Source organism: Ranitomeya variabilis, chromosome 4 (assembly GCF_051348905.1).
Source record: "Ranitomeya variabilis isolate aRanVar5 chromosome 4, aRanVar5.hap1, whole genome shotgun sequence".
NCBI lineage: Eukaryota > Metazoa > Chordata > Amphibia > Anura > Dendrobatidae > Ranitomeya > Ranitomeya variabilis.
In genome coordinates this window covers 235109488-235253666 of record NC_135235.1, presented here as the reverse complement: position 1 = coordinate 235253666, position 144179 = coordinate 235109488, and the positions used below count along the sequence as shown (strand labels likewise).

At 49.1% G+C, this 144179-nt stretch overlaps 5 protein-coding genes across 5 annotated transcripts; 4 read left to right on the top strand and 1 right to left on the bottom strand.

The window, feature by feature from the left end:
- Positions 1 to 44223: 44223 nt before the first annotated feature.
- RNF186 (ring finger protein 186) lies at positions 44224 to 45880 on the top strand. Its single transcript, XM_077257410.1, has one exon. It carries the CDS (start codon positions 44560 to 44562, stop codon positions 45238 to 45240), a length of 681 nt encoding a protein of 226 aa, XP_077113525.1. The 5' UTR covers positions 44224 to 44559; the 3' UTR covers positions 45241 to 45880.
- Positions 45881 to 49144: 3264 nt separating this feature from the next.
- TMCO4 (transmembrane and coiled-coil domains 4) lies at positions 49145 to 86758 on the top strand. Its single transcript, XM_077260250.1, has 14 exons — positions 49145 to 49218; positions 50979 to 51117; positions 51202 to 51376; positions 60741 to 60768; positions 61303 to 61435; positions 63990 to 64087; positions 64164 to 64307; positions 64382 to 64501; positions 64581 to 64745; positions 67127 to 67263; positions 72565 to 72649; positions 72745 to 72862; positions 83263 to 83380; positions 85841 to 86758. The coding sequence occupies exons 2-14, from the start codon at positions 50993 to 50995 to the stop codon at positions 86228 to 86230; spliced, it is 1836 nt and encodes a 611-aa protein (XP_077116365.1). The 5' UTR covers positions 49145 to 49218; positions 50979 to 50992; the 3' UTR covers positions 86231 to 86758.
- A 3798-nt stretch (positions 86759 to 90556) lies between these two features.
- On the bottom strand, positions 90557 to 109046 carry HTR6 (5-hydroxytryptamine receptor 6). The gene is made up of 3 exons (XM_077260252.1): positions 106648 to 109046; positions 91991 to 92134; positions 90557 to 91685 (listed from the first exon to the last, which is right to left on the bottom strand). The coding sequence occupies exons 1-3, from the start codon at positions 107377 to 107379 to the stop codon at positions 91287 to 91289; spliced, it is 1275 nt and encodes a 424-aa protein (XP_077116367.1). The 5' UTR covers positions 107380 to 109046; the 3' UTR covers positions 90557 to 91286.
- Positions 109047 to 115388: 6342 nt separating this feature from the next.
- CASP9 (caspase 9) lies at positions 115389 to 121311 on the top strand. Its single transcript, XM_077260253.1, has 9 exons — positions 115389 to 115579; positions 116666 to 116876; positions 116970 to 117010; positions 117217 to 117393; positions 117468 to 117557; positions 117651 to 117798; positions 119950 to 120138; positions 120227 to 120336; positions 120944 to 121311. Exons 1-9 carry the CDS (start codon positions 115448 to 115450, stop codon positions 121034 to 121036), a joined length of 1191 nt encoding a protein of 396 aa, XP_077116368.1. The 5' UTR covers positions 115389 to 115447; the 3' UTR covers positions 121037 to 121311.
- Positions 121312 to 124583: 3272 nt separating this feature from the next.
- On the top strand, positions 124584 to 127443 carry LOC143770551 (chymotrypsin-C-like). The gene is made up of 8 exons (XM_077260254.1): positions 124584 to 124727; positions 124801 to 124889; positions 124967 to 125067; positions 125329 to 125454; positions 125555 to 125691; positions 125770 to 125915; positions 126987 to 127139; positions 127299 to 127443. Exons 1-8 carry the CDS (start codon positions 124685 to 124687, stop codon positions 127314 to 127316), a joined length of 813 nt encoding a protein of 270 aa, XP_077116369.1. The 5' UTR covers positions 124584 to 124684; the 3' UTR covers positions 127317 to 127443.
- Positions 127444 to 144179: the final 16736 nt, after the last annotated feature.

Genomic DNA, 144179 nt, shown 5'->3' with positions numbered 1-144179 from the left:
AGACCGTGCAGACAGCCGTAAACGGCGCTGCAAGGCCCAAAAACCCTCCTCTACGTTATCCTATGTAGTGTTTTTCCACAAGTTAGCTGGATACGGGTGGAAAGACACTAATAGGAATTTTTTGAAAAAATGTGCAGCAGCCTGCACTACTTAAAACAAAAGTAAAATTGATTTTACGGTATGACGCAGTGAAGAACCCTGAGCTGGATACAACCAGGCTATGGCTGCTCACAGACTACAGGGCGAGCTGCAGTCACACGGAGACCGTGCAGACAGCCGTAAACGGCGCTGCAAGGCCCAAAAACCCTCCTCTACGTTATCCTATGTAGTGTTTTTCCACAAGTTAGCTGGATACGGGTGGAAAGACACTAATAGGAATTTTTTGAAAAAATGTGCAGCAGCCTGCACTACTTAAAACAAAAGGAAAATTGATTTGACGGTATGACGGGTGGAAAGTCACTAATAGGAATTATTAGAAAAAATTAGCAGCAGACTACACTACTTGAAAAAAAAAAAAAATAGAACAGTATGAGGCAATGAACCACCCTCCCTGAACTGAATACAACCAGCTATGGCCTATGGCTGCACACAGACTAGAGAGTGGGCTGCACTCACACACACACACAGCGCTGCAAGGCAAAAGCAAGGTGATTAGTAGGTGAACACAGCGGTTGCTAAATTAGCCTTGGAAAAGAACAATGAAGCAAATCGCTATCTCTAAACTGGCCCTCAGTCAGCAAACAGCGTCCTGTCACTAAGGGCCCCTTCACACTGTGCAATCAAAGTCTGAACGAGCGTTCGATTTGTGACGTTTATCCGTCCTCGTTCCGAGGTTGCAAAGTGTGACATGGCGTTACGATTTGCGACGCAGCCCAGCATCGTACGATGTGAAAGAAAGAGCAGAACTTTCTTTCGTCGTAAATGTCTCGCTGTGGCGGTCGAAATCGTAGTATGTGACGGCGGTCATACGAGCTCGTAATGCGACTACGTGGGTTGGGCTTCCGCATACCTGTCTCCTGATTGGGCGTGACATTTTAGCACGCCCATGCTGGTAATACGTCACGCTCGGAGTCGTAGGACTATGGCGGTGTGAAGGGTAGCGTACGATTGCGACGCGTGACGTTCACATCGCAACTACGTCAGAAAAAGCGTTAACATCGTAGAGTGTGACCGCTGGCTACGAGCTCGTACTGCGATGTCGAATATGACGCAAATGCGTCGTAATCGTAGCAGAATCGACCAGTGTGAAGGGGCCCTTAGTAATTATTCAAATTAACTGAATTCACAGCAGAGTGAGCACAAAATGGCGCCAGCGACTTTTAAACTGCAGCATGACATCATTTCAGCAGCCAATCACAGCCTTGCCAGTAGTTTCATGCCCTCCATGCTGAACAGGATGTGCCCACACTTGGAATCATTCTCATTGGCTGAATTCGTGCAAATTTGTGCAGTTTGAATCCTGGGAACTTCCGATTCCGGTATCCAATACGCGGGAAGTATCGGATCTCGGTATCGGAAATTCGATACTGCTAAGTATCGGCCGATACCCGATACTTGCGGTATCGGAATGCTCAACACTAGTGAAGAGCCTTCAGAAATTTTTGGGCTTTACTAATTTTTATCGCCGTTTCATTGCTAACTTCTCCAGTGTGGTTAAACCCCTGACCGATTTGACGAGGAAAGGCGCTGATGTAACGAATTGGTCCCCTGTGGCTGTCTCTGCCTTTCAGGAGCTTAAACGCCGATTTACTTCTGCCCCGGTGTTGCGTCAGCCAGATGTTTCTCTTCCGTTTCAGGTTGAGGTTGAGCCGGTCGGCATTCTGAAGGAAGGGGTGGTCCTTTCTGCCATTTTCCCTGATTTGCGACGGGTTCTGCAGGAATTTCAGGCTGACAAACCTGACCGCTGTCCAGTGGGGAAACTGTTTGTTCCTGATAAATGGACTAGTAGAGTGATTTCTGAGGTTCACTGTTCTGTGTTGGCTGGCCATCCTGGTATTTTTGGTACCAGAGATTTGGCTGGTAGGTCCTTTTGGTGGCCTTCTTTGTCGCGTGATGTGCGTTCTTTTGTGCAGTCCTGTGGGACTTGTGCACGGGCCAAGCCTTGTTGTTCCCGTGCTAGTGGGTTGCTTTTGCCTTTGCCGGTCCCTGAGAGGCCCTGGACGCATATTTCTATGGATTTTATTTCAGATCTTCCGGTTTCCCAGAGGATGTCGGTTATCTGGGTGGTTTGTGACCGGTTTTCTAAGATGGTTCATTTGGTGCCTTTGCCTAAATTGCCTTCCTCTTCTGATTTGGTTCCGTTGTTTTTTCAGCATGTGGTTCGTTTGCATGGTATTCCGGAGAATATTGTGTCCGACAGAGGTTCCCAGTTTGTTTCTAGGTTTTGGCGGTCCTTTTGTGCTAGGCTGGGCATTGATTTGTCTTTTTCTTCCGCATTTCATCCTCAGACAAATGACCAGACCGAGCGAACTAATCAGACTTTGGAAACTTATTTGAGATGCTTTGTGTCTGCTGATCAGGATGATTGGGTGGCTTTTTTGCCATTGGCCGAGTTTGCCCTTAATAATCGGGCTAGTTCGGCTACCTTGGTTTCGCCCTTCTTTTGTAATTTTGGTTTTCATCCTCGTTTTTCTTTGGGGCAAGTTGAGCCTTCTGATTGTCCTGGTGTGGATTCTGTGGTTGACAGGTTGCAGCAGATTTGGGCTCATGTGGTGGACAATTTGGTGTTGTCTCAGGAGGAGGCTCAGCGTTTTGCTAACCGTCGTCGGTGTGTTGGTTCCCGGCTTCGGGTTGGGGATTTGGTCTGGTTGTCTTCCCGTCATGTTCCTATGAAGGTTTCTTCCCCTAAGTTTAAGCCTCGGTTTATTGGTCCTTATAGGATTTCTGAGATTATCAATCCGGTGTCTTTTCGTTTGGCCCTTCCGGCCTCTTTTGCCATCCATAATGTTTTCCATAGATCTTTATTGAGGAAATATGTGGTGCCCGTTGTTCCCTCTGTTGATCCTCCTGCTCCTGTGTTGGTTGATGGAGAGTTGGAGTATGTGGTTGAGAAGATTTTGGATTCTCGCCTTTCGAGGCGGAGGCTTCAGTACCTTGTCAAATGGAAGGGTTATGGCCAGGAGGATAATTCTTGGGTTTTTGCCTCTGATGTCCATGCTGCTGATTTGGTCCGTGCCTTTCATCTGGCTCGTCCTGGGGGCTCTGGTTAGGGTTCGGTGACCCCTCTTCAAGGGGGGGGGGTACTGTTGTGAATTCTGCTCTTGGGCTCCCTCTGGTGGTTGTTGGTAGTTGTGCAGTTGTCTTGGGGTTGTAATCCGGGCAGGTGTTTCTGCTGATTGCAGCTCTATTAGGTATTTAGGTGTGCAGGATCCATGAGTCCATACCAGTTGTCCATTGTACTTGGAGGGATTGCATCTCTCTGGTTCCTCATGCCCTGCTGCCAATTCAGCTAAGATAAGTGTCTGTTTTTTTGTCTCTGTGCACACATGCAGTGTGCTTTGCAATTCAGTGCAATTCATTGTGTTTTTGTCCAGCTTAGACTTTGTTTGGATTTTTCAGTCATACTGGATTCTCAGGAGATGCAGATATACTTTCTATGTCTTTAGTTAGATGTAGAATATTTGTATTATCTGCTGTGGATATTTTTAGGATTTTAATACTGACCGCTTAGAATTCTGTCCTATCCTTTTCTATTTAGCTAGAAGTGCCTCTTTTGCTAAATCCTGTTTTTCTGCCTGCGTGTGTTTTTCCTCTTATACTCACAGTCTATATTTGTGGGGGGCTGCCTATCCTTTGGGGTTCTGCTCTGAGGCAAGATAGAATTCCCATTTCCATCTATAGGGGTATTTAGTCCTCCGGCTGTGTCGAGGTGTCTAGGACGTGTTAGGTACATCCCACGGCTACTTCTAGTTGTGGCGTTAGTTTAGGGTTTGCGGTCAGTACAGGTACCACCTACTCCTGAGAAAGTCTCTCATGCGGCTCCAAGGTCACCAGATCATAACAGCCCCCATAGAATGTAATGCAGCACAGCCCCCATAGAATGTAATGCAGCCAGCCCCCATAGAATGTAATATAGCACAGCCCCCATAGAATGTAATGCAGTACAGCCCCCATAGAATGTAATACAGCACAGCCCCCATAGAATGTAATGCAGCCAGCCCCCATAGAATGTAATGCAGCACAGCCCCCATAGAATGTAATACAGCACAGCCCCCATAGAATGTAATGCAGCCAGCCCCCATAGAATGTAATGTAGCACAGCCCCCATAGAATGTAATGTAGCACAGCCCCCATAGAATATAATGTAGCACAGCCCCCATAGAATGTAATGCAGCCAGCCCCCATAGAATGTAATGCAGCTAGCCCCCATAGAATATAATACAGCACAGCCCCATAGAATGCAATGGAGCACAGCCCCCATAGAATGTAATGCAGACAGCCCCCATAGAATGTAATACAGCACAGCCCCCATAAAATGTAATGCAGTACAGCCCCCATAGAATGTAATACAGCACAGCCCCCATAGAATGTAATGCAGCCAGCCCCCATAGAATGTAATGCAGCACAGCCCCCATAGAATGTAATAGCACAGCCCCCATAGAATGTAATGCAGCCAGCCCCATAGAATGTAATGCAGCACAGCCCCCATAGAATGTAATACAGCACAGCCCCCATAGAATGTAATGCAGCCAGCCCCCATAGAATGTAATGTAGCACAGCCCCCATATAATGTAATGTAGCACAGCCCCCATAGAATATAATGTAGCACAGCCCCCATAGAATGTAATGCAGCCAGCCCCCATAGAATATAATACAGCACAGCCCCATAGAATGCAATGCAGCACAGCCCCCATAGAATGTAATACAGCACAGCCCCCATAGAATGTTATACAGCACAGCCCCCATAGAATGTAATACAGCACAGCCCCCATAGAATGTAATGCAGCACAGACCCCATAGAATGTAATGCAGCCAGCTCAATAGAATGTAATGCAGCCAACACCCATAGAATGTAATACAGCACAGCCCCCATAGAATGTAATGCAGCAAAGTCCTCATAGAATGTAATGCAGCCAGCCCCCATAGAATGTAATACAGCACAGCCCCCATAGACTGTAATGCAGCCAGATCCCATAGAATGTAATGCAGCCTGACCCCATAGAATGTAATACAGCACAGCCCCCATAGAATGTAATACAGCACAGCCCTCATAGAATGTAATGCAGACAGCCCCCATAGAATGTAATAGAGCACAGCCCCATAGAATGTAATGCAGTCAAACCCCATAGAATGTAATGCAGCACAGCCCCCATAGAATGTAATGCAGCCAGCCCCCATAGAATGTAATGTAGCACAGCCCCCATGGAATGTAATGTAGCACAGCCCCCATAGAACATAATGTACACAGCCCCCATAGAATGTAATACAGCACAGCCCCCATAGAATGTAATGAAGCACAGACCCCATAGAATGTAATGCAGCCAGCCCCATAGAATGTAATGCAGCCAGCCCCCCATAGAATGTAATGCAGCACAGCCCCAATAGAATGTAATGCAGCCAGCCCCATAGAATGTAATGCAGCCAGCCCCCCATAGAATGTAATACAGCACAGCCCCAATAGATTGTAATACAGCCAGCCCCATAAAATGTAATGCAGCACAGCCCCCATAGAATGTAATGCAGCACAGCCCCCATAGAATGTAATGCAGCACAGCCCCCATAGAATGTAATGCAGCACAGCCCCCATAGAATGTAATACAGCCCCCCATAGAATGTAATGCAGCACAGCCCCCATAGAATGTTATGCAACACAGCCCCCATAGAATGTAATGCAGCCAGACCCCATAGAATGTAATATAGCACAGCCCCCATAGAATGTAATGCAGTACAGCCCCCATAGAATGTAATACAGCACAGCCCCCATAGAATGTAATGCAGCCAGCCCCCATAGAATGTAATGCAGCACAGCCCCCATAGAATGTAATACAGCAGAGCCCCCATAGAATGTAATGCAGTTAGCCCCCATAGAATGTAATGTAGCACAGCTCCCATAGAATATTATGTAGCACAGCCCCCATAGAATGTAATGCAGCCAGCCCCCATAGAATGTAATGCAGCTAGCCCCCATAGAATATAATACAGCACAGCCCCATAGAATGCAATGCAGCACAGCCCCCATAGAATGTAATACAGCACAGCCCCCATAGAATGTAATACAGCACAGCCCCCATAGAATGTAATACAGCACAGCCCCCATAGAATGTAATGCAGCACAGACCCCATAGAATGTAATGCAGCCAGCCCCCCATAGAATGTAATGCAGCACAGCCCCCATAGAATGTAATGCAGCCAGCCCCATAGAATGTAATGCAGCACAGCCCCCATAGAATGTAATGCAGCACATCCCCCATAGAATGTAATGCAGCACAGCCCTCATAGAATGTAATACAGCCCCCCATAGAATGTAATGCAGCACAGCCCCCATAGAATGTAATGCAGTACTGCCCCCATAGAATGTAATACAGCACAGCCCCCATAGAATGTAATGCAGCCAGCCCCCATAGAATGTAATGCAGCACGGCCCCCATAGAATGTAATAGAGCACAGCCCCCATAGAATGTAATGCAGCCAGCCCCCAAAGAATGTAATGTAGCACAGTCCCCATAGAATATAATGTAGCACAGTCCCCACAGAATGTAATGCAGCCAGCCCCCATAGAATGTAATGCAGCCAGCCCCCATAGAATATAATACAGCACAGCCCCATAGAATGCAATGCAGCACAGCCCCCATAGAATGTAATACTGCACAGCCCCCATAGAATGTAATACAGCACAGCCCCCATAGAATGTAATGCAGCACAGACCCCATAGAATGTAATGCAGCCAGCCCCATAGAATGTAATGCAGCCAGACCCCCATAGAATGTAATGCAGCCCAGCCCCCATAGAATATAATGCAGCCAGCCCCCCATAGAATGTAATACAGCACAGCCCCAATAGAATGTAATGCAGCCAGCCCTATAGAATGTAATGCAGCACAGCCCCCATAGAATGTAATGCAGCACAGCCCCCATAGAATGTAATGCAGCACAGCCCCCATAGAATGTAATGCAGCACAGCCCCCATAGAATGTAATGCAGCTCAGCCCCCCCAATTGCCCCACAATCCAGTTATCACTCATTGCTATATTAAAAAGAGAAAAAAAAAACACTTTCCTCACCTCTCCTTGTGCCCAGTGCTGCTCCTGGCTCCATTCTCAGCAGCTGCAGTCTGCCCGGTCACACAGCAGGTGCGCGATGATATGACGTCATCGCGCACCCGCAGTGTCAGATCAAGGCAGAGCGGGGAATGATGGGAGATGGAGCGACAGCAGAATCTCTCTCCTCCATCATTGCATTCAACTGTACCGGCATCATAGACACCGGTATAGTTGAATGCGTGGGGGGGGGGGCGATCGGGAGGGGGGTGTGAGTCGGCGCTGGCGGGAGGAGCACCAGCAGAATAGTGAGTGCAGCTCTGGAGTATAATACAGGATGTAACTCAGGATCAGTAATGTTATGTATGTACACAGTGACTGCACCAGCAGAATAGTGAGTGCAGCTCTGGAGTATAATACAGGATGTAACTCAGGATCAGTAATGTAATGTATGTACACAGTGACTGCACCAGCAGAATAGTGAGGGCAGCTCTGGGGTATAATACAGGATGTAGCTCAGGATCAGTAATGTAATGTATGTACACAGTGACTGCACCAGCAGAATAGTGAGTGCATCTCTGGGGTATAATACAGGATGTAACTCAGGATCAGTAATGTAATGTATGTACACAGTGACTGCACCAGCAGAATAGTGAGTGCAGCTCTGGGGTATAATACAGGATGTAACTCAGGATCAGTAATGTGATGTATGTACATAGTGACTGCACCAGCAGAATAGTGAGTGCAGCTCTGGGGTAAAATACAGGATGTAACTCAGGATTAGTAATGTAATGTATATACACAGTGACTGCACCAGCAGAATAGTGAGTGCAGCTCTGGAGTGTCATACAGGAACAGGCGAAGCCTGCTTGCCATGTGCTCTGTGTGCTGCCTAGAGAGAGCTCCTGGGAAGGGAGGTAAAGTTTTTCATCCAGGACTTTTTGTCTGCCCCCTTCCCAGGAAAGAAGGCTCATTTTGGGACTGGCCTCCGGGGCTGGGCCCCCGGCTCCCGCCTCCCGGTCCAAGCCGGCGGGGGGTGGGAGAACTCCAACTCCGGCTAGGGCCACAAGATCTGGCCAAGGATCAGGCAAGGGATCCACCATGAAGACCCGTAGGACCCCTGAGGCCGCGGCGGCTCCTTCCCCCGGAGGTAGGCCTAGTACGAGCAGGGGTCCTGCAGCGGTGCCCCTTGGTTGGGGTACCAAGGCGGCTAGAGAATCCGCCGTGGGCTATTGTTCACGCATCCATGCGCACCTCTGCGAGTATGAGGACGCCTCAAGGAAGCTAAAATCCCTCTGGGGGGAGTTGAGGGTAGTTAAGGAGAGGTATGACAGGGCCTCCGGCAATAAGAAGGCCGAGCTATCCGCCGCGGTCAAGAAGATACCAAAATCCGTACAAGACCTGGAAAGCCGGAGATGTGAGATCCTGGATGGCAGCGGGCTCTTCCGTGAAAAGCTGGAGAACGATGACCGGTTCAGAGCCATGACCGGTGGGGCACCGGAGAGGTCACGGAGCTCCGGCCAGGTGGTGGAGGAGGATGATGAGGAAGAGGAATGCGAGGAGGAGGTCGCGCCCTACCCACCACCTGGTGGCCTAGTAAGAGATCTCCGGGTGTCGCATAGCGGGATAGCCCCCGAGCAGGTGGCTCTCCCGTCAGATTCTGGCCCTTCAGGGGACAGCGGGAGCGAGGGGGAGGATGAGGATGTGAGGATGGTGGTAGTAGCAGCGAGGGGGGCTGCCTTGTCATGCAGCAGATCCAGCAGATCGAGTCCCTGGTCCGTTTTAACCAGCTGAGGTTCGGGGATGAGATCTGCGAGGACGAGGCAACCAGGAGGGGGATGAAGAGAAAGGCTAAGAAAAGTAAGAAGAAGAAAACATCTACTGTGGAGAAATATGTGTATGTCCCCCTCTCTGGGGCCCCACGATCCCGCTGTGCGGCACCCGCTACCCACCCCAGCTCGGACTCTGTTGTGGGTCCGCAGCGGGGGAGCGGGGAGATTACAGGCCATGACACGCAGGGCGCTGCCTCTGTTTGTGGTAATGGAGGGGGTAGTGATGTGTCTGATATGGAGCATGGTGTGGAAGGTGGCCCAGAAGTGGGCAAGAGAGTGACAGCCGGGACCGCATCTCCGGCGGTGAGCGCTGGGGTGTCCGGGTCCCCCACTTACGGATCCCCTAAAACTGGATCGCTTCTGGGGACCCAGGCACCTAGTAAAGTAAAGGGGGAGGGGCCTGCGGCTCTGGCTCATAAAAAGAAAATGGTGGGGGCTCCCCTGGCGGGGTCTCCTGCATTAGGGGCACCGCCGCTGGTGGATGCTGAGGGGGAGTGGCCTAGCCTTTGGCCAGCTGCTGGAGTTGCTGTGGCCAGGCTGTTTGTGGCCCAGGGTGTGGTGGTGGGGGGTGCTGTGCCCCGGGGGACTGGTACCGCCAGGGGGATTCCTGGGGGTGGATCCAGCTCTGGGTCGGCTCTGGGGGTCCCGCTGTGGCCGGTCTCAGGGGGCGTGGCCTCCTCGGCACCCGCTGCCCATACAGGAGCAGCTTTGGATAGCTGTGCTGTGCGGCTGGGGGCGTGGCTTCCCAAGCAAAAGGAAAAAAATGAACTTAGCTGCGGTCTGCAATGGAGCAGGGACTGCAGCTGCAGCAGACAGCAGCAAGGGCGCCTGCCTGGCGGGGTCCCCTGACTCTGGGGGCTTACCTGCGGTGGGGGCTCCGGTGACAAGGCAGGATGGAGCTGGAGGCGGGTCTGCACCTGGCTTCCTACCTGCCAGTGAGGGAGAAGACTCTGTGCCTGGTGTGGTGCAAAGTCAGGCTGTGCTGCTTAAGTCCTATGGCAGCGCGACCCTTAAAGGGACACAAGCGCTGTGTGTGCCAAACCCTCCAGCAGGGAAGATGCCACCAGTAGGTGGCGGTAGCAGAGGGGAAACAGAGCCTGGAAATACCCACAAGGTGAGGCAAAATAATATTGACCCCAGTGTGCATGTGAGTGAGAGTGGGGTGACTGATGGAGTGGATGAGGAGGGTGCAGGTATGGAAGTGTCTATGGTTGAGGATACGAGTGGCAGTGCGTCTAAGGTGGCAAGTGTGAATAGGGTGGCAAGTGTGAGTACGGTGTCTGATGGTAGTGGGAGAAGGAAGCTGAATTCGTCCCTTCTGGAAGAGGCGGAAGTAAGACAGTCCTTTGAGGAATTTCTTCAGAGCCAGGTACCTTTCTTGGGTCTTTGTAGCAGTAAGTCTGAGTGGTGGGAGATCTTCAAAAGAAGGGTCGCAAGGTTCTTCCGTCAGCTCTCGAGCCTCAGGGGCCTGAATAGGTACCGCCTGTATTGTGAGCTGGGGAGGAACTCGAGCAGCTCGTCTCGACTGGAGGGGACCCAGAGGAAATCTCCAGGGTGAAGACCTTGCTCAAGGGGTGCCAGTATGATAGGCACACATCCTTGGTTTTTGAGAGGGATTTCGGGAGGTACCGCTCGCCCGACCCTTACAGAAACTGCAGGTTGTCAGTGAATTGTAAGATGGTGAGAGGACTGATTGACAGTACGGGGTCCCTGAACAGATCCAAATCAGGGATCCTGGAGGTGGTCAGATCCTTCTACTTGCACCTCTTGGGGAGGAGGGATCCTGATCGGGATGAGATGTCGGCTTTCCTGACTGAAACCATCCCTGAGTCAGGATATGACCCCTCTCTTCATGTTTTGGCAGAAGCAATCAGGGAAGAGGAAGTGAGACGGGCGATTGATGGGCTCCGGCCCAAAAAGTCGCCCGGTCCGGATGGCTTAACATCCGAGTTCTACAAGACTTTTAGGGACTCTTTGGTCCCCCTCTTGACTGAGGTGTTTAATGAGTGCCTCTCCTCGGACATTCTGCCCAGTTCAATGAGGAAGTCAGCCCTGATTATCCTGTCAAAGGGTAAAGACTCGTCCCGTATTGAGAATTGGCATCCCATAGCGCTTCTCAATACAGACCGAAAGGTTCTGGCAAAGGTGCTTTTTAATCGGTTGGTGCAGTTTGCGCCCCGGCTCCTTTTGGGGGCCCAGCATTGCTCTGTTCCAGGCCGCAGTACATTTAGTGCTGTGCTCGGTGTCCGGGAGGCAGTGGAGCAGGGCAGGGCAGGTCACTGGAAGGGGTACTTGCTGTCCTTAGACCAGGCGAAGGCCTTTGACCGGGTTAACCATGAGTACCTCTGGTCCATCCTTCTGAGGTATGGTCTCCCTGGGAGGTTTGTTGATTGGTTGAGAATTTTATACAATGGGGCAGAGACTTTTCCGCTTGTGAACGGTTGGGTCGGACACCCTTTTGAGGTGAGGTCTGGTGTCCGCCAGGGCTGTCCTCTGAGCCCACTGTTATACGTGTTTGCGATCGACCCCCTTTTAAGGAGGGTGGAGCGTGGACCGTTGGTGGGAGTCGGGATGGACCAGGCGGAGCCAGAGGCCGCCTTGAGGGTAGTGGCGCACGCTGACGATGTTTCCCTTTTTGTATCCTCGAGAGAGGAGGCAGATTGGGTGATGTCTGAGGTTGAACGTTACTTGGTGGCATCCGGGTCCATGATCAACCGGGACAAGTGTGAGAGTCTCTGGCTGGGAGGGGGAGATCCAAGTTTTCATCTTCCGGACACCCTTCCAGGGCCTCAGGCCACAGCAAAAATATTAGGCATCAGTTTCGGCCCGGGGGACTATCCCCAGCAAAACTGGGAGGGCAGACTTAAGATTGCCGCCCAGAAGGTGGATCAGTGGAAGGGTTGGTCTTTGACCCTAAGGGAAAGGGTAAGTCTTGCCAAGGGCTATTTGCTTCCTTTGCTAATATATTTGGGCAGCGTCTGCATCTTGCCAGAGCCTCTTTGGACACGGGTCTACAGCCTGTTTTTCCAATTATTATGGGGAAATAGGCTGAACCTAATCAAGAGGGAGGTCACGTACCGCACGAGGAGACTAGGAGGGTTGGGTATGGTCAACCCAGTGGTGTTTCTAGTAAACACCTTTCTTAAGGCAAACATCGCCAACCTCTGGTTAGAGAGGGCTCCTCAGTGGGTATTCTCCTGTAGGGGGTGGTTTCGGCCTTTCTTCCAGGAATGGGAGACAGGAGGGCAGGTAAAGGACCTTCGTACACCTCATGGGCATTTTCCGGCTTATGCTACCCCGGTTCTGAAGGTGATCTGTCGGTGGGGTCTGGGAGTGTGGGAGATCAGGACCATGTCGAGAAGGTTTCTTGACAATAGGGTCATGTTGACCCACTTTCAGAAGCCCCTGGCGCTCAGGGATTGCCCAAGCCGGGATCTGGAGGTGGGGCTCGGGTTATTGAACTCTAAGCGGATCCCCTTTTGTTTATTTTTCTAGGGGTGAATGCATGGGTATGTGTGTATGAGGGGAAAAAGGTACAAGGGAAGTGAAAAAAAGGATATAGGTTGAGGTCTCTTCCCTTGCTGGGGGGTATTAATGAAATGGAGGAACATTTTGTTTGTATAAATCTGACTTGGACTTTTGGGTATTGTGAATAATTTGTTTTGTTATTGAGTTCGTCTGTAAGCTTTGCCTCTAAGTTTTGTTTTGTACTTTTATAATAAAAAAGAGATACAGGAAGAGGCGGAGCCTGCTTGCCGTGTGCTCTGTGTGCTGCCTAGAGAGAGCTCCTGGGAAGGGAGGTAAAGTTTTTCATCCAGGAATTTTTGTCTGCCCCCTTCCCAGGAAAGAAGGCTCATTTTGGGACTGGCCTCCGGGGCTGGGCCCCCGGCTCCCACCTCCCGGTCCAAGCCGGCGGGGGGTGGGAGGACTCCAACTCCGGCTAGGGTCACAAGATCTGGCCAAGAATCAGGCAAGGGATCCACCATGAAGACCCGTAGGACCCCTGAGGCCGCGGCGGCTCCTTCCCCCGGAGGAAGGCCTAGTACGAGCAGGGGTGCTGCAGCGGTGCCCCTTGGTTGGGGTACCAAGGCGGCTAGAGAATCCGCCGTGGGCTATAGTTCACGCATTCATGCGCACCTCTGCGAGTATGAGGACGCCTCAAGGAAGCTAAAATCCCTCTTGGGGGAGTTGAGGGTAGTTAAGGAGAGGTCTGACAGGGCCTCCAGCAATAAGAAGGCCAAGCTATCCGCCGCAGTCAAGAAGATCAAAAAATCCATACAAGACCTGGAAAGCCGGAGGTGTGAGATCCTGGATGGCAGCGGGCCCTTCCGTGAAAAGTTGGAAAATGATGACCGGTTCAGAGCCATGACTGGTGGGGCTCCGGAGGGGTCACGGAGCTCCGGCCAGGTGGTGGAGGAGGATGATGAGGAAGAGGAATGCGAGGAGGTCGCGCCCTACCCACCACCTGGTGGCCTGGTAAGAGATCTCCGGGTGTCACATAGCGGGATAGCCCCCGAGCAGGTGGCTCTCCCGTCAGATTCTGGCCCTTCAGGGGACAGCGGGAGCGAAGGGGAGGATGAGGATGGTGGTAGTAGCAGCGAGGGGGGCTGCCTTGTCATGCAGCAGATCCAGCAGATCGAGTCCTCGGTCCGTTTTAACCAGCTGAGGTTCGGGGATGAGATCTGCAAGGACGAGGCAACCAGGAGGGGGATGAAGAGAAAGGCTAAGAAAAGTAAGAAGAAGAAAACATCTACTGTGGAGAAATATGTGTATGTCCCCCTCTCCTGGGCCCTCCGATCCCGCTGTGCGGCACCCGCTACCCACCCCGGCTCGGGCTCTGTTGTGGGTCTGCAGCGAGGGAGCGGGGAGATTACAGGCCATGACACGCAGGGCGCTGCCTCTGTTTGTGGTAATGGAGGGGGTAGTGATGTGTCTGATATGGAGCATGGTGTGGAAGGTGGCCCAGAAGTGGGCAAGAGAGTGACAGCCGGGACCGCATCTCCGGCGGTGAGCGCTGGGTGTCCGGGTCCCCCACTTACGGATCCGCTAAAACAGGATCGCTTCTGGCGACCCAGGCACCTAGTAAAGTAAAGGGGGAGGGGCCTGCAGCTTCGGCAGAACCGGCTCATAAAAAGAAAATGGTGGGGGCTCCCCAGGCGGGGTCTGCGGTGAAGTCGGGGTCTCCTGCATTGGGGGCACCGCCACTGGTGGATGCTGAGGGGGAGTGGCCTAGCCTGGGGCCGGCTGCTGGAGTTGCTGTTGCCAGGGTGTGGTGGTGGGGGGCGCTGTGCCCCAGGGGACTGGTACCGCCGGGGGGATTCCTGGGGGTTGATCCAGCTCTGGGTCGGCTCTGGGGGTCCCGCTGCGGCCGGTGTCAGGGGGCGTGGCCTCCTCGGCACCTGCTGCCCATGTAGGAGCAGCTTTGGATAGCTGTGCTGTGAGGCTGAAGGCTGGGGGCGTGGCTTCCCAAGCAAAAGAAAAAAAAATGAACTTAGCTGCGGTCTGCAATGGAGCAGGGACTGCAGCTGCAGCAGACAGCAGCAAGGGCGCCTGCCTGGCGGGGTCCCCTGAGTCTGGGGGCTTACCTGCGGTGGGGGCTCCGGTGACAAGGCAGGATGGAGCTGGAGGCGGGTCTGCACCTGGCTTCCTACCTGCCAGTGAGGGAGGAGGCCCTGTGCCTGCTGTGGTGCAAAGTCAAGCTGTGCTGCTTAAGTCCTATGGCAGCAGGACTCTTAAAGGGACACAAGCACTGTGTGTGCCAAACTCCCCAGCAGGGAAGATGCCACCAATAGGTGGCGGTAGCAGTGGAGAAACAGAACCTGGAAATACCCAAAAGGTGAGGCAAAATAAAACTGACCCCAGTGTGCATGTGAGTGAGAGTGGGGTGACTGATGGAGTGGATGAGGAGGGTGCGGGTATGGAAGTGTCTATGGTTGAGGATGAGAGTGGCAGTGGGTCTAGGGTGGCAAGTGTGAGTATGGTGTCTGATGGTAGTGGGAGAAGGGGGGAGGGGGACGGTCCATCTGCCCCCCCCAGCCACAGGTTCTCTGAGTTATTCAGGGGTGGTGGCTGGAGCCTCGGGGTCTAGTCAGGGGGTTTCCTCGTCTCTGGACCTCAGGGATAGCGTCTTGCGGCGCCGTTTCCTGGAGGCCCTCAAAAAGGGAGAACGGACGATCGAAGTAGAGGGAAGAGTGGTGGACTTGGCCTTTTGGCTGGATAGACACGGCCAGGCTGCCTTCCAAGATAAAAGGGAAGGGGAAATGGTTTGGTCCCTCCCGACAGCCGGGCAGGGGGTGGCCAGGCGGAATGTGGTCCGTCTTCGTTGGAGGGGCAGTGAAGCGTGCCCGCCAAGGGCGAGGGTTGTGGAGCTCCTTCTGAAGATGGACTTCAGGGCGACGGACATATTTGCCCTGATTCATCCGTTTGGCACCTCCTTCTTCAATGTCAGTTTTGTTCGGCCAGAGGGCTTGGAGCTTTTCTGGTCGAATTTCGAACTGGCAAAGGGGGAGCCCGGCTGGCGAGACTTTGCCGTGCAGGCGGTTGTCTCGCCAAAATAGTGTAAAGAGGGTGACCCTTCTGACAAGTAACGAGTCACTCTCTGGGGTCGACATAATGACGTGGCTTTCCCGTTATGGGGAAGTCACCGAGGTCCCTAAAAAAAATGGGGACGAGTTTGGCATTTGGTCAGGGGGCTGGACCTTCATGGTAAAGTTGAAGGTTTCAGGAGGTACAGTCACCCACATCCCCTCCTCAGCATTTCTGGGGAGGGACAGAATCCAGATCTTCTACCAGGGGCAACCGAAGGTCTGCCACAGGTGCGGTGATCCCCGCCACTTCAGCGCAGGCTGCAAGGTGCAGAAATGTGCCTTGTGTGGCGGGGTAGGCCATCTTGCCGCGGCCTGTGGTGACATTAGGTGTCACCTGTGTGGTGACCTAGGTCACCCGTATAGCCACTGCCCCCATTCCTTTTCCAGCACCATCTCTGGCCCGGCAGGGGGGAGCCAAGTAGGGGGTCCCCGGTGGTGCAACTTCTGCTGGGGCTGAGGGTGGAGGTGTGAGGGGAGCTGAGGGGTCAGTGAGGAAAGGCGAGGCTTGTACATCTGCCCACCAGTGGCAACAGGTGAGGAGCCGTAAGGGCAGGGGGCAGGATAAGCCTCAGACAACTGGGGTGATGACTGCCCCCACCCTAGAGGTGGAAGCCAAAGCCTCTGAGGCCCTGGGGGAAAAGGCGGTGAGCGAGGAGATCCGGAGGATGGAGAGGGTGGAGTTGGCTGCTTCTGATAACTCTTCCCAGTATGAAAGTCTGGATGAAGAGGTGGTGGAGCAGTCTAAAAAAACGGGTGACAATCGTACCGGTAAAGGTACCGTCACATTAAGCGACGCTGCAGCGATATCGACAACGATGCCGATCGCTGCAGCATCGCTGTGTGGTCGCTGGAGAGCTGTCACACAGACAGCTCTCCAGCGACCAACGATCCCGAAGTCCCCGGGTAACCAGGGTAAACATCGGGTTACTAAGCGCAGGGCTGCGCATAGTAACCCGATGTTTACCCTGGTTACCAGTGTAAAAGTAAAAAAAAACAAACAGTACATACTTACATTCCGGTGTCTGCCGCGTCCCCCGGCGCTGTGCTTCTCTGCACTGTGTAAGCGCCAGCCGGAAAGCACAGCGGTGACGTCACCGCTGTGCTTTGCTTTACGGCCGGCACTGACACATTCAGTGCAGGAAGCTCTGAGCAGCAGCGCGGACGCCGGGGGACGTGACAGACATCAGAGGGTGAGTATGTAGTGTTTTTTTTTTTTTACTTTTACAATGGTAACCAGGGTAAATATCGGGTTACTAAGTGCGGCCCTGCGCTTAGTGACCCGATATTTACCCTGGTTACCATTGTAAAACATTGCTGGCATCGTTGCTTTTGCTGTCAAACACGACGATACACGCCGATCTGACGACCAAATAAAGTTCTGGACTTTCAGCAACGACCAGCGATATCGCAGCAGGATCCAGATCGCTGCTGCGTGTCAAACACAATGATATCGCTATCCAGGACGCTGCAACGTCACGGATCGCTATCGTTATCATTGCAAAGTCGTTTAGTGTGAAGGTACCTTAAGAGTCGGAAGAAGAGGAAAAACAAGGCTAAAAAATCTAAGCCCCCCCTGGCCACTAGGGTGCCTACGGAAGGGCTCACCGACTCCCCTCTGATCCCCCTCTCCAATCGGTTCCAAGCCCTCGATGACTCTGCTGTGTCGGAGGTCAGGGGTGAGGGGCCGGACGCAACATCTGGGGTGCCTTCGGGGAGTGGTGAGGTCTGTCCTTCGGGGGATTCACACTCCTCTGGAGGGGGGACTACCTCGGGGTCCAGGGGCGAGGAATCTTTCTGGGAAGTCCAGTGCTGTAAAGGAGGATATGGACACCTCGGTGTCTTTAAAGAGGAGGGGTGAGCTGGGCTCCTCCTCAGAGGGGGAGAGGAAATCAGGGGGTACGGTTAAAAAACAGGCCATCTAACTCAATCACCCATGATGGCGGAACCTACCCCGTTGACTCTGGCATCGATTAATGTCGCCAGCATAAAGTCAGATACGGCTAGATTTACGGCCTTTGATTTTTTCACCCGGGTTGAGGCTGATATTTTATTTTTGCAGGAGACCAGACTAACGGACCTGGGGTCCATCTACAAAGCAAAGAGGGAATGGAGGAGTGGGCCCTCATACTGGTCTCTTGCGGCCGAGCCGTATAGCGGGGTAGCGGTCCTTTTTGAGACCACGGAGGTGGAATGCAGACGGGTGATCGAGGTAGAAATGGGGAGATGTTTGGTCCTTGACGTCTTCATGAGGGGACAGGAGCTTCGGCTCATCAATATCTATGGCCCGCAATCTAAGTGGGACCGTAAATGTCTCTTCCTGAGGATCAAGCCCTATCTTTTTACGAGCCGGCAGGTGGTCTTCGGTGGGGATTTTAATACTGTAACCAGACTCCGTGATAGGGGAGGCCCCGGAGACCGGCTGGCTTATGATAGCGTAGCCTTGAATAGCATAGTAAGCGAAGCTCGCCTGGTGGATGTCCACATCCGGCACACCCCAGGTCACGGGGGTTTCACCTTTTTTAGGGGAAGCAGTAGGTCTAGGATAGATAGGTTTTTTTTTTAAAGGAGGAAGCCGTCTCTTCTGCAGTGTCCGCTGTTGAGGTGGAGTTCTCCGATCACTGTTTCATTTTCTTTACTTTGAATGTTACAGAGATGGGGAGAGGCCTATGGAAGCTGAATTCATCCCTTCTGGAAGAGGCGGAAGTAAGACAGTCCTTTGAGGAATTTCTTCAGAGCCAGGTACCTCTCTTGGGTCTTTGTAGCAGTAAGTCTGAGTGGTGGGAGATCTTCAAAAGAAGGGTCGCAAGGTTCTTCCGTCAGCTCTCGAGCCTCAGGGGCCTGAACAGGTACCGCCTGTATCGGGAGCTGGGGAGGAAACTCGAGCAGCTTGTCTCGACTGGAGGGGACCGAGAGGAAATCTCCAGGGTGTAGACCTTGCTCAAGGGGTGCCAGTGTCAAGGTGAAAATGTATTTTCTTATATACTTTTTATACTTTTATATAACTTTATACTCTTTTTGTACTGCTATACTTTTATACTGTGAAACAATAAGTTTTTTCCTATCTGTTAGTTAATGATTTAAAATGGCTGCCAGGCAGTTTCGTTTCTGGTTTGTGTCTGAAGGGATGAATTATTTCTTTGGAAACTAAACTAAAGGAATGATAAGAAGAGGAGGAATTCACCAGGAGACGTTCGACGAATCAGAGACTGAGCACTAGATGTATGCTGCTTAAACCCCACCCATTGCATTCCCTTTTTAGTACTATGTATTGAAGAATAAAGCACAGTTGCTGCTCAGCTCCTCACTGAGGTGATCGCAAGAGCATCAGCAAAGATTGAATCAGCTACGTGTCTGAATCATTTCTTTTTCCGGTACCAGAAGTTCTGCGCTCACATTACAATTTGGAATGACTGGTGAATGAGGATTAATTGTCGTTATTACGGCCCCGACACCAGTATGATAGGCACACATCCTTGGTTTTTGAGAGGGATTTCGGGAGGTACCGCTCGCCCGACCCTTACAGAAACTGCAGGTTGTCAGTGAATTGTAAGATGGTGAGAGGACTGATTGACAGTACGGGGTCCCTGAACAGATCCAAATCAGGGATCCTGGAGGTGGTCAGATCCTTCTACTTGCACCTCTTGGGGAGGAGGGATCCTGATCGGGATGAGATGTCGGCTTTCCTGACTGAAACCATCCCTGAGCCAGGGGATGACCCCTCTCTTCATGTTTTGGCAGAAGCAATCAGGGAAGAGGAAGTGAGACGGGCGATTGATGGGCTCCGGCCCAAAAAGTCGCCCGGTCCGGATGGCTTAACATCCGAGTTCTACAAGACTTTTAGGGACTCTTTGGTCCCCCTCTTGACTGAGGTTTTTAATGAGTGCCTCTCCTCGGGCATTCTACCCAGTTCAATGAGGAAGTCAGCCCTGATTATCCTGTCAAAGGGTAAAGACTCGTCCCGTATTGAGAATTGGCGTCCCATAGCGCTTCTCAATACGGACCGAAAGGTTCTGGCAAAGGTGCTTTTTAATCGGCTGGTGCAGTTTGCGCCCCGGCTCCTTTCGGGGGCCCAGCACTGCTCTGTTCCAGGCCGCAGTACATTTAGTGCTGTGCTCGGTGTCCGGGAGGCAGTGGAGCAGGGCAGGGCAGGTCACTGGAAGGGGTACTTGCTGTCCTTAGACCAGGCGAAGGCCTTTGACCGGGTTAACCATGAGTACCTCTGGTCCGTCCTTCTGAGGTATGGTCTGCCTGGGAGGTTTGTTGATTGGTTGAGAGTTTTATACAATGGGGCAGAGACTTTTCCGCTCGTGAACGGTTGGGTCGGACACCCTTTTGAGGTGAGGTCTGGTGTCCGCCAGGGCTGTCCTCTGAGCCCGCTGTTATACGTGTTTGCGATCGACCCCCTTTTAAGGAGGGTGGAGCGTGGACCGTTGGTGGGAGTCAGGATGGACCAGGCGGAGCCAGAGGCCGCCTTGAGGGTAGTGGCGTACGCTGATGATGTTTCCCTTTTTGTATCCTCGAGAGAGGAGGCAGATTGGGTGATGTCTGAGGTTGAACGCTACTTGGTGGCATCCGGTTCCATGATCAACCGGGACAAGTGTGAGAGTCTCTGGCTGGGAGGGGGAGATCCAAGTTTTGATCTCCCGGACACCCTTCCAGGGCCTCAGGCCACAGCAAAAATATTAGGCATCAGTTTCGGCCCGGGGGACTATCCCCAGCAAAACTGGGAGGGCAGACTTAAGATTGCCGCCCAGAAGGTGGATCAGTGGAAGGGTTGGTCTTTGACCCTAAGGGAAAGGGTTAGTCTTGCCAAGGGCTATTTGCTTCCTTTGCTAATATATTTGGGCAGCGTCTGCATCTTGCCAGAGCCTCTTTGGACACGGGTCTACAGCCTGTTTTTCCAATTGTTATGGGGAAATAGGCTGAACCTAATCAAGAGGGAGGTCACGTACCGCACGAGGAGACTAGGAGGGTTGGGTATGGTCAACCCAGTGGTGTTTCTAGTAAACACCTTTCTTAAGGCAAACATCGCCAACCTCTGGTCAGAGAGGGCTCCTCTGTGGGTATTCTCCTGTAGGGGGTGGTTTCGGCCTTTCTTCCAGGAATGGGAGACAGGAGGGCAGGTAAAGGACCTTCGAACACCTCATGGGCATCTTCCGGCTTATGCTACCCCGGTTCTGAAGGTGATCCGTCGGTGGGGTCTGGGAGTGTGGGAGATCAGGACCATGTCGAGAAGGTTACTTGACAATAGGGTCCTGTTGACCCACTTTCAGAAGCCCCTGGCGCTCAGGGATTGCCCAAGCTGGGATCTGGAGGTAGGGCTCGGGTTATTGAACTCTAAGCGGATCCCCTTGAAGTTTTGGGACTTGGCTTGGCGCTGCTTCCATGGGAAGCTGTATGTGAGGGACAACCTGAAGTGCAGATGCTCTGATGACCGGGATTGTCCCCGCGAAGAGTGTGGCGGTATGCTTGAAAGCATGGAGCATTTCCTGCTTCGGTGTCCCTTTAATACAGAGGTCTACAGCAGGGTGGGTGCTTCCATTGGCTGGCCTAGGCTGGCAGGCCTTTCCTATGCGGAGTGGGCCTATGGGGCATTCAGGTCCCTTGGTGGCCGAGATCGGGGCACTGTTTTCTTAGTTAGTTTAGTAACTAGGTTCCACACGTGGAATGCACGGTGTCTAGTGTCTACTCAGCGGAAAGTCCTCCCCAGGGAAGAGGTGATTAGGAACATCCTGGGTGACCTGGCAAAAGTGCGCTTGCTGGAGTTTGAGAGGCTGGGTGCAGGGAGGGCCTCTCTTCTTTGGAGGGGTTTCTCCTTTAATGTGCCCTAGGGAGAGTTAGGTTCTGTGTGCCTGTGATAGGGTTGAGTTAGTCTTTTTTATCTTTTTATCTTTATTTTGTAGGGTCAGATAGATGTGTAGGGACAGGGAGGGACAGATAGGGACAGTCTTTAGGGACAGGTATTTAGTATTAGGTTGGTAGTGAGGGTCAGTGAGGGACAGGTAGGGGCAGGTAGGGAGAGATTGGTAGGGCTATAGGGACAGGATTTTCTCTTTTGTGTTGTTAGGGAGGGTCAGGGTGATGTGCGGTAGATTAGGGTGAGAGCCTCTATGGTCTCCAGTTCCTGGTGGTGGGCTGTAACCCTCACTTATAGATTTTTGTTTTGTAATTGGTAACCCGGGTATAGGGCTTGCAAGCATTGAACTTGGGCCTGTTCTTTGGTCATGGTTAAGGTGTGTATTGGTTATTATTATGTTATTATTGATTATATGTTATTATAAGGTTGTATATATGTTACATGTGTACTATGATGCGTGTAGGGGGGATTTAGTTTAGGTGGGGTGGGGGGTTTCTTGGGGGGTGGGGGGATGGGTTTTGGAGAATGGACGTCCCGCGGGATGCCAAGAAGAGGAAAAAAGGGCCATAAACTTCTGTGGACCTTGTTGTATAGTGAAGGCCACAAACTTTCGTGGGACCTTGTGTGATAGGCCACAAACTCTCGTGGGACCTTGTGTGATAGGCCACAAACTCTCGTGGGACCTGGTGTGATAGGCCACAAACTTTCGTGGGACCTTTGGGGGAATGGTGGTGGTTTAGTTTAGGAGGTAAAAAAAAAAAAAAAAATAAATAAAAAAAAATAATAATAATAATATATGATTAAGTTTTGGCCAGGTGGCCTATTTGCTTTCTTTAGGGCAGTTGGCCGACTTTTGTTTATTTTTCTAGGGATGAATGCATGGGTATGTGTGTATGAGGGAAAAAGGTACAAGGGGAGAGGAAAAAGGATATAGGTTGAGGTCTCTTCCCTTGCTGGGGGTATTAATGAAATGGAGGAACATTTTGTTTGTATAAATATGCTGGACATTGGACTTTTGGGGACTGTGAATAATTTGTTTTGTTATTGAGTTTGTCTGTAAGCTTTGCCTGTAAGTTTTGTTTTGTACTTTTATAATAAAAAAGAGATACAGGATGTAACTCAGAATCAGTAATGTATGTACACAGTGACTGCACCAGCAGAATAGTGAGTGCAGCTCTGGGGTATAATACAGGATGTAACTCAGGATCAGTAATGTGATGTATGTACACAGTGACTGCACCAGCAGAATAGTGAGTGCAGCTCTGGGATATAATACAGGATGTAACTCAGGATCAGTAATGTAATGTATGTACACAGTGACTGCTCCAGCAGAATAGTGAGTGCAGCTCTGGGGTATAATACAGGATGTAACTCAGGATCAGTAATATAATGTATGTACACAGTGGCTGCACCAGCAGAATAGTGAGTGCAGCTCTGGGGCATAATACAGGATGTAACTCAGGATCAGTAATGTATGTACACAGTGACTGCACTAGCAGAATGGTGAGTACAGCTCTGGAGTATAATACAGGACGTAACTCAGGATCAGTAATGTAATGTATGTACACAGTGACTGCACCAGCTGACTAGTGAGTGCAGCTCTGGAGTATAATACAGGATGTAACTCAGGATGAGTAATGTAATGTATGTACACAGTGACTGCACCAGCAGACTAGTGAGTGCAGCTCTGGAGTATAATACAGGATGTAACTCAGGATCAGTAATGTAATGTATGTACACAGTGTCATGTCGGACACTGTTCAGACCAGGTCGTCCGACAGACAGCGGTAATTCCGCTTTTGACCACTATTTGCTCATTGGCTCTCCTAGATTTTATCTAGCTGTTCCAGGGTTAATTTACCTAATACTTGGATTGGAAGCTGGGCCATGCCCATGGCCTTTAAATAGTTCTCCTGGTCTTTGGGTGTCGCCGATTATAGCTTCTGTCTTGTGCGTTGTTTTCTCGGTCTGGTGAGGAGAGCTGGTGGTTGGAGATTCGTTGCTGGTGGTGTATTTTCCTTTGTCTTATTTACTCCTTCCTATATTTGTATTTATTTTGCCCTGCACATTTATAGTGTATTCCTGAGTGACTGCGGCGTGGTGTATATTTTCTTTTATCCTTGTCTGTGCTAACTGTGGGTATTGGGGAATAACATCTTCACTGGGTGGTGGGCGGAGGTTTCAGCCTAGGGCTGAGCTCAGGAGACAGGGTGAGGTTCGATGCCTGGACATGCACACCTTCAGTGTAAACTCAAGGTAGAGGGTCAGTCAGGATTTCCCTAGTCTGAGGGAAACTGCAGGGGCCCGGGTTATTAGCTCTCGCTCACCTAGTCTCTCCCTGACATTATAATCGGCCCAACACAAAAAAAAAAGGGGTTTCTTTTTTTGTGTTTTGTCATGGATCCCATGACTTCCATAACCCGCCAGTTGGAGGCGCTGTCCCTACAGGTCACGGAGTTAAGGGGGGCAGTACAGCAACAGGGACTAGCAGTGTCTAATGTGCAAGCTGGAGCGACAGGAAAAGTGGCTGAGCCTAAATTTCCTTTACCTGAAAAATTTGCTGGGGAACGCAGTAAATTTGTTTCTTTTCGTGAAGCTTGCAAACTATATTTCCGTATGCGCCCGATATCTTCAGGTAATGAGGATCAGCGTGTGGGCCTGGTGTTGTCATTGTTGAGTGGGGATCCCCAAGCATGGGCGTTTTCTTTGCCATCTGATTCTGCTGCATTTGACTCTGTGGATAGTTTTTTTTCCTGTCTTGGGAAAATCTACGATGAACCTGACAAAATGGCTCTAGCAGAATCTAAGATACGCTCTATTCGCCAGGGGGAGCGAGTTGCAGAGGATTACTGTTCTGAATTTCGTCGCTGGGCGATCGATACACAATGGAATGATCCAGCATTGTGGAGTCAGTTTATACATGGGATTTCTGGAAGGGTTAAAAAAGCCCTTCTGATGTACGAGACTCCTGCTTCTCTAGATTCCGCTATGAGTCTGGTTGTCCGCATTGATCACCGTTTGCGTCAGGGGGAGCATGTGACACCGCCTATGGGAGAGGGTTTAGGTTCACGTGAGGTTGCTGCAGGTGAGCCCACGGAGCCTATGCAAATCGCAGGGGTGTCACATGTGAAGCGTCCAGTCCCTGAGCTTAGGAAGCAGGGAGCCTGTTTTTACTGTGGTAAAACGGGTCATTTTTTAACATCTGTCCTCTGCTGCCTAAGAAAAACGCAACGGCGGAAAACTTCTAATCTCAGAGGGTGTGGAGGAGACCAGTCTGAGCTTATGTATATCCTCCATGGTGGTTTCTCAGTGCATGCTCCCTGCTAAGGTTTTTGTTGCTGGCAGTGAGCTGCCAATTACTGTTTTTGTGGATAGTGGTTCAGCCACAAATCTCATTGATGAGGAGTTTGCGCACACAGCAGGTTTTAGGATTGAAAAACTGTCTCATCCTAGACGCATGGTCACCATCAATGCTGCTCCTCTCTCTCAGGGGGAGATTACTGAATTTGTGGCTGAGGTGAAACTCCACATTGGAGTTCTACATTCCGAGCGGGTTACATGTAAGGTGCTCAGGAATCTTCCTGCTCAGGTGGTTTTTGGTTTTCCTTGGTTGTCTATGCACAACCCGGTAATTGACTGGAAAACTCAGGACATAATTCAGTGGAGCGAGTTCTGCCAGGAGAATTGCCTGGCCACATGTGTGGCTGCAGTGACTTCAAGCGTTCCGGAGTCACTTCAGGATTTTGTGGATGTGTTCTCTGAGAAGGGTTGTTCAGAGTTGCCGCCACATCGTCCTTATGACTGTTCTATCAGGTTTAAACCAGAGGCCAAATTGCCTAAAGCAAGGATGTTTAACATCTCCGGTCCGGAGAGACAAGCGTTAAAAGATTACATTGCTGAAAGCTTGAGCAAAGGGCACATCAGGCCGTCATCCTCGCCGGTGGCAGCAGGGTTCTTCTTCGTGAAGAAGAAAGATGGCGGATTACGCCCGTGTTTGGATTTCAGGGAGTTGAACCAGATTACGGTTCGTGATCCATACCCCCTATGCCTCTGATACCAGATTTGTTCAACCAGGTGGCAGGTGCTAAGTGGTTTACCAAGCTTGACCTCAGGGGGGCGTACAACCTCATAAGAGTCCGTCAAGGTGATGAGTGGAAGACGGCTTTTAATACCCCTGAGGGTCATTTTGAAAATTTGGTGATGCCGTTTGGGTTGACTAACGCACCTGCAGTGTTCCAACATTTCATCAATGATGTGTTCTCGCATGTTTTGGGGAAATTCGTTATCGTGTACCTAGATGACATTCTCATATATTCTTGCGACCGTGATACTCATTTAGATCATGTCAGGCAGGTGTTACAGCTTCTCCGAGAGAATAAGCTGTATGCTAAACTTGAAAAATGTGTATTTTCTGTTCAAGAGTTGCCTTTCTTGGGTTATATTGTGTCTGCTTCTGGTTTTAAAATGGACGCCGCTAAGGTGCAGGCGGTGCTGCGTTGGGAACGTCCTGATAACCTGAAAGCACTTCAGCGGTTCCTTGGGTTTTCTAACTACTATAGGAAATTTATAAAGGATTTTTCCATCATTGCTAAACCGCTAACTGACATGACTAAAAAGGGTACCAATTTCTCCGTTTGGCCTGAGGCTGCTGTGCACGCATTTGAATTTCTTAAGAACAGTTTTGTTTCAGCCCCCATTCTTGTGCAGCCAGACGTATCAAAACTTTTTGTTGTGGAAGTCGATGCGTCTGAGGTAGGTGTGGGGGCGGTACTACTATCTCAAGGCTCATCTTTGAGTGGTTTACGTCCATGCGCCTATTTCTCCAAGAAACTGTCGTCCGCCGAACGTAACTACGATATCGGCAACAGGGAGTTGTTGGCAATTAAGTTGGCTTTTGAGGAATGGCGACACTTCTTGGAGGGGTCGGTACATCAGGTAACTGTTATTACCGATCATAAGAATCTGCTGTATTTGGAGTCTGCCAAGCGTCTGTCCCCCAGGCAGGCTCGCTGGGCATTGTTTTTCACGCGGTTCAATTTTGTGGTCACTTACAGACCGGGGTCTAAAAACACTAATGCGGATGCTCTGTCCAGGTGTTTTACGGGGGGAGAACCTCGGGAAGATCCAGTACCCATCCTCCAAAAGGGTGTTGTGGTTTCGGCTCTCACTACCGAGGTTGAGGCTGAGATTGCCGAGGCTCAGGAGGAGGTACCATCTGAGCTTCCCATCAACAAATCTTTTGTACCGCTTCATCTCCGCCTAAAGGTTTTGGCGGAGCATCATGATGCTGTCCTGGCTGGTACCTTGGAGTTGGTGTCACGTCGGTTTTGGTGGCCCAAGATCCGACAGGACGTGGTCTCATACGTGTCAGCTTGTACCACGTGCGCTAGGGCTAAGACGCCTCGCTTCCGTCCTGTTGGCACACTACTTCCTCTTGAGGTACCTAGTAAGCCATGGACGGAAATCTCCATGGATTTCATCACTGATTTGCCCTCATCAGCTGGAACAGGGTCATCTTGGTGATTGTTGATCGGTTTTCTAAAATGTCGCACTTTGTGTCTTTGCCTGCGTTGCCTAACGCTAAGACTCTGGCCCAAGTATTTGTGCAGGAGGTGGTCAGACTTCATGGGGTTCCGTCTGACATCGTGTCTGATAGGGGGTCTCAGTTTGTGGCAAAATTTTGGAGAGCGTTTTGCTCACGGCTGGGAATCAAGCTATCTCATTCTTCGGCGTTTCATCCTCAGTCAAATGGTCAGACTGAGCGTATGAACCAAAATTTGGAACAGTACTTACGCTGCTTTGTCTCTGATAACCAGGAGGAGTGGTCTACCTTTCTTCCTTTGTCTGAGTTTGCCATCAATAATCACCGCTAGGAGTCGTTTGGGGAGTCTCCGTTTTTTTGTGTTTACGGGCTACATCCTCAATTTTGTACCTTGAGTCAGAGGGGCTCTTCCGGCGTTCCGGAGGAAGACCAGTTAGGAATACAATTGTCGTCAGTCTGGAGGAGAGTTAAACAGCGCCTGTTGAGTGTGGGTGCTAGGTACAAACGTGTGGCTGACAGTAGGCGTGTGCCAGGTCCGGACCTGAGTGTGGATGACTGGGTGTGGTTATCCACAAAAAACATAAGACTCAAAATACCATCTCTTAAATTGGGTCCACGGTTTATTGGTCCATTTAGGGCCACCGCCGTCATTAACCCAGTAGCGTACCGATTGGAGCTCCCTACGGTGTATAAGATACATGTGTTCCACAGGTCTCTTCTAAAGAAGGTGGTGGGTTCTGTGGACGCGGCGCCTATGCCACCTCCAGTCTTGGTGGATGGTAATTTGGAGTTTGAAGTCTCCAAGGTGGTTGACTCTCATGTAGTGCGTCGCACTTTACAGTACTTGGTACATTGGCGTGGTTATGGGCCTGAGGAGAGGTCCTGGGTACCAGCCTCGGACGTTCATGCTGACCGGCTGGTCAGGTTGTTTCACCGCCGTCATCCGGACAAGCCGGGTCCTATTAGCCGTGAGGGCCCTGGAGTCCCTCGTAGAAGGCGGGGTACTGTCATGTCGGACGCTGTTCAGACCAGGTCGTCCGACAGACAGCGGTAATTCCGCTTTTGACCACTATTTGCTCATTGGCGTCTGCTAGATTTTATCCAGCTGTTCCGGGGTTAATTTACCTAATCCTTGGATTGGAAGCTGGGCCATGCCCACTGCCTTTAAATAGTTCTCCTGATCTTTGGGCGTCGCCGATTATAGCTTCTGTCTTGTGCATTGGTATCTCGGTCTGGTGAGGAGAGCTGGTGGTTGGAGATTCGTTGCTGGTGGTGTATTTTCCTTTGTCTTATTTACTCCTTCCTATATTTGTATTTATTTTGCCCTGCACATTTATAGTGTATTCCTGAGTGACTGTGGCGTGGTGTATATTTTCCTTTATCCTTGTCTGTGCTAACTGTGGGTATTGGGGAATAACATCTTCACTGGGTGGTGGGCGCAGGTTTCAGCCTAGGGCTGAGCTCAGGAGACAGGGTGAGGTTCGAGGCCTGGACATGCACACCTTCAGTGTAAACTCCAGGCAGAGGGTCAGTCAGGATTTCCCTAGTCTGAGGGAAACTGCAGGGGCCCGGGTTATTAGCTCTCGCTCACCTAGTCTCTCCCTGACACACAGTGACTGCACCAGCAGAATAGAGAGTGCAGTTCTGGGGTATAATACAGGAGGTAACTCAGGATCAGTAATGTAATGTATGTACACAGTGACTGCACCAGCAGAATAGCGAGTGCAGCTCTGGGGTATAATACAGGATGTAACTCAAGATCAGTAATGTATGTACACAGTGACTGCACCAGCAGAATAGTGAGCGCAGCTCTGGGGCATAATACAGGATGTAACTCAGGATCAGTAATGTATGTACACAGTGACTGCACCAGCAGAATAGTGAGTACAGCTCTGGAGTATAATACAGGATGTAACTCAGGATCAGTCATGTAATGTATGTACACAGGGACTGCACCAGCAGAATAGCGAGTGCAGCTCTGGGGTATAATACAGGATGTAACTCAGGATTAGTAATGTGATGTATGTACACAGTGACTGCACCAGCAGAATAGTGAGTGCAGCTCTGGGGTATAATACAGGATGCAACTCAGGATCAGTAATGTGATGTATGTACACAGTGACTGCACCAGCAGAATAGTGAGTGCAGCTCTGGGATATAACACAGGATGTAACTCAGGATCAGTAATGTAATGTATGTACACAGTGTCATGTTGGACGCGGTTCAGACCAGGTCGTCCGACAGACAGCGGTAATTCCGCTTTTGACCACTATTTGCTCATTGGCATCTGCTAGTTTTTATCTAGCTGTTCCAGGGTTAATTTACCTAATCCTTGGATTGAAAGCTGGGCCATGCCCACTGCCTTTAAATAGTTCTCCTGATCTTTGGGCGTCGCCGATTATAGCTTCTGTCTTGTGCGTTGTTTTCTCGGTCTGGTGAGGAGAGCTGGTGGTTGGAGATTCGTTGCTGGTGGTGTATTTTCCTTTGTCTTATTTACTCCTTCCTATATTTGTATTTATTTTGCCCTGCACATTTATAGTGTATTCCTGAGTGACTGCGGCGTGGTGTATATTTTCCTTTATCCTTGTCTGTGCTAACTGTGGGTATTGGGGAATAACATCTTCACTGGGTGGTGGGCGGAGGTTTCAGCCTGGGGCTGAGCTCAGGAGACAGGGTGAGGTTCGAGGCCTGGACATGCACACCTTCAGTGTAAACTCCAGGTAGAGGGTCAGTCAGGATTTCCTTAGTCTGAGGGAAACTGCAGGGGCCCGGGTTATTAGCTCTCGCTCACCTAGTCTCTCCCTGACATTATAATCGGCCCAACTCAAAAAAAAAAGGGGTTTCTTTTTTTGTGTTTTGTCATGGATCCCATGACTTCCATAACCCGCCAGTTGGAGGCGCTGTCCCTACAGGTCACGGAGTTAAGGGGGGCAGTACAGCAACAGGGACTAGCAGTGTCTAATGTGCAAGCTGGAGCGACAGGAAAAGTGGCTGAGCCTAAATTTCCTTTACCTGAAAAATTTGCTGGGGAACGCAGTAAATTTGTTTCTTTTCGTGAAGCTTGCAAACTATATTTCCGTATGCGCCCGATATCTTCAGGTAATGAGGATCAGCGTGTGGGCCTGGTGTTGTCATTGTTGAGTGGGGATCCCCAAGCATGGGCGTTTTCTTTGCCATCTGATTCTGCTGCATTTGACTCTGTGGATAGTTTTTTTTCCTGTCTTGGGAAAATCTACGATGAACCTGACAAAATGGCTCTAGCAGAATCTAAGATACGCTCTATTCGCCAGGGGGAGCGAGTTGCAGAGGATTACTGTTCTGAATTTCGTCGCTGGGCGATCGATACACAATGGAATAATCCAGCATTGCAGAGTCAGTTTATACATGGGATTTCTGGAAGGGTTAAAAAAGCCCTTCTGATGTACGAGACTCCTGCTTCTCTAGATTCCGCTATGAGTCTGGTTGTCCGCATTGATCGCCGTGGGCGTCAGGGGGAGCATATGACACCGCCTATGGGAGAGGGTTTAGGTTCACGTGAGGTTGCTGCAGGTGAGCCCACGGAGCCTATGCAAATCGCAGGGGTGTCACATGTGAAGCGTCCAGTCCCTGAGCTCAGGAAGCAGGGAGGCTGTTTTTACTGTGGTAAAACGGGTCATTTTTTAACATCTGTCCTCTGCTGCCTAAGAAAAACGCAACGGCGGAAAACTTCTAAGCTCAGAGGGTGTGGAGGAGACCAGTCTGAGCTTATGTATATCCTCCATGGTGGTTTCTCAGTGCATGCTCCCTGCTAAAGGTACCGTCACACTAGGCGATTTCGCCAGCGATCCGTGACGTTGCAGCGACCTGGATAGCGATATCGCTGTATTTGACACGCAGCAGCGATCTGGATCCCGCTGTGAAATTGCTGGTCGCTGCTAGAAGGTCTGCACTTTATTTGGTCGCTAGGTCGCCGTGTATCGCCGTGTTTGACAGCAAAAGCAAAGGATACCAGCGATATTTTACACTGGTAACCAGGGTAAACATCGGGTTACTAAGCGCAGGGCCGCGCTTAGTAACCCGATGTTTACCCTGGTTACCAGCGTAAAAGTTAAAAAAACAAACAGCACATACTCACCTGTGCGTCCCCCAGCGTTTGCTTCCTGACACTGACTGAGCGCCGGCCCTAAACTGAAAGTGAAAGCACAGCGGTGACGTCACCGCTGTGCTGTTAGGGCCGGAGCTCAGTCAGTGTCAGGAAGCAGAGGCTGGGGGACGCGCTGGTGAGTATGTGCTGTTTGTTTTTTTAACTTTTACGCTGGTAACCAGGGTAAACATCGGGTTACTAAGCGCGGCCCTGCGCTTAGTAACCCGATGCTTACCCTGGTTACCCGGGGACCTCGGCATCGTTGGTCGCTGGAGAGCGGTTTGTGTGACAGCTCTCCAGCGACCAAACAGCGACGCTGCAGCGATCGGCATCGCTGTCGCTATCGCTGCAGCGTCGCTTAATGTGACGGTACCTTAAGGTTTTTGTTGCTGGCAGTGAGCTGCCAATTACTGTTTTTGTGGATAGTGGTTCAGCCACAAATCTCATTGATGAGGAGTTTGCGCACACAGCAGGTTTTAGGATTGAAAAACTGTCTTATCCTAGACGCGTGGTCACCATCAATGCTGCTCCTCTCTCTCAGGGGGAGATTACTGAATTTGTGGCTGAGGTGAAACTCCACATTGGAGTTCTACATTCCGAGCGGGTTACATGTAAGGTGCTCAGGAATCTTCCTGCTCAGGTGGTTTTCGGTTTTCCTTGGTTGTCTATGCACAACCCGGTAATTGACTGGAAAACTCAGGACATAATTCAGTGGAGCGAGTTCTGCCAGGAGAATTGCCTGGCCACATGTGTGGCTGCAGTGACTTCAAGCGTTCCGGAGTCACTTCAGGATTTTGTGGATGTGTTCTCTGAGAAGGGTTGTTCAGAGTTGCCGCCACATCGTCCTTATGACTGTTCTATCAGGTTTAAACCAGGGGCCAAATAGCCTAAAGCAAGGATGTTTAACATCTCCGGTCCGGAGAGACAAGCGTTAAAAGATTACATTGCTGAAAGCTTGAGCAAAGGGCACATCAGGCCGTCATCCTCGCCGGTGGCAGCAGGGTTCTTCTTCGTGAAGAAGAAAGATGGCGGATTACGCCCGTGTTTGGATTTCAGGGAGTTGAACCAGATTACGGTTCGTGATCCATACCCCCTATGCCTCTGATACCAGATTTGTTCAACCAGGTGGCAGGTGCTAAGTGGTTTACCAAGCTTGACCTCGGGGCGTACAACCTCATAAGAGTCCGTCAAGGTGATGAGTGGAAGACGGCTTTTAATACCCCTGAGGGTCATTTTGAAAATTTGGTGATGCCGTTTGGGTTGACTAACGCACCTGCAGTGTTCCAACATTTCATCAATGATGTGTTCTCGCATGTTTTGGGGAAATTCGTTATCATGTACCTAGATAACACTCTCATATATTCTTGCGACCGTGATACTCATTTAGATCATGTCAGGCAGGTGTTACAGCTTCTCAGAGAGAATAAGCTGTATGCTAAACTTGAAAAATGTGTATTTTCTGTTCAAGAGTTGCCTTTCTTGGGTTATATTGTGTCTGCTTCTGGTTTTAAAATGGACGCCGCTAAGGTGCAGGCGGTGCTGCGTTGGGAACGGCCTGATAACCTGAAAGCACTTCAGCGGTTCCTTGGGTTTTCTAACTACTATAGGAAATTTATCAAGGATTTTTCCATCATTGCTAAACCGCTAACTGACATGACTAAAAAGGGTACCAATTTCTCCGTTTGGCCTGAGGCTGCTGTGCACGCATTTGAATTTCTTAAGAACAGTTTTGTTTCAGCCCCCATTCTTGTGCAGCCAGACGTATCAAAACCTTTTGTTGTGGAAGTCGATGCGTCTGAGGTAGGTGTGGGGGCGGTACTATCTCAAGGCTCATCTTTGAGTGGTTTAAGTCCGTGCGCCTATTTCTCCAAGAAACTGTCGTCTGCCGAACGTAACTACGATATCAGCAACAGGGAGTTGTTGGCAATTAAGTTGGCTTTTGAGGAATGGCGACACTTCTTGGAGGGGTCGGTACATCAGGTAACTGTTATTACCGATCATAAGAATCTGCTGTATTTGGAGTCTGCCAAGCGTCTGTCCCCCAGGCAGGCTCGCTGGGCATTGTTTTTCACGCGGTTCAATTTTGTGGTCACTTATAGACCGGGGTCTAAAAACACTAATGCGGATGCTCTGTCCAGGTGTTTTCCGGGGGAGAACCTCGGGAAGATCCAGTACCCATCCTCCAAAAGGGTATTGTGGTTTCGGCTCTCACTACCGAGGTTGAGGCTGAGATTGCCGAGGCTCAGGAGGAGGTACCATCTGAGCTTCCCATCAACAAATCTTTTGTACCGCTTCATCTCCGCCTAAAGGTTTTGGCGGAGCATCATGATGCTGTCCTGGCTGGTCACCCAGGGGTTAGAGGTACCTTGGAGTTGGTGTCACATCGGTTTTGGTGGCCCAAGATCCGACAGGACGTGGTCTCATACGTGTCAGCTTGTACCACGTGCGCTAGGGCTAAGACGCCTCGCTCCCGTCCTGTTGGCACACTACTTCCTCTTGAGGTACCTAGTAAGCCATGGACGGAAATCTCTGCCTGCGTTGCCTAACGCTAAGACTCTGGCCCAAGTATTTGTGCAGGAGGTGGTCAGACTTCATGGGGTTCCGTCTGACATCGTGTCTGATAGGGGGTCTCAGTTTGTGGCAAAATTTTGGAGAGCGTTTTGCTCACGGCTGGGAATCAAGCTATCTCATTCTTCGGCGTTTCATCCTCAGTCAAATGGTCAGACTGAGCGTATGAACCAAAATTTGGAACAGTACTTACGCTGCTTTGTCTCTGATAACCAGGAGGAGTGGTCTACCTTTCTTCCTTTGGCTGAGTTTGCCATCAATAATCACCACTGGGAGTCGTCTGGGAAGTCTCCGTTTTTTTGTGTTTACGGGCTACATCCTCAATTTTGTACCTTCAGTCAGAGGGGCTCTTCCGGCATTCCGGAGGAGGACCAGTTAGGAACACAATTGTCATCAGTCTGGAGGAGAGTTAAACAGCGCCTGTTGAGTGTGGGTGCTAGGTACAAACGTGTGGCTGACAGTAGGCATGTGCCAGGTCCGGACCTGAGTGTGGATGACTGGGTGTGGTTATCCACAAAAAACATAAGACTCAAAATACCATCTCTTAAATTGGGTCCACGGTTTATTGGTCCATTTAGGGTCACCGCCGTCATTAACCCAGTAGCGTACCGATTGGAGCTCCCTACGGTGTATAAGATACACGTGTTCCACAGGTCTCTTCTAAAGAAGGTGGTGGGTTCTGTGGACGTGGCGCCTATGCCACCTCCAGTCTTGGTGGATGGTAATTTGGAGTTTGAAGTCTCCAAGGTGGTTGACTCTCGTGTAGTGCGTCGCACTTTACAGTACTTGGTACATTGGCGTGGTTATGGGCCTGAGGAGAGGTCCTGGGTACCAGCCTCGGACGTTCATGCTGACCGGCTGGTCAGGTTGTTTCACCGCCGTCATCCGGACAAGCCGGGTCCTATTAGCCGTGAGGGCCCTGGGGTCCCTCGTAGAAGGCGGGGTACTGTCATGTCGGACGCTATTCAGACCAGGTCGTCCGACAGACAGCGGTAATTCCGCTTTTGACCACTATTTGCTCATTGGCGTCTGCTAGATTTTATCTAGCTGTTCCGGGGTTAATTTACCAAATCCTTGGATTGGAAGCTGGGCCATGCCCACTGCCTTTAAATAGTTCTCCTGATCTTTGGGCGTCGCCGATTATAGCTTCTGTCTTGTGCGTTGTTATCTCGGTCTGGAGTGGAGAGCTGGTGGTTGGAGATTCGTTGCTGGTGGTGTATTTTCCTTTGTCTTATTTACTCCTTCCTATATTTGTATTTATTTTGCCCTGCACATTTATAGTGTATTCCTGAGTGACTGCGGCGTGGTGTATATTTTCCTTTATCCTTGTCTGTGCTAACTGTGGGTATTGGGGAATAACATCTTCACTGGGTGGTGGGCGAAGGTTTCAGCCTAGGGCTGAGCTCAGGAGACAAGGTGAGGTTCGAGGCCTGGACATGCACACCTTCAATGTAAACTCCAGGTAGAGGGTCAGTCAGGATTTCCCTAGTCTGAGGGAAACTGCAGGGGCCCGGGTTATTAGCTCTCGCTCACCTAGTCTCTCCCTGACACACAGTGACTGCACCAGCAGAATAGAGAGTGCAGTTCTGGGGTATAATACAGGATGTAACTCAGGATCAGTAATGTAATGTATGTACACAGTGACTGCACCATCAGAATAGTGAGTGCAGCTCTGGAGTATAATACAGGATGTAACTCAGGATCAGTAATGTAATGTATGTACACAGTGTCTGCACCAGCAGAATAGTGAGTGCAGCTCTGGGGTATAATGCAGGATGTAACTCAGGATCAGTAATGTGATGTATGTACACTGTGACTGCACCAGCAGAATAGTGAGTACAGCTCTGGAGTATAATACAGGATGTAACTCAGGATCAGTAATGTAATGTATGTGTTATGGAAATATTAGGGTTGGATAAATATATCCCTGTGTGTGCTGTGGCCGCTCCCAATTAGACTGAGTATTTTGAGCGCTCATCAAGAGTGGACTGTACACAACTGTGACAGAACAACATTCCATCAATACTGAATCTTTATTGTACATACATAGTTTTATATTTTCACATAGAAAGGAGTGGTTAGGGGTTGTCAGGGGTGGTTAGTTAATTACCATATTGTCTAGCTCCTCTGTCATTGGTTATCTAAACATATATGGAATATTGTGATTAACCCCTTAAGCCCCGAGGGTGGTTTGCACGTTAATGACCGGGCCAATTTTTACAATTCTGACCACTGTCCCTTTATGAGGCTATAACTCTGGAACGCTTTGACGGATCTTGGCGATTCTGACATTGTTTTCTTGTGACATATTGTACTTCATGTTAGTCGTAAAATTTATTCGATATAACTTGCGTTTATTTGTGAAAAAAATGGAAATTTGGCGAAAATTTTGAAAATTTTGCAATTTTCCAACTTTGAATTTTTATGCCCTTAAATCACAGACATATGTCATGCAAAATACTTAATAAGTAACATTTCCCACATGTCTACTTTACATCAGTACAATTTTGGAACCAAAATTTTTTTTTGTGACGGAGTTATAAGGGTTAAAAGTTGACCAGCAATTTCTCATTTTTACAACACCATTTTTTTTTAGGGACCACATCTTATTTGAAGTCATTTTGAGGGGTCTATATGATAGAAAATACCCAAGTGTGACACCATTCTAAAAACTGCACCCCTCAAGGTGCTCAAAACCACATTCAAGAAGTTTATTAACCCTTCAGGTGTTTCACAGGAATTTTTGGAATGTTTAAATAAAAATGAACATTTAACTTTTTTTCACACAAAATTTATTTCAGCTCCAATTTGTTTTATTTTACCAAGGGTAACAGGAGAAAATGGACCCCCAAAGTTGTTGTACAATTTGTCCTGAGTACGCTGATACCCCATATGTGGGGGTAAACCACTGTTTGGGCGTATGGCAGAGCTCGGAAGGAAAGGAGCGCCATTTGACTTTTCAATGCAAAATTGACTGGAATTGAGATGGGACGCCATGTTGCGTTTGGAGAGCCCCTGATGTGCCTAAACATTGAAACTCCCTACAAGTGACACCATTTTGGAAAGTAGACCCCCTAAGGAACTTATCTAGATGTGTGGTGAGCACTTTGACCCACCAAGTGCTTCACAGAAGTTTATAATGCAGAGCCGTAAAAATAAAAAATCATATTTTTTCACAAAAATGATCTTTTTGCCCCCAATTTTTTATTTTCCCAAGGGTAAGAGAAGAAATTGGACATCAAAAAATGTTGTGCAATTTGTCCTGAGTACGCTGATACCCCATATGTGGGTGTAAACCATTGTTTGGGCGCATGGCAGAGCTTGGAAGGGAAGGAGCGCCATTTGACTTTTCAATGCAAAATTGACTGGAATTGAGATGGGACGCCATGTTGCGTTTGGAGAGCCCCTGATGTGCCTAAACATTGAAACCCCCCACAATTGACACCATTTTGGAAAGTAGACCCCCTAAGGAACTTATCTAGATGTGTTTTGAGAGCTTTGAACCCCCAAGTGTTTCACTACAGATTATAACGCAGAGCCGTGAAAATAATTTTTTTTTTTTCTCAAAAATGATTTTTTAGCCCCCAGCTTTGTATTTTTACAAGGGTAACAGAATAAATTGGACCCCAAAATTTGTTTTTCAATTTGTCCTGAGTACGCTGATACCCCATATGTGGGGGGGAACCACTGTTTGGGCGCATGACAGAGCTCGGAAGGGAAGGAGCGCCATTTGGAATGCAGACTTAAATGGATTGGTCAGCAGCCGTCACGTTGCATTTGCAGAGCCCCTGATGTACCCAAACAGTACAAACCCCCCACAAGTGACCCCATATTGGAAACTAGACCTCCCAAGGAACTTATCTAGATGTGTTTTGAGAACTTTGAACCCCCAAGTGTTTCACTAAAGTTTATAGCGCAAAGCCGTGAAAATAAAAATTCCTTTTTTTTTTTCACAAAAATGATTTTTTAGCCCCCAGTTTTGTATTTTCACAAGGGTAACAGGATAAATTAGACCCCAAAAGTTGTTGTCCAATTTGTCCTGAGTACGCTGATACCCCATATGTGGGGGGGAACCACTGTTTGGGTGCATGACAGAGCTCGGAAGGGAAGGAGCGCCATTTGGAATGCAGCCTTAAATGGATTGGTCTGCAGGCGTCACGTTGCATTTGCAGAGCCCCTGATGTACCCAAACAGTACAAACCCCCCACAAGTGACCCCATATTGGAAACTAGACCTCCCAAGGAACTTATCTAGATGTGTTGTGAGAACTTTGAACCCCCAAGTGTTTCACTACAGTTTATAACGCAGAGCCGTGAAAATAAAACATCTTTTTTTTCCCACAAAAATGATTTTTAGCCCCCCAAATTTTTATTTTCCTAAGGATAACAAGAGAACTTGGACCCCAGAAGTTGTTGTTCAATTTGTCCCGAGTACGCTGATAACACATATGTTGGGGTAAACCCCTTTTTGGGCGCACGGGAGAGCTCGGAAGGGAAGGAGCACTGTTTTACTTTTTCAACGCAGAATTGGCTGGAATTGAGATTGGACGCCATGTCGCGCTTGGAGAGCCCCTGATGTGCCTGGACAGTGGAAACTCCCCAATTCTACCTGAAACCCTAACCCAAACACACCCCTAACCCTAATCCCAACGGTAACCCTAACCACACCCCTAGCCCTGACACACCCATAATTCTAGTCCCAACCCTAATCCAAACCGTAAATGTAATCCAAACCCTAACCCTAACTTTAGCCCCAACCCTAACTTTACCTCCAACCCTAGCCCTAACCCTAACCCTACCCCTAACCCTAACCCTAAACGTGACTGAAATATGTGGCACTGAAATACGTGGCACTGAAATACGTGGCACGTGGCACTTAAATACGTGGCACTGAAACACGTGGCACTGAAATACGTGATACGTGGCACTGAAATACGTGGCACTGAAATACGTGGCACTGAAATACGTGGCACTTAAATACGTGATACGTGGCACTTAAATACGTGGCACTGAAACACGTGGCACTGAAATACGTGATACGTGGCACTGAAATACGTGGCACTGAAATACGTGGCACTGAAATACGTGGCACTGAAATACGTGGTACTAAAATATGTGACACTGAAATACGTGATACGTGGCACTGAAATACGTGATACTTGGCACTGAAATACGTGATACGTGGCACTTAAATACGTGGCACTGAAACACGTGGCACTGAAATACGTGATACGTGGCACTGAAATACGTGGCACTGAAATACGTGGCACTGAAATACGTGGTACTGAAATACGTGGCACTTAAATACGTGGCACTTAAATACGTGGCACTATGACTGTCAGAAAATGTTCATTAAACGGTTAGGGGTAGAGTTAGGGTTAGGGTTTGGATCCCTTTATCACCTTGATGGTGGTGGGTGGCTTTTCAGTGTGTTTTCTGTTTTTTTCCAATAAAAACGCATGCGTTTTTAACGCAAACGCATGTGCTTAAAAACGCAAGAAAATACTGCAGGTTGTATTTCTGAAAATGAACGCATGCAGAAAAAAAACGCATGCGTTTGAAAACGCGACCAAACGCGTACAAAAAACACATGCGTTTTCAATGTTAAATATAGGGAAAAAACGCATGCGTTTTTTTGTGCAAAAAACGCTGCAGACAAAAACGCAAGTGTGAAACCAGCGACGCTTTTTATAGCAAAAAAGTTTTTGCGTCTCCACATTTTGAGACCTATAATTTTTCCACATTTTGCTCCACAGAGTCATGTGAGGTCTTGTTTTTTGCGGGACGAGTTGACGTTTTTATTGGTAACATTTTCGGACACGTGACCGCTTTTGATCGCTTTTTATTCCGATTTTTGTGAGGCAGAATTACCAAAAACCTGCTATTCATGAATTTCTTTTGGGAGAGGCGTTTATACCGTTCCGCGTTTGGTAAAATTGATAAAGCGGTTTTATTCGACGGGTCAGTACGATTACAGCGATACCTCATTTATATCATTTTTTTATGTTTTGGCGCTTTTATATGATAAAAACTATTTTATAGAAAAAATAATTATTTTGGTATCGCTTTATTCTCAGGACTATAACTTTTTTATTTTTTTGCTGATGATGCTGTATGGCGGCTTGTTTTTTGCGGGACAAGATGACGTTTTCAGCGGTACCATGGATATTTATATCAGTCTTTTTGATCGCGTGTTATTCCACTTTTTGTTCGCCGGTATGGTAATAAAGCGTTGTTTTTTGCCTCGTTTTTTTTTTTTTTTTTCTTACGGTGTTTACTGAAGGGGTTAACTAGTGGGGCAGTTTTATAGGTTGGGTCGTTACGGACGCGGCGATACTAAATATGTGTACTTTTATTGTTTTTTTTTTTTTATTTAGATAAAGAAATGTATTTATGGGAATAATATATATTTTTTTTTTATTATTTATTTAGGAATTTTTTTCTTTTTTTTTTACACATGTGGAAAATGTTTTTTTTTTACTTTTTTACTTTGTCCCAGGGGGGGACATCACAGATCATTGATCTGGCAGTGTGCACAGCACTCTGCCAGATCTGCGATCTGCTGTGCAGGGCTGCAGGCTTACCAAGTGTCTGCACTGAGCAGACACTCGGTAAGCCACCTCCTTCCCTGCAGGACCCGGATGCCGCGGCCATCTTGGATCCGGGACCTGCAGCCAGGAGGGAGGTAGGAGACCCTCGCAGCAACGCGATCACATCGCGTTGCTCCGGGGGTCTCAGGGAAGCCCGCAGGGAGCCCCCTCCCTGCGCGATGCTTCCCTGCACCGCCGGCACATCGCGATCATGTTTGATCGCGGTGTGCCGGGGGTTAATGTGCCGGGGGCGGTCCGTGACCGCTCCTGGCACATAGTGCCGGATGTCAGCTGCGATAGGCAGCTGACACCCGGCCGCGATCGGCCGCGCTCCCCCCGTGAGCGCGGCCGATCGCGTATGACGTACTATCCCGTCACCCGGAATTAAGTCCCAGGTCACCTTGACGGGATAGTACGTCAAACGGGATTAAGGGGTTAATGCTCATATGACTGCTGATTAAGCTGAGACATCTGATCAGCAGTCATCAGACATCTGACATTATTCCGCTTTTAGGGATGGAAAACCCCATATGATCTGTCTGGTTTATATTAGTTCATGTCAGCCATTTTATGATCTGTCTAGGTTATATTAGTTTGTGTCAGCCATTTTAAACCATTGATTATAATGTATATATTAGCTGTGAGCATATAAGTATATATTTGATTATAGAGGAGTATACATGCAAGTGAGATCTACATGATATATATATATTTCTATCACATATGTACAGTGTACACAGTGACTGCACCAGCAGAATAGTGGGTGCAGCTCTGGGGTATAATACAGGATGTAACTCAGGATCAGTAATGTAATGTATGTACACAGTGACTACACCAGCAGAATAGTGAGTGCAGCTCTGGGATATACAGTAATACAGGATGTAACTCAGGATCAGTAATGTAATGTATGTACACAGTGACTGCACCAGCAGAATAGTGAGTGCAGCTCTGGGGTATAATACAGGATGTAACTCAGGATCAGTAATGTGATGTATGTACACAGTGACTGCACCAGCAGAATCGTGAGCTCAGCTCTGGAGTGTAATAGAATATTTTTCCTTAGTCGGGATTAGATTTGTGTTTGAGTGTGTCAGTGTCGGGTCAATGATTGCAGTAGGGGGGCTCCCGCTATTGCTTTGACAGTCAGATGAGACATCAGACTTTTGTGCAGTAATGCTATTTTCTCCCTAGATGGCAGTGTTTTTCACATTGGGGAAATGAAGGAGACAGTGACCCTGCGGAGCAGCGCTCGTTTACACGCCCTAAACTCCAGACTGATACATTGTAACGCCAGGAGCTGTGAGCAGTATGAGGTTTGTGCAGGTTGTAAGCTGCACTCAGGTACCATGAATGAGCGGTGTGACGTGGACATCCCCTTTAATTAGCAGTCACACCATTAGTCTGGGGTCATGTAATAAGCTATTTTAGACACTCGCTGGTGCTAACCCCTTGGGCTGCGCACTTTCTGTGACTTAGAAAGTGAATTATGTTGCATCGTCTCTGCTGCTCCCGGCTGCCGTGACTGAGGATGCGGAGGACTCGTGTCTGCGGAGTTTCCACCTGCTGCTCCCCCCGCTGTGCTCCTCGCTGCCCCCAATCTTGGTCTTCAGGCAACATAATGTCACCACTGCCCCTAAACGTGATCCCCATAGACCCTGCCCCTGAATAGTGGTCCTCCGTCCTAGGTGATCAGTGTGTAGTAGAGCAGAGCTGCAGGGTAAAGCAGGGAGATCCCGGATGGGGCAGATCTTACATTAGTGATGGTCTGGAGTCGCTGATCGACGCTGCGCATTAATGGAGCTGAGGATGATTAACGGCAGGTGATGGTGGTATAATATTGGGGGTTCGGATCCTCAGCAGGGCGGTGACACGTTGGGGGTCCGGAGCGGAGCGGGCGAGGTCCTGGGCTGCACATTGCTCCTCACTATTATTAATAGGGGACTTTGCTCCTCATTTATTGCTCTGTTTTCCTATTAATATTTTGCTTTCTCAGCAGACGGAGTTGTGTTAATATCGGAGCTCACCGCCCATCACGTGTCACACGGGGGTCCACCAAACATCACACGGGGGGCCTCCGACCACCACGCATCACACGGGGGGCCTCCGACCACCACGCATCACACGGGGGGCCTCCGACCACCACACATCACACGGGGGGCCTCCGACCACCACACATCACACGGGGGGCCTCCGACCACCACACATAACACGGGGGGCCTCCGACCACCACACATCACACGGAGGGCCTCCGACCACCACACATCACACGGAGGGCCTCCGACCACCACACATCACACGGGGGCCTTGGACCACCACACATCACACGGAGGGCCTCCGACCACCACGCATCACATCACATGGGGGGGCCTCGGACCACCACACATCACATGGGGGGGCCTCGGACCACCACACATCACACGGGGGGCCTCGGACCACCACACATCACACGGGGGGCCTCGGACCACCACACATCACACGGGGGGCCTCGGACCACCACACATCACACGGGGGGCCTCGGACCACCACACATCACACGGGGGGCCTCGGACCACCACACATCACACGGGGGGCCTCGGACCACCACACATCACACGGGGGGCCTCGGACCACCACACATCACACGGAGGGGCCTCGGACCACCACACATCACACGGAGGGCCTCCGACCACCACACATCACACGGGGGCCTTGGACCACCACACATCACACGGAGGGCCTCCGACCACCACGCATCACATCACATGGGGGGGCCTCGGACCACCACACATCACATGGGGGGGCCTCGGACCACCACACATCACACGGGGGGCCTCGGACCACCACACATCACACGGGGGGCCTCGGACCACCACACATCACACGGGGGGCCTCGGACCACCACACATCACACGGGGGGCCTCGGACCACCACACATCACACGGAGGGGCCTCGGACCACCACACATCACACGGAGGGGCCTCCGACCACCACACATCACACGGGGGCCTCCGATCACCACACATCACACGGGGGCCTCTGACCACCACACATCACACGGGGGCCTCTGACTATCACATAGGAGGCCTCTGACCACCGCCTGTCACGTGTCACACAGGGTGGTTTGCTGGTTGCCCACTCCGACATTGGTGCCCCCTTCTGGCCGGTACACGTCAGTAGCCGTGCAGAGGCATGTACGCCTCTATGGTGAATCATATAGGGGGGCTCTGATATAATGGTGCTCGGGTGGAGGAGCCGCTGCGTCCTGGGCTGTGTGTCCATATTGTACTTGTGCGGCCGCAGTCGCTCTGCACAGAGCGCATGAACCCGTCTAATCTCAGGGCGAGACTTTCATCTTATCATGGTGTGGAGATTTAGAGGGGTGTCACCGGGGGGCTCCTCCATCCAGATGGGGGTCTCCCTTAGTCCGCTCCCCACCAGGCTGCAGGACTTAGCAGGGGGCGACACTGAGCCTAGGAGAACACTGCCCAGTAGTATGGCGAGGGTGAAGGGTCGGTAGTGGAGAATTCAGGGACGACCCCGCTCAGGCGCTGGGGATATCGGGGGGTCCGGAGTTGCCCTATAAGTCCCATGTTCCAGGAGTTGCCGCAGCCGAGCAGCCCCCATCACCCGTCCTGTGCCCTCCTTACTGCTCAGCCACAGCATTGCCCAGCGCCATGTCCTCACTTTAGGCCGCAGGTAACGCAGCGTTTTTTAGTGCCATTTTCAGAAATTATAGCAAAACGCTTCAAGCACCAGAACTTCATCATGCAACTGTGCGGATAATATCGGCGCCTGGAGATGGCGGGGGCGTGTTGGAGAGAGGAGCCCCAATTCCTGGAGCAAAATTGGGCAATTGCAGCCCCCAGCATCAATAACAGGAGCTCTACTAATAATCGCATTAAAACAGGGAGTGGAGGCCCCGGGGAATTGTCTGACCCCTAACGCCGGCCCTGCTATTGAGTGGCGGGAACCTGTGCCGCTTGGCCCATTATGACTTCTGCCCGCTGTCTCGGTGCATGGCTGCTGATGGCAGCTGTCCCTGAATATCGTCCTGTGTAGGACATGAGGGGTCTCACTGAATGGGGGGCTTTGTGCCGTGTAGGGAGCCGCTCCTCCGCCATCTGTTTCCGGAGGACACTTGCTGCCGTGGAGGGTAGCGGAGGCTTTACCATCACCCAGAAAACCTATTGAGTGGCGGGTTAATGTGTAAGCGCCGGGGCTGATAAGGGACGCTCGCTGCACCGCTGCCTGAGTTCCCCACAAGGAGAGCTGAGACACGGACCCGGCATGGAGGGCTCAGCGGGCAGCCATAGCACCGGCACCACCTCTCCTGGTGCACCGCCAAATCCAGATGTGCCTCCCCCAGAGTGGGTGCAGGACCCGCCAGCATCACCCCACAACGGGCCCATCTCTTCCCTCACCGACATGGACTGCCCGGTCTGTTTCAGCAGATACGATGTCTGTCGGGTTCCCAAGGAGCTGTCCTGCAAACACAACTTCTGCGCTGCCTGCCTCAAGCTGCTGATCTGCCGTGATCTGGGCACCTGGCGGATCACCTGCCCCGTCTGTCGGGCTCCTACTCCAGTGTTTGGAGGACTTGTGTGCACTTTGCAGAACCAGGAATCGCTTATGAGCAGGTTGGAGAACCCTAAGCCCAAAGTTGAGCCATCCGGGACCCCACCGTTGGCCGTGACACCGGACCGCCACTGTGACCCGAGTGATGACGAACCCCATGGGAACCTGAGGATCGCGGCCAGGAGGCTCGTCATACTTTTGCTAATTTTGCTCATTCTTCTCGTTATCATCCTGCACTTTCTCTACAGCGGGATCATGAAGTGGGTTCTGGGGTTCCTCCTCGGGGTGGTCCTGATCATCACCGTCCTGCTCTGCTTCAACCCGTACTGCAAGATGAGCCCACCCCGGGCGGACAGTCATCAGAAGGACAATCACGTGGTGTCCACTGTGTGATGCACACACCAAAATGTGTGAGCAGATACATGGGATGATGATATACAGTGGGGATCTCATAGACTGAAATGCGTGAGCAGATACATGGGATGATATACATTGGGTAATGCACAGACCGAAATGCGTGAGCAGATACATGGGATGATGATATACAGTGGGAATCTCATAGACTGAAATGCATGAGCAGATACATGGGATGATATACATTGGGTAATCCACAGACTGAAATGCGTGAGATACATGGGATGTTATACATTGGGTAATGCACAGACCGAAATGTGTGAGCAGATACATGGGATGATATACATTGGGTAATCCACAGACTGAAATGCGTGAGATACATGGGATGTTATACATTGGGTAATGCACAGACCGAAATGTGTGAGCAGATACATGGGATGATATACATTGGGTAGTGCACAGACCGAAATGCGTGAGCAGATACATGGGATGATATACATTGGGTAATGCACAGACCGAAATGCGTGAGCAGATACATGGGATGATATACATTGGGTAATGCACAGACTGAAATGCGTGAGCAGATACATGGGATGATATACATTGGGTAGTGCACAGACCGAAATGTGTGAGCAGATACATGGGATGATATACATTGGGTAATGCACAGACTGAAATGCGTGAGCAGATACATAGGATGATATACAGTGGGAATCTCAGACTGAAATGCGTGAGCAGATACATGGGATGATATACACTGGGTAATGCACAGACTGAAATGCGTGAGCAGATGCATGGGATGATATACACTGGGTAATGCACAGATTGAAATGCGTGAGCAGATACATGGGATGATATACATTGGGTAATGCACAGACTGAAATGCGTGAGCAGATACATGGGATGATATACACTGGGTAATGCACAGACTGAAATGCGTGAGCAGATACATGGGATGATGATATACAGTGGGTAATGCACAGACTGAAATGCGTGAGCAGATACATGGGATGATATACAGTGGGAATCTCATAGACTGAAATGCGTGAGCAGATACATGGAATGATATACATTGGGTAATGCACAGACTGAGATGCGTGAGCAGATACATGGGTTGATATACACTGGGTAATGCACAGACTGAAATGCGTGAGCAGATACATGGGATGATATACACTGGGTAATGCACAGACTGAAATGCGTGAGCAGATGCATGGGATGATATACACTGGGTAATGCACAGATTGAAATGCGTGAGCAGATACATGGGATGATATACATTGGGTAATGCACAGACTGAAATGCGTGAGCAGATACATGGGATGATATACACTGGGTAATGCACAGACTGAAATGCGTGAGCAGATACATGGGATAATATACACTGGGTAATGCACAGACTGAAATGCGTGAGCAGATACATGGGATGATATACAGTGGGAATCTCATAGACTGAAATGCGTGAGCAGATACATGGAATGATATACATTGGGTAATGCACAGACTGAGATGCGTGAGCAGATACATGGGATGATATACACTGGGTAATGCACAGACTGAAATGCGTGAGCAGATACATGGGATGATATACAGTGGGAATCTCATAGACTGAAATGCGTGAGCAGATACATGGAATGATATACATTGGGTAATGCACAGACTGAGATGCGTGAGCAGATACATGGGATGATATACACTGGGTAATGCACAGACTGAAATGCGTGAGCAGATACATGGGATGATATACAGTGGGAATGTCATAGACTGAAATGCGTGAGCAGATACATGGGATGATATACATTGGGTAATGCACAAACTGAAATGTGCGAGCAGATACATGGGATGATGATATACAGTGGGTAATGCACAGACTGAAATGCGTGAGCCGATACATGGGATGAATTGTGTGAGATTCCTGAGTCAGATTTACATTAGACTCTTGGCCTGACATGCATTAGGCTGATGATCGTCCTACACAGCCTGAGCGGCCGCTGACGTGATGATGATGTAATTATCCTAACACAGGGGGGACATCAGGCGGCTTTGGTGCACCCCACATCTGAACATGGGTCCATCCCCGGGGTCATCCATGATTCTGCCCCACCTGTGTGATGGGTGGGCTGCACGGCGCGTTTCGCTCAGTTACATGATGTCTCCTGTATGCAAATTAAATGTTTTTTTTTCAAATATACTTTACATGCTGTAACCATAGTGACAAGTGACCCTTTAATGCTGCGGAATCAATTGTTACTTTTTTTTTTTTTTTGTATTTCGATGTTTTTATCCGTATTCAATAAAAATGGAAGGAATTCTGCAGCCGAGGTTTTCATTGCATTTCCTTTTGTGTATACAGCTCCTATGGAGAGTGATGTGTCTCCATGGTAACTGACCACCTGCTTCTCGGAGTCACATCTTGGCGTCTTCCACTTGTTGCCTGCGGTTTGCACATCTGCATTTGGTGGCAGCGGCTCAGGGGGCTGGAGATGGGGGGGCAGCAAAGCGAACATTGTCGGGGGAGGGGGGATTTCCTTATGGGGCAGGGGGAGAGAGGGGCCATTGTGTCACCCCAGGGGGCAGCAGGAGGTCAGCAATTGCATAGACAAGGAATGGAGGGGAGGTTGAGTGTGCGCAAACCGGCTCCATTCAAGATGGAGACGCAACGGTCGGACCCCCATCAAAATTCTGCAGCTTCAGATCCGAAATCTCCCAGCATTCTCTGCTTGTTCAGAACTTATTTTGGAGATTTACATTTTGGATAGTGCAGTGGATCCCCTAATTTATGTGGGGGTGGGGAGAGGGGAAAAGGAGGATCATGTCAGAGGAGGAGAAGCAGCTTTTCTCCCCATGTGTATGGTGGTCTATAATCAGCTTTGTGCTTCCTCCGTCTGTTAACCCCGTCCTGATGTGACGTGAACCACGGGAGTATGGGGTCATGGCCGCGCCATACATGACACCCATGACCGCAGCAAGTGGAGCTCAGATTGCTGCTGCTGTCAATCCGGGGTCCATTGCCTCCCCACAATGAGATCGCAGGGAGCAGACAGGTTGTAATGACAGCCAGGGGGCAGGAAATAAATATCTGCAAGAGAGAGAGAAATAAATGAAGAAAAAAATAATAATAAAAATAAATCTAAAAGAAAAATAAATATATGTAAGAGAGAAAAAATAAATGAAGAAAAAAAAAATAAAAATAAATCTAAAAGAAAAATAAATATATGTAAGAGAGAAAAAATAAATGAAGAAAAAAATTAATAAAAATAAATATAAAAGAAAAATAAATATTGTAGATAAAAGTCCTATCGAAAAATAAAATTAATTAGTCTGTATAACAAAAAGAGAAAATGGAAACCCTGGCATTTCTGTATATCAGTCGCCACAGCTCCGAGCAGAGAACAAGAAAGCAATAAAGTGATCAAAACCCCCCGTGGACCCCCGAATACTGTATATAGAAAAGAAAGTCAGTCGTCCGTCACCCAAAGATCAAAAAGTAAGAAACGTGCCGGCTCTGAGAACGGCGACAGAAATAGATTTTTTAATAAATTTGTGATTATTTTCAAAACCACTAAAAACAGGTGGCTTCACCAGTTATAACAGCTATAGCTGTGTCACCCAGCTTTCCCGGGATCAGATATAATGGGCTGCAGGCCCTGATGATATCACTGGTTTATTGTGACAACACTCCAAGGAGCAGATGTCGCCTAAAAGGAGAACAGATGCCCCGGAAGCAGACCGGAAGTCGCCCGTCTCCATAGCAACCCTGCCCGGGGCTCAAAGTCCGCCTGCCAGCTCAGTGCGCAATGTGCGTAGCATCCATTCTACGAACCAGCCCAATGTACGTACCAGCCTATTCTACAAACTAGCGTTTCATACGCAATGAACGCATCTTACGTCACAGAAGCGTGTACTTAATCTACGCCAATAGCGTAAAGTCCATATTCCCAGAGTTTTACGCTAAATCGCAGATCAGGCCTGGCTCTGAGGTGAGAGGACGCCGGGACTGGCACTGAGGGGGCTCAGGTGAGAATGATGAGGATAGTAGTACACGTGTGTGTGCAGGAAGTGACGATAAGGTGTATTCTTATTATAATGTGGTGGGTGGAGAGGAGCCATGTATATGTTAGCGTTATTACAGGGCGGGTCCTCCCTCATCTGGATACAGACACTGCAGCTTAGGCAGAACTACAAGTCCCAGCACGCCATGACCTCCTGTGACCCTATGTATAACAGTACAGAGTAGACAGAATTACAAGTCCCAGCATGCCATTACCTCCTGTGATCTACTTATACCAGTGCAGCATGGACAGAACTACAAGTCCCAGCACTCCCTGACCTCCTGTGATCTATGTATACCAGTGGATTATGGACAGAACTACAAGTCCCAGCACACCCTGACCTCCTGTGATCTATATATACCAGTGCAGAGTGAACAGAACTACAAGTCCCAGCACTCCCTGACCGCCTGTGATCTATGTATACCGGTGCAGAGTGAACAGAACTACAAGTCCCAGCACACCCTGACTGCCTGTGACCTACGTAGAACAGTACAGAGTGAACAGAACTACAAGTCCCAGCACTCCCTGACCTCCTGTGATCTATGTATACCAGTGCATTATGGACAGAACTACAAGTCCCAGCACACCCTGACTGCCTGTGATCTATGTATACCAGAGCATTACGGACAGAACTACAAGTCCCAGCACACCCTGACTGCCTGTGACCTATGTATAACAGTACAGAGTGAACAGATCTACAAGTCCCAGCACTCCATGACCTCCTGTGTCCTATGTATAACCGTGCAGCATGGACAGAACTACAAGTCCCAGCACTCCATGACCTCCTGTGACCTATGTATAACAGTACAGAGTGAACAGAACTACAAGTCCCAGCACTCCATGACCTCCTGTGACCTATGTATAACAGTGCAGCATGGACAGAACTACAAGTCCCAGCACTCCATGACCTCCTGTGACCTATGTATAACAGTGCAGAGCAGACAGAACTACAAGTCCCAGCATCCTCTGACCGCTCACATCATGCTGGGAGTTGTAGTTGACCCTCTCTCCTCTCTCTGCCGCCGAGTTGTCACCAATCACTTTACTGTATAATGTGCAGCAAAAGAGTAAAAATAAAAATGCATCATTATGTGGTAATAATGACCCAGGAGCGCGATTCTCAACGAGCGCGGTGATTCCAAACTTTTTTTAAACTTTTTTTAAGAGGTTAGAAATGTTTTAGAACCAAAGCCTCCATATTCTGAGGCCCGTAGGAATGTTATTTTTTATTTTTCCATCCATGCGATTGTGTAAATTTTTAGATATATTTTGTATTTATTTCTTTTAGTTCCCGATATTTTCCTAATGTGAAATAACTGGACCGAATATGGGAGGTCCCAAACTTTTTGTAGCTTTTATATTTTTTTAATTTTTTTTTTTTCTTTTGGCTTATTTGCTTTTTAACCCCTCGATTGTTTTCTGGCTTGTGCTACATCGGCGTTACATCTGCTTCACGGTATACAGTATATGAAGCCCACGGAGGACCAAGGTGGAGGCGATAAGACAGATGCCCATCCGGGATTGCACCACGTACATGCCTCTGTCAGTGATGGGCAGTGACACTTAAGGGGTTAAACAGCAGCGAGCAAAGTCACTGATCAGAACAGGGCTGCAGTGTAAAGCATAGAAACTCCCAGTATTTCTGAATGATTCTGCTTCCTCATTGCTCTGAACCAGTTTCTATTTTGCAGATTGTCAATCCTTTGGCGTTTTCTTCCTTTGCAGGTGGCGGTGACGTCATGCAGGACGAGTCGGACGGGAGTGCGGTGCCCCTGGGGCGGGCGCTGAGTGAACCGTCGCGCTTCGCCTACGCCGGGCTGTGCGGGCTGTCGCTGGCTCAGCTGTACCCGGAGAAAGGACAGAGGTAACGGCTGCGATATTTCCGGGGGGTCTCCCCGTCACGGCGCGGCCCCCGCGTTCAGTGTGCGCTGTTTTCCCCTCCTTCCAGGGAGTTCTGCAGGAAGTTTGTGGAGGATCTGGTGCAGTGGTTGGACCTCAGCCCGTCAGTCATTCCCGCCATGGAGGCTTTCGCCAGCGGTCTGGGCGGGGAAGGGACAGACACCTTTACTCACGTTCTCCTGGAAGATTCGGTCCTGAGGACCAACCCAACCATAATCACTCAGGTAACCAGCGGTGGTCTTCCCCTGGTCCGGGCACACAGACATAATGCTTAAAGGGGGTGTCCAGGAGTATGATATCGCCAACCTATCGTGCGGACTCCGGCGGCTGGGTGTGTAGTGGCCCTCTCAGGGGCTGCAGCTCAGCTCACTGTTTCCGCACCGGACCCTCTTTACATCCGGCTGCTGGAGCTGGTAAGGAGTGATTGGTATGGGGGTCCGGCGTTCTGGACAACCCCTTTATTGAAAACATTCTGTGACTTTCTTTTACATTTTGTCTTTTAATTTCAGACCACTTTTATAATCTGTGCGTGCTGTCATGGAGGGTTCATAAAGACCCCCATACACGTTACATGTCAACCCAACTTACTGACATGTCAGGGGGTCTCCTGACTCTTCCAAATTGGAAGGGAGACAGGGGTCTGGAGGAGGGCAGAGGGGTCTGGAGGAGGAGGACATAGGGGTCTGGAGGAGGAGGATGGAGGGGTCTAGAGGAGGATGAGGACGGAGGGGTCTGGAGGAGGAGGACGGAGGGGTCTGGAGGAGGAGGGCAGAGGGATCTGGAGGAGGAGGACATAGGGGTCTGGAGGAGGAGGACATAGGGGTCTGGAGGAGGAGGACTGTGATGAGGGAATAGCCGCCATCTTGGACGGGCATACTAACAGAGATTGGCGTGACTCCATTTTGTCTCCTGGTCACAGGTCTGCCGAGAGGAGTGCTCCTGGCCCCCACCTTTTCTAATGACTAAAGTTCCTATTAGTATGGTAATGGGCTGAGCACAGTGTAGCAGGCAGATGGCATTTCAAAGCCTGAGTGAGGAAGCCACACCAGCAGGGGACATAGAGGTGCCTGAGGGGCTTAATTAAAGCACGCATGTCAAGTGGCCACAGGATACACATCTATTATGGCCGTCCAGTCGAACCGTCTCCAACATGGAATCGTGAATTATGGACGCATCGTCCGAGGTACCGGCTCATAAAAATATCCCCCTCGCCCTAAAGAAATTGCACATCTGACAGTGCGACTCCCGGGTCCGTGGGAGTTCTGAAACCCGAGATACAGAGATCAGCCTCCCACAGCGACCGAATGGGTCCAGGTTTGATCCCTGTACGACCGGCAGAACAAACCACATGCGATGGTACTGCCCGTATACTGATCCGATCATCCTGAGAGAAGTTATCCCATTTATTAGATATTGGAATAAATCTTGCAGGGATGCAGAGGGGTGGAGAATGCTAAGCCCACCCAGCTACAGGTGGAGGGACACAGCAGGGTTAAGAGCTGGGACACTTGGAGAGTGGGGAGAACAGAGGAAGATGACTAACTAAGGAACAGGGCATATGCCAGCCAGAGGGCAGCAAGCACACGCTTTCTGGGGGCTGCCCGGCAACTAAGTCTTGGACTTGCGGAACGCTGAGCCCCCCGGCTTCCACAAGCGACCTTCAACCTGGTAAATTGACCTCCAGCTTTATACCTCTAAGCCTTGTCTTATGATTGTTATATTTTACTCTGACTGTAACTCTTGATATATTTTGACTGTATATTTCTTGTAATTACCTAGTGCGCCCTTAAGGCAATTAAATCATAAATTAATTTTGGGCTGATCCTTTTACTCTGACTGTGAATCTTAGAATACCCAGCGTTGGTAACAGGGCAGTCTGTTATGACCCCAATGGCAGAGGGTCTCAAAAGTACATACCAAGTCTGCAAACAAAAAACCAGCTCATAGGGCAGTGGTAACTGGGCTGACCATATATCTAATCCTAGCACCACAAATAGCAGCAGCCGGGGAACGTGCCTACGTTGGTTCTAGACGTCTCGCGCCAGCCGGAGAACTAACTAACCCTAGAAGGGAAAAGATAGACCTTTCTTGCCTCCAGAGAAAAGACCCCAAAAGTTGGATACAAGCCCCCAACAAATAATAACGGTGAGGTAAGGAGAAAAGACAAACGTAAGAATGAACTAGATATTTAGCAAAGAGAGGCCCACTGACTAATAGCAGAATATAGTAAGATGACTTATATGGTCAGCAGAAACCCTATCAAAATTTCCACGCTGGATATTCAAGAACCCCCGAACCGTCTAACGGCCCGGGGGGAGAACACCAGCCCCCTAGAGCTTCCAGCAAAATCAGGAATCACATTTAGTACAAGCTGGACAAAAAATAAGAGCAAAGCAAATAACCAAAAAACAAGGAAGCAGGACTTAGCTTAATTTTGCAAGATCCAAGACCAGCAGACAGGAGCAAACAGAAAGGAACTGATTACAACGATGCCAGGCACAGGACTGAGAAACCAGGAAGTTTATATAGCAACACCCCTGGACTAACGACCCAGGTGGGTGCCAAACTGAGGAAAGACAATCCCAGAGTCATATCACTAGTGACCACAAGAGGGAGCCAAAAAAGTCTAATTCACAACAGTACCCCCCCTTTAAGGAGGGGTTACCGAACCCTCACCAAGACCACCAGGGCGATCAGGATGAGCAGCGTGAAAGGCACGAACTAAATCGGCCGCATGCACATCAGAGGCAACCACCCAGGAATTATCCTCCTGACCATAGCCCTTCCACTTGACCAGATACTGAAGCCTCCGCCTGGAGAGACGAGAATCCAAGATCTTCTCCACCACGTACTCCAACTCGCCCTCAACCAACACCGGAGCAGGAGGCTCAACAGAAGGAACCACAGGTACAACGTACCGCCGCAACAAAGACCTATGGAACACGTTGTGAATGGCAAACGACACCGGAAGATCCAAGCGAAAGGACACAGGATTAAGGATTTCCAATATCTTGTAAGGACCGATGAAGCGAGGCTTAAATTTAGGAGAGGAGACCTTCATAGGAACAAATCGAGAAGACAGCCATACCAAATCCCCAACACGAAGTTGGGGACCCACACCGCGGCGGCGGTTGGCAAAACGCTGAGCCTTCTCCTGTGACAACTTCAAGTTGTCCACCACATGATTCCAGATCCGCTGCAACCTATCCACCACGGAATCTACCCCAGGACAGTCAGAAGGCTCCACATGTCCTGAGGAAAAACGAGGATGGAAACCAGAGTTGCAAAAAATGGCGAAACCAAAGTAGCGGAACTAGCCCGATTATTAAGGGCAAACTCAGCCAACGGCAAGAAGGTCACCCAATCATCCTGATCTGCAGAAACAAAACACCTCAAATAAGCCTCCAGAGTCTGATTAGTTCGCTCCGTTTGTCCATTAGTCTGAGGATGAAAGGCAGATGAAAACGACAAATCAATGCCCATCTTAGCACAAAAGGATCGCCAGAACCTGGAAACAAACTGGGATCCTCTGTCAGACACAATATTCTCAGGAATGCCGTGTAAACGAACCACATTCTGAAAGAACAAAGGAACCAGATCGGAAGAGGAAGGCAGCTTAGGCAAAGATACCAAATGGACCATCTTGGAAAAGCGATCACATACCACCCAGATGACAGACATGCCCTGAGACACCGGAAGATCTGAAATGAAATCCATGGAAATGTGTGTCCAAGGCCTCTTCGGGACAGGCAAGGGCAAGAGCAACCCGCTGGCACGAGAACAGCAAGGCTTAGCTCGAGCACAAGTCCCACAGGACTGCACAAATGACCGCACATCCCGTGACAAGGAAGGCCACCAAAAGGATCTAGCCACCAGATCTCTGGTGCCAAAAATTCCCGGATGCCCTGCCAACACCGAGGAATGAACCTCGGAAATGACTCTGCTGGTCCACTTATCAGGAACAAACAGTCTGTCAGGTGGACAAGAGTCAGGTCTACCAGCCTGAAATCTCTGCAACACACGTTGCAAATCCGGAGAAATGGCCGACAGGATAACTCCCTCTTTGAGAATACCAACTGGTTCTGCGACTCCAGGAGAGTCAGGCACAAAGCTCCTTGAAAGAGCATCAGCCTTCACATTCTTTGAACCTGGTAAATACGAGACCACAAAGTCAAAACGGGAGAAAAACAATGACCAGCGGGCCTGTCTAGGATTCAGGCGTTTAGCAGACTCGAGATACATCAGATTTTTGTGATCAGTCAAGACCACCACACGATGCTTAGCACCCTCGAGCCAATGACGCCACTCCTCAAATGCCCACTTCATGGCCAACAACTCCCGATTGCCAACATCATAATTCCGCTCAGCAGGCGAAAACTTCCTAGAGAAAAAAGCACATGGTCTCATTACAGAGCAACCAGGGCCTCTCTGCGACAAAACGGCCCCTGCCCCAATCTCAGAAGCATCCACTTCAACCTGAAAGGGAAGTGAGACATCAGGCTGGCACAAAACAGGCGCCGAAGTAAACCGGCGCTTCAACTCTTGAAAGGCTTCCACGGCTGCAGGAGCCCAGTTAGCAACATCAGAACCTTTCTTGGTCATATCCGTCAAAGGTTTAACAACGCTAGAAAAATTAGCGATAAAACGACGGTAGAAGTTAGCAAAACCCAAGAACTTCTGAAGACTCTTAACTGACGTGGGTTGAGTCCAATCATGAATAGCTCGGACCTTGACTGGGTCCATCTCCACCGCAGAAGGGGAAAAAATAAAACCCAAAAAGGGAACCTTCTGTACTCCAAAGAGACACTTTGAGCCCTTAACAAACAAAGCATTCTCACGCAAAACCTGAAACACCATCCTGACCTGCTCTACATGCGAGTCCCAATCATCAGAAAAAAACAGAATATCATCCAGATAAACAATCATAAATTTATCCAGATACTTCCGGAAAATATCATGCATAAAGGACTGAAACACTGAAGGAGCATTAGAGAGCCCGAAAGGCATCACCAAGTACTCAAAATGACCTTCGGGCGTATTAAATGCAGTTTTCCATTCATCTCCTTGCTTAATGCGCACAAGGTTGTACGCACCACGAAGATCTATCTTGGTGAACCACTTGGCACCTTTAATCCGGGCAAACAAGTCCGACAACAGAGGCAAAGGATACTGAAATTTAACAGTGATTTTATTCAGAAGCCGATAGTCAATACAAGGTCTCAAAGATCCGTCCTTCTTGGCCACAAAAAAGAATCCCGCACCAAGAGGGGAAGAGGATGGACGGATATGCCCCTTCTCCAGAGACTCCTTGATATACGAACGCATTGCGGCATGCTCAGGTACAGATAGATTAAATAATCGTCCCTTAGGAAATTTACTACCTGGAATCAAATCTATAGCGCAGTCACAGTCCCTATGAGGAGGAAGAGCACTGGACCTGGACTCGCTGAATACATCCTGGTAATCAGACAAATACTCAGGAACTTCCGAAGGAGTAGAGGAAGCAATAGACACCGGCGGGGAATCACCATGAATTCCCTGACAGCCCCAACTTGACACAGACATTGCCTTCCAATCCAAGACTGGATTATGGGTCTGTAACCATGGCAGACCCAAAACGACCAAATCATGCATTTTATGCAGAACAAGAAAACGAATCACCTCCCGATGTTCAGGAGTCATGCACATGGTTGCCTGTGTCCAAAACTGCGGTTTATTTTCCGCCAATGGCGTAGCATCAATACCTCTAAGAGGGATAGGATTTACCAATGGCTCAAGAACAAAACCACAGCGCTTGGCAAACGACAGATCCATAAGACTCAGGGCAGCACCTGAATCCACAAACGCCATAACAGGGTAGGAGGACAATGTGCAAATTAAAGTCACAGACAAAATAAACTTAAGGCCCCGTCTCACATAGCGAGATCGCTAGCGAGATCGCTGCTGAGTCACAAGTTTTGTGACGCAACAGCGACCTCCATAGCGATCTCGCTATGTGTGACACGTACCAGCGATCAGGCCCCTGCTGCGAGATCGCTGGTCGTGTCGGAATGGCCTGGACCTTTTTTTGGTCGTTGAGGCCCCGCTGACATCGCTGAATCGGTGTGTGTGACACCGATCCAGCGATGTCTTCACTGGTAACCAGGGTAAACATCGGGTTACTAAGCGCAGGGCCGCGCTTAGTAACCCGATGTTTACCCTGGTTACCAGCGTAAATGTAAAAAAAACCAAACAGTACATACTCGCCTTCTGATGTCCGTCAGGTCCCTTGCCGTCTGCTTCCTGCTCTCACTGACTGCCGGCCGTACAGTGAGAAGTGAGAGCACAGCAGTGACGTCACCGCTGCGCTCTGCTCTCAGTGTACGGCGGCTCAGTCAGTGAGAGCAGGAAGCAGACGGCAAGGGACCTGGACACCGAAAGGCGAGTATGTACTGTTTGTTTTTTTTGGTAACCAGGGTAAACATCGGGTTACTAAGCGCGGCCCTGCGCTTAGTAACCCGATGTTTACCCTGGTTACCCGGGTGCTGCAGGGGGACTTCGGCATCGTTGAAGACAGTTTCAACGATGCCGAACTCGTTCCCCTGATCGTTGGTCGCTGGGGAGAGCTGTCTGTGTGACAGCTCCCCAGCGACCACACAACGACTTACCAACGATCACGGCCAGGTCGTATCTCTGGTCGTGATCGTTGGTAAATCGCTATGTGAGACGGGGCCTTTAGGTTGCAAATTACCAATGGCGACAGGACTAACAACCCTAGTTAGGCGTTTAGAGCATGCTGATATAACATGTGTAGAATCACCACAGTAAAAATACAACCCATTCTGACGTCTATGATTTTTCCGTTCATTTCTAGTCTGAATTCTACCACATTGCATTAAATCAGGTGTTTGTTCAGACAACACCACCAGAGGATTCGCGGCTTTGCGCTCCCGCAAACGCCGGTCAATTTGAATAGCCAGCTCCATGGAATCATTCAGACCTGTAGGAATGGAAAAACCCACCATCACATTCTTAATGGCTTCAGAAAGGCCATTTCTGAAATTTGCGGCCAGAGCACACTCATTCCACTGAGTAAGCACGGACCATTTCCGAAATTTTTGGCAATACACTTCAGCTTCATCCTGACCCTGAGAAATAGCCAGCAAGGCTTTTTCTGTCTGAATTTCAAGATTGGGTTCCTCATAAAGCAATCCGAGCGCCAGAAAAAACGCATCAATATTTGCCAATGCCGGATCTCCTGGCGCTAGCGAGAAGGCCCAATCCTGAGGGTCGCCCCGTAAGAAAGAGATAACAATTTTTACTTGCTGAGCTGAGTCTCCAGATGAACGGGGTCTCAGAGATAGAAACAATTTACAATTATTCCTGAAATTCCTAAACTTAAATCGGTCTCCAGAGAACAGTTCAGGAATAGGTATTTTAGGTTCAGACATTGGACTACTGGTAACAAAATCTTGTATGCCCTGCACACGAGCAGCAAGCTGATCCACACTTGTAATCAAAGTCTGGACATTCATGTCTGCAGCAAGCACAAGCCACTCAGAGGTAAAGGGGAGGAAAAAAGAGAGGAAAGAAAAAAAAAAAAAAAGAAAAAAAACTCAGACTTTCCTTTCTTGTAATCCCACTTCTGCAATGCATTAAACATTCAACCTTGGCCTGGCATACTGTTATGACCCCAATGGCAGAGGGTCTCAAAAGTACATACCAAGTCTGCAAACACAAAAAACCAGCTCATAGGGCAGTGGTAACTGGGCTGACCATATATCTAATCCTAGCACCACAAATAGCAGCAGCCGGGGAACGTGCCTACGTTGGTTCTAGACGTCTCGCGCCAGCCGGAGAACTAACTAACCCTAGAAGGGAAAAGATAGACCTTTCTTGCCTCCAGAGAAAAGACCCCAAAAGTTGGATACAAGCCCCCAACAAATAATAACGGTGAGGTAAGGAGAAAAGACAAACGTAAGAATGAACTAGATATTTAGCAAAGAGAGGCCCACTGACTAATAGCAGAATATAGTAAGATGACTTATATGGTTAGCAAAAACCCTATCAAAATTTCCACGCTGGATATTCAAGAACCCCCGAACCGTCTAACGGCCCGGGGGGAGAACACCAGCCCCCTAGAGCTTCCAGCAAAATCAGGAATCACATTTAGTACAAGCTGGACAAAAAATAAGAGCAAAGCAAATAACCAAAAAACAAGGAAGCAGGACTTAGCTTAATTTTGCAAGATCCAAGACCAGCAGACAGGAGCAAACAGAAAGGAACTGATTACAACGATGCCAGGCACAGGACTGAGAAACCAGGAAGTTTATATAGCAACACCCCTGGACTAACGACCCAGGTGGGTGCCAAACTGAGGAAAGACAATCCCAGAGTCATATCACTAGTGACCACAAGAGGGAGCCAAAAAAGTCTAATTCACAACAGCAGTCTTCCCGGCGGCCATTTGCTCTAGGTGCAGTTCCCTTACTGACCTGAGAGACAAAGGGGGCGCCGGAGAGCTGTGCCTGTGTAGTGACGTCACGGATTGGTGACGTGGGAGGAACTGGGCTTCCTTCACAAGGACATAGGGGTCTGGAGGAGGAGGACGGAGGGGTCTGGAGGAGGAGGACGGAGGGGTCTGGAGGAGGAGGACGGAGGGGTCTGGAGGAGGAGGACGGAGGGGTCTGGAGGAGGAGGACGGAGGGGTCTGGAGGAAGAGGACGGAGGGGTCTGGAGGAGGAGGACGGAGAGGTCTGGAGGAGGAGGACGGAGGGGTCTGGAGGAGGAGGACGGAGGGGTCTGGAGGAGGAGGACGGAGGGGTCTGGAGGAGGAGGACGGAGGGGTCTGGAGCAGGACGGAGGAGTCTATATGATGAGGACAGAGAGGACTGGAGGAGGAGGACTGAGGGGTCTGGAGGAGGAGGATAGAGGATTCTGAAGCAGGACGGAGGAGTCTATATGAGGAGGATGGAGGGGTCTGGGGGAGGAGGACGGAGGGGTCTGGGGGAGGAGGATGGAGGGGTCTGGGGGAGGAGGACGGAAGGGTCTGGGGGAGGAGGACGGAGGGGTATGGAGGAGGAGGAGGACGCAGGGGTCTGGAGGAGGAGGACAGTGGGGTCTGAAGGAGGATAGAGGATTCTGGAGCAGGACTGAGGAGTCTACATGAGGAGGACAGAGAGGTCTGGAGGAGGAGGACAGAGGGGTCTGGAGGAGGATGGAGGAGTCTAGAGGAGGAGGACAGAGGGGTCTGGAGGAGGAGGATGGAAAGGTCTGGAGGAGGAGGGCAGAAAGATGTGGAGGAGTAGGATGGATAGGTCCGGAGGAGGAGGAGGATGGATAGGTCCGGAGGAGGAGGAGGATAGATAGGTCTGGAGGAGTCCACATAAAATGAAAATCCTGACAGCTGCCATGACGGATTGGGGTCCAGGTTTGTGGCGCTCGGTGCAGATTCTCCTTACAGGTCAGGCCTTGTATCTCCCTGGGTGAAGACCTCCTGATGGCCTTGGTGGTGGTCTCCCAGTGGGATATTAGAAGGTTCCTCGTGAGATGCAGCCCTTTCCCTGATGCTCCTCCATTGTTCTGACCCCTCGTTTCTCTTTATTTCAGGACCTGGTGTCTTTCTGTCTGCGGGACGGTGAGTTCTGGACGTTTCTGTCACCTTTTATTCATGTGTGTCCATACGTTGTCAGTGTTACAGCCGAGCGGCCGCGGATGTCACCGAGCCGTAATGGTGCGGCCCCCTGAAAACAAGACACCAGTTGCCCCAGATCAGAGGGAGTGATTTACTGGGTGGTCCGGTCTCTGAAGTGGCTGCAGACTGCAAAGTCACGAGATGGCTATGAGCGCACTGACACCACTGCCGCGTATTTCTTGGCGGACAGTCACTTGACTCCATGTTTTTGTGCTTTACACACAAGCCGTCACATGCTGACTAGACTCCTGCCATTCTCTCACTGGTGAGACTAGTCAGTATGTGACCGTCTGCTGAGCCCCCACAATGCACTGGGATAAAAAACGGAGGGTCCCGTCCCAATTCCGACTCTGTGTGATACACACGGAGGGTAAATCCTTCCTACAGCGATGAAGGGTCACCGCACACCGGAGGAAAAGTGCTGGATAAATGCCTGTCCTGTATCTCAGCTTGTGACACGTCTCTCTGTGTGTACAGGGTACTACGACGCCCGCAGCCGAGTCCTAATCTCACACGTGTCCTGGCTGCTGCGCGTCTCCCCAGAGACGGTGGAGCTGAGCGAGGAGACCATGATGCAGAGTCTGAAGAAATACACAGAGGAACCATCAGAGTAAGCACTGCTGCATGGAGAAGAGCCGATCACAGGAGGGGGACTGAGGGGTCTGGAGGGGGACCGAGGAGTGAGTGGTACATTATGGGTTATCATCAGTCATTGTACAGGAGGAGGAGGAGGTGAGCTGTGACATCACCACCTATTGTGAGTGGTAGATCATGGGTTACTAGCGGTGTATAGAGGTCTTACCAGTCATTGTAATTCTGCCTCTGATGATAATGAGGCTGCTGAAAACTTTCAGAAACATGGAAAGTATGAATGTAATATAGCCCCGATGTGAAATTACTATTATAGGACTGGTGGACATAGCCGAGCGTCGCACTGCTCTGTTATGGTGAACATCCCCTTTAAGGTTAAGGTTAGCTTACATCAAACCTAAACGGCCCTTTCACCCCTTCATTCTCCACAGAGTGCAGGTACCGTGCGTGCTGTACAGCAGGCTCCTGCCTCTGTCCACAGTGATTGGAGCCGCTCCGATCACTGCTGGTTAACTACTTACATGCCAGCCGTAATTATCTAACTCCGTCTGTGGCAGTCCGATCTGTGAAAACATCAAATGATTGAACCCATATGGTGAACACCTGCGAAAGCCGGAGGGAAACTAAATCAGTGCAAAAGCGATAATGGGATGCGTCCGTAAGGGGTTGGGCAGATTCTCGGAGAATCCCGAGGTGCAGCCTCTGCCCAAGGTCCTCACGTGTGTGCAGGAAAATGTCCCCGTGTCTGCTGTGTCTGCCGTCAGGAGCTGGAAGTATTGATCGGAATGATTAATTATGTGATGGCCGGCGAGACAACGAGATAAATCACAGGAATATACAAATATACAGTAGTATAGACATTACTACCTGCCACCCCGATAATGAGGGTGACGTACCGAACACCGACACTGCTACATGTGATCAACACTGCTCTACTGTATGTGCAATAACCTTCTCTTTACTCACTGTGCCGCCAAACCAGGAGCCGCCACCAAGGTACGTACTGACCACACGTCATCTGTCTCCTGTGTGTCCATGAGCAGCACAGTCAGCTACAAAGACTCCTCTACCCTATTCACATCCATAGGGGGCTGTATTATAGCAGTTATATACCTGTACATAGGGGCAGTATTATAGTAGTTATATTCTTGTACATAGGGGGCTGTAATATAGTAGTTATATTCTTGGACATAGGAGCAGTATTGTAGTAGTTATATTCTTGTACATAGGAACAGTATTATAGTAGTTATATTCTTGTACATAGGAGCAGTATTATAGCAGTTATATTCTTGTACATAGGAGCAGTATTATAGCAGTTATATTCTTGTACACAGGAGCAGTATTATAGTAGTTATATTCTTGTACATAGGAGCAGTATTATAGGAGTTATATTCTTGTACATAGGAGCAGTATTATAGCAGTTATATTCTTGTACATAGGAGCAGTATTATAGTAGTTATATTCTTGTACATAGGGGCAGTATTATAGTAGTTATATTCTTGTACATAGGGGCAGTATTATAGTAGTTATATTCTTGTACATAGGAGCAGTATTATAGTCGTTATATTCCTGTGCATAGGAGCAGTATTATAGTAGTTATATTCTTGTACATAGGGGCAGTATTATAGTAGTTATATTCTTGTACATAGGGGCAGTATTATAGTACTTATATTCTTGTACATTGGAGCAGTATTATAGTAGTTATATTCCTGTACATAGGAGCAGTATTATAGTAGTTATATTTTTGTACATAGGGTCAATATTATAGTAGTTATATTCTTGTACATAGGAGCAGTATTATAGTAGTTATATTCTTGTACATAGGAGCAGTATTATAGCAGTTATATTCTTGTACATAGGAGCAGTATTATAGCAGTTATATTCTTGTACACAGGAACAGTATTATAGTAGTTATATTCTTGTACATAGGAGCAGTATTATAGCAGTTATATTCTTGTACATAGGAGCAGTATTATAGCAGTTATATTCTTGTACATAGGGGCAGTATTATAGTAGTTATATTCTTGTACATAGGAGCAGTATTATAGTAGTTATATTCTTGTACATAGGAGCAGTATTATAGTAGTTCGCTCCCTGTTGTCTTTTCTGTAGCGTTTCTTTCCCTTATTACACGGCAGCCGGGTTTTCTCTGTATAATATTGGGATTTGTCCCCGCTCCCCCATGAATCCTTCTCTTGCCCCCGTACATTAGTGTCTCATTTCTCGCCTCCTGATGGCGTTGCTCTTGCTGATCCCTGTCCTCCACTTGTGCTGCTCCTCGGCTCCTGGCTGCGATTCTCTATAGATTGCTGCCTGTAATTATTTTGCTTGTTTTCTCCGCTCTTCTCGCCGGCTTCGTTTGCTTGTACACAGGAGCTGAGCTGATTGTGTATGGCAGGGACGCCCCCGGCATATTAGCAGCCATTATTAGTCGCCCGCATGTCTCCGAGCGTCGGTGTTTATCCTGGTCCTGTGCCAGCTTCACCTGCGGAGCTCGGCACTCCGGCAGGGCAGTGGTTAATCTGCCAATATGGCCGACGCTTCTGCAGATTCATGTCTGTGTTGTATTTCAGGTTGGAGCAGGCGTCTCGTAAGAAGAAGGAAAGTCGTAAGAAGATGAAGCGATATCTGCTGATCGGCCTGGCCACCGTGGGCGGGGGGACGGTGATAGGTGAGGGTCTTCGTCCTCCATCATCACGTAGCCTGGGGACCTCCCGTCACTCTCCTACCTGTGCTTCTTACGACAGGTCTGACGGGAGGACTGGCAGCTCCACTGGTGGCCGCGGGGGCTGCCACAATCATTGGCAGCGCGGGGGCTGCCGTTCTGGGGTCCACTGCTGGTATCGCCATCATGGCGTCTCTCTTCGGAGCAGCAGGGGCCGGACTGACAGGTTAGTGGTCGGGATCACGGCGACCGCCAGTCACATATCATCTGATCTCACAAGACGGCGTCCTCCTACTGTAGGGTACAAGATGAAGAAACGTGTGGGAGCCATAGAGGAGTTTGAGTTTCTGCCTCTGACCGGTGGCTGTCAGCTCCACATATGCATCGCCATCACCGGGTGGCTGTCCACTGGAAAATACGGTGAGTGCGGCCATTCCTTGTGCCGCTGCCGCGTCCGGGTGAGACGGCTCCTTGTACAATGGCTTCATATCATCTGCAGGAAGCTTCGCCGCCCCGTGGCAGAGTCTGGTGCACTCCACCGAGCAGTACTGCCTGGCCTGGGAGTCCAAGTACCTGATGGAGCTGGGAAACACGCTGGATACACTACTGAACGGCCTGGTGAATATGGTGGCACAGGAAGCCCTGAAATACACCATCTTGTCAGGTAGGACCGCAACATTACTGATCCTGAGCTACCTCCTGTATTATACTCCAGAGCTGCACTCACTATTCTGCTGGTGCAGTCACTGTGTACATACATTACATTACTGATACTGAGTTACGTCCTGTATTATACCCCAGAGCTGCACTTACTATTCTGCTGGTGCTGTCACTGTGTACACACATTACATTACTGATCCTGAGCTACCTCCTGTATTATACTCCAGAGCTGCACTCACTATTCTGCTGGTGCTGTCACTGTGTACATACATACATTACTGATCCTGATTTAGATCCTGTATTATACTCCAGAGCTGCCCTCACTGTTCTGCTGGTGCTGTCACTGTGTACATACATTACATTACTGATCCTGAGTTAAGTCCTGTATTATACCCCAGAGCTGCACTCACTGTTCTGCTGGTGCAGTCACTGTGTACATACATTACATCACTGATCCTGAGTTACATCCTGTATTATACTCCAGAGCTGCACTCACTATTCTGCTGGTGCCGACACGCGTTGTGAAAGTGATGCCCGACGTGGGCAGCGGAAGCAGTCTTATGACGCTTCCGCTGCCCCATTGTAAGGTCCGGGGAGGAGGGGGCGGAGTTTCGGCTGCGCATGCGCGGTCGAAAATGGCAGACACGACGCGCAAAAAAACTTTACATGTAACTTTTTTTGTGCTGACAGTCCGCCAAAACACGACGCAACCGTCGCACGACGGTTGCGACGTGTGGCCATACGTCGCAATGCGTCGGTAATGTAAACCTATGGGGAAAAAAATGCATCCTGCAGACAACTTTGCAGGATGCGTTTTTTCTCCTAAACGACGCATTGTGACGTATGCAAAACAACGCTAGTGTGAAAGTAGCCTAACATTACTGATCCTGAGTTACATCCTGTATTATACCGCACAGCTGCACTCACTATTCTGCTGGTGCAGTCACTGTTTACATACATTACATTACTGATCCTGAGTTACATCCTGTATTATACTCCAGAGCTGCACTCACTATTCTGCTGGTGCAGTCACTGTGTACATACATTACTGGTCCTGAGTTACATCCTGTATTATACCCCAGAGCTGCAGTCACTATTCTGCTAGTGCAGTCACTGTGTACATACATTACACTACTGATCCTGAGTTAAATCCTTTATTATACTCCTGAGCTGCACTCACTATTCTGCTGGTGCAGTCACTGTTTACATACATTACATTACTGATCCTGAGTTACATCCTGTATTATACTCCAGAGCTGCACTCACTATTCTGCTGGTGCAGTCACTGTGTACATACATTACTGGTTCTGAGTTACATCCTGTATTATACCCCAGAGCTGCAGTCACTATTCTGCTAGTGCAGTCACTGTGTACATACATTACACTACTGATCCTGAGTTAAATCCTTTATTATACTCCTGAGCTGCACTCACTATTCTGCTGGTGCAGTCACTGTGTACATACATTACTGATCCTGAGTTACATCCTGTATTATACTCCAGAGCTGCGCTCACTATTCTGCTGGTGCTGTCACTGTGTACATACATAACATTACTGATCCTGAGGTACATCCTGTATTATACCCCAGAGCTGCACTCACTATTCTGCTGGTGCTGTCACTGTGTACATACATAACATTACTGATCCTGAGGTACATCCTGTATTATACCCCAGAGCTGCACTCACTATTCTGCTGGTGCTGTCACTGTGTACATACATACATTACTGATCCTGAGTTACATCCTGTATTATACTCCAGAGCTGCACTCACTATTCTGCTGGTGCAGTCACTGTGTACATACATTACATTACTGATCCTTAGTTACATCCTGTATTATACTCCAGAGCTGCACTCACTATTCTGCTGGTGCAGTCACTGTGTACATACATTACTGATCCTGAGTTACATCCTGTATTATACTCCATAGCTGCACTCACTATTCTGCTGGTGCAGTCACTGTGTACATTCATTACATTACTGATCCTGAGTTACATCCTGTATTATCCTCCAGAGCTGCACTCACTGTTCTGCTGGTGCAGTCACTGTGTACATACATTACATTACTGATCCTGAGTTACCTCCTGTATTATACTCCAGAGCTGCACTCACTATTCTGCTGGTGCAGTCACTGTGTACATACATTACTGATCCTGAGTTACATCCTGTATTATCCTCCAGAGCTGCACTCACTATTCTGCTGGTGCAGTCACTGTGTACATACATTACATTACTGATCCTGAGTTACATCCTGTATTATCCTCCAGAGCCGCATTCACTATTCTGCTTGTGCAGTCACTGTGTACATACATTACATTACTGATCCTGAGTTACCTCCTGCATTATCCTCCAGAGCTGCACTCACTGTTCTCTTTTGTTGTCTTCAGGCATTGTGGCTGCCCTGACGTGGCCGGCCTCCCTCATCACTGTGGCCAGTGTGATTGATAACCCATGGGGTGTCTGTCTCAGTCGCTCGGCTGAAGTAGGGAAGCATCTGGCACATATTCTGCTCAGGAGACAGCAGGTAATGAGGGGGATCGATGCTTCAGGGGTGAGCGCAGTCGGGCACATGCGTTGTGATGGAGGATGAGGGGACTGCGCCGCTCTCTGTTTTCTTTCCTGCACTTGGTCTTACACATTCCGTATTATTTATCTTGCAATCTGTTTGTTCTGTCTTTTTTTGTGGTGCGCTCTCATGTGAGACACACGGAGATGGTGAGATATTAGAGTGCGTCAGAGAGGGAGTGAGCGCCATCTGTAGCCGATCTCTTCCCCAGTGCCCGGCTCTCAGCTGAGGGTGACTGCTCTCAATGGGGAGAGTGTAATATTCCACTTCGGAGCAGCTCTTTTCGTCTCCGGACCCCTATGTCCTGCCGACCCTTCTGGTCTCCTCTGGACCCCTCTTTTCTTCTCCCGACCTCTCTGTCCTTCCTCCGAACCCCTCTGTCCTTCCTCCGAACCCCTCTGTCCTTCCTCCGAACCCCTCTGTCCTCTTCTGGACCCCTCTAGCCTCTTACGGACCCCTGTGTTTTCCAGGCCCACTCCTGTTTTCCCCCTCCTAACTTATCTCTCTTCTTCTGGACTCTATTGTCTTCTTCCGGACCCCTGTCTACTTTAGGTCCCCTCTGTGTGTCCTTCTTCTGGACCCGTCTGTCCTCCTTCGGACCCCTTTGTACATTAATTTCCTTCCCTCCACCTTTCCATCATCTCTTTACGTCTGCTCTCTCGCTCTCTATCTTGTCTGTCTTTTCCTTGTCTCGTATTACACCTCTCACTTTCTTTGTTGTCTGTCTCTTGCTGTCTCTTCCTTGTCTCGTATTACACCTCTCACTTTCTCTCGCTCTCTATCTTGTCTGTCTCTTGCTGTCTCTTCCTTGTCTCTTATTACACCCCTTTTTCTCTCGCTCTCTATCTTGTCTGTCTCTTCCTTGTCTCGTATTACACCCTCTCACTTTCTCTCGCTCTCTATCTTGTCTGTCTCTTGCTGTCTCTTCCTTGTCTCGTATTACACCCCTCACTTTCTCTCGCTCTATCTTGTCTGTCTCTTGCTGTCTCTTCCTTGTCTCGTATTACACCTCTCACTTTCTCTCGCTTTCTATCTTGTCTGTCTCTTGCTGTCTCTTCCTTGTCTCTTATTACACCCCTTTTTCTCTCGCTCTCTATCTTGTCTGTCTCTTCCTTGTCTCGTATTACACCCTCTCACTTTCTCTCGCTCTCTATCTTGTCTGTCTCTTGCTGTCTCTTCCTTGTCTCTTATTACACCCCTCTTTCGCTCGCTCTCTATCTTGTCTGTCTTTTCCTTGTCTCGTATTACACCCCTCACTTTCTCTCGCTCTATCTTGTCTGTCTCTTGCTGTCTCTTCCTTGTCTCGTATTACACCCCTCACTTTCTCTCGCTCTATCTTGTCTGTCTCTTGCTGTCTCTTCCTTGTCTCGTATTACACCTCTCACTTTCTCTCGCTCTCTATCTTGTCTGTCTCTTGCTGTCTCTTCCTTGTCTCTTATTACACCCCTTTTTCTCTCGCTCTCTATCTTGTCTGTCTTTTCCTTGTCTCGTATTACACCCTCTCACTTTCTCTCGCTCTCTATCTTGTCTGTCTCTTGCTGTCTCTTCCTTGTCTCTTATTACACCCCTCTTTCTCTCGCTCTCTATCTTGTCTGTCTTTTCCTTGTCTCGTATTACACCCCTCACTTTCTCTCGCTCTATCTTGTCTGTCTCTTGCTGTCTCTTCCTTGTCTCGTATTACACCCCTCACTTTCTCTCGCTCTATCTTGTCTGTCTCGTGCTGTCTCTTCCTTGTCTCTTATTACACCCCTGTTTCTCTCGCTCTCTATCTTGTCTGTCTCTTCCTTGTCTCGTATTACACCCTCTCACTTTCTCTCGCTCTCTATCTTGTCTGTCTCTTGCTGTCTCTTCCTTGTCTCGTATTACACCCCTCACTTTCTCTCGCTCTATCTTGTCTGTCTCTTGCTGTCTCTTCCTTGTCTCGTATTACACCCCTCACTTTCTCTCGCTCTATCTTGTCTGTCTCGTGCTGTCTCTTCCTTGTCTCTTATTACACCCCTGTTTCTCTCGCTCTATATCTTGTCTGTCTTTACCTTGTCTCGTATTACACCCCTCACTTTCTCTCGCTCTCTATCTTGTCTGTCTCTTGCTGTCTCTTCCTTGTCTCGTATTACACCCCTCACTTTCTCTCGCTCTATCTTGTCTGTCTCTTGCTGTCTCTTCCTTGTCTCGTATTACACCCCTCACTTTCTCTCGCTCTTTCTTGCCTGTCTCTTGCTGTCTCTTCCTTGTTTCGTATTACACCCTCTCACTTTCTCTCGCTCTCTATCTTGTCTGTCTCTTGCTGTCTTTTCCTTGTCTCGTATTACACCCCTCTCTTTCTCTCGCTCTCTATCTTGTCTGTCTCTTCCTTGTCTCATATTACACCCCTCTCTTTCTCTCCCTCTCTATCTTGTCTGTCTCTTGCTGTCTCTTCCTTGTTTCGTATTACACCCTCTCACTTTCTCTCGCTCTCTATCTTGTCTGTCTCTTGCTGTCTTTTCCTTGTCTCGTATTACACCCCTCTCTTTCACTCGCTCTGTATCTTGTCTGTCTCTTGCTGTCTCTTCGTTGTCTCGTATTACACCCTCTCACTTTCTCTCGCTCTCTATCTTGTCTGTCTCTTGCTGTCTCTTCCTTTTCTCGTATTACACCTCTCACTTTCTCTCGCTCTCTATCATGTCTGTCTCTTGCTGTCTTTTCCTTTTCTCGTATTACACCCCTCACTTTCTCGCTCTCTCTCTTGTGTCTGTCTCTTGCTGTCTTTTCCTTGTTTCGTATTACACCTCTCACTTTCTCTCGCTCTCTATCTTGTCTGTCTCTTGCTGTCTCTTCCTTGTCTCGTATTACACCCCTCTTTCTCTCGCTCTCTATCTTGTCTGTCTCTTCCTTGTCTCGTATTACACCCTCTCACTTTCTCTCGCTCTATATCTTGTCTGTCTTTTCCTTGTCTCGTATTACACCCCTCACTTTCTCTCGCTCTCTATCTTGTCTGTCTCTTGCTGTCTCTTCCTTGTCTCGTATTACACCTCTCACTTTCTCTCGCTTTCTATCATGTCTGTCTCTTGCTGTCTTTTCCTTTTCTCGTATTACACCTTCTCACTTTCACTCGCTCTCTTTCTTGTCTGTCTCTTGCTGTCTTTTCCTTGTATTATATCCCGTCACTTTCTCTCGCTCTCTATCTTGTCTGTCTATCACTGTCTCAATTGCTGCGGTCTTGGTGTGTGGGGTATGTGGATGTCTCGGTTTTCTTCCCCCTCCCCAGTTCTGCCGGCTCCGCGCACACTGAAGCTCTCTATGTTACGTGTGGGACGGCATGGTGAATCACTGCGTGTATGAGGGGGTCTCACACCTGCGGGCGGGGGCCGCTACTCCAGCGTTGTGCACGCGTGTGATTCCATTTGTTGACAGCGCTCTCCTTAGTGACCATCTGTCCTTGGAGCGAAAATCTCATCATTGCAGCGCTGACTGCGGATTAAGCCCCACCACTTTATTACTGGCGGCGCGGCACGTCTCTGCTATTCTCCGTGCAGACACTTTGTCAGGCACAGCTCTGTGGGGGGCAGCGAGACCACTAGTGGGTGTGATAGGACACGGGGGGGGCACCTCTGAGGTGTGGGGGGCAGCGGGGCCACCAGCGGGTGTGATAAGACACGGGGGGCACCTCTGAGGTGTTGGGGGCAGCGGGGCCACCAGTGGGCGTGATGGGATACGGGGGGGCACCTTTGAGGTGTGGGGGCAGCGAGACCACCAGTGGGTGTGATAGGATATGGTGGGCACCTCTGAGGTGTGGGGGGCAGCGGGGCCACCAGCGGGTGTGATAGGACACGGAGGGCACCTCTGATGTGTGGGGGCAGCGGGACCACCAGCAGGTGTGATAGGATACGGGGGGCACCTCTGATGTGTGGGGGGCAGCGGGGCCACCAGTGGGTGTGATAGGACACGGGGGGCACCCCTGAGATGTGGGGGGCAGCGGGGCCACCAGTGGGTGTGATAGGACACGGGGGGCACCTCTGAGGTGTTGGGGGCCCATTAATCATTAACATTGATACTTAGTTCCCCCTTTCCACCCCCTCTCTTATGTCATGTCCCAAACTTCCCTCTGTGTCACCATTTTTCAGATCTCTGCCAGCTGTCAGTGAATAGAAATACAAACATATCCTGCCATGATACTGCTCGCAGCTGAGATTCTGCTACATTTGTAACCTATCTAGACAGTTCGGTCTTGTCTCCAGGCTGTTACGTTGTAACGAGAGATTTGTGAGGTGTCTCTTGTTTTGCTCACAGACGATTGTAACAAATCTTCAGCTGTGAGAAGTAAAAATGGGTTCTTAAAGGGGTACTTTATAGAGGCTACGGTCTGAGCGACGGTGGTCCAGCCACAGCATCTGTCAGACCCCCATTGATCTGGTATTGATGACAGGCCATCCATGACTTAAGGTACCTTCACACTAAACGATATCGCTAGCGATCCGTGACGTTGCAGCGTCTTGGCTAGCGATATCGTTGTGTTTGACACGCAGCAGCGATCAGGATTCTGCTGTGATATCGCTGGTCGTTGCTGAAAGTTCAGAACTTTATTTGGTTGTCAGATTGGCGTGTATCGTCATGTTTGACAGCCAAAGCAACGATGCCAGCGATGTTTTACAGTGGTAACCAGGGTAAATATCGGGTTACTAAGCGCAGGGCCGCGCTTAGTAACCCGATGTTTACCCTGGTTACCATTGTAAAAGTAAAAAAAACAAACAGTACATACTCACCCTCTGATGTCTGTCACACGTCCCTTGCCGTCTGCTTCCCGCACTGACTGTGATTGCCGGCCGTAAAGTGAAAGCAGAGCACAGCGGTGACTTGCCGGCCGTAAAGTGAAAGCAGAGCACAGCGGTGACGTCACCGCTGTGCTGTACTTTACGGCCCGCAGACGGCAAGGGACGTGTGACAGACATCAGAGGGTGAGTATGTACTGTTTGTTTTTTTTACTTTTACAATGGTAACCAGGGTAAACATCGGGTAACTAAGCGCGGCCCTGCGCTTAGTAACCCGATGTTTACCCTGGTTACCCGGGGACCTCGGCATCGTTGGTCGCTGGAGAGCTGTCTGTGTGACAGCTCTCCAGCGACCACACAGCGACGCTGCAGCGATCGGCATCATTGTCGATATCGCTGCAGCGTCGCTTAGTGTGAAGGTACCTTTAGTCCTGGACAACTCCTTGGGGTCTTTGTAGATGTGAATGATGGGAGTAGTTGTCCCGCACGGTACAGGACTGTGTTCTTCTTGCAGGGACGGCGACCGGTCACACTCATCGGCTTCAGCCTGGGGGCTCGTGTCATTTACTTCTGTCTGCAGGAGCTGGCGCAGGAGACAGGTAAACGCCGCCATCACACGGGGCCTATGGTGGCATCGCCGGACTGGGAGAGTGTATACAGGGTGATGACTTAAAGCTGGATTATGTCCTGGCAGGAGCGGAGGGGATCATCGAGGACGTGGTGCTGCTAGGAGCCCCCGTAGAAGGCGACGTGAAGAAATGGCAGCCACTGACGCGCGTCGTAGCCGGCCGGATCATCAATGGTTACTGCAGGTGATCCCGTGATGTCCCCCTCACCCGTAGCCTATAGATACATATATACATGTGTGAGATATATCTGGTCTGTGTTCCTCCCCCTCTGAATCATTTTAGCTTTGCAGAAGAATGAATAATTATTACCCTGATAATAGAAACACAGGAATAGATGTGAGAGCAAAGAATGTGAGAGCGTCATACCGTCCTGTGCTGAAACCAATATTGACTGCTGGGAGTGATAGTGCGTTACATCTACAATCACATATAGTGTTTATGTGGGGCTAGGGAGCTTCCTCTACTGGTGGCTGTTTAAATCTGTTTGCAGTGAGCTCCCCCTAGTGGTGGCTGTATAAATCTATGCAGTGAGCTCCCCCTAGTGGTGTCTATAAATATGTATGCAGTGAGCTCCCTCTAGTGGTGGCTGTATAAATCTGTATGTAGTGAGGTCCCTCTAGTGGTGGCTGTATAAATCTGTATGCAGGAAGTTCCCCCTAGTGGTGGCTGTATAAATCTGTATGCAGTGAGCTCCCTCTAGTGGTGGCTGTATAAATCTGTATGTAGTAAACTCCTAGTGGTGGCTGTATAAATCTGTATGTAGTGAGCTCCTCCTAGTGGTGGCTGTATAAATCTGTATGTAGTGAGGTCCCCCTAGTGGTGACTATAATTCTGTATGTAGTGAGCTCTCTCTAGTGGTGACTGTATAAATCTGTATGCAGTGAGCTCCCCCTAGTGGTAGCTGTATAAATCTGTATGCACTGAGTTCCCCCTAGTGGTGTCTGTATAAATCTGTATGCAGTGAGCTCCCTCTAGTGGTGGCTGTATAAATCTGTATGTAGTAAGCTCCTTCTAGTGGTGGCTGTATAAATCTGTATGTAGTGAGCTTCTCCCTAGTGGTGGCTGTGTAAATCTGTATGTAGTGAGCTCCCTTTAGTGGTAGTGGTATAAATCTGTATGTAGTGAGCTCCTCCTAGTGGTGGCTGTATAAATCTGTATGTAGTGAGCTCCTTCTAGTGGTGGCTGTATAAATCTGTATGTAGTGAGGTCCCCTAGTGGTGGCTGTACAAATCTCTATGTAGTGAGCTCCTCCTAGTTGTGGCTGTATAAATCTGTATGTAGTGAGCTCCTTCTAGTGGTGGCTGTATAAATCTGTATGTAGTGAGCTCCTCCTAGTGGTGGCTATATAAATCTGTATGTAGTGAGCTCCTTCTAGTGGTGGCTGTATAAATCTGTAGGTAGAGAGCTCCCCCTAGCGGTGACTATAATTCTGTATGTAGTGAGCTCCCTCTAGTGGTGACACATCTGTATGTAGTGAGCTCCCTCTAGTGGTGACTGTATAAATCTGTATGTAGTGAGCTCCCCTAGTGGTGACTTTAATTCTGTATGTAGTGAGCTCCCTCTAGTGGTGATTGTATAAATCTGTATGTAGTGAGCTCCCTCTAGTGGTGACTGTATAAATCTGTATGTATTGAGCTCCCTCCAGTGGTGACTATAATTCTGTATGTAGTGAGCTCCCTCTAGTGGTGACTGTATAAATCTGTATGCAGTGTGCTCCCCCTAGTGGTGACTGTATAAATCTATATAGTGAACTCCCTCTAGTGGCTGTATAAATCTGTATGTAGTGAGCTCCCCCTAGTTGAGGCTGTATAAATCTGTAGGTAGTGAGTTCCCTCTAGTGGTGACCGTATTAATCTGTATGTAGTGAGCTCCCTCTAGTGGTGACTATAATTCTGTATGTAGTGAGCTCCCACTAGTGGTGACTGTATAAATCTCTATGTAGTGAGCTCCCCTAGTGGTGACTATATAAATCTGTATGCAGTGAGCTCCCCCTAATGGTGTCTGTATAAATATGTACGCAATGAGCTCCTCTAGTGGTGGCTGTATAAATCTGTATGTAGTGAACTCCCTCTAGTGGTGGCTGTATAAATCTGTATGTAGTGAGCTCCCCCTAGTTGAGGCTGTATAAATCTGTAGGTAGTGAGTTCCCTCTAGTGGTGACTGTATAAATCTGTATGTAGTGAGGTCCCCCTAGTGGTGACTGTAATTCTGTATGTAGTGAGCTCCCTCTAGTGGTGACTGTATAAATCCAGAGTTTTATCATCTTCCACTGTGTGAGATTGGATTTTAGCTGTATATGATGACCAGAGTTGTAGTTACACGTATAGTGTTCAATTAGAATCCTAGAATGTCAGAGCTGGAAGGGACCTCCGGGGTCATCGTGTCCAATCCCCTTCTCAATGCAGGATTCACTAAATCATCTCAGACTGATGTCTGTCCAGCCTCTGTGTGAAGACTTCCAATGAAGGAGAACTCACCACCTCTCGTGGCCGCCTGTTCCACTCATTGATCGCCCTCACTGTCACCCTTCTAATATCTAATCTGTATCTTTTCCCTTTCAGTTTCCTTCCATTGCTTCTCGTGTTTACAAATGAGAATAATGATGCTCCCTCTACACTGTGACAGCCCTTCAGATATTTGTAGACAGCTATTAAGTCTCCTCTCAGTCTTCTTTTTTGCAGCTAAACATTCCCAGATCCTTTACCCATTCCTCGTAGGACATACTCTGCCGTCCGCTCACCATCCAGGTCGCTCTTCTCTGATCCTGCTCCAGTTTTTCAATGTATTTTTTACAATGTGGAGCCCAGAACTGGACCCAGTATCCAGATGAGGCCTGACCAAGGAGGAGTAGAGGGGGATAATTACTTCAAGTGATCTGGGCTCTGTGCTTCTCTTATACATCCTAGAACTGTTTGCCTTTTTTGCTGCTGCATCACACTGTTGACTCATGTGCAGTCTGTGATCTGTTACTATACCCAAGTCTTTGTCACACGTGCTGTTGCTTAGTTCAATTCCTTCCATTCTGTACATGTAATTTTCATTTTTTCTTGCCCAGATGTAGAATCTTGCATTTCTCCCTGTTAAATACCATTCTATTAGTCGCTGCCCATTGTTCAAGATTATCTAGATCCTTCTGAATCCTTTCGCTGTCTTTTCTAGTGTTATCTATCCCTCCTAGCTTTACATCATCTGCAAATTTGATCAGATTACCATCAGTTCCCTCATCTAGATCATTTATAAAAAATGTTGAACACCACTGGGACCAGGACAGAGCCCTATGGTCCCCACTATTAACGCTGGGGCCAGGACTGAGCCTTGTGGTCCCCACTTGTAACACTGGGGCCAGGACAGAGCCTTGTGGTCCCCACTTGTAACACTGAGGCCAGGACAGAGCCTTGTGGTCCCCACTTGTAACACTGGGTCCAGGACAGAGCCTTGTGGTCCCTACTTGTAACACTGGGGCCAGGACAGAGCCTTGTGGTCCCCACTTGTAACACCTGGGGCCAGGACAGAGCCTTGTGGTCCCCACTTGTAACATGGGGCCAGGACAGAGCCTTGTGGTCCCCACTTGTAACACTGGGGCCAGGACAGAGCCTTGTGGTCGCCACTTGTAACACTGGGGCCAGGACAGAGCCTTGTGCTACCCCACTTGTAACACCTGGGGCCAGGACAGAGCCTTGTGGTCGCCACATGAAACACTCTTCCAATTTGATGTGCAGCCATTTATTATAATTCTTTGAGTAGAATCACTGAGCCAATTATGAATAATAATCTTTATTTTTATATAGCGTATTTTTATATAGCGCTAACATATTCCGCAGCGCTTTACAGTTTTGCACACATTATCATCCCTGTCCCCGTTGGGGCTCACAATCTAAATTCCCTATCAGTATGTCTTTGGAATGGGGGAGGAAACCGGAGAACCCGGAGGAAACCCATGCAAACACGGAGAGAACATACAAACTCCTTGCAAATGTTGTCCTTGGTGGAGTTTGAACCCAGGACTCCAGCGCTGCAAGGCTGCAGTGCTAACCACTGAGCCACCGTGCTGCCCCTATGAATCCACCTAACCATAGCCTTGTCACTCCCATACTTGGTCATTTTCTCAATAAGGATAGTATGAGATAATTTAACAAATGCTTTGCTGAAGTTGAGGTATACTATATCTACCGCATTTCCCTGATCCACCCAGTCAGTGATTCCATCATAGAAGGTAATTCGATTAGTCTGGCATGACTTGTTTGCTACAAACCCGTGCTGGCTCTGGTTAATTACTGTATTCTTATCCAAGTACTTACATGCTGTGTAATATTGTGTTCACAGATCTCTCCTGGTATAGAAGTAAGGCTCACTGGTGTTGTGAATTCTGCTCTTGGGCTCCCTCCGGTGGTTATAAGTGGTAGCGCTGCTGTCTTTGGATCGCAGCATTCATCAGGTGTGTCCTCTTATTGCAATTCTGACTGGGCTATTTAGTCTTGCTTGACCCTTTAGTCAGTGCCAGTTGTCCATTGTTTCTGGAGGATTCACATCCCAGCCTGGTCTCTCCTGCTTTGCTGTTCTTTTCAACAAAGATAAGTTCTGGCTTTGTTTTTTGCAGTCCACATGCTGTGGGCCTTATAGTTCAGTTCATTTCCATGTTTTGTCTTGTCCAGCTTGGTCTGTTTAAAGATTTGTTCAGCCAAGCTGGTATCTCTGGAGATGCAGATATACCCTCCATATCTTTAGTTAGATGTGGAGATTTTGTATTTTCTGTGGTGGATATTTTCTAGTGTTTTAATACTGACCGCATAGTACTCTGTCCTATCCTTTCTATTTAGCTAGAGCGGCCTCCTTTGCTAAATCCTGATTTCAGTCTGTGTATGTTATTTCCCTCTCCTCTCACAGTCAATATTTGTGGGGGGCTGTCTATCCTTTGGGGATTTTCTCTGAGGCAAGATAGTTTTCCCTTTTCTATCTCTAGGGGTATTTAGTCCTCCGGCTGTGTCGAGGTGTCTAGGGAGTGTTAGGTACATCCCACGGCTACTTCTAGTTGCGGTGTTAAGTTCAGGGTCTGCGGTCAGTACAGGTTCTACCTTCTCCAGAGTACGTCTCATGCTGCTCCTAGGCCACCAGATCATAACAGTACAACTGGCCCACAATGAGTTAATCGCATCTCAGAAGAAGGGAAGAAAAGTGCTGAGCCATATTTTTTTCTGTAGTCTGTTGTGTCTTTTCTTCCCTCTTTACCTCTGGGTAGCTCAGGAGTTTGGCGCTGGCATGGATGTTCAGGGATTGGCTTCTCGTGTGGATCAGCTTGCTGCTAGAGTACAGGGTATTTCCGATTATATCGTTCAGACTCCGGTTTTAGAGCCTAGAATACCAACTCCTGATTTGTTTTTTGGGGATAGGTCCAAATTTTTGAGCTTTAAAAATAACTGTAAACTGTTTTTTGCTCTGAAACCCCGTTCCTCGGGTGATCCCATCCAGCAGGTTAAAATTGTCATCTCTCTGCTGCGTGGTGACCCCCAGGATTGGGCATTCTCCCTGGAATCTGGGAATCTGGCTTTGCTTAATGTAGACACCTTTTTCCAAGCACTAGGGTTATTGTATGATGAACCTAATTCAGTGGATCATGCTGAGAAGACCTTGTTGGCCCTGTGTCAGGGTCGAGAAGCGGCAGAATCGTATTGCCAGAAATTTAGAAAATGGTCTGTTCTGACTAAATGGAATGAGGATGCCTTGGCTGCAATTTTCAGAAAGGGTCTTTCTGAATCCGTTAAAGATGTTATGGTGGGGTTCCCCACGCCTGCTGGTCTGAGTGATTCTATGTCTTTGGCCATTCAGATTGATCGGCGCTTGCGCGAGCGCAGAGTTGAGCACACTGTGGCGTTGTCTTCCGAGCGGAGTCCTGAGCCTATGCAGTGTGATAGGATTTTGTCTAGAGCTGAACGACAAGGATTCAGACGTCAGAATGGGTTGTGCTTTTACTGCGGCGATTCTGCTCATGTTATTTCTGATTGCCCTAGGCGTACTAAGAGAATCGCTAGTTCCGTTACCATCAGTACTGTACACCCTAAATTTCTGTTATCTGTGACCCTGATCTGCTCATTATCGTCATTTTCTGTCATGGCATTTGTGGATTCAGGCGCCGCTTTGAACTTAATGGACTTAGAATTTGCCAGACATTGTGGTTTTCCCTTGCAGCCTTTGCAGAATCCTATTCCTTTGAGGGGCATTGATGCTACACCGTTGGCTAAAAATAAACCTCAGTTTTGGACACAGCTGACCATGTGCATGGCGCCAGCTCATCAGGAAGATTGTCGTTTTCTGGTGTTGCATAATTTGCATGATGCTATTGTGCTGGGTTTCCCATGGTTACAGGTGCATAATCCGGTATTAGATTAGAAATCTATGTCTGTGACTAGTTGGGGTTGTCAGGGGGTTCATGGTGACGTTCCTTTGATGTCAATTTCCTCTTCCCCCTCTTCTGAAATTCCTGAGTTTTTGTCAGATTTCCAGGATGTATTCGATGAGCCCAAGTCCAGTTCCCTTCCACCGCATAGGGACTGTGATTGTGCTATTGACTTGATTCCAGGCTGTAAGTTCCCTAAGGGCCGACTTTTTAACCTGTCTGTGCCAGAACATGCCGCCATGCGGAGTTATGTTAAGGAGTCCTTGGAGAAGGGGCATATTCAGCCATCTTCTTTACCATTGGGAGCAGGTTTTTTTTTCGTTGCCAAAAAGGATGGCTCCTTGAGACCCTGTATTGATTATCGCCTCTTGAATAAGATCACGGTCAAATTCCAATACCCTTTGCCTCTGCTTTCTGATTTGTTTGCTAGGATTAAGGGGGCTAGTTGGTTTACTAAGATTGACCTTCGAGGGGCATATAATCTTGTTCGTATTAAGCAGGATGACGAATGGAAAACTGCGTTTAATACGCCCGAAGGCCATTTTGAATACCTTGTGATGCCATTCAGGCTTTCTAATGCTCCATCTGTGTTTCAATCCTTCATGCATGATATTTTTTGCAGTTATCTTGATAAATTCATGATTGTATATTTGGATGATATTTTGATTTTTTCCGATGATTGGGAGTCTCATGTGAAACATGTCAGGATGGTACTTCAGATCCTTCATGATAATGCTTTGTTTGTGAAGGGGTCTAAGTGCCTCTTTGGAGTACAGAAGGTTTCTTTTTTGGGCTTCATTTTCTCTCCCTCATCTATAGAAATGGATCCGGTTAAGGTTCAGGCCATTCACGATTGGATCCAGCCCACATCCGTGAAGAGCCTTCAGAAATTTTTGGGCTTTGCTAATTTTTATCGCCGTTTCATTGCCAACTTCTCTAGTGTGGTTAAACCCCTGACCGATTTGACGAAGAAAGGCGCTGATGTGACGAATTGGTCCTCTGCGGCTGTTTCTGCCTTTCAGGAGCTTAAACGCCGATTTACTTCTGCCCCTGTGTTGCGTCAGCCGGATGTTTCTCTTCCATTTCAGGTTGAGGTTGACGCTTCTGAGATTGGGGCAGGGGCCGTTTTGTCTCAGAGGAATTCTGATGGTTCCTTGATGAAACCGTGTGCCTTCTTTTCTCAAAAGTTTTCGCCTGCGTAACGCAATTATGATGTCGGCAATCGTGAGTTGTTGGCTATGAAGTGGGCATTTGAGGAGTGGCGACATTGGCTTGAGGGGGCCAAGCACCGTATTGTGGTCTTGACCGATCATAAGAATCTGATTTATCTCGAGTCTGCCAAACGGCTGAATCCTAGACAGGCCCGATGGTCCCTGTTTTTCTCCCGTTTTGATTTTGTGGTCTCGTATCTTTCGGTTCTAAGAATGTTAAGGCTGATGCCCTCTCTAGGAGCTTTTTGCCTGATTCTCCTGGGGTCCTTGAGCCGGTCGGCATTCTGAAGGAAGGGGTGATTCTTTCTTTCTGCCATCTCCCCTGATTTACGACGGGTTCTTCAGGAATTTCAGGCTGATAAACCTGACCGCTGTCCAGTGGGGAAACTGTTTGTTCCTGACAGATGGACCAGTAAAGTGATTTCTGAGGTTCATTGTTCTGTGTTGGCTGGCCATCCTGGGATTTTTGGTACCAGAGATTTGGTTGGTAGATCCTTTTGGTGGCCTTCTTTGTCACGGGATGTGCGTTCTTTTGTGCAGTCCTGTGGGACTTGTGCGCGGGCCAAGCCTTGCTGCTCCCGCGCTAGTGGGTTGCTTTTGCCTTTGCCGCTCCCTGAGAGGCCTTGGACGCATATTTCTATGGATTTTATTTCAGATCTTCCGGTTTCCCAGAGGATGTCGGTTATCTGGGTGGTTTGTGACCGGTTTTCTAAGATGGTTCATTTGATACCTTTGCCTAAATTGCCTTCCTCTTCTGAGCTGGTGCCGTTGTTTTTTCAGCATGTGGTTCGTTTGCATGGCATTCCGGAGAATATTGTGTCCGATAGAGGTTCCCAGTTTGTTTCTAGGTTTTGGCGGGCCTTTTGTGCTAGGCTGGGCATTAATTTGTCTTTTTCTTCCCCATTTCATCCCCAGACAAATGGCCAAACCGAGCGAACTAATGAGACTTTGGAAACTTATTTGAGATGCTTTGTGTCTGCTGATCAGGATGACTGGGTGGCTTTCTTGCCTTTGGCCGAGTTTGCCCTTAATAATCGGGCTAGTTCTGCTACCTTGGTTTCACCCTTCTTTTGTAATTTTGGTTTTCATCCCCGTTTTTCTTCAGGGCAGGTTGAGCCTTCCGATTGTCCTGGGGTGGATTCTGTGGTTGACAGGTTGCAGCAAATTTGGGCTCATGTGGTGGACATTTTGGTGTTGTCTCAGGAGGAGGCTCAGCGTTTTGCTAACCGTCGTCGGTGTGTTGGTTCCCGGCTTCTGGTTGGTGATCTGGTCTGGTTGTCTTCCCGTCATGTTCCTATGAAGGTTTCTTCCCCTAAGTTCAAGCCTCGGTTTATTGGTCCTTATAGGATTTCTGAGATTATCAATCCAGTGTCTTTTCGTTTGGCCCTTCCAGCCTCTTTTTCCATCCATAATGTTTTTCATAGATCTTTGTTGCGGAAATATGTGGTGCCCGTTGTTCCCTCTGTTGATCCTCCTGCCCCGGTGTTGATTGATGGGGAGTTGGAGTATGTGGTTGAGAAGATTTTGGATTCTCGTATTTCGAGGCGGAGGCTTCAGTATCTTGTCAAGTGGAAGGGTTATGGCCAGGAGGATAATTCTTGGGTTGTTGCCTCCGATGTTCATGCTGACGATTTAGTTTGTGCCTTCCATTTGGCTCATCCTGATCGGCCTGGGGGCTCTGGTGAGGGTTCGGTGACCCCTCCTCAAGGGGGGGGGGGTACTGTTGTGAATTCTGCTCTTGGGCTCCCTCCGGTGGTTATAAGTGGTAGCGCTGCTGTCTTTGGATCGCAGCATTCATCAGGTGTGTCCTCTTATTGCAATTCTGACTGGGCTATTTAGTCTTGCTTGACCCTTTAGTCAGTGCCAGTTGTCCATTGTTTCTGGAGGATTCACATCCCAGCCTGGTCTCTCCTGCTTTGCTGTTCTTTTCAACAAAGATAAGTTCTGGCTTTGTTTTTTGTAGTCCACATGCTGTGGGCCTTATAGTTCAGTTCATTTCCATGTTTTGTCTTGTCCAGCTTGGTCTGTTTAAAGATTTGTTCAGCCAAGCTGGTATCTCTGGAGATGCAGATATACCCTCCATATCTTTAGTTAGATGTGGAGATTTTGTATTTTCTGTGGTGGATATTTTCTAGTGTTTTAATACTGACCGCATAGTACTCTGTCCTATCCTTTCTATTTAGCTAGAGCGGCCTCCTTTGCTAAATCCTGATTTCAGTCTGCGTATGTTATTTCCCTCTCCTCTCACAGTCAATATTTGTGGGGGGCTGTCTATCCTTTGGGGATTTTCTCTGAGGCAAGATAGTTTTCCCTTTTCTATCTCTAGGGGTATTTAGTCCTCCGGCTGTGTCGAGGTGTCTAGGGAGTGTTAGGTACATCCCACGGCTACTTCTAGTTGCGGTGTTAAGTTCAGGGTCTGCGGTCAGTACAGGTACCACCTTCTCCAGAGTACGTCTCATGCTGCTCCTAGGCCACCAGATCATAACACACTGGCCTGTAATTTCCTGGCTCCATCTTCTTTCCTTTTTTGAAGATAGGGACAACATTTGCCCTTCTCCAATCTTCTGGGACTTCTCCTGTTCTCCAGGATTTCTCAAAGATTCTGACTAGTGGTTCTACAGTTTCCTCTGCTAACTCTTTCAGTTCCCTAGGATGTAATTCATCTGGACCAGGAGATGTAAATTCATGTAAATTAGCTAAGTGTTCCCTCACCATCTCTCTGTTTATGGATAGTGTGGATTCTTTTTTTCCTTCGATGCCACCGTGAAGATCAGTTGATGTTACACTTGCTTTCTTCGAGAACAAGAATGTAAAATAGGAACGTAAAAGTTCTGCCTTCTCAACATCATATATGACCACTTCACCCTTTTTATCCTTTAGAAATCCTATAGCGTCTCTGACTTTTCTTTGGCGTTTGACAGACACCCCCCCTGAACACCTTTTTTTACTGCTTTTGGTCTTCTTTCCTCCTCTTGCGGCAGGGGTGATTGGCTGCTCAGCTTCGTGTACCGCAGCTCGTCAGTGAAGCTCAGCGTGGCCGGATTACAGCCCGTGGACCTAGATGACCGCCGGATGGTGAATGTGGACCTGTCTTCTGTGGTAAGCGCCTTACACGCTGGGGTTATCCGGCACAAATGATCCTCGGTTTACCGGACGGAGACAACACTCGGCCATTCCCTTCAGGTCTCCGTCTTGTATGTGATTATGGAATAGCTCCGCAGGCAGCACAGTGTGGGGGCGTCCCGTACACGCCGGGGTCTGCTGTGCGCCGCGCTGTCATATAGAGGAGGCATAATCCGCCACTCGTTACTGAGAAGTTATTGCCATCATCCGCCTCCCGGGGATCAGATATAGGAACAGGGCGCCACTTCTCCCGCTCGTCTCCCCTCCCCCGCTCTACAGACAGGCACCACTTCTCCTGGAATTGATAGAAGCACAGTCAGATGTAATTATTTCTAAATCCTCTTTATGTGCGGAGATGGTAACAAGGGTCCTGATAAATCCGGCACAAGAGGCGCAGAGACGAGCGCGGTGTCTGCCGAGAGGACCCTCCTCGGTACTGCTAATCCCTGGAGATAACGAGTCCTCGGAGAGTGACGACCACATCGCTGCCGCAGGAAATATAAGTGCTGGAATCAAGTGGTTAATGTATAATCTGCTCCTGCGAAAGCTGAGTGACAAACATCTGACACACTCAGCTCCACTACATCTGCACTTGGGCCTGGGACACAGACATGCCCCTTATAGATATATGCAGTGCGAGACCCCGTCTACTCCAGCTCCACTGCTCCAAGCATTACAGGAACTGGATGTAATGTATGTACACAGTGACTGCACCAGCAGAATAGTGAGTGCAGCTCTGGAGGATAATACAGGAGGTAACTCAGAATCTGTAATGTATGTACACAGTGACTGCACCAGCAGAATAGTGAGTGCAGCTCTGGAGTATAATACAGGATGTAACTCACGATCAGTAATGTAATGTATGTACACAGTGACTGCACCAGCAGAATAGTGAGTGCAGCTCTGGGGTATAATACAGGGTGTAACTCAGGATCAGTAATGTAATGTAATGTACACAGTGACTCCACCAGCAGAATAGTGAGTGCAGCTCTGGGGTATAATACAGGGTGTAACTCAGGATCAGTAATGTAATGTAATGTACACAGTGACTGTACCAGCAGAATAGTGAGTGCAGCTCTGGGGTATAATACAGGGTGTAACTCAGGATCAGTAATGTAATGTAATGTACACAGTGACTCCACCAGCAGAATAGTCAGTGCAGCTCTGGGGTATAATACAGAATGAAACTCAGGATCAGTAATGTATGTACACAGTGACTGCACCAGCAGAATAGTGAGTGCAGCTCTGGTGTATAATATAGGATACGGTGAGTGTACACGGTGGTGCCTCAGGCTTTGTATTCTCGCTCAGGTTGTACGTGGGTTTTGGCCCTCGGGCTGTTCCCGTCTTCCTCCATCATATACAGCCTGTGACTCGTCAGTGCGGCCCCCGGGAGCGATGAATTAGTCATGTAGCCCCCATCAGTCTTCCCTGCATTTCGCCCCCGGGACTCGCTGCTATTTGTGTTGTGCGCTGGTCTCGGCGTAGCGTTGATGGATGGTATATAGGACAGGATGCCAGAGTGTGGCCCCTCGGGGAGACCGTTAATGGGTCCGGCTTAGGGAGGGCTCCATGCTCTGCAGGTGATAAAAGCTTTGTGTGCGGATGTGTAAGCTGTGGATGTCTCCGTGTAGGGAACATCACTAACAGCCCTGCTACTCGTCACTTACTGCAGAACTACATGTCCCAGCCGACCACAGGAAATTCCATGCACCCTAGAAACTTTTCAGTAATTGCTTATGATCCTTTACTCACCAATTGCTGTAGAACTACAAGCCCCAGCCACCCCTACCTGATTCAATTACTGCTTGTTGTTTTCCATTCTCTATGGAACTATAACTCCCAGCATGGCTTCCTTTATACTTTCCCTTGGAGTATTTCCTCTGTACATTCCTCTGCTGTATCTTGTGGTTGTGCGCGGCCGCTCGCTGCAGATAATTATCGCACCGCCCCCACCTGGCAGAAAGTAATTACACCCCCAGGTTAAGTGCTGACCCGCTGTCCTTTTCACAGCCCCTTCAGAGGGGGAGGTGACAGGCGGAGAACAGCTGCACCGTACAATGCCGCCCCCCCCCCCCCCCCCCCCGTAATCGCCCACAGCGCACATTTTACTCCCTTTTGTTTTCTTCTGTTTCAATGATTGTCCGCGTCGTCTGTTACTGACTGTCGGCTGCACCGGTGTGGTCCTGTACCGCACCGTGCTGGAAAACCATCCCCCTTAATCACTGCCACCCCCTGCCCCTTTCTGAATGATCGCCTTTCTTGGAGCCATTGGGCTGGGTCTCACTGTGGTGGTCCCCCATCTCTTGAGAGGCTGAATTGGTGGTCACCCAGCTTTCCCGGGATCAGATATTACTATATGTATAGCTCTTCAGGGAATTATTCATTTAAAGGGGACCCACTCTTTATAGTAACGTTTCGACGCCTCCCCCATAGGTGAACGGACACCTGGACTACATGAAGCAGATGGACACAATACTGAAGGCCGTGGGCATCAAGACCAAGGAGTGCCGGCTAGAAGAGCAGAACGCTCTCCTCCACCCGCCGACTCCGCAGCAGAGCAGCGAGACGGCAGAAGAAACGCGGAGCGACCAGGACGTTTCGCCATGGGACTGGGAACCGATCACAACCCCAAGCTCGCCCCAGTCGCCCTGTGCTCGGTGCGGTGCTGCACAGACACAGGAATCGTTCTGTAAGGACTGCGCCAACAACAACACGGCGAGAAAAGATCAGGAGCGGAGCGGCAGAAAACTCAACGACGAGGCTCCTCACTCACTTAAAGAGACAGAACACAATTCAGCGATCGACTGCAGTTCTGTACGGTGAGGCAGACCTTGTGTCCTAGATACTGTCATACTTGGAGCGCGTCGTGGGTCAGGTCAGTAGACAGGCGCCATCCGGCACTGGCATCAGAGGTGAAGCTGCCACTCCAGTGTTATAGCGCCGCCGCCTGGTAGTAACACGTGAGCGCCTGCTGCTATTAACATCCACAGGAAACGCTTCCACATCTCGTCTGGGGTGAAGCCCAAAATCACACAGACAGGTGTCTTCATTCATTATTGGAGTGCTTTTGTCTTGTTCTCTGTTCTTGCTTCTAGACCCTGAAATTCCTAGAAAACTGCACAGTTCTGCACCTTCACCCCCCTCTCAGTTGTGCAGCTCCATCTCCCTCCGTTACGCAGCTCCACCTCCCTTCTCCTCCTCTGTTGCAGAAAGACCCGCCCCCACTTCCTGTAGAAGGACAAAAGACCCTCCCCCAATTCTTGTAGGATGCAGACCCGCCCCCACTTCCAGTAGAGGAACAAAGACCCACCCCCACTTCCAGTAGAGGGACAAAGACCCGCCCCCTTCCAGTAGAGAGACAAAGCAAATAGATGAAGCTGCGACTCAAGGAGAAGTCATTATTATGGGGGACTTCAACTACCCTGAAATAGATTGGGGAACAGAAACCTGCAGTTCCAGTAAAGGTAATCGGTTTTTGACAACTATGAGAGACAATTACCTTTCACAACTGGTTCAGGACCCAACAAGGAGGGGGGCACTGCTAGACCTAATATTAACCAACAGGCCAGACCGCATATCAAATATAAGGGTTGGGGGTCACTTGGGGAATAGTGATCACAAAATAATAAGTTTTTATGTCTCCTTTAATAAGATGTGTAGTAGAGGGGTGACAAGGACACTAAACTTCCGGAGGGCAAATTTCCAACGGATGAGAGAGGATCTTGGTGCAATTAACTGGGACGATATCCTGAGACACAAAAATACACAAAGAAAATGGGAGACGTTTATTAGCATCCTGGATAGGACCTGTGCACAGTATATACCGTATGGGAATAAACATACTAGAAATAGGAGGAAACCAATATGGCTAAATAGAGCTGTAAGGGGCGCAATAAGGGACAAAAAGAAAGCATTTAGAGAATTAAAGGAAGTAGGTAGTGAGGAGGCATTAAATAAATGCAGAAAATTAAATAAATTCTGTAAAAAGCAAATCAAGGCAGCAAAGATTGAGACAGAGAGACTCATTGCCAGAGAGAGCAAAAATAATCCCAAAATATTCTTTAACTACATAAATAGTAAGAAACTAAAAAATGACAGTGTTGGCCCCCTTAAAAATAGTCTGGGTGAAATGGTGGATGAGGATGAGGAAAAAGCCAATATGCTAAATGACTTTTTTTCATCAGTATTTACAAAAGAAAATCCCATGGCAGCCAATATGACTAGTGATAAAAATTCCCAATTAAATGTTACCTGCTTAACCCAGCAGGAAGTACGGCGGCGTCTAAAAATCACTAAAATTGACAAATCTCCGGGCCCGGATGGGATACACCCCCGAGTACTGCAGGAACTAAGTACAGTCATTGATAGACCATTATTTTTAATCTTTAAAGAGTCCATAATAACAGGGTCTGTACCACAGGACTGGCGTATAGCAAATGTGGTGCCAATATTCAAAAAGGGGACAAAAACTGAACTCGGAAATTACAGGCCAGTAAGTTTAACCTCTACTGTGGGTAAAATCCTGGAGGGCATTCTAAGGGATGCTATGCTGGAGTATCTGAAGAGGAATAACCTCATGACCCAGTATCAGCACGGGTTTACTAGGGACTGTTCATGTCAGACTAATTTGATCAGCTTCTATGAAGAGGTAAGTTCCGGACTGGACCAAGGGAGCCCAGTGGACATAGTGTATATGGACTTTTCAAAAGCTTTTGATACGGTGCCACACAAAAGGTTGTTACATAAAATGAGAATAATGGGGATAGGGGAAAATATGTGTAAGTGGATTGAGAGCTGGCTCAGGGATAGGGAACAAAGGGTGGTTATTAATGGAGCACATTCGGACTGGGTCGCGGTTAGCAGTGGGGTACCACAGGGGTCAGTATTAGGCCCTCTTCTTTTTAACATATATATTAATGACCTTGTAGGGGGCATTCAGAGTAGAATTTCAATATTTGCAGATGACACTAAACTCTGCAGGGTAATCAATACAGAGGAGGACAATTTTATATTACAGGATGATTTATGTAAACTAGAAGCTTGGGCTGATAAATGGCAAATGAGCTTTAATGGGGATAAATGTAAGGTCATGCACTTGGGTAGAAGTAATAAGATGTCTAACTATGTGCTTAATTCTAAAACTCTGGGCAAAACCGTCAATGAAAAAGACCTGGGTGTATGGGTGGATGACAAACTCATTCAGTGGCCAGTGTCAGGCAGCTGCTACAAAGGCAAATAAAATAACGGGATGCATTAAAAGAGGCATAGATGCTCATGAGGAGAACATAATTTTACCTCTATACAAGTCACTAGTTCGACCACACTTAGAATACTGTGCACAGTTCTGGTCTCCGGTGTATAAGAAAGACGTAGCTGAACTGGAGCGGGTGCAGAGAAGAGCGACCAAGGTTATTAGAGGACTGGGGGGTCTGCAATACCAAGATAGGTTATTACACTTGGGGCTAAGGGGTGATCTTATGTTAATGTATAAATATATGAGGGGGCAGTACAAAGACCTTTCTGATGATCTTTTTAATCATAGACCGGTGACAGGGACAAGGGGGCATCCTCTACGTCTGGAGGAAAAAAGGTTTAAGCATAATAACAGACGCGGATTCTTTACTGTAAGAGCAGTGAGACTATGGAACTCTCTGCCGTATGATGTAATGAGTGAGTCATTACTTAAATTTAAGAGGGGACTGGATACCTTCCTGGAAAAGTATAATGTTACAGGGTATATATATTAGATTCTTTGATAGGGCGTTGATCCAGGGAACTAGTCTGATTGCCGTATGTGGGGTCAGGAAGGAATTTTTTTCCCCATGGTGGAGCTTACTCTTACCACATGGGTTTTTTTTGCCTTCCCCTGGATCAACATGTTAGGGCATGTTAGGCTATGGGTTGATCTAGATGGACTTAAAGTCTTCCTTCAACCTTAATAACTAATAAAAAAAAAAAAATAACTATGTAAAGACCCGCCCCTGCTTCCAGTAGAGGGACAAAGACCCGCCCCCGCTTCCTGTAGAAGGACAAAGACACTCCCCAATTCTTGTAGGACAAAGACCGGCCCTCGATTCCTGTAGAGGGGCACAGACCCGCCCCCACTTCCAGTAGAGGGACAAAGACTCCCCTCCGCTTCCAGAAGAGGGACAAAGACCCGCCCCCGCTATCAGTAGAGGGACAAAGACCCGCCCCTGCTTCCAGTAGAGGGACAAAGACTTGCCCCCGCTTCCTGTAGAAGGACAAAGTCCCTCCCCCAATTCTTGTAGGACAAAGACCCGGCCCCGCTTCCTGTAGAGGGACAAAGACCCTCCCCCAATTCTTGTAAGACAAAGGCCCACCTCGTTTCCAGTAGAGGGACAAAGACCCGCCCCAGCTTCCAGTAGAGGGACAAAGACCTGGCCCCGCTTCCTGTAGAGGGACAAAGACCCTTCCCCAATTCATGTATGACAAAGACCCGCCCCCGCTTCCTGTAGAAGGACAAAGACCCACCTCCACTTCCTGTAGAAGGACAAAGTCCCTCCCCCAATTCTTACAGGACAAAGACCCTCCCCCGCTTCCTGTAGAGGGAGAAAGTCCCACTACCGCTTTCAGAAGAGGTACAAAGACTGTCCCCCTCTTCCTGTAGAGGGACAAAGACCCTCCCCCAATTCTTGCAGGACACAGACCCGCCTCAGCTTCCAGTACTGGGATAAAGACCCGCCCCCGCTTTGTGTAATCTGTCTCGGGGTCTCTCCTGCTACAGATGGATTACATGTGACGTCTGACAGTGGACGGCAAGTTAGGGCCTCAGTGTGGGGGGATTTTTCAGGGATTTAACAACATAATCTCTATTAATAATTTTCTTCTCTCCCATGATCCAATGAGATAAAGGCTGATGGTGGATTGACGGTTTGACCCTATGGATGTACACGAGTGCTGCCATTCACTGGCTGCTAGCAGAGATCCTATGAGGAAGCCGCAGGATTTCATGATTCGCCTTCATTTATATAATGTGGACTAGCCCTTTAATTTATGCATGTGGGATTTTGCCGGGATTGACCCTTTAATGACTCACCCTCGGCATACCTGACATTTATCTAATGTCATCGAGCTTGTTCCGTCGTTGCCAGTGGCGGCGCCTTCCCCTCCACCACCATCCGCGCTCCTCAAATATCACTGAATTTATTACATATAACTGGACAGAGGAGCAATAATTGTACGTCATCGCCGGAGCCCCAGGACGAGGACCCCACTGCACTCCAGGGGCCACAGACTATTGTGTCTCCAATCACCAGAGCTGCAATCGCCATTCTGCCCTCTTACTGTGCATTGTGAGAGGTCAGATGTCAGGTACATAGGGCAAAGGTCACATAGGTGGGTGGAGCTAAACCATGGTCTGTTGTTGAATGCAGCTCTGGAGGGTGATTGGAGAAAATGACAAAATATCATTAAAATCGTTAATAAATAAAACATTCACTAGCACAACGAGACACGCTGGATATTTTGCTCGACTCACAGTAATTAGGAAGGCGCTTCCTCTTCATCAGCATTCTGCCAGCACTACAGGTGCAGGAACTTTCTTTTCCATCACTTCCCAGCATGCATGTATCGTATCAGCCTCCAAATATACGTAACAATCAGGACCGGGAAACGAGAAGTATACTGCCCCCTATGGATAATAACCAGTACATATGGAAAGAGCACCCCCTCCACCCTAAAAAAAAAAAAGAAACCGCTTATAAAGACGTTGTACGTCCCTGAGTCGCCATCTTGCGTGGCGGGTATCTCCTATGCGGTGTCCATTGTGATTGGCCACTAAGTGTCCGCGTTCACTGCCGTTCAGGAATCCCATCTGTGAACTAGAGAGCTCAGGATGAGCACCGTTGTAGATGATGGCTCAGTCCATGGGCGTGTTCAGCTGGTGGACCTGCATCTCCTGCTCCAAATCAAAGAGGTTGACGGAATCGGCGGCGGTGACGGGCAGCGGGTCGGTGCTGTGGTCCTTGTAGTTCTGCAGGAGGTGCTCGTGGCCCAGAGTGGCGGAATAGATGGAGTCCGTCTCTCCACGCAGGGTCAGCACGTTCCTCAGCGACAGCCCCAGGCGTGGGGCACTGTTGGAGTTGCGCACGGACAGGGAGATGACCCTGGAGCGTCTGCAGCAGGGCAGGTACTTCCCCATGGCACGCTTGAAGTCTCTCATGAAGAGGGGGTAGATGATGGGGTTCATGGTGCTGTTACAGTATCCGAGCCACGTGATGATGTCAAACAAGCCCGGGGGGACGCAGTCACAGACGGCCTGCGGGGAACAGCGCAAGAGGACGGTCAACACACCGGACACAAGGAAGAAGATGTCGGCGCAAGATTTCGCCATTTAAAGGGAATCTGCCTCCGGGGTCGGGACTTGTACCAAAATATTTCTAATAAAGGCACTAATAGTAATAGCACAAAGCGCCAAATACACGGCCTTCTATTGAGCCAATAGGAGAGCTTGAAAATTGATTTTTATTAAGCCCCTCCCTTCGATCAGACAGGGGAGGAGTCCGCAATCACTGCAGATCACTGTGCCTCTTCCTAATTGGTGAGCCCACTCCTCCAGCTTACCTGAACCATGTTGGCGATAAAAAAGGGAAGCCATGCCACGAAAAACATGCCCAGGAGGATGCCCAGCGTCAGACTTGCCTTCAGCGCCTTCTTACTGTGCTTCGTGACAAACCGCCTCCCCTCCACGACCGGGACCGCCAGCACCTGGGACGACACCGGAGCATAAGGTAGATGTGAATATATGGACCCAGGAGGCACAATCATCTGCCCTTCCTCCATAAACAGTGCCACTCTTGTTAATGGCCTTGTCTGGTATTGCAGTTTTCAGGAGTGAGCTGCAATTCTAGACAATGTATCAGCACGTATATAGGCATGAAACAAGTATTTGATACAACAGAAAACAGAACTAAATATTTGGTCCAGAAACCTTTGTAATTACAGAGATCAGACGCTTCCTGTAGTTCTTGTTCAGGTTTGCGTACACTGCAGCAGGGATTTTGGCCCCCTCCCTACTTAGCATAATACTATTTCCTATAAAGACATCCATTATTTTGGAACACTTATGACAATATATCTGAGGAAGACATTTATACTGTCGAAACACATTGAGCTTTTTCTTGAGAAATAATAAAAACCTTTTTTGGATAATATGAAGCCTTGGATCCTACACCTACAGGAGCGCAAATAGCCTGGTATTATAAATCTAGCTACCAGGGGGATCTGCAGCATACCGACTACAAGGAATCCACCTTTGATCACCTAATGGTCCCAAGTGACCTATATGCAAGATATCCAGATCTATAAAAGGTGAGTGCCACCTATATTCACCTACGATCTAATTCTACAGTTACATTTAGATTGGTGCGCTTTTTTCCTTTCCTCCCCTTTTACCAGAAACTGCAGGTAAAATGTAGAAGAGTGAAGTCCAAATTATTCAGCTGGATGCAATAGTAACAAATCTCCAGCTGTAGTTCATTCACAAGTGACAGATTTTGGTGCAGATTCTGCAGAAAAATCTGCATCAAATTCGGTAACAATCCACATCCCATAAAGACGTGACCGATCGCGGGATGTCGAAGTGACCGATCGTGGGGTGTCGAAGTGACCGATTGCAAGGTGTCGAAGTGACCGATCGTGGGGTGTCGAAGTGACCGATTGCAAGGTGTCGAAGTGACCGATCGCGGGGTGTCGAAGTGACCGATCGTGGGGTGTCGAAGTGACCGATTGCGGGGTGTCGAAGAGACCGATTGCGGGGTGTCGAAGAGACCGATCGCGGGGTGTGGAAGTGACCGACCATGGGGTGTCGATGTGACCGATTGCGGGGCCTCAAAGTGACCGATCGTGGGGTGTGAAAGTGACCGATTGCAAGGTATCGAAGTGACCGATCGCGGGGTGTCGAAGTGACCGATCGCAGGGTGTGAAAGTGACCGATTGCAAGGTATCGAAGTGATCGATCGCGGGGTGTGGAAGTGACCGATCGTGGGGTGTCGAAGTGACCGATTGCAGGGTGTGAAAGTGACCGATCGCGGGGTGTGGAAGTGACCGATCGCAGGGTGTGGAAATGACCGATCGCGGGGTGTGGAAGTGACCGATCGCGGGGTGTCGATGTGACCGATAGTAGGGTGTTGATGTGACCGATCGTGGGGTGTGAAAGTGACCGATTGTGGGGTGTCGATGTGACCAATCGTAGAGTGTGGAAGTGACCGATCGTGGGGTGTAGAAGTGACCGATCGCGGGGTGTAGATGTGACCAATCGTAGGGTGTGGAAGTGACCGATCGTAGGGTGTGGAAGTGACCGATCGTGGGGTGTGGAAGTGACCGATCGTGGGGTGTGGAAGTGACCGATCGCGGGGTGTCGATGTGACCGATCGTAGGGTGTGGAAGTGACCGATCGCAGGGTGTGGAAGTGACCGATCGCGGGGTGTGGAAGTGACCGATCGCAGGGTGTGGAAGTGACCGACCGTAGGGTGTGGAAGTGACCGGAGTGTCGGGGTGACGTTTTGTGGTAATAAATGTGTTTTCTCTTGGGCACGGAGGCCATTGTGCAGATCCTCGCTGCTCCCCTCCCCCCGGGCGCTCGCTGAGTTGGCAGCAGTTACCCCGCAGCAGAGGGTAGAGGGGTGTGGATGTTTTCTGCACGCTCCGTGCGCTGGAGACGAGCCTGGCAGGAGACTGGAGCCCACAGTTCTCATGTTCAGGACTGGAAGCCTATTACTATGGGTGTCGGGGGATGATGTGACTCACCACAGCGGCTGTTCTACAGCGTAAATCGCGCCCATGCTGCAAAGTTACAATAAGAAGCCCAGTGTCAGGAGAGCGGCACTGACAACGGACAAAACTAGATATATCTGCCACCTGCAGACATGCCATGCTCTGATTTGCGACTCATGCCCAGCACAATACATTTTTTTTTATACTACCCCTAATGACCACAAGGTGTCACTGTTGGAACAATGTATCGCCACCTTAGGGTATGTGCACACGCTGCGGATTTTGCTGCGGATCCGCAGCGTTTATGCAGCTGCGGATCTGCAGCGGTTTCCCATGAGTTTACAGTACAATGTAAACCTATGGGAAACAAAATCCGCAGTGCACATGCTGCGGAAAAAAACGCACGGAAACGCAGCGGATTATTTTCCGCAGCATGTCAATTCTTTGTGCGGATTCCGCTGCAGGTTTACACCTGCTCCAATAGAAATCTGCAGGTGAGAAACCGCAAAAGAAACCGATAAGTCCGCAGTAAAAACCGCAGCGGTTTTTCACTACGGATTTTGCAAATCTGCTGCGGAAAATTCCGCATTGGAATCCGCAGCGTGTGCACTTAGCCTTATGGCCATAGCTGGTAATACACTTTTGATTTATCTCTAGGTGCTTGATTTGTGAATGGCGTCTTAGGGACATACCCCCCCCCCCCCCCCGGTCTCGTGATTGGTCCTGACCCGGCAGCTGGTTCCTCCGCAATCGTACACTGATCAATTGTTCTGTGGCTCAGTGATAAGTGTGTTTCTTTTTTATTTTTATTATTTCCTAGTTGGAGAGGAAGTTATATGATGATTACAAGCTGTAATGTATAATCATTCACTAACTATAAAGAGACAGAACCGTGTTATTTCCATCATGATTCCCAGAGTGTCAAAGCTACAACGACGCAAGGATCAACTCTCAGTAAGGATTCTCAAAGTGTCAATCACTATAATATCTATATTCATCCAGTAATTCTGGAGATCGAATCCTGGAAAGTAATCTACATAAAACATCCTGTGTTTCCTTATTTATAGAAAATACACAGCACACTACTGTATATGCATGCTGCAGTACAACTCCTCCTTTCGTGTGTGTGTATGTATATATGTGTATATATTGTAGGGGTTCACTCGCTCAGGTGCAACGGCTGACACGCAGGAGACACGTTCCTTTAAAAGTTCATAGGTTTATTGCTCCATAAACCACATGGTAAGAACAGAAAACAAATAGCCTTTAGCTCAGGAAAGGAAAATACAAATGTCCAGTCCTTCAGGCTCAGTCCTGTGGAGGCTTTCTCCTCCACACACACAGACTCCTGTCTGTAGTGTCCCGCCTGGACACAGGGATCTCTGTCCACACTCACAGACTCCCAAAACACTCACACCCATGTGCCAAACACACCTCCATTATGTAGCCTGAAACCACACCCAGTAACCCATCACATGATTAGACATGTGGTTCTGACATCACCACAGGTCCTGACATACATACATAGATAGGCATGGTTATGCCCCTTACCCAGGGGTGAGGTATATGGGTAGCCAGACCCTCCCACCTCTCATAGCTACCCGTAACCCGGACCCAAATATACTAAGCAACTCCTTATTGCTTTATGTGCAAAAACACTCCGGGGTACATTGCAGGGAGCATCCATCCCTGTGATACATACCTCCCGTTGACTATACTGTTGAGGAGAGCCATAAGATCAAATACTTAACCTCAACACATAAGGTAATTGAGGGAAGCAACCTATAACATGTATTGTTTAACCTTACATAAGTTTTCCTCAGACAAAGTAAGACACTTAAGATGGCTGCCATCTCCTATACCAGAGCCATGTGCTCTGGTATCCAAGATGAACAATGAAGACACTGAAGATGGCCGCCATTTCCTGTTTTAGCATGCCGCATGGTCTGGTATCCAAGATGACGCCCATCCTGATGACCTCATGGATCCACCCACAGCGACGCCCACCCTGATGACCTCACGGACCAACCCACCTTGATGACCTCATGGATCCGCCCATGGACTTGCTCATGTCCAACCCACTAACCAATGGAATACATCCGATCAATCCCATTTTAGAGCTAACCGAGCCCCCTTACAGGAGATATATAACATTGTGTTTGACTAATAAATCTCTTCTTGGAGCTGAGCCACACATTGATCAAGGAGAGTTACAGCTGACTGTGTCTGGTGTATTTCTTTAGTGCACATGATCAATATCCATTAGGCCAGGAGTAGGCAACTAGAGAATTGAACATTTATATTAATTGTTCAACCCTAATATTACAACCTTTAGCCACGCTACAATATATATATATATACAGTGGGGCAAAAAAGTATTTAGTCAGTCAGCAATAGTGCAAGTTCCACCACTTAAAAAGATGAGAGGCGTCTGTAATTTACATCATAGGTAGACCTCAACTATGGGAGACAAACTGAGAAAAAAAAATCCAGAAAATCACATTGTCTGTTTTTTTATCATTTTATTTGCATATTATGGTGGAAAATAAGTATTTGGTCAGAAACAAACAATCAAGATTTCTGGCTCTCACAGACCTGTAACTTCTTCTTTAAGAGTTTCCTCTTTCCTCCACTCATTACCTGTAGTAATGGCACCTGTTTAAACTTGTTATCAGTATAAAAAGACACCTGTGCACACCCTCAAACAGTCTGACTCCAAACTCCACTATGGTGAAGACCAAAGAGCTGTCAAAGGACACCAGAAACAAAATTGTAGCCCTGCACCAGGCTGGGAAGACTGAATCTGCAATAGCCAACCAGCTTGGAGTGAAGAAATCAACAGTGGGAGCAATAATTAGAAAATGGAAGACATTCAAGACCACTGATAATCTCCCTCGATCTGGGGCTCCACGCAAAATCCCACCCCGTGGGGTCAGAATGATCACAAGAACGGTGAGCAAAAATCCCAGAACCACGCGGGGGGACCTAGTGAATGAACTGCAGAGAGCTGGGACCAATGTAACAAGGCCTACCATAAGTAACACACTACGCCACCATGGACTCAGATCCTGCAGTGCCAGACGTGTCCCACTGCTTAAGCCAGTACATGTCCGGGCCCGTCTGAAGTTTGCTAGAGAGCATTTGGATGATCCAGAGGAGTTTTGGAAGAATGTCCTATGGTCTGATGAAACCAAACTGGAACTGTTTGGTAGAAACACAACTTGTCGTGTTTGGAGGAAAAAGAATACTGAGTTGCATCCATCAAACACCATACCTACTGTAAAGCATGGTGGTGGAAACATCATGCTTTGGGGCTGTTTCTCTGCAAAGGGGCCAGGACGACTGATCCGGGTACATGAAAGAATGAATGGGGCCATGTATCGTGAGATTTTGAGTGCAAACCTCCTTCCATCAGCAAGGGCATTGAAGATGAAACGTGGCTGAGTCTTTCAACATGACAATGATCCAAAGCACACCGCCAGGGCAACGAAGGAGTGGCTTCGTAAGAAGCATTTCAAGGTCCTGGAGTGGCCTAGCCAGTCTCCAGATCTCAACCCTATAGAAAACCTTTGGAGGGAGTTGAAAGTCCGTGTTGCCAAGCGAAAAGCCAAAAACATCACTGCTCTAGAGGAGATCTGCATGGAGGAATGGGCCAACATACCAACAACAGTGTGTGGCAACCTTGTGAAGACTTACAGAAAACGTTTGACCTCTGTCATTGCCAACAAAGGATATATTACAAAGTATTGAGATGAAATTTTGTTTCTGACCAAATACTTATTTTCCACCATAATATGCAAATAAAATGTTAAAAAAACAGACAATGTGATTTTCTGGATTTTTTTTTCTCAGTTTGTCTCCCATAGTTGAGGTCTACCTATGATGTAAATTACAGACGCCTCTCATCTTTTTAAGTGGTGGAACTTGCACTATTGCTGACTGACTAGATACTTTTTTGCCCCACTGTGTATATATATATATATATATATATATATATATATATATATATATATACACTGCACAGTACCACTCCTGTCCTGTATATATACACTGCTAGAATAAATAAAGGGAACACTTAAACAACAGAATCTAGCTCCAAGTAAATCAAACTTCAGTGAAACCAAACTGTCCACTTAGGAAGCAACACTGATTGACAATCAATTTTGCATGCTGTTGTGCAAATAGAATAGACAACAGATGGAAATTATTGGCAATTATCAAGACCCCCTCAATAAAGGAGGGTTCTGCAGGTGGGGACCACAGACCACATCTCAGTACCAATGCTTTCTGGCTGATGTTTTGGTCACTTTTGAATTTTGGTTGAGCTTTCACACTCGTGGTAGCATGAGACGGACGCTACAACCCACACAAGTGGCTCAGGTAGTGCAGCTCATCCAGGATGGCGCATCAATGCGAGCTGTGGCAAAAAGGTTTGCTGTGTCTGTCAGCGTAGTGTCCAGAGGCTTGAGGCGCTACCAGGAGACAGGCCAGTACACCAGGAGACGTGGAGGGGGCCGTAGGAGAGCAACAACCCAGCAGCAGGACCGCTACCTCAGCCTTTATGCAAGGAGGAACAGGAGGAGCACTGCCAGAGCCCTGCAAAATGACCTCCAGCAGGCCACAAATGTGCAGCGCCCCAGAGTCCTGGTCGTTGCAGTAATGTCATTTTTCCACCAGGGGGAGTGATATTACGTCTGATGGCAGTAAAGGGGATCTGTCCAGGTATCACAAACACACCACACACTTCACACTCCAGTCCATCAGGGGGAGCAAAGGTTCTATCTATTAGGCCACTCCTCACAATTAGGTAAAACTGGTGGGTTGGTTAGGAAGTTGGGAGAAGTTCCCTGGATTCGATCCAGTGAGCATCAGACAGAAGCTGGCTGGAGTGGGTTCCAGCCAGATCCAGACTACGGTCTGTGGAAGACGAGGGTCCACAGAGCTGCAGCAGCATCCAAGAAAGAGACATTGAAAGGAAGCATGTTGTAATGAGTGAGAAACGAAGGCATAGCAACAAGTGGATACCAGAGAGGATAGTAGACGAGAGGAGTTGCATCCTTCTGGTGCGTGTTCCGGTAGCCAGAATACCGAGAGAGTAAAGTGCTCTACGCCATTGCTTCAGACACTGGCAGAACAGTCAATTCCAAGTAGGCTGCCTAAGAATACCTAAGAAGACAGGTGGCAACTTGTGGGGGTCAGGGCGTCTCTAGGGTCCCTATAAACAAGCCTCAGGCCATCAGTCATATGGGTTTTGTTCTATCCGACCACGGGGAACAGAGAGAGAAGAGTAATAACAGCGAGGACTTCATTAGAGCTTATCTTACCTTGCGCAGGCGTGTACTATGGAGGACAGAGAATGAACTTCAATCCAATATTGCAGCCAGCATGCAGCCAGCGTGTAAGGAAAGGGTGAATCAAACAGCCGAAAACCCCGCCTCAATGGCTGAAAATTGTTCCCTCCAAATTCAGGTGACAGAGTCCCTTTAAGCAAGTGAGGACCTACTGTGTTACTGTGCGCATAGGAAAGCTATTGCATTCCACCTGGATAAGGAGACTCTGGATTTGCCTTCAGACCGGCCGGACTCTGCCTGTCCTGTGATCCGGTGCCCAGGACTGTGGACACTGAAGCCTTCAGTAAAAGGTAAAGAGACTGCAACCTTGTGTCCTCATTCTGTACTGCGCCTCTCACCATCCACCATCTACACTCTGGGAAGCCCTGGGGATACACTTCACCTGTGGGAAAGTACACCATCTAGCTGCCATAACATCACCCCAGCGGACCCCTAAGCAGCGTCGGTCACCCTGACCGAATACCACAGGTGGCGTCACGAACATTATACAAACTTTCCCTTTTTATTGGACACCCCTCAAAGGGCCAAGGACCGGGTCGGGCCACCGTGACATCCTCCGAACCGAAGGACCCGGTGCCGAGTACCCCATTGCCCTTGACGTGGGGGCGCTTCAAATTTTGGCGTCACGAACAGGATGTACTTAAACCTGAAGAATCGGGTCATGTGTGCCTAAGAACTGTGTCGGAACTGTGATTTTCTGAAAGAACTGTGTATTGCCGTTTACCGCCGAGATTCCCACCAAAACCACCGCCATTACAGCACCATGTGGCATGCAGGAGGAGTGGGGCGTGTCATCGTGGGAGTAGCTTGGAAGAAAGTGGAGCCAGCCCCTCACAGATACTACTATGTCCGAGAGATATGTCCGTCAACAAGAAAGGTCCGCCTCCTGCTCTGGGATAGTGGAGGAGGAAGAAGGAACCACCCTCCGGAGGAGGATGAACGACGAGACGCCATTAGGCAGAACCTGGTTGGCAGCATGGTGAGCGGAGGAAACCCAGAAGAGGGGGAGAAAGCCCGCACCAGTCCCAGCCAATGGGAGCCGAGCGAGACCTTGCCAGGTCGCAGGAACCAGGAAATCCTAGGAGCAGAGTTGGAGGAGTTATGCCGCAGTTCCGGATCCTGTGCCAGCGTGTGACCTCCGGCCGCGAGGAACAGCAGCACCGACAGTCGCCAGAACCCCAGCCTGCAGAGGAGGAGACCGGCCCCGGAGACGCCGCGGAGGCAGGTAAAGACACCGATCCTGCCCCGGTAGCCGAAGAGTCCCTGTTAGTGGCCGTAGACTCGCCCCCGCCACGACCACCTGGACGGGTGTGTAGCCGCATTGAATGCGAGAGGCCCTGGGAGACTTTAAACACCGCCGATGTCCCGCTGCAGCCCATCAAGCAAACAGCGAATGCCCAGGGAGAGTGGGTGACGTTCAAGTAGACCCGAGCGACCACTGACTTGATTGGGTTCCCTGGGGAGACCCAGCCAGAAGGAGGGAGCTTAGAGGTCATCTCCCAACTGGATTACCGTCAGCAGCTACAGCGGCAGCAGGAATAGTGGGCCAGAAAGAAGGAGCTCAGGCGTCAAGCTGACCGCGAAAGAGACCTGCAGGCCAAAGCTCAGGCTAGGCAGACAAGTCCGGAGGATTGTGGCCCCCAGCACTACGGCAAAGTCGTGACCTTCCGCATGCAAGGGGGTTGGGGCTTTATAAAAGCCCGGCCTCGCCCTTGAGGTATTTGTCAACCGGCGGGACGTGGAGGCGCACCTCATCGAGGGACACCCAGGTCGGGATCTGTACCCTGGTGACCATGTTTGGTACACGTCATTGGGGAGACAAGGGGTGGTACGCCCTCCACATGTATAAATACAAGCCTGAAGTGACCATGCCACCGTCCTACTACTATCCACCAGAACAGGTGACCCCTGCACCGGTCACCATGTGTTCGAAGTGCGCTCAGACCCTGGTAGCAAGGAGAACTGTGAGTACGCAGACCCCTAAGCAGCATCGGTCACCCTGACCGAATACCACAGGTGGCGTCACGAACATTATGCAAACTTTCCCTTTTTATTGGACACCCCTCAAAGGGCCATGGACCGGGTCTGGCCACCGTGACATCCCCCCGAACCGAAGGACCCGGTGCTGAGTACCCCATTGCCCTTGACGTGGGGGCGCTCCACATGTGTCTGCACAAACGGTTAGAAACCGACTCCATGAGGATGGTCTGAGTGCCCGACGTCAAGGATGGGGGTTGTGCCCAGATGAAAGGTTCACACTGAGCAGATATGACAGACGTGGCAGAGTCTGGAGACGCCGTGGAGAGCGATCTGCTGCCTGCAACATCCTTTAGCATGACTGGTTTGGCAGTGGGTCAGTAATGGTGTGGGGTGGCATTTGTTTGGAGGGTCGCACAGCCCTCCATGTGCTCGCCAGAGGTAGCCTGACTGCCATTAGGTACCGAGATGAGATCCTCAGACCCCTTGTGAGACCATATGCTGGTGCAGTTGGCCCTGGGTTCCTCCTAATGAAGGACAATGCCAGACCTCATGTGGCTGGAGTGTGTCAGCAGTTCCTGCAAGATGAAGGCATTGAAGCTATGGACTGGCCCGCCTGTTCCCCAGACCTGAATCTGATTGAACACATCTGGGACATCATGTCTCGCTCCATCCACCAACGTCATGTTGCACCAGGTACGGACTGGGGCTGAAATTCAGCCCTGGCATTTGAAATCACACAGGCCCATGGTGTCCCTGTCCCCATGAACCAGATGGGATATATTACTAATATTACCCTGGATGGAGGAAAGGAAGATTTACTACAAGACCAATATTTCTAATTATACCCACGGCATGCTGAGGTAAGTGACGGAGTGACCGGCTTTGTACTCCGTCACAACTCTTAACAGTATGGGTGCCTTGAGAACATTGATTCTGTTAACAACGTAGCACACAAGGCAGCCTACAACCAGACCAGCCCTTCTGGCATTTGCCAGAATTGCCAAATGGCCAGTCCGGCCCTGTGTTGCACCACAGACTGTCCAGGAGTTGGCAGATGCTTTAGTCCAGGTCTGGGAAGAGATCCCTCAGGAGACCATCTGCCGCCTCATCAGGAGCATGCCCAGGTTGTAGGGAGGTCATACAGGCACGTGAAAGACACACACACTACTGAGCATCATTTCCTTGTCTTAAGGCATTTCCACTGAAGTTGGATCAGTCTGTAACTTCATTTTCCACTTTGATTTTGAGCATCATTCCAGCTCCAGACGTCCGTGGAATATTAGTTGGGATTTACGTTGATCATTTTTATGTTTTCTTGTTCTCAACACATTCCACTATGTAATGAATAAAGATTTACAACTGGAATATTTCATTCAGAGATATCTAGGATGTGGGATTTTAGTGTTCCCTTTATTTTTTTTTAGCAGTGTGTGCATATATACAGTATATATGTATGTATGTATATCCAGTATGTGTGTGTGTGTGTATATATATATATATATATATATATATATACACTGTATATATATACACTGCACAGTACCCCTCCTCCCGTCCTGTATATATACACTGCACAGTACCACTCCTGTATATATGCACTGCACAGTATCTCTCCTGTATATATAAACTGCACAGTACCACTCCTCCTGTCCTGTATATATACACTGCACAGTAACACTCCTCCTGTATATATACACTGCACAGTACCACTCCTCCTGTATATATACACTGCATAGTACCACTCCTCCTGTCCTGTATATATACACTGCACAGTACCACTCCTCCTGTCCTGTATATATACACTGCACAGTACCACTCCTCCTGTATATATACACTGCACAGTACCCTCCTCCTGTATATATACACTGCACAGTACCACTCCTCCTGTCCTGTATATATACACTGCAAAGTACCACTGCTCCTGTCCTGTATATATACACTGCACAGTACCACTCCTCTTGTATATATACACTGCACAGTACCACTCCTGTATATATACACTGCACAGTACCACTCCTCCTGTCTTGTATATATAAACTGCACAGTACCACTCCTGTCCTGTATATATACACTGCACAGTACCGCTCTCCCTGTCCTGTATATATACACTGCACAGTAACACTCCTCCTGTATATATACACTGCACAGTACCACTCCTGTATATATGCACTGCACAGTATCACTCCTCCTGCATATATAAACTGCACAGTACCACTCCTCCTGTCCTGTATATACACACTGCACAGTACCGCTCCTGTCCTGTATATGTACACTGCACAGTACCACTCCTCCTGTATATATACACTGCACAGTACCACTCCTCCTGTCCTGTATATATACACTGCACAGTACCACTCCTCCTGTCCTGTATATATACACTGCACAGTACCACTCCTCCTGTATATATACACTGCATAGTACCACTCCTCCTGTCCTGTATATATACACTGCACAGTACCACTCCTCCTGTCCTGTATATATACACTGCACAGTACCACTCCTCCTGTATATATACACTGCACAGTACCCTCCTCCTGTATATATACACTGCACAGTACCACTCCTCCTGTCCTGTATATATACACTGCACAGTACCACTCCTCCTGTATATATACACTGCATAGTACCACTCCTCCTGTCCTGTATATATACACTGCACAGTACCACTCCTCCTGTCCTGTATATATACACTGCACAGTACCACTCCTCCTGTATATATACACTGCACAGTACCCTCCTCCTGTATATATACACTGCACAGTACCACTCCTCCTGTCCTGTATATATACACTGCAAAGTACCACTGCTCCTGTCCTGTATATATACACTGCACAGTACCACTCCTGTATATATACACTGCACAGTACCACTCCTCCTGTCTTGTATATATAAACTGCACAGTACCACTCCTGTCCTGTATATATACACTGCAAAGTACCACTGCTCCTGTCCTGTATATATACACTGCACAGTACCACTCCTGTATATATACACTGCACAGTACCACTCCTCCTGTCTTGTATATATAAACTGCACAGTACCACTCCTCCTGTATATATACACTGCACAGTACCACTCCTCCTGTATATATACACTGCACAGTACCACTCCTCCTGTATATATACACTGCACAGTACCACTCCTCCTGTATATATACACTGCACAGTACCACTCCTCCTGTCCTGTATATATACACTGCACAGTACCACTCCTCCTGTCCTGTATATATACACTGCACAGTACCACTCCTCCTGTATATATACACTGCACAGTACCACTCCTCCTGCCCTGTATATATACACTGCACAGTACCACTCCTCCTGTCCTGTATATATACACTGCACAGTACCACTCCTCCTGTATATATACACTGCACAGTACCCTCCTCCTGTATATATACACTGCACAGTACCACTCCTCCTGTCCTGTATATATACACTGCAAAGTACCACTGCTCCTGTCCTGTATATATACACTGCACAGTACCACTCCTCCTGTATATATACACTGCACAGTACCACTCCTGTATATATACACTGCACAATACCACTCCTCCTGTCCTGTATATATACACTGCACAGTACCACTCCTCCTGTCCTGTATATATACACTGCACAGTACCACTCCTCCTGTATATATACACTGCACAGTACCCTCCTCCTGTATATATACACTGCACAGTACCACTCCTCCTGTCCTGTATATATACACTGCAAAGTACCACTGCTCCTGTCCTGTATATATACACTGCACAGTACCACTCCTGCTGTATATATACACTGCACAGTACCACTCCTGTATATATACACTGCACAGTACCGCTCCTCCTGTCCTGTATATATACACTGCACAGTACCGCTCCTCCTGTCCTGTATATATACAATGGACAGTACCACTCTTCCTGTCCTGTATATATACACCGCACAGTACCACTCCTCCTGTCCTGTATATATACACTGCAAAGTACCACTCCTGTCCTGTATATATACTGCACAGTACCACTCCTGTCCTGTATACACTGCACAGTACCACTCCTCCTGTCCTGTATATATACACTTCACAGTACCTCTCCTCCTGTCCTGTATATATACACTGCACAGTACCGCTCCTCCTGTCCTGTATATATACACTGCACAGTACCACTCCTCCTGTCCTGTATATATACTCAGCACAGTACCGCTCCTCCTGTATGTATACACTGCACAGTACCACTCCTGTCCTGTAGATATACACTGCACAGTACCGCTCCTCCTGTATATATACACTGCACAGTACCACTCCTCCTGTATATATACACTGCACAGTACCACTCCTGTATATATACACTGCACAGTACCACTCCTCCTGTATATATACACTGCACAGTACCACTCCTCCTGTCCTGTACTCTGAGTGTAATTCTCACTTCCAGGACTCTTTGTTCTTATTGATATTGGCTGGATGTTTGTGATTGTTGTCAGGCTGCAAAATAAATTTTAAACCAGCCAGATGCCTCCGTGATGGTATTATTCGCTGGATAAGTACCTGCCTGTACTTTTCAGCATCGATGACCACTTCTGGCCAAACTTCTCCGCACAGTAGAAGGGGGTAGCTGATCCCACTTGTTGCTGCCAGTTCTGAGCTGATGGCACTGCAGGACATCTTCATGATGTGTCTCATCTGCTACACTAAGTTTCCTTGGCCGACCACTGCGTCTACAGTCTTCAATGTTGTCTTTTTCTTTGTGTCCTCAATACTGAAGCAGATACCTATCCATCATGTAATACTATCAGGAGGTGAAGGATAGGCTCCAGATTTATTCTGCATCCGGACAGCGACCTCAAACATCCAGCCAATGTCATTAAGAACGAGGAGTCCTGGAGGTGATGATCCGGCTCCACCAAACCCTGACCTCACGTCATCCTATCATGAAGGATCTGCACAAGCTTCATACCCAGGAGATCTGGGGTCAGGTCTCCAAGATGTTTGGTACAACCTGTTGCAGAGATCCTCCATAACATGTACAAGTGACGAGAAGAAGTGATGGAGGCGACGGACGGTTACTAGATACTGATGATGGAGGCAACGGGCGGTCACCAGATACTGATGATGGCGACTGATCTAGCTATTGATATATACAGGTCAAAGATTCACAGATTTTGGGCTCTTGCAGATTGTTGGTGGAGTGGTACTTACCTGCACATGATTATCAGATGCATTGGGAACATTCGTGGTCAAAGAAGCCACCTGGACTGCCTGCTTTCTCGCCGCCAGTAGGATCCTACAGTAGGTGAATGATATGGCCGCTGACGGGAGAAAAAAAGTCAGACAGGAGGCGATCAAGGCGTACGGTAAGCTGACTATCAGACGGCACTGCTTCTCCGACATCGATGTCAGGTTGGACGATTGTAAGTTGAAGTCTGGCTCGTGCCACCCCATCTCAATGGGCAAGAAAGAAGCCAAAGCAGCCAATGTCCATGTGGCCAAAATCAATCCCAGCGCCCTGCAGGACGTCATCCGGAGTTTGTACTTGAGCGGGGAGATAATGAGCAGGTAGCGGTCCAGACTGATGACGCACAGGTTGAGTATGGATGCACTGCAACACATGACATCAAAGGAATACCAGACACAGCAGAACTCGGCATCCAAGATCCACCTCCCATAGAGTTCATTCAGCATGGCTGGAGGCATCACCACTAGGCCCACCATGAGGTCTGACATGAAGAGAGACACTAGGAAGTAGTTGGAGGTATTCCTGAGGGATCTCTGGGTGAAGATGAGTAAGATAAGTAGTGAGTTGCCTAACGTGGTGAGAAAGATGATCAAGCAAAGGAAGGCCGCCATCCAGACCCGACGTCCATTGGGAAATACCCCCTCTGCCTCTTTGCCATACAGTCCGTTCCAATGTTCATCCATTTGGTGAGCCATCAAGGATCTTTCTACTAAGAGGTAACCATTGCACGTGTCTCCTCTTTGCCAAGTGTCTCTCCATAGATCTTAGACCTTCTCCACCATCTTGACCGTGGATCTGTCTTCACCACTATTCCCACTCTGCTCCCATCTTACCTTGCCCCTTCTCCACCATCCTGACCCTGACTTATCGTCTTACCTCCCCCAACACCTTTGTATAGGTCCTATATTTTCTTCTCCACCATCCTTGGTCCATTTTTACCTCCTTATCTTCACCACCCAAATATTGTTTTCTTATCACCTTCTCCACCATCCTTGTCCTGTGTTATCTTCTTACTTTCTCCATCATCCTGACACTGAACCCTTTTTATCTTCTTACTTTCTCCACCACCCAGATGATAATCCAGCGTTATTTCCTCTCCTATCTTAGCCCCATCTTATCCTCCTACCTTCTCCACTTTCCTGTTCCGATCCTATGTTCTCACCTTTTTCACCACCCAGATCTTGGTCCTTTCTGAGCTTCTCACTTTATGATATTGGTCTCGTCTTACCTCTGCAGCTTCTCTAATGTTCTAGTCCTGTCTTACAGTTTCACCTTCTCCACGTTCCTAGTCCTCTCTTCTCACCTTTAACATCCAGGTCTTTGTCCCGTCTTAGATTCTAACCTTCTTCATTATTTTGGTCATGTCTTTTCCTTGCACCTTTTCTCCAGTTCTAGTCTTGTCTTACCCTCTCACCTTCTTCACCACCCTCTTCTAGGTTCCATATCCTCGCACGGTGTCTGCTTTCCTGGTTCTATATTATCTTCCCACCTTCTTCACTATCCTGGTCTTATCCTTTTGGCTTCTCTAATGTCCTGGTCTTGTCTTATCTTCTCGTCTTCCCCACTATCCTGATCTCTTGGTTTTTTTTTATCCAGATCTTATTCCCATGTTATCTTCTCCCTTTCTACTGTCCTGGTCCTGTCTTATCCTCTCACCTTCTTCACTGCCCCGGTCCCATCTTCTCCACCCTCTTGGTCCCTTCTTATCGTCTTCTTACCCCAATCCAGATCTTGGTCCCGTCTTATCCTCTCACCTTCTTCACTGCCTCAGCCCCTTCTTCTCACCTTTTCCACCCTCTTGGTCCCTTCTTATCACGGTCCAGATCTTGGTCCCGTCTTATCCTCTCACCTTCGCCACCATCCTGGTTCCTTTCTATAGGCTCACCTTCTCGGCTTTGCTTCGCTATTTTTTCTCACTTTTTCTTCTATGGTTAATTCTGAGTCTTTGTCCTCATCGTCCCACGTCTTCACCGTCTCTAATAATAATCTCCTCTCGTTCCTCTTGTTCCTTCCCTATAATTACTCTGTTTTCCTGCAGTTTATTGTGTCTTCCCCTGTCTCGCTGTCACTTCTTCTCTGTGAGACTCTCCTCGCCGTCTCCGCCATACCTCTCCCCTCACTGGAGCAGCAGAACCGGCAGAGGCGATGTTAATCACATGTAGCAGCCATCAGAAGGAAGCAAATGTGAGATGAGTAGAAGAGAGCGGTGACAGAGCAGCGTCTGACAGGGAAATGATGGGAACTCCGGCAGCAGGTCCTCCTCTCCAGAGCCCCGTCCTCCCTCACCAAGCATCTCCAGGAATGGTTGACTTCTCCACCTCAGCCAAACACATCACTCCGAGCCCATAAGATACCAACACAGTGAATGTGACAGCGAGCGGGCTCCAGGACAGGGGGCCCCAATATTCCTCCACGAGTCACAGCTCTGCAGGGGTTAATGTCAGATCATGCCCCTCTCCCAGCTAATATATATAAATGTTACAGGTCACTGATTTCTCATCAATATACTGTAGGGGATGGAGGGGGGCATTTACTATGCAATACACACCTCAGATGCTGCAAAACCTCATAACACACCTCAGTTGCTGTAGAACCTCATGCATGATTCACATCTCAGCTGCTGCAGAACCTCATCATACACCTCAGCTGCTGCAGAACCTCAATGCCCTTCAGCTGCTGCAGAACCTCATGCATGGTCCACATCTCATCTGCTGCAGAACCTCAATACACCTCCGCTGCTGCAGAACCTCATCATACACATCAGATGCTGCAGAACCTCATAATACACCTCCACTACTGCAGAACCTCATCATACACATCAGCTGCTGCAGAACCTCATCATACACATCAGCTGCTGCAGAACCTAATGCATGATCCACATCTCAGCTACTGCAGAACCTCTTTTTGAAAAACAGTGTACTGCCTTATTAGCTCCCATCTACCAGTAAATGTAGGGTTCATCACCCCATGAGACGCATCTCAATCTCATCATCAATCACCGCTTTCTCAAAAGAAGTTCTGCAGCAGATGAGTTCTGAATTACACAATGTCTCAGCTGCTGCAGAACACCTTTTAGAATAATAAATTGAGCCTCAAGAAAAAGACTAAATGGATCTGAAATTCCAGCTACTATTCGGCCATCACTTTGTAGCCCCCCGGACTGCAGAGCTGGAGCTGTCCGCGGTGCTGAGACCCCCGCCTCGCGCTCCCATCACGTTCTTCAGCTTTGCATCGTGTCTTGATAACGAAATAGCGAGACGTAACGGGGCGAGCAGCTCTGTACTCAGGACTGGCGGAGAGCAGAGGGTTCGTTACAGTGTGGACAATCCTCAGGATAGATCTACAATGTATCAGTCTGGATTTCAGGTGTGAATACAATTGTAGCAAACAAAACCCATCAGCTATGAATTATTAGGAATACGCTGGTTTTTAGCCTCTGACAGCAAGCGGAGATCTTGAAAATGGTGAAGAATTAGAATTAGTCTTTCGGGAACATGCAGAATATTTTAATACATGATTATTATAAAGGGACTGTTGCCCTTTAAGAGCGAAGCATCAGGAATTCCAGCGGCATCTCCCGTCCGGCGGCGTGTAATTACTGGGGCTGTCATTATCCCCTCAGCTCCTCCATCTCATTACAAAACGCTTTCGTGGAGGACCCTCTGAGTGGTGATCACCTGACTGCGCCCCCCGCCTCCCCTGTACACCATTCACCATGCAGGGCGGTACAGTCCTAAATTCACAGGGGCGTACATAGAAATCACAGGGCCCCATAGCAGAAATCCTAATTGGGCCCCCACCGCTAAAAAAATAATCAATATTCATCAGGGACAAATAAAAGCAAATCCTGCATCTCTGCAGAGTTTACAAAGTAAGTTTTGCCGCCATTGAAGCCCCTTAGTGTTCCCACAAACTAAGATACAAATTTCCTGTCCCCCATAATGTTAGATGCCAACAAAAGTGCCCCCAAGACACAGAAAGATACCCCCAAGGTGAATTCCTCCACAGTATTCACCACACGCACAGTATGACCGTGATGATCGTGACTCCAATACAATACATGATGGCCCAGACACAGCCCTCTATACAATATGATGGCCCTCACACAACCCTCCACACTGTGTAATGGCCTGCACACCTTATAATGGCTCTCTATACAGTATATTGTCCCCCCACATATCCCTCCAAACAGTATAATGGCCCCCACATAGCCCTCCAAACAGTATAATGGCCCCCACATAGCCCTCCAAACAGTGTAATGACCCCCACATAGTCCTCCAAACAGTATAATGACCCCCATGTAGCCCTCCAGACAGTATAATGGCCCTCATGTAGCCCTTCAGATAGTATAATGGCTGCACATAGCCCTCCAAACAATATAATGGCCCCCACATAGCCCTCCAAACAGTATAATGGCCCCCACATAGGCCTCCAAACAGTATAATGGCCCCCACATAGACTTCCATACAGTATAATGGCCCCCACATACCCATCCAAACAGTATATTGGTTGCATTTAACCCTCCAAACAGTATAGTGGCCCTCACATAGCCCTCCAAACAGTATAATGGTTACATATAACTCTCCAAACAGTATAATAGCTGCACATAGGCCTCCAAACAGTATAATGGCCCCCATATAGCCCTCCAAACAGTATAATGGCCCCCATGTAGACCTTCAGACAGTATAATGGCTGCACATAGCCCTCCAAACAGTATAATGACCCCCACATAGTCCTCCAAACAGTATAATAGCCCCCACATAGCCCTCCATACAGTATAATGGCCCTCACATAATAATAATAATAATCTTTATTTATATAGCGCCAACATATTCTGCAGCGCTTTACAGTTTAATAGCCCTCCAAACAGTATAATGGCCCCCACATAGCCCTCCATACAGTATAATGGCCCCCACATAGCCCTCCATACAGTATAATGGCCCCCACATAGCCCTCCATACAGTATAATGGCCCTCACATAGCCTTCCATACAGTACAATGGCCCCCACATAGTCCTCCAGACAGTATAATGGCCCCATGTAGCCCTTCAGATAGTATAATGGCTGCACATAGCCCTCCAAACAGTATAAATGGTCCCCCACATAGGCCTCCAAACAGTATAATGGCCCCCACATAGCCCTCCATACAGTATAATGGCCGCACATAGCCCTCCAAACAGTATAATGGCCCCCACATAGCCCTCCATACAGTATAATGGCCGCACATAGCCCTCTGGGCTAACTGGGGGGCAGTTAAGCAAAAATATAGTAACACCCATGGCCAGGGCTGTATTTGCGCCAGGATGGGGGGGCGCACTTGAGCTAGGTGCCCGCCCCCCCTCCTCCCTCCCTCCTTAACGCCCCCCTCCCTGAAGACATCATACTCACCTTCCTCCAGCAGTGGCTGCAACTCCGTCTCAGCGCCGGCAGCGTGTCCTGTCTTCAGCGGTCACGTGGTACCGCTCATTAAGGTGATGAATATGCGCATATTCATCACCTTAATGAGCGGCACCACGAGACCGCTCATACAGGATGGAAGACGCTGCAGAGATGCCGGGAAGTTCTGCGCCGTGCGGTGAGAGAGAAGGATGGGGGAGCCATGCACGCAGGGTGGGAGGATAGGGGAGCAATGCACGCAGGGTGGGAGGATAGGGGAGCCGTGCTTGCAGGGTGGGAGGATAGGGGAGCCATGCACGCAGGGGAGGAGGATGGGGGAGCCATGCATGTAGGGTGGGAGGATGGGGGAGCCATGCACGCAGGGGAGGAGGATGGGGAGCCATGCACGCAGGGTGAGAGGATAGAGGAGCCATGCATGCAGGGTTGGAGGATAGGGGAGCCATGCAAGCAGGGTGGGAGGATAGGGGAGCCATGCACGCAGGGTGGGAGGATAGAGGAGCCATGCACGCAGGGGAGGATGGGGGAGCCATGCACGCAGGGTGGGAGGATGGGGGAGCCATGCACGCAGGGGAGGAGGATGGGGGAGCCATGCACGCAGGGTGGGAGTATGGGGGAGCCATGCACGCAGGGGAGGAGGATGGGGGAGCCATGCACGCAGGGTGGGAGGATGGGGGAGCCATGCACGCAGGGTGGGAGGATGGGGGAGCCATGCATGTAGGGTGGGAGGATGGGGGAGCCATGCACGCAGGGGAGGAGGATGGGGAGCCATGCACGCAGGGTGGGAGGATGGAGTATAAATATGGAGTATAAATACTAGGCCCTATAGGGGGGACACAGGGTAAGAGGACAGTGTGAAGAGGGGGCCGGTATAGAAAGGAGAGGTCAGTGTGAAGAGTATGTACCATAAGATGGACAGTGTGGGGGTCATATTTTGTGCAGACAATATAGTGAGGGGCAATTTTTTATTCAGGAGCATTATAATGACACTTGTATCTTTAAGGGCGTCATGTGGAGATTTTCTGCAAAAGAGCGGAGAAGATAGAAGTCTGCAGAGATGGCTGTGGATGAGAAAACTCATCATGGGATCTGGACAAGATGAAGAAAAGAAGATGAACGGCTCCAGAGGCGACGTCACCTATAAGGTACCTGGATGTAAATGTTATTTGTGATACTAGCTAACTCTCATGTTTTTATTTATGTTAGGAACATTAAAGGGGATGTCCAGGTTTGTGATGAGTCTGCAGTCATTCTTTGTGACTGTAGACTTCTGACTTCTCACAGTGCGCACAGCACGCTGTCAGAATTCTCTCGTGCTGGTGATTTACATGAATGCGGTCACGTGCTGACTAGACATGTGTGGCCTCACTCAATGATAATGAACTGAGCGAGGCCAGGACATCTAGTCGGAATGTGGTCAGAAGTATACAAATCGTATACTTGTGCTGACATGACTGTCCACCGGCAAGGGAGAATCCTAAAAGTGTGCAGTGCATGAGTTGTGAGAATTCAGAAGCTGCGATGTCAGGATTCAGCTCTGCAGGTTCCAGTAGTCATCACATGGACACTTCACTCATATGCGACTTTCACACTTATGGTCCTGTGACAATGAGCTTCTCTTCCCGCATCTCTCAGTTTTTCATTGAACATTGAGAGCATTAGGGAGAGGAGCACATGGGCACATGACTGAGTGTGCAAATCGCTTATGTCCTTGGCGGAGGGGGGGCACCAAAATGAATTCTTGCCCCTGGTGCCAGAAACCCTAGATACACCTCTGCCGGTATGCTACTGCAAGCGGTGATTACCGGGTCCGGTGGAGGGAGGTCTGTGCACAGTGCAGCACAGGCAGTGAGGCAGGGACTGAGGGTGTGCACAGAGAGAATGGAGACCCGGAGACTGCCCGTCCCAGTCTATGCCGTAGCCTGGAGCCTCATTATCATAGGAATATGTCAGGTAATAAATTGTTCTTCTAAAGCCCCCTGAGGAAGGATACCGCCGAAACGCGCGTCGGGGTGGGCTTGGAGCGGACGCTCTCCCCGCATTGGCAGCTGGTAAGACACCCTTTGGACACATCTAAGATTGACATCAATTTGTGGGTATTTACTGGCATGTGCTCCTGAATTATACATGTGATATGGTCAGTGATTTTTAAAATGGAGCAGCCAGTAAGTAGGGAGTACCCTGCACTTTTACTATGTTCTGCCTGGCTGCTAATGTGTGGGGGTGTGGTCTGTCTCCACGCGTACTGTATATGATATCTGCTCTTTTTAACCCACTTTTTCTTGATTCCTTGTAGTAGTATTTATATATTTAATAAAGATTTTTGCTTATTTTGGACGTTTCTCTGCACCTATTTGTTGGTAGTATTTTGCTTTTGCAATTATTTGGTGTGTCCTGTGACATCCTGTATACAAGCACTAGTTGCCTCTCACATATATTACAAATGGTCATCATGAGTAGAGGTTTTACTAGATTTTGCTTGTTTTGTTTTCCGTGTCTTTACTAAAGCTTTATAGTGTAGTTTTAGGTCAGAGGGATGGTTAGGGATGAGTTAGCAAGGTGCAGGGACAGGTAGTGATGGCTACTTGCGGACATGTGCGGCACTTGCGGTTTTGCACTTGCGTTGAGACAAAAAACACTGCTAGCAGCGTTTTTTTTTCCATTGCTGGAAGTACCTCATTTGCCAGATCGAAGTGCCGCACATGTCTGCAAGTCCCATAGGGAATAAATGAGGCCGAATGCAGTGTTGCCGTAAGTGATCCATTACGTGGCAGATGAGGAAAAACTGCCGGATCTGCTGCAAAAGGCGACTTTCACATCAGCGATTTATGGCAAAGTCACTGCCGATAGTGTCATACTCATCAATGGGGGAGGCAGCACTAAAAGTGCCTAGGGCAGCAGAAACTCTAAATACGGCCCTGCCCATGGCCACAGTGCAGGGCAGTATATAGTATACACACGACATGGGGGCCGTCTGGACTCAAAATTGAATATATACAATTGGCAGCAAATTAGCCTCACAGGCACACACTGGCCTTACTATCCAATCACAGCTCAGCTTTCATCCATCCAGAGCAGTTTACAGAATGAAAGCAGAGCTCTAATTAGTGGAAAAGTGTCCAGTTCTAATAGTCTCTAAATCTGTGGGATTATAATTGCATCGATGCTGAGACTTGTAGTCCTTCTGCCGTTGCATTTTTACACCTCCTCACACACAATCACGTCCTCACTGACAGGTCGCGATCCTCAGTGTCTCGGGTGTAGAAAGAAACGTGTCACCGGCGAGGTGTAGGAAGATGGCGCGGGCGCAGAGTGATGACGTCGTGTTTACGGAAGTGGGGGAGAAAACGCTGACGGCGGCGCCGGGAGGATGGAGCAGAGACACCGGCAGATCCTGCTGCGGAACCGGGTGCGGCTCGTCACCTCCCTGCAGCTGGAGGATCTGTGGGACCGGCTGCTGGAGAAGGAGGTGTTCAGTACGGACATGGTGGAGGAGATCCAGGTGAGGGGCCACAGGAGAAGATTGGAGGCTTCCAGACGGGAGAACATCAAGGCCCCCAGGCACAGATAGTCCGACTGTAACTGCCACTGGGACTAGCGGACCCCCCGGTACTTGTAGATGGGGGACGAGCGGACCCCCCGGTACCTGTAGACGGGGGACGAGCGGACCCCCAGGTACCTGTAGACGGGGAACGAGCGGACCCCCCAGGACCTGTAGACGGGGAACGAGCGGACCCCCCAGGACCTGTAGACGGGGAACGAGCGGACCCCCCGGGACCTGTAGACGGGGGACGAGCAGACCCCCAGGTACCTGTAGACTGGGGACGAGCGGACCCCCAGGTACCTGTAGACGGGGGACGAGCGGACCCCCTGGTACCTGTAGACGGGGAACGAGCGGACCCCCCCGGTACCTGTAGACGGGGAACGAGCGGACCCCCCGGTACCTGTAGACGGGGAACGAGCGGACCCCCCGGTACCTGTAGACGGGGGACGAGCGGACCCCCCGGTACCTGTAGACGGGGGACGAGCGGACCCCCCGGTACCTGTAGACGGGGGACGAGCGGACCCCCCGGTACCTGTAGACGGGGGACGAGCGGACCCCCCGGTACCTGTAGACGGGGGACGAGCGGACCCCCCCGGTACCTGTAGATGGGGGACTAGCGGACCCCCCCGGTACCTATAGATTGGGGACTAGCGGACCCCCCGGTACCTGTAGATGGGGGACTAGCGGACCCCCAATACCTGTAGATGGGGGACTAGCGGACCCCCGGTACCTGTAGATGGTAGAGCGGACCCCCCCCCCCCCCCCCCCGGTACCTGGGGACGAGCGGCCCCACTGCCACTGGTACCTGTAGAGGTCAGTACAAAGAGGTCAGAGTACGAGCACCCCCCCCCCCCCCATAATATTGAGGAAGAGCGAACCTTGTCTATGTTGGGGTGAGAGCGGACCCCCATCTCCCCCAGGGCAGGAGATAGATGAGGGGGACGACTCATGATTGTCCTATTCTTGCATTGTGGGGGCAGCGCAGGCGTCTCCCCCTTCTTACCACTGTGACCACCAGATTTCCATCTCCTTGTTTCCCATCAGGCGGCCGGGACGCGGAGGGATCAGGCACGGCAGTTACTGATCGACCTGCAGAGCCGCGGCAGCGACACCTTCCACCTGTTCCTGCAGTGTCTGCGGGGGTCCGGGCAGCACGACCTCGCCGACCTCCTGCAGGAAACCGGGGGCACGAGGGAGGTGAAGACCCCGGCTCCACTACCCCCATCACCGCCCCCCAAGATCTCAGAGCACAGAGGTCAGTCTTGTCCTGCACCCCCGCCTGTCTGTGCCGTCATGAACCCGCAGGCTCTGGATGAGCAGCACAGTCACATTTTCCCTTTTTCCTCAGATGACTTCGATCAGAAGCCCAAACCGCTGAACATGAAGACGGTGGGTGTATATATATGTGTACAGGTGACGGTGTGGCCAATGCCGGGGGTCCACTGTGGATCTGGGGGCCGATGGAGCGGGTCTGACTGAAGCCCCCTGCACTGCGGGTGCCAGCGCTGCCGCATTCATTGTGCCTGTGATAGGACAGTGAGAGGTTAATGGCGCCGTCCTCCGATTCCCCCATAAATGCCGTCTCTCCCCCTCAGGATTACCCCATGAACTTTGACCCCTGCGGCCGGTGCCTGATCATCAACAACATGGCGTTCTCCGAGGCGTCCGGCCTGTCCTACCGCACCGGCTCCGACATCGACCGCGACAAGCTGCAGCGACGGATGAGCTCCTATCACTTCGATGTGACTGTGAAGAACAATCTGAAGGCGGCAGTGAGTGCCATAATCCAGTAATGAGTCCAATAATCCAGGACGTCCACTAATCCGGCACCACTCTGTATACACAGGAGATCCACGCGGAGCTGCAGAGCCTGGCCGGCGCGGAGCACAGCGAGCGCGACTGCTGCCTGGTGATCCTCTTATCCCACGGCTGCGAGGCGAGTGCCCCCTGACGCCACTCTCCTGGACCACCAGGTGCCGGATCAATGGAATTTTTCACCACAAATGTTATCTGTTTTCCTCCCCTCCAGACCAGACACACTCGGTTCCCCGGTGGGGTGTTTGGGACGGACGGGGTGCCGATCCCCGTGGAGCGGATTGTCAATTACTTCAACGGCTCCAACTGCCCCGGTCTGCGAGGAAAACCCAAGCTGTTCTTCATCCAGGCCTGTGGGGGAGGTGCGGACCCCGAGCTGCTCTCCACATGTTACACGCTAGCTATTGTTCACTGGTATCAGCCGCGTGTGTGTGACCGATGATGGGCAGTGCTGCCCCCTGCTGGTCTGTGTGTGTATGACTGATGATGGGCAGTGCTGCCCCCTGCTGGTCTGTGTGTGTATGACTGATGATGGGCAGTGCTGCCCCTGTAGGTCCGTGTGTGTATGACTGATGATGGGCAGTGCTGCCTCTGCTGGTCCGTGTGTGTATGACTGATTATGGGCAGTGCTGCCCCCTGCTGGTCCGTGTGTGTATGACTGATGGGTGCTGATGATGGGCAGTACTGCTCCTGCTGGTCTGTGTGTGTGTGACTGATGATGGGCAGTGCTGCCCCCTGCTGGTCCGTGTGTGTATGACTGATGATGGGCAGTGCTGCCCCCTGCTGGTCCATGTGTGTATGACTGATGATGGGCAGTCAGGGTGGATTGATTTAAATCACGCCGATTTAAATCATGATTTAAATCACGATTTAAATCAAAAGATTTTTTTCTATTTAAATCGGATCGATTTAAATCATGATTTTAATCATGATTTAAATCACTGATTTAAATCAAAAGGTTTTTTTTAATATAAATCACGATTAAAATGAGAAGTGAGAGCAGTGCGCATGTGCGCCCATAGTTACACGGACGAAACTAGGGGCAACGATCTAACGCCAGGGTGAGGGGGGGACCCCAAAGTAAGTAAAAATCTTTTTTGTTTTACTATATGGCAATAGGTAGGTGTTTAAAAGCAGCATGTCTTAATTGTATAAACTATTAATAGCCTCCACATTTTGTTCATACTGCCCCTTTAATTCCACACTTCTAGCTTGGTTTCACTTTTGGTTTAGTTTCTTTTTCCATTCAGTTGACATGCCCAAACTTGTTGGATAGTCAGCATCCTACAGAAACCTCTGGAAGAGCATGGCATTGTGAATGTTACACATATACAGCCTTTATTCTACTGAGTTAAACAACTCAGCTTTATCTCATGATGGAAGAACCTTTGGATGGTAAAATATTTTCCTCAAAAAGCAGTTTATTGAAAAAAATCCGATTTAAATCAAAAAAATCCGATTTAAATCAAAAAAATCAGATTTTTTTGATTTTTTTAAAAAAACATTGATTTTTATCCACCCTGTGGGCAGTGCTGCCCCCTGCTGGTCCGTGTGTGTATGACTGATGGGCGCTGATGATGGGCGCTGATGATGGGCAGTGCTGCTCCTGCTGGTCCGTGTGTGTGTGTGTGACTGATGATGGGCAGTGCTGCCCCTGCTGGTCCGTGTGTGTATGACTGATGTGCGCTGATGATGGGCAGTGCTGCCCCCTGCTGGTCCATGTGTGTATGGCTGATGATGGGCAGTGCTGCCCCCTGCTGGTCCGTGTGTGTATGACTGATGGGTGCTGATGATGGGCAGTGCTGCCCCCTGCTGGTCCGTGTGTGTATGGCTGATGATGGGCAGTGCTGCCCCCTGCTGGTCCGTGTATGTGACTGATGGGCAGTGCTGCCCCCTGCTGGTCCGTGTGTGTGACTGATGGGCAGTGCTGCCCCCTGCTGGTCCGTGTGTGTATGACTGATGATGGGTAGTGCTGCCCCTGCTGGTCCGTGTGTGTATGACTGATGTGCGCTGATGATGGACAGTGCTACCCCCTGCTGGTCCATGTATGTATGGCTGATGATGGGCAGTGCTGCCCCTGCTGGTCCGTGTGTGTATGACTGATGGGTGCTGATGGTGGGCAGTGCTGCCCCCTGCTGGTCCGTGTGTGTATGGCTGATGATGGGCAGTGCTGCCCCCTGCTGGTCCGTGTGTGTGACTGATGGGTAGTGCTGCCCCCTGCTGGTCCGTGTGTATGACTGATGGGCGATGATGAGGGGCAGTGCTGCCCCCTCCTGGTCCGTGTGTGTTTGACTGATGGGCGCTGATGATGGGCAGTGCTGCCCCCTACTGGTCCGTGTGTGTGACTGATGGGCAGTGCTGCCCCCTGCTGGTCCGTGTGTGTATGGCTGATGGGCAGTTCTGCCCCCTGCTGGTCCGTGTGTGTATGGCTGATAATGGGCAGTTCTGCCCCCTGCTGGTCCGTGTGTGTATGACTGATGGATGCTGATCTATCTTTTTATCCATCTTTGTAGAGGAGAAGGACAAAGGTTGCACCGTGGATTTGGGGGACTCGGGGGATCAGCCCCATTACTCTCACACTAATTCCTTACAAAGTGACGCCACCGCTGTCCCTCCGGACAAGAAAGACGCCGATGAGACGGACGCTCAGGCCATCTTGCCCACAACCAGCGATATCCTGGTGTCCTATTCCTCCTACCCAGGTTGCTATTTCGGAGATCGCAGGGCAGAGATTCTCGGGATTATTCGGATCTGATATTTTTGCCATCTTCTCTTTTCCATCCGCACCAGGTTTTGTGTCTTGGAGGGAGACGAGGAGCGGCTCGTGGTACGTGGAGAACCTGGACAATGTGTTGGCTCAGTGCGCCGGGACCTCTGATCTGCAGTCGATGCTGGTGATGGTGAGACTCCCGTCTGTGGCGTAGACCCCTGCTTCCTTCCATGACGTCCCAGCACAGGCGGTACAGACCAGGGCCGACTGCGGTGGCTGCCGTTAACCCCTTACAGGCTGCTGTTAGTCTTGAGAGCCCCCCAGTAAGGAGATGGGGTTCTGCTGCCTGCTCCCGCTGCTGCAGTACAGGCGTAGGGTGGGATAAAAAAAAAAAGTTTAAAAACATTAAAAAGAAAATGTAACATGTTAATGTCCTGACTTTAACACTTTATAATTAGACATTTAACATAAATGTGGATACTTGATAAATGGTCGTTACCGTCACAGGGTGGGGACGAGGTTCTCGGACATGTGTATTGTGGCGGTGCCGAATATAGGAACGCCCCGTTACCTCTCGCTGCCTCATTTCTGCTGTATATAGAATATGGCAGAAATTGTGAGCAGCTCGCTTTACAGCCTACAGTAAAATGGAATGTTCTGACCTTGTTATCTAGTTGGTAAGGAGCAAGTGACAGATGATGGTCCTGTCAGTGATAGCACAGTGAGGGGCCCGGTTATCTGTGGGGGGCCGCGGTGTCGGTGATGCCTGTGCCTGATGTTATGTTCTTTTTCTGCAGGTTGCAGACAGAGTCGCGGTTAAAGGGACGTACAAGCAGATCCCGGTGTACTTTAACTCTCTCCGGAAGAGCTTTTTCTTCAGAACAGACTGACTGGTGGCAGTGCCCCCTTCTGGTGGGTCGTTCTGTGCCGGCGGGAAGAACAGGGTGACATGGGGTAACGTCGTCCTCGGGGTCGGAGCGTTTTATGTTCCACCTGAAAGAAGGAGGCGACAGATGGGGCTGGTCCGCTTGTCCTCCATCACTCCTCCTGGCGGCACAATGATGGGCATGAGGACCCTTCTCTGTCCCGCCCCACTCCGTCCCGCTGTATGGACTCGGATTTTGTATTTTTTTGTTTGAAAATAATAAAAAAAAAAGAAACATGGTGACGATCTTCAGTGCGTTCCTCATCACTCTGGTGATAAACCTGGGGCTTTGGTAATCTCCAGAATACCGCGGCTCCACACCAGAGCTGCCAGCTCGTTACAATGTATCAGCCTGCAGTCACAGGATTGTCTACACTGGATGCAACTGTAACAAACCCTCAGCTGTGAGAAGTATTTGGACAGATAAGGTATAACAAAAAAATGTCCCCATTCACTGACAGTGCAGATATGGAGAACATTGAGAAAGCCGCAGAGGTGTTCGGTCGTTGCCCCCGGATCAGGGCTCAGGGCGGTGAGAACCGCGCAGCTGCTGCCACATGGTTGGCTCCGGATCATCCTTGGGGCTGAGCGTTTCCTGCCAGAATAAATAGCCGGAGATAAGACCTGTGTGATTTATCACCAAAGGGACGCAACACTTCAAGGAATTTTCCATTCCCCCTGATGAATTCCTAGATTGTCTGAAGAGACAGGAGCAGATCTCAGCTGAGGATAGCCCATCAGTGTGGGGTCTTATATTGAGGCCTTAGCTGAGGATTGCCCATCACTGTAGGGTCTTATATTGAGCCCTTGGCTGAGGATAGCCCATCAGTGTGGGGTCTTATATTGAGGCCTTAGCTGAGGATTGCCCATCACTGTAGGGTCTTATATTGAGCCCTTGGCTGAGGATAGCCCATCAGTGTAGGGTCTTATATTCCTGCCTCGGCTGAGGATAGCCCATCAGTGTAGGGACTTATATTGAGGCCTCGGCTGAGGATAGTCCATCACTGTAGGGTCTTATATTGAGCCCTTGGCTGAGGATAGCCCATCAGTGTAGGGTCTTCTATTCCTGCCTCGGCTGAGGATAGCCCGTCAGTGTGGGGTCTTATATTCAGTTCTCGGCTGAGGATAGCCCATCAGTGTAGGGTCTTATATTGAGGCCTCGGCTGAGGATAGCCCATCAGTGTAGGGTCTTATATTGAGGCCTCGGCTGAGGATAGTCCATCAGTGTAGGGTCTTATATTGAGGCCTCGGCTGAGGATAGCCCATCAGTGTAGGGTCTTATATTGAGCCCTTGGCTGAGGATAGCCCATCAGTGTAGGGTCTTATATTGAGGCCTCGGCTGAGGATAGCCCATCAGTGTAGGGACTTATATTGAGGCCTCGGCTGAGGATAGCCCATCAGTGTAGGGTCTTATATTGAGGCCTCGGCTGAGGATAGTCCATCACTGTAGGGTCTTATATTGAGCCCTTGGCTGAGGATAGCCCATCAGTGTAGGGTCTTCTATTCCTGCCTCGGCTGAGGATAGCCCGTCAGTGTGGGGTCTTATATTCAGTTCTCGGCTGAGGATAGCCCATCAGTGTAGGGTCTTATATTGAGGCCTCGGCTGAGGATAGCCCATCAGTGTAGGGTCTTATATTGAGGCCTCGGCTGAGGATAGTCCATCAGTGTAGGGTCTTATATTGAGGCCTCGGCTGAGGATAGCCCGTCAGTGTGGGGTCTTATATTGAGGCCTCGGCTGAGGATAGCCCATCAGTGTAGGATTTTATATTCAGTCCTCGGCTGAGGATAGTCCATCAGTGTAGGGTCTTAAATTCAGTCCTCGGTTGAGGATAGCCCATCAGTGTGGGGTCTTATATTCAGTCATCGGCTGAGGGTAGTCCATCAGTGTGGGGTCTTATATTCAGTTCTCGGCTGAGGATAGTTTATTAGTGTGGGGTCTTATATTCAGTCCTTGGCTGAGGATAGCCCATCAGTGTGGGGTCTTATATTCAGTCCTCGGCTGAGGATAGTCCATCAGTGTGAGGTCTTGTATTGAGGCCTCGGCTGAGGATAGTCCATCAGTGTAGGGTCTTAAATTCAGTCCTCGGTTGAGGATAGCCCATCAGTGTGGGGTCTTATATTCAGTTCTCGGCTGAGGATAGTCCATTAGTGTGGGGTCTTATATTCAGTCCTTGGCTGAGGATAGCCCATCAGTGTGGGGTCTTATATTCAGTCCTCTGCTGAGGATAGCCCATCAGTGTGGGGTCTTATATTGAGGCCTCGGCTGTGGATAGCCCATTAGTGTGGGGTCTTATATTGAGGCCTCGGCTGAGGATAGCCCATCCCGCTGGGGTCTGCACACATATGAGGATAGCCCATCGATGTATGGTCTTATATTGAGGCCTCGGCTGAGGATATCCCATCATTGTAGGGTCTTATATTGAGGCCTCGGCTGAGGATATCCCATCAGTGTGGGGGTCTTATATTGAGGCCTCGGCTGAGGATAGCCCATCAGTGTAGGGTCTTATATTCACTTCTCGGCTGAGGATAGTCCATCAGTATAGGGTCTTATATTCCTGCCTCGGCTGAGCATAGCCCATCAGTGTAGGGTCTTATATTCCTGCCTCGGCTGCGGATAGCCCATCAGTGTGGGGTCTTACATTGAGGCCTCGGCTGAGGATATCCCATCAGTGTGGGGTCTTATATTCAGTCCTCGGCTGAGGATAGCCCATCAGTGTGGGGTCTTATATTGAGGCCTCGGCTGTGGATAGCCCATTAGTGTGGGGTCTTATATTGAGGCCTCGGCTGAGGATAGCCCATCCCGCTGGGGTCTGCACACATATGAGGATAGCCCATCGGTGTATGGTCTTATATTGAGGCCTCGGCTGAGGATATCCCATCAGTGTGGGGTCTTATATTCAGGCCTCGGCTGAGGATATCCCATCAGTGTAGGGTCTTATATTGAGGCCTCGGCTGAGGATATCCCATCAGTGTGGGGGTCTTATATTGAGGCCTCGGCTGAGGATAGCCCATCAGTGTAGGGTCTTATATTCACTTCTCGGCTGAGGATAGTCCATCAGTATAAGGTCTTATATTCCTGCCTCGGCTGAGCATAGCCCATCAGTGTAGGGTCTTATATTCCTGCCTCGGCTGCGGATAGCCCATCAGTGTGGGGTCTTACATTGAGGCCTCGGCTGAGGATATCCCATCAGTGTGTGGTCTTATATTGAGGCCTCGGCTGAGGATATCCCATCAGTGTGGGGTCTTATATTGAGGCCTCGGCTGAGGATAGCCCATCAGTGTAGGGTCTTATATTCAGTTCTCGGCTGAGGATAGCCCATCATTCTGGGGTCTGCACACACTTATGAGGATAGTGGCCTCATCCTGTGAATCTCGCACTCTCCGCACATCTGTCCTGGTCTCGGATCTCTCACCCGGTCGGTCACACAAAGTAAACACTTTCTTATCTCGTCCCTGAGTAATGACTTCTTGGAGCAGGTTCTGCGTCCTCGGAGAGCAATGTGGAGGGGTCTCATTGGCTGGGCCTATCTCCCTGGTGCGGGTCATTATGGCAGGGAGTCAGATCCGCTCTCTATATAATCAGGGGCCGGGGTCCGGGGGGATCTGACACGTCATGATGATGAAGCTCGTGGTTCTCGCTCTCTGCCTGGCTTACGGTAGGTCCCGGCTCCTCCTTTGCTCCCCAGTGCCCCATGATCCGTGCTCGCTCACCCCTCTTGTGTCTTCCAGCCTACAGCTGCGGCGTTCCGGCCGTGCAGCCCATCCTGTCCCGAGTGGTGAATGGCCACGATGTGCGGGAACACAGCTGGCCGTGGCAGGTGCTGACCATAGACCTGAGTCGCCCCGGGCCACAGACTGAAGACTTCTCTTACCAGGTTCTCTTTCCTTTCCCTAGATTTCCCTCCAGTACCAAGGCAGCAGCGGAGCCTGGGGCCACACCTGCGGCGGCACCCTGATTTCCGACCTCTGGGTCCTGACTGCCGCCCACTGTATCAGGTACCATCCTCACACCGATCAAGTGCATTGCGGGAAAAACCAGCAATTCCAGGCCCACCTGTATGTGAGGGAATTGCACTGCGAGCGATTGTCTGCTGTCATTTTTTTGGAATTGCTTGTTTTAACCCTTCGGGGACTACAGATTGCTAAGCCCTGTCCGGGGGTTATACACTGGATACAGAGCCCGGGTGGTCCGCCTCTATAGGGCGATATTCCGACCCCCTAATTCCAAGACGAGTAGTAATCTCTCCCTTCCTCCAGCTCCGGCCGAGTCTACAGAGTCGTGGTTGGAAAGCACAACCTGAAGGAAGAGGAGGAAGGATCCGCCGCCATCCTAACCGAGAAAATCTTTGTCCACGAGAAATTCACCTCCTTCCTGATCATCAGGTACGTAACATCCCGGCTCCTGAAAACCAGCGGCCGGGGGCCCCGCCATGTCCAGGGGCCAACCAGGACTGCACTAATGCAACTCTTCTGTGAATCCCAGTAACGACATCGCCGTTATCAAGCTGGCCGAGCCCGCCAAACTCAGCGACACCGTGCAGCCCGCCTGCATTCCTGCCGATGGCGCCATCCTGCCCCACGACTTCCCCTGCTATGTCACCGGGTGGGGACGTCTGTACAGTGAGTAATGACGGCCGAGTGCCACACATATACCGTCACGTGTCTACTACTGTCCATTACTGATACTGTGTTCTGCAGCCAACGGACCCATCGCTGACAATCTCCAGCAGGCTCTTCTTCCCGTGGTCGAACACGCCGTCTGCAGCAAGTCCGACTGGTGGAGCTTCCAAGTACAAAACAGCATGATCTGCGCCGGAGGTGATGGCATCGTGGCTGGTTGCAACGTAAGAACATAGCAATAACATTACATTACCTGTATTATCCTCCAGAGCTGCACTCACTATTCTGCTGGTGCAGTCACTGTGTACATACATTACATTACATTACTGATCCTGAGTTACATCCTGTATTATGCTCCAGAGCTGCAAACACTATTCAGCTGGTGCAGTCACTGTGTACATACATTACACTACTGATCCTGAGTTACATCCTGTATTATACTCCAGAGCTGCACTCCCTATTCTGCTGGTGCAGTCACTGTGTACATACATTACATTACATTACTGATCCTGAGTTACATCCTGTATTATGCTCCAGAGCTGCAAACACTATTCAGCTGGTGCAGTCACTGTGTACATACATTACACTACTGATCCTGAGTTACATCCTGTATTATACTCCAGAGCTGCACTCCCTATTCTGCTGGTGCAGTCACTGTGTACATACATTACATTACTGATCCTGAGTTACACCCTGTATTATACTCCAGAGCTGCACTCACTATTCTGCTGGTGCAGTCACTGTGTACATACATTACATTACTGATCCTGAGTTACATCCTGTATTATACCCCAGAGCTGCACTCACTATTCTGCTGGTACAGTCACTGTTTACATACATTACATTACTGATCCTGAATTACACCCTGTATTATACTCCAGAGCTGCACTCCCTATTCTACTGGTGCAGTTACTGTGTACATACATTACATTACTGATCCTGAGTTACATCCTGTATTATACTCCAGAGCTGCACTCACTATTCTGCTGGTGCAGTCACTGTGTACATACATTACATTACTGATCCTGAGTTACACCCTGTATTATACCCCAGAGCTGCACTCACTATTCTGCTGGTGCAGTCACTGTGCACAAACATTACATTACTGATCCTGAGTTACATCCTGTGTTATACCCCAGAGCTGCACTCACTATTCTGCTTACACCAGGCACTGTACTTTAGTAAAAGCTGAATTGTTACTTCTCCACCAGCTTACTGACAGTTTCCATTAACAAGCAGATGGTTTGTGCTTTCGGCATATGATGTGAGCGCTGCTCTTTCGTGTCTCTTCACAGGGAGACTCCGGCGGACCTCTGAACTGCCAGGCTTCTAATGGATCCTGGGAAGTCCACGGCATTGTCAGTTTTGGCTCCGGAATCAGCTGCAACTACGAGAAGAAGCCGACCGTCTTCACCCGCGTGTCCGCCTTCCTGGACTGGATCAACGATGTGAGTGTCAGGGAGGACACAGGCAGTGGCGCCATCTCTGGGGGGTTTGGGTACTGCGGCTGTTGTCAGTGGGACATTTCTCGTCAGATCCATCGTTATTGCATCTGCAGGATAATGACAAGTTGTTACATTGTTTCACATGTGATTGTTTATTTACAGAAAATCGTCAACAACTAAGAAGATTCCACGAGAAAGGACATCCAACCGCCTCCGCAGATCATGGCGGCATCTGATCAGTATCATCGTCCTACTACTGTCCTCACAGTGTAATAAGCGCGGAGCAATAAATATACGGAGAATCTGAGCCTCGTATGAAGTCTTTATTTGCTGTATCTAATCCTATCCTGTGTGATACTGACTGCTGAGCTATGTATCTAATCCCATCCTGTGTGATACTGACTGCTGAGCCGTGTATCTAATCCTATCCTGTGTGATACTGACTGCTGAGCCGTGTATCTAATCCTATCCTGTGTGATACTGACTGCTGAGTTGTGTATCTAATCCTCTCCTGTGTGATACTGACTGCTGAGCTATGTATCTAATCCCATTCTGTGTGATACTGACTGCTGAGCACCACCCCCAGGTTAGCCCCCCCTTATTGAGAATTTAGGTAAAAAATGACTCCATTCGTTAGATCTTTGTTAGATCCGGTTTGATCAACCAAAATTAACGTTAGATCTCCCCTACAAAATTAGATATTTACGATCTATTTCAGGGGGGGCTAACCCGTAGCTAACCCCCCTACTTTGAAATTTGCAGTTTTTTGGATGGATTCTAATAGATATTCGTTAGATCCGGTTTGATCAGCAAAAATTAACGTTAGATCTCCTTTCCTTCCCGAGATATTGGGGGTGTCAGGTGGGGGGGTTAGCTACGGGTTAGCCCCCCTACTTTGAAATTTGCCTTTTTTGGATGGATTCTAATAGATATTCATTAGATCCGGTTTGATCAGCAAAAATTAACGTTAGATCTCCTTTCCTTCCCGAGATATTGGGGGTGTCAGGTGGGGGGTTAGCTACGGGTTAGCCCCCCCTACTTTGAAATTTGCCGTTTTTTGGATGGATTCTAATAGATATTCGTTAGATCCGGTTTGATCAGCAAAAATTAACGTTAGATCTCCTTTCTTTCCCGAGATATTGGGGGTGTCAGGTGGGGGGTTAGCTACGGGTTAGCCCCCCCTACTTTGAAATTTGCCGTTTTTTTGATGGATTCTAATAGATATTCGTTAGATCCGGTTTGATCAGCAAAAATTAACGTTAGATCTCCTTTCCTTCCCGAGATATTGGGGGTGACAGGTGGGGGGTTAGCTACGGGTTAGCCCCCCCTACTTTGAAATTTGCCGTTTTTTTGATGGATTCTAATAGATATTCATTAGATCCGGTTTGATCAGCAAAAATTAACGTTAGATCTCCTTTCCTTCCCGAGATATTGGGGGTGACAGGTGGGGGGTTAGCTACGGGTTAGCCCCCCTACTTTGAAATTTGCCGCTTTTTGGATGGATTCTAATAGATATTCGTTAGATCCGGTTTGATCAGCAAAAATTAATGTTAGATCTCCTTTCCTTCCCGAGATATCATGCTGTGTTCCTCTGTTCCGCTGCTATCCCACCTGTTGTTAACTTTCAGGTAACTTTTGATATGTCATAGTGGCATATCAAAGTTTATCTGCTGACTTAAGGTACCGTCACACTCAGCGACGCTGCAGCGATATAGACAACGAGCCGATCGCTGCAGCGTCGTTGTTTAGGTCGCTGTAGAGACGTCAAACACAGCAGCTCCAGAACGATGCAGGAGCGATCCTGTGACGTAACGGCGACTCACTTATCGTTCTCACAGGTCGTTAGCTCCATGTAAAACATTGCTGGCATCGTTGCTTTTGATGTCAAACACGACGATACACGCCGACCTGACGACCAAATAAAGTTCTGGACTTCTAGCTCCGACCAGCGATATCACAGCGGGATCCAGATCGCTGCTGCATGTCAAACACGAGATCGCTATCCAGGACGCTGCAACGTCACGGATCGTTGTCCTTCTCGTTGTAAAGTTGCTGAGTGTGAAGGTACCTTTAGGCTACTTTCACACTAGTATCGGTACGGGGCCGTCGCGCTGCGTCGGCACGACGTACCGACGCATACTGTGGAAGCGCCGCACAATGGGGGCAGCGGATGCAGTTTTTCCAGGTCATTACGAGTTCATAGACACCTAACATGACTAGGTTATTTCTTATCTAAATGGTGAAAAAAAATTCCAAACTTTGCTAAAAAAAAAATTGCGCCATTTTCCGATACTCGTAGCGTCTCCATTTTTCATGATCTGGGGTCGGCTGAGGGCTTATTTTTTGTGTGCCGAGCTGATGTTTTTATTGATACCATTTCGGTGCAGATATGTTCTTTTGATCGCCCATTATTGCATTTTAATGTAATGTCGCGGCGACCAAAAAAAGTAATTCTGGCGTTTCAAATTTTTTTATCGCTACGCTGTTTAGCGATCAGGTTAATGCTTTTTTTATTGATAGATCGGGCGATTCTGAACGCGGCAATACCAAATATGTGTAGGTTTGATTTTTTTATTATTGATTTATTTTGAATGGGGCGAAAGGGGGGTGATTTAAACTTTTATATTTTTTTTACTTTTTTCACATTTTTGTTAACCTTTTTTTTTACTATTGCCATGCTTCAATAGCCTCCATAGGAGGCTAGAAGCTGACACAACTCGATCGCCGCTGCTACATAACAGCGATCATGAGATCGCTGCTATGCAGCAGAAATGCAGGTGTGCTATGAGCGCCGACCACAGGGTGGCGCTCACAGCTAGCTGGGATCAATAACCATAGAGGTCTCAAGGACCTCTATAGTTACTATAAAGAAGCATCGTTGACCCCCGATCATGTGACGGGGGTCAGCAATGCGCTCATTTCCGGCCACCTGGCCGGAAGCGCCGGTTTAATGCCGCTGTCAGCGTTTGATAGCGGCATTTAACTAGTTAATAGCGGCGGGTGAATCGCGATTTCACCCGCCGCTATTGCGGGCACATGTCAGCTGTTCAAAACGGCTGACATGTCCCGGCTTTGATGCGGGCTCACTGCCGGAGCCTGCATCAAAGCGGGGGTTCTGATCTCGGACGTACTATCCCGTACGAGGTCAGAAAGGGGTTAAACTCTGAATGTGGTATTGCAGAGGTTCCTTGGTGTCTCCTGCTGGCGGGGTGACGTCGCCCCTCCAGTGTCCTATGCCGGGGAAACGCCAGGGAACCACAGACAAGCCCTGCAGTACAAGACCCACAGGTAGCCGACAGCAAGGGAGGCCGTGAGTACCCGTGCCGCTGCAGTGAAGCGGGAGGACGATATGCAGGGGAGCACTGCTCACCGGCATTCCTCTGTTGTGGCAGTGTAAGGATTACCTGAGCTTTCCCGCTGGCGGGTGACGTCACCCCACCAGCGTTCTGCAGCCTGGGGAAATCCCAGGGAACCCCTTCAGCACCATACATCACATGCTCACATTGGATTACAGATCAGGTACTACCAGGGCTCAAGTTCTGGGAAAAAAGTGTGGGAACTCACCCAAGATTTCCTACTTGCCCCCACTCTGATGAGAGTTACACCAATGTAGTAATAAAATAATACTGCCATACTGTGACTAACTAAAACACCATGCAAAGCCCAATATTACCCCCATACAGTGACCATAGATAGGCAGAAACTAGCTCCACAGGCGCTCTGCAGACCGCACTAGTGATTGTTACCTTTAGGCCTCTTTCACACGATCATATGCGTATTGCGCGCGTTAAAAATACAGCGTTCTCACTGCGTATTTACCGTCATATTTCACGCAGCCCAGTGATTTGTATTAATGGGCTAATCGTGTAATATGCTACAAAATAGAACATGCTGGATTTTTTTTTTTACACGCATTTGCGTATGCATGAAAATAACACATGAGAATAAACACATCGGTTTCAATGGGTACATTTCATCGTGAAATACACATGCGTGATAAACACAGCGTATTACACAACAAATCTAAGATCATGTGAAAGAGGCCTTATATCCAATGGTCACATGCGATGCTTGCTGTTACTGGGGTCATTTGCTTTTCCTATTTCTAGTCCAGACCGCCACAATGAATTTTCCCAGCCGCTACTTGTCTCTGTAGGATTTTGCATTCAGACAGCTACGGGTTAGCCCCCTCCCCCAGAAAAAGATCGTAAATATCTCGGGAAGGAAAGGAGGTCTAACGTTAATTTTTGCTTATCAAACCGGATCTTACGAATATCTATTAGAATCCATCCAAAAAATGGCAAATTTCACAGTAGGGGGGGCTAACCCGTAGCTAACCCCCCACCTGACACCCCCCAATATCTCGGGAAGGAAAGGAGATCTAACATTAATTTTTGCTGATCAAACCGGATCTAATGAATATCTATTAGAATCCATCCAAAAAATGGCAAATTTCATAGTAGGGGGGGCTAACCCGTAGCTAACCCCCCACCTGACACCCCCAATATCTCGGGAAGGAAAGGAGATCTAACGTTAATTTTTGCTGATCAAACCGGATCTAACGAATATCTATGAGAATCCATCCAAAAGATGGCAAATTTCAAAGTAGGGGGGGCTAACCTGTAGCTAACCCCCCCCCCCACCACCTGACACCCCCAATATCTCGGGAAGGAAAGGAGATCTAACGTTAATTTTTGCTGATCAAACCAGATCTAACGAATATCTATGAGAATCCATCCAAAAGATGGCAAATTTCAAAGTAGGGGGGGCTAACCTGTAGCTAACCCCCCCCCCCCACCACCACCTGACACCCCCAATATCTCGGGAAGGAAAGGAGATCTAACGTTAATTTTTGCTGACCAAACCGGATCTAACGAATATCTATGAGAATCCATCCAAAAAATGGCAAATTTCAAAGTAGGGGGGGCTAACCTGTAGCTAACCCCCCCCCCCCACCTGCCACCCCCAATATCTCGGGAAGGAAAGGAGATCTAACGTTAATTTTTGCTAATCAAACCGGATCTAACGAATATCTATGAGAATCCATCCAAAAAATGGCAAATTTCAAAGTAGGGGGGGCTAACCTGTAGCTAACCCCCCCACCTGTCACCCCCAATATCTTGGGAAGGAAAGGAGATCTAACGTTAATTTTTGCTGATCAAACCGGATCTAACGAATATCTATTAGAATCCATCCAAAAAATGGCAAATTTCAAAGTAGGGGGGGCTAACCCGTAGCTAACCCCCCACCTGACACCCCCAATATCTCGGGAAGGAAAGGAGATCTAACATTAATTTTTGCTGATCAAACCGGATCTAATGAATATCTATTAGAATCCATCAAAAAAATGGCAAATTTCATAGTAGGGGGGGCTAACCCGTAGCTAACCCCCCACCTGACACCCCCAATATCTCGGGAAGGAAAGGAGATCTAACGTTAATTTTTGCTGATCAAACCGGATCTAACGAATATCTATTAGAATCCATCCAAAAAATGGCAAATTTCAAAGTAGGGGGGGTTAGCTACGGGTTAGCCCCCCCTGAAATAAATCGTAAATATCTAATTTTGTAGGGGAGATCTAACGTTAGTTTTGGTTGATCAAACCGGATCTAACAAAGATCTAACGAATGGAATCATTTTTTACCCAAATTCTCAATAAGGGGGGGCTAACCCGGGGGTGGTCTGCTGAGCCGTGTATCTACTCCTCTCCTGTGTGATACTGACTGCTGAGCCATGTATCTAATCCTATCCTGTGTGATACTGTCTGCTGAGCCGTGTATCTAATCATCTGTGTGATACTGACTGCTGAGCCATGTATCTAATCTTCTGCTGTGTGATACTGACTACTGAGCCATTTATCTAATCCTCTCCTGTGTGGTACTCTGGTATCAGTGAGCTCTGCACCACCGGCCGCTCTGGTATCAGTGAGCTCTTAACCCACCGGCCGCTCTGGTATGAGTGAGCTCTTAGTCCACCAGCCGCTCTGGTATCAGTGATCTCTTAGCCCACCAGCCGCTCTCGCATCAGTGAGCTCTTAGCCCACCAGCCGCTCTGGTATCAGTGAGCTCTGCACCATCGACGGCTCTGGTATCTGAGCTTTTACCCCACCGGCCGCTCTGGTATCAGCTCTTAGCCCACCAGCCGCTCTCGCATCAGTGAACTCTCAGCCCACCAGCCACTCTGGTATCAGTGAGCTCTGCCCCATCTGTGGCTCTGGTATCAGTAAGCTCTTACCCCACCGGCTGCTCTGGTATCACTGAGCTCTTACCCGACTGGCTGCTCTGATATCAGTGAGCTCTTACCCCACCGGCTGTTCTGGTATCAGTGAGCTCTTACCCCACTGGCACCTCTCTGTCCTCCATGTGCCCCTCTTTCCTCCATATGCTCCTCTGTCCTCCATGCGCCCTCTGTCCTCCATGTTCCCCTCTGTCCTCCATGCGCCCCTCTGTCCTCCATGCGCCCCTTTGTACTCCATGTGCCCCCCTTTTTCCTCCACACCCCCCTTTTTCCTCCACGCGCCCTTTTTTCCTCCACACGCCCCCCTTTCCTCCACACGCCCCTCTGTCCTCCACATGCCCCTCTTTCCTCCATACTCCCCTCTGTCCCCCATTCTTTCCTTCCCTATCTTTGTAGCACGGTGGTAATGAAGGCCGTGGATATTTTCGGAGCTGAACTCACAGAAATGTATTTATACTCAAGGTCTTATAATTCGTATAGTAAATATTCCAGATGTTGGGAACGACCCCAGATACAGTACAGGTTGCAGTGCACACGAGATAAGACCCCTCCATATATACCCCAGCTGCGGGACTAAGCGGATCACTCTCCAACATGTTTCCCCTGGTAATGTCAGTAGGGAAGAGGCGCCATATTCGAGTTCAGATTTTGCTGGAATGGTTTGAGGGGGGCCATGTCACATTGGCAGAGCCCCTGAGGTGCCAGAAGAACAGAAACCCCCCATAAGTCACCCCATTTTACAAACTACACTCCCCACTGAATTCATCTAGGGGTGCAGTGATCATATTGATACCACATGTGCCTCATAGAGTTTTATACCACTGAGCAGTGAATAAAGAATAAATTACATTTTTGCACAAGAAATGGTAAAAATGGCACCAAAATTTGTCCCACAATTTCCACTGAGCAATCCAATACCCCATATGGGGCTGTACAGTACTACTTAGCCACACGGAGAGGCTGGGGAGGAACGGAGCGCTATTTGCCTTTACAGGTGTAGTGACGATTTTGACTCCATATTTTCCAGAAACAAGCAGCGATCAGTGTTGCTGAGTGAAAATTGCAAACTGCCGTTGTAGTGACCAGTACGTTGTAGTGACCAGTACGTTATGCCCAGCTCATGCTTCTAGAGGCATGCACCTGTAAGTTAGGCGGGCTCTCATAGCTTCAGAAATGGCAAACATGGACGCTATATGTGGTTTCGGTTCACTGTAAGGCTCAGAAGGGAGGGGGGCACTTGGATTTGGGAGCAGAGAATTTGCTGAATTTCTTTTCTCGGGTGAGGAGCAGTTTCACTTTTCCAGAGACTTTGTGCTAACAGTAACGTGGAAGCCCCTATATTTCCATTAACAGATGACGGACCTGCTTTTTTGTGGATTGAATTGAAGCTTTTATTGAGAACATTTTACATAGCATTTATGTACACATTTATCCTGCACTCTATGCTGAGCACTTACATCGGCGTTTCCATCTAAATCGAGTGATATGATTCAGATGAATCCCCCGAGGGATCCATTCACTATAATGAGGCAGCAGAGTTACTATGGACTCCGCCTGGCTTCTGCTCAGCGGTGTCCCTTTTTTAGAAGTGCACAAAACTGTTGCCAACCGCACTTTATGCAATCCTAAAAAGACGGACAGAGGTTAGATGGTGCCCACAGTGCCTCCATCTGCCTCACTTTAGGGAATCTTCCGTCGGAGGTTCCGTCTGAATCACTTTATTTCAGAGATTTACATGGAAACCCTGGTGTAAGCGCTCAGCGCAGGATAAATGTGAGCCAAGCCTTACTGCGATCTTTGGGAGGCAGAATGAAAAAATCAACAGCAGGTGAAGAATTGGTTTTATTTTTTTACGTCATTCCTCCTGCGGTATAAGTGATTAGATGACTTTATTCTTCGGGTCAGTGTCATTACAGCGATACCATTTATTTCGTTTTTTCTGTTTTGCTGCTGTCACACACTAAAAGACGCTTTTTATTGTGAAAACTAGTTTTTGCATCACCACATTGTAAGAACTATAATTTTTCCCTTCACCATGACAGCACCGCACGTGAGAGATGGCATCCGCCCCCAGGAACAGGAAACCTGTAGCAGAGATAAAAGAATGGGGCGGCCCCTCTCTCCTCAGTTTGGTTTCCTGTTCCTGCAGGTGGACGCCTGTTGCAGAGCTCCTACCTCCGGAGGGATTTCCCTCTGTTGATTCCAGTCCGGAGGCCGAGGTCCGCAGGGGGGGGGGCAGCCGTACTCGGCGGCATCGCGTGCGGTGCTGTCCGGGTGAGGAGGCTGTGTCCGCGCCTTCTCTCCCCCTCGCTGGACTCCCCGGCGCCCGCTCTGTGCAGGAGGCTGGTCCGGGGTTTTGGGGCGTGTCCTTCACTGACGCTGGCCGCCGAAGTGAAGGATGACGACTTCCGGTTGCGCAGGAAGTGACGTCACACGCCGAGGGAGCCAGTGTGCTGGACACTTCCGGGCAGAAGTTTGATCCAGAGGCGCGCACACCGCTCCTGATATATAAAAAAAAGCAGCAGCCAAGGGTCGCTGGTCCTTCACAGCAAGCATTTTGCCTGCGAAAATTACCGAACCAGCGATGGATCCGGATACACCCATGATGCCTGCGAAGATATCTGAGGAGGCACAAGCCACTGCGGTATCCGGGGTCCTGGAGGGGTGAGTGCCTTTGTAAGGCAAACCGCACATACTGACACCCTGTACACTATATGTTTTTTAGGGAAGGAAAGCCACATCCAAGCAGAAAAATAGGGTCTGTGCACTATGCAAAGACACACTCCCTAGCCAATACAGCAAGAAAATCTGCCAGCCTTGTATTGACAAGACAGTTGCAGAAGAATCATCTTCCCTGTTACAAAATATCAAAACAATAATAATAAGAAGAAGAAGTCAAAACGACAGTAAAGGAGCAGCTGAAACATCATACAGCAAAAGAAACTCCCCTCCCCAGACAAGTGAACAAGGGTCAGACCTACAGGGGATGAACCGGGAATATTAACCCCCTCTGATGCCTCAGACCTAGACTCCTCGGATGAGGAGTATGGCCACCCTTATTTCCAATCAGAAGAGATTGGAAAATTGCTCAAACTCGTCAGAGCAACTATGGGGGTAGAAACTCCTAAAGAGCCTCGGTCGATTCAGGACACAATGTTCAGTAACTTAGAAGGGAAAAAGCTTAAATTTTTTCCCTTCCATGAAAATATAGTAAATCTAATTAAAAAGGAGTGGAAAAAGCCCAATAAGAAAATATCCATCCCTCAGGCCTTAAAACGCAAGTACCCCTTTGATGAGGAAATCTGTGAGAAGTGGGAAAAGGCTTCCAGGCTAGATGCTGCCATTACCAGCACCTCTAAAGGAGTAGCATTACCATTTGAGGACATAAGAGCCCTAAAAGATCCCCTAGACAAGAAAGCAGATGCCTTTCTAAAATCGGCTTGGGAAGCGGCGACATGTTCATTTAAACCCGGGGTTGCTGCCACTTGCACAGCACGTGCTATGGTCAAGTGGTTAGAGGAGCTAAGTGACCAGATCAAAAACAAATGCCCAAGAGAGAGACTACTTGAAGCATTACCCTCTCTACAAGGCGCTGCAAGATTTCTGGCAGATGCTTCAATTGATTCTGTCAGAGGTGCCGCACGTGCATGTGCTCTCTCCAACTCAGGTCGTAGAGCATTATGGCTAAAAAATTGGACGGCTGACTTCCAATCGAAAGTCAAACTCTGTGGGGTGCCCTGTGAAGGTCAATACCTTTTTGGTAAGGCTCTAGACGAGATCCTTGAGAAGTCGTCAGACAAGAAGAAGCGGTTTCCACCTCCTTCCTTTCCTAGGCGCCGATGGGAAACCTCTCGTTCGTCCTTTCGTGGATCTGGATATAGAGGGACACGCGGCCGATCAGATGACAGGTCTAGTCGGGGCAGACCCTGGAAAGACCGAAAGGAAAGGGGATTCCTTTTCAGCAAGCCTCCCCCCAAATCTGATCCCAAAAATCAATGACGCCAAAATACCAGTGGGCGGAAGACTCCGATGGTTTGTCCACCACTGGGCAGCACTACCGGCGTCTCAATGGATAACCAACTTGTTGTCAGAAGGGTTGAGGCTCAAATTCTCCAGCCCCCCACCAAATCGGGTGATAATGACCCATGTGGCGGGGAAAAATCAGGCCACACTAGAAAGAGAAATTCATCTCCTCTTACAAAAAGAAGTATTAATAAGAGTACCTCATCAAGAGATAGGAAAAGGGTTCTACAGCACCTTGTTTCTGACACCAAAACCAGACGGCTCGCTGAGAGTAATATTCAACCTGAAAGCGCTAAACCGGTATATTCAGATAGAAAGATTCAAAATGGAGACCCTGAGAACGGCAATAAAGGTTCTCAACCCAAACTGTTACATGGCAGTGATCGATCTTACAGATGCTTACTACCACGTACCAATCGCGGTCCAACACCAACAGTACCTGAGGTTAGTGGTAAATCTTGCAAACACCCCCACACATCTACAATATCAATGTCTTCCCTTCGGGGTGGCTATAGCGCCCCGCGTGTTTACAAAAAACATTTCCGAAGTGACGTCCTTCATCAGGAAAGAGGACATAATGCTGGTACCTTATTTGGACGATTTTTTGGTGATGGCAAACAGCAAAGAAAGTTGCGAGAAAACAGTCGCAAGAGTACTGGAGGTGCTAACCAAGTTAGGATGGGTTATAAACCTGAAAAAATCAAGACTTATCCCAATGCAGACTCAAGAATTCCTCGGGATCCTGTTAGATTCGGTCAAACAAGAGTGTCCTCCCACAGAGGAAAATTCAAACCATTCAGTAGAAAGTACGACTGTTCCAGCTACAACAGACCATCTCATTACGGAATGCAATGTCGCTTTTACGAGTTCTAACGGCAACAATTCCAGCAACACGGTGGGCACAAAGCCATACACGAGAGTTGCAATGGCAGATACTGACTGAACAAAAGAGGACTCCATACAATCTGAACCGGAAAATTTCTCTATCTCCGAAGGTTCGGGACTCACTAGAATGGTGGCTAAAAGAGAGAAATTTAAGCAACGCAGTGCCGTGGTCAGTGCAGAATCCAGTAGTCCTTACTACCGATGCGAGCCCATGGGGGTGGGGAGCGCATTTGGAAAATCAAGTCCTACAGGGACAATGGGAGGCCTCAATGACAGCAGCGTCCTCCAATCTGAAAGAATTATCGGCGGTAAGGCAAGCACTTCTTCACATAGGAGAAGGGATACGGGGGAGACATGTGGTGGTGTTGTCCGACAACAACACAACGATAGCCTATATAAATCGTCAGGGGGGCACAAGATCACCATCCCTTATGGCAGAAGCCAAAGAACTTTTCATATGGGCCGAGAACAACCTTCTGTCCTTAACCGGAACATATTTAAAGGGGTCAGAAAATCAAGTAGCCGACTTCTTAAGTCGCCATATATTACATCAGGGAGAATGGTCCCTAAACCAGGGAATATTTGGGAAGATCTGTGCCAGCTGGGGCGTTCCAGACATAGACTTATTTGCCACAAGAGAAAATCGAAACGTGAGGAAGTTCTATTCTCTGAACCCGAGAGAACACCCAGAGGGAGTAGATGCGTTTCTATACCGATGGAACTTTCATCTAGCGTACGCATTCCCCCCGATACCATTAATCCCGACGGTCCTCAAGAAAATTCAGGAAGACAAGGCACGAGTTATCCTCATAGCTCCCTTTTGGCCGAAAAGGGCATGGTTCACGTGGCTCAGACGCATGTCTATCTTGGACCCGTGGATCCTCCCAGATGCCTCGGATCTCCTACACCAGGGACCAGTTCAACATCCCCAAGTACACGGGCTACATCTCACCGCCTTGAACTTGAGGGGGCTTCTATTAGCAAAAGGATTCTCAAACCCTTTGGTGACCACGTTGCTCGCTAGCAGAAAAAAGGTCACCTCAGAGAAATACCAACAAATTTGGCAAAAATTCCTGGAGTTCTCGGGGCGACAGTTGTCCGAGACAAGCCAAGAAGTCCTGGTAAAAGAAATTCTAGAATTTCTACAAAGAGGGTTAGAGACGGGACTATCCACTAGCACTTTAGAGGTGCAAGTCTCTGCCCTGGGTGCGCTGTTTGATCAGAAACTTGCTGACCACCCTTGGGTCTATAGGTTCATCCGAGCCTCCTTTACATCTAGACCCTCAAAAATATTACCTAAGGTAGCTCCCTAGGATCTAAATTTAGTTTTAAATGCTCTAACTGTTTCCCCCTTTGAGCCTCTTGATTCTATTTCAATAAAATCCTTGACACTAAAAACGGTCCTCCTGGTTGCCTTAACTTCAAGGGAACCTGTCACCCCGTTTTTTGAAGATGAGCTAAAAATAGCGTTAAATAGGGGCAGAGCTGGGCGTTACATTAGTGTCTTTTGTGTGCCTTTATTACCCACCTATGCTGCTGAAATACCTTTGTAAAGTCGCCGTTTTCTGCTGTCACTCACGCTGGTCTGGTCCTATGGGCGTGGTGACAGCGCTGTTTCTCCCCCAGATCAGGCTCATCATTCCGTTGGTGGCGTAGTGGTGTGCGCATGTCCAACAGAGAATATCCACTGCCCAGGAGATGAAAAAGAGCGCGATCTGTGCTATTCAGCCGTTTACCAGTGGGCGCGGCCATCTTTCCTGTGGCCGCGCGTGCGCAGAAGGAGCGCTCTGCTGCCCGGGGCTTCAGGAAAATGGCTGCGGGATTGCACGCGTGCGCAGATGGAGATCGCGGCGGCCATTTTCCTGAAGCCCCGGGCAGCAGAGCGCTCCATCTGCGCACGCGCGGCCACAGAAAGATGGCCGCGCCCACCGGTAAACGGCTGAATAGCGCAGATCGCGCTCTTTTTCATCTCCTGGGCAGTGGATATTCTCTGTTGGACATGCGCACACCACTACGCCACCAACGGAATGATGAGCCTGATCTGGGGGAGAAACAGCGCTGTCACCACGCCCATAGGACCAGACCAGAGTGAGTGACAGCAGAAAACGGCGACTTTGCAAAGGTATTTCGGCAGCATAGGTGGGTAATAAAGGCACACAAAAGACACTAAGGCTACTTTCACACTAGCGTTAACTGCAATACGTCGCAAATGCGTCGTTTTGCCGAAAATACGCATCCAGCAAAAGTTCTTGCTGGATACGTTTTTTCGTCATAGACTAACATTAGCGACGCATTTGCGACGCATTGCCAAACGTCGCGTCCGTTTTGCGACGCTTGGGCGTGTGGTAGCGGACCGTCGTGAGAAAAAAACGTTACATGTAACGTTTTTTGCTCACGACGGTCCGCTTTTTCCGACCGCGCATGCGCGGCCGGAACTCCGCCCCCACCTCTCCGCACTTCCCCGCACCTCACAATGGGGCAGCGGATGCGTTGGAAAAATACATCCGCTGCCCCCGTTGTGCGGCGGAGACCACGCTAGCGTCGGGAACGTCGGCCCGACGCACAGCGACGGGTCTTTCCCGACGCTAGTGTGAAAGTAGCCTAATGTAACGCCCAGCTCTGCCCCTATTTAACACTTTTTTTTAGCTCATCTTCAAAAAACGGGGTGACAGGTTCCCTTTCAGCCCGTCGTACCTGCAAGCTGCAAGCTATGTCAGTGAACCCCCCTTACACTACCTTCCAGGATGACAAAGTGGTTATCAAAACCGACCCGGCCTTCCTAACAAAGGTCAACTCAAAATTTCATAGGGACCAGGAAATTATTCTGCCCTCATTCTGTCCTCAACCAAAATCCCAGGGAGAGCTAACCTTCCATTGTCTCGATGTCAGACGCTGCCTGCTTCAATACATAGAAGCTACAAAATCTTGGCGTCAGTCATCAGCCCTTTTTGTCGCCTTCCAGGGGACAAACAGGGGAAAAAAGGCCTCAAAGGCAACTATTGCACGGTGGTTACGTACAGCTATCGCACTTTCATATTCCTCTTCTGGCCAAGTCCCCCCACAGGGTGTTACGGCCCACTCCACGCGTGCTATTGCCACATCCTGGGCGGAAAGGGCAAACGCCTCGTGGAGCAGATTTGTAGAGCGGCAGTATGGTCTTCACCCTCTACCTTCTTCCGGCATTATAGGCTAGACTTAGGTCTATCAGACTTGCCTTTTGGGAGAAAGGTACTATCTGCTGTTGTCCCACCCTAGGAGTCTTCTATTTCTTCCTCTCACGTGCGGTGCTGTCATGGTGAAGGGAAAAAATGATAATTACTTACGGGTAATTTGATTTTCCAGAACCATGACAGCACCGCATTAATTCCCGCCCTATCTTGGTGATGGTTGTGTGATTCACAAAAAAAAAAAAAAGTTATTATATATAAGTAAATATGTGTGTATATATATATATATATATATATATATATATATATATATATATATATATATATTCAAAAGAAATGTATATAGATAAAACTAAGAAAGAGCTATTCAATGTAAACATAACATATGAGTGTGTACTAACAAAGCGGTCATCTTCCATACTCTGAAACAAACTGAGGAGAGAGGGGCCGCCCCATTCTTTTATCTCTGCTACAGGTTTCCTGTTCCTGGGGGCGGATGCCATCTCTCACGTGCGGTGCTGTCATGGTTCTGGAAAATCAAATTACCCGTAATTATCATTTTTTCCATATTTCAGCCGACAGTCATGTGAGGGCTTGTTTTTTGCGGGACGAGCTGACATTTTTATTGCTATCATTTTCGGGCACATGATATTTTTTGATCTCTTTCTAGTCTGATTTTAGTGATGCAGAACAAACAAAAGCCTGCAATTCAAGAATTTGTTGTTTTTTTTTTGGGGGGGGGGTTATGCCGTTCCATGTGTGGTGAAATTGATAAGACAGTTTTATTCTTTGGTCAGTACAAGGACAGCGATACCTCATTTATATATTTTTTTATGTTTTGGCGCTTTTCACAGTAAAAACTTTAATAGAAAAAATTATTTTTGCATCCCTTTATTGTGAGAGCTGTAATGTTTTTATTTTTCCGGTGATGGCGCTGTATGGCGGCTTGTTTTTTGCGGGACAAAATGATGTTTTCAGTGGTACCATGTTTATTTATATCTGTGCAGCGCCCCAGAGCCCTGGTCGTTGCAGTACTGATGCTCCGCCGCTAAGGGGGGCTATGGTACATCTGATGGCACTGAAGGAGTTCACCTGACCAGGTATCACAGACACCAATACACTTCACAGTCTGGCCTCCAGGGGGAGCTAAGGGTGCTATGTATTAGGCCACTCCTCACAGTCTGGTAAAACTGGGGGTTAGAGAGGAAGTTAGTTAAGGTACCTTCACACGAAACGACTTTGTAACGATATCGCTAGCGATCCGTGACGTTGCAGCGTCCTGGCTAGTGATATCGTTTAGTTTGACACGCAGCAGCGATCAGGATCCTGCTGTGATGTCGCTGGTCGCTGAATAAAGTTCAGAACTTTATTTGGTCGTCCGATCGCCGTGTATCGTTGTGTTTGACAGCAAAAGCAACGATACCAGCGATATTTTACACTGGTAACCAGGGTAAACATCGGGTTACTAAGCGCAGGGCCGCGCTTAGTAACCCGATGTTTACCCTGGTTACCAGCGTAAAATGTAAAAAAAACAAACAGTACATACTTACATGCGTCCCCCGGCGTCCGCTTCCCACACTGACTGAGCGCCGCAAAGTGAAAGTGAAAGCACAGCACAGCGGTGACGTCACCGCTCTGCTGTTAGGGCCGGCGCTCTCACAGTGCAGGAAGCGGACGCCGGGGGACGCATGTAAGTATGTAGTGTTTGTTTTTTTTACATTTTACGCTGGTAACCAGGGTAAACATCGAGTTACTAAGCGCGGCCCTGCGCTTAGCAACCCGATGTTTACCCTGGTTACCCGGGGACCTCGGCATCGTTGGTCGCTGGAGAGCGGTCTGTGAGACAGCTCTCCAGCAACCAAACAGCGACGCTGCAGCGATCGGCATCGTTGTCGCTATCGCTGCAGCGTCGCTCCATGTGAAGGTACCTTTAGAAGCTGACTGGGTTGGAACCAGGCAACATCCTGTGGCAGAGGGTGTTGCAGGGGAAGATTCAGGGGGGTCCCTGTCAGGGGTGGGATCCTGACAGAGGCCTAGCGAACAGAAAGAACGTTACGGGACCGCGCCTGCACTTCATCGCGGCGGTACCCCAAGAAAGGACAAGAAGCGAGGTTTATTGTGCTGAGTGAGAAACGAGATCAACGCAACAAGGAGAAACACCAGTAGGAGTCGTGCTGTAAGACAAGGCAACATCCTACTGAGGTGCGTAGCCGGTGGCCGGAACGCCGAGGAAGTATTGAGCTCCAGGCCTAACTTCAAACCTACGGCAGGACAGTCAGTTATAGGTGGGCTGTCTCACCCAAATCACCTAAGAAGACATAGGGGGCAACATTTGGAGAGGGGCGACACTAGGGTCCCGGAAGAGCTCCGAGCCTACCCGTCATACGGGTGCGTCCTAGCCATATCATCTGGGGGGACAAAGAAGAACATCATAATCGAGTTGTGAGGGAACTTCAGAAACAGACACAACAGTTGTGGGGACTATCCCGTAAGCACAGCAGGGGAGGACCACAACACACAAGCGCTAGAAGGTAGGCACAGATTTCCACCTGCAAAGGGAACTCTGGAGGTGCCATCGGACCGGCCGGACTTACGCAGCCCGGTTAACCGTATTCCGGACTGAGGATCCTAAAGCCTTCAGTAAATGTAGCGCCCCCACTGCCGCAGGGCCGAGGGTTACCCGGTACCGGACCTCTGAGTCTCTGCTCTGGGGTTGTCACGGTGGCTAGGC

Coding starts and splice junctions, on each gene's coding strand:
- HTR6 (XM_077260252.1), bottom strand. CDS start 107,379: ATGGCTCACCAAATGGATGAACATTGGAACGGACTGTATGGCAAAGAG. Junction 92,135..106,647: donor CATCTGATAATCATGTGCAG/GTAAGTACCACT, acceptor GTGTCGTCCCAG/GTGCTGGCGGTCCCGGTCGT. Junction 91,686..91,990: donor TTATCGCCAACATGGTTCAG/GTAAGCTGGAGG, acceptor TGTTCCCCGCAG/GCCGTCTGTGACTGCGTCCC.
- RNF186 (XM_077257410.1), top strand. CDS start 44,560: ATGGAGGGCTCAGCGGGCAGCCATAGCACCGGCACCACCTCTCCTGGT.
- CASP9 (XM_077260253.1), top strand. CDS start 115,448: ATGGAGCAGAGACACCGGCAGATCCTGCTGCGGAACCGGGTGCGGCTC. Junction 115,580..116,665: donor ACATGGTGGAGGAGATCCAG/GTGAGGGGCCAC, acceptor GTTTCCCATCAG/GCGGCCGGGACGCGGAGGGA. Junction 117,799..119,949: donor CATCCAGGCCTGTGGGGGAG/GTGCGGACCCCG, acceptor CCATCTTTGTAG/AGGAGAAGGACAAAGGTTGC.
- LOC143770551 (XM_077260254.1), top strand. CDS start 124,685: ATGATGATGAAGCTCGTGGTTCTCGCTCTCTGCCTGGCTTACG. Junction 125,455..125,554: donor ACCTCCTTCCTGATCATCAG/GTACGTAACATC, acceptor TGTGAATCCCAG/TAACGACATCGCCGTTATCA. Junction 125,692..125,769: donor CGGGTGGGGACGTCTGTACA/GTGAGTAATGAC, acceptor TGTGTTCTGCAG/CCAACGGACCCATCGCTGAC.
- TMCO4 (XM_077260250.1), top strand. CDS start 50,993: ATGCAGGACGAGTCGGACGGGAGTGCGGTGCCCCTGGGGCGGGCGCTG. Junction 61,436..63,989: donor TACACAGAGGAACCATCAGA/GTAAGCACTGCT, acceptor GTTGTATTTCAG/GTTGGAGCAGGCGTCTCGTA. Junction 64,308..64,381: donor AGCAGGGGCCGGACTGACAG/GTTAGTGGTCGG, acceptor CTCCTACTGTAG/GGTACAAGATGAAGAAACGT.